Source organism: Phoenix dactylifera, chromosome 8 (genome assembly GCF_009389715.1).
Source record: "Phoenix dactylifera cultivar Barhee BC4 chromosome 8, palm_55x_up_171113_PBpolish2nd_filt_p, whole genome shotgun sequence".
Lineage (NCBI taxonomy): Eukaryota > Viridiplantae > Streptophyta > Magnoliopsida > Arecales > Arecaceae > Phoenix > Phoenix dactylifera.
This window is the reverse complement of record NC_052399.1, coordinates 6513992-6635887: the sequence shown is the minus strand read 5'-3', so window position 1 is coordinate 6635887 and position 121896 is coordinate 6513992. Positions and strand designations below refer to the sequence as shown.

The 121896-nt window shown below is 41.7% G+C and overlaps 6 protein-coding genes and 3 pseudogenes across 8 annotated transcripts; 6 read left to right on the top strand and 3 right to left on the bottom strand.

Moving 5' to 3' along the window:
* Positions 1-212: 212 nt before the first annotated feature.
* LOC103715248 (partner of Y14 and mago-like) lies at positions 213-11517 on the bottom strand. The gene is given in 5 exon segments (XM_008802817.4): positions 213-789; positions 792-813; positions 1807-2067; positions 10893-11006; positions 11099-11517. Coding segments are annotated over 5 exon segments (693 nt in total). The 5' UTR covers positions 11282-11517; the 3' UTR covers positions 213-676.
* A 7275-nt stretch (positions 11518-18792) lies between these two features.
* Positions 18793-19720, top strand: LOC120111477 (annotated as a pseudogene).
* Positions 19721-29111: 9391 nt separating this feature from the next.
* LOC103715251 lies at positions 29112-37241 on the bottom strand (annotated as a pseudogene).
* A 1402-nt stretch (positions 37242-38643) lies between these two features.
* LOC103715252 lies at positions 38644-47471 on the top strand (annotated as a pseudogene).
* LOC103715267 (putative glycine-rich cell wall structural protein 1) lies at positions 46845-47521 on the top strand (the record flags this gene model as incomplete). The annotated part of the gene is made up of 1 exon (XM_008802839.2): positions 46845-47521. A coding segment is annotated over one exon (489 nt), but the record flags the coding sequence as incomplete, so codon positions are not given.
* A 4855-nt stretch (positions 47522-52376) lies between these two features.
* On the top strand, positions 52377-53585 carry LOC103715253 (30S ribosomal protein S13, chloroplastic). Its single transcript, XM_008802823.4, has 3 exons — positions 52377-52583; positions 52657-52881; positions 53128-53585. Exons 1-3 carry the CDS (start codon positions 52458-52460, stop codon positions 53290-53292), a joined length of 516 nt encoding a protein of 171 aa, XP_008801045.1. The 5' UTR covers positions 52377-52457; the 3' UTR covers positions 53293-53585.
* Positions 53586-53794: 209 nt separating this feature from the next.
* LOC103715254 (serine/threonine-protein kinase MPS1-like) lies at positions 53795-62800 on the top strand. The gene is made up of 6 exons (XM_008802824.3): positions 53795-55280; positions 55556-55999; positions 56220-57001; positions 60343-60543; positions 61737-61898; positions 61986-62800. Exons 1-6 carry the CDS (start codon positions 55112-55114, stop codon positions 62493-62495), a joined length of 2268 nt encoding a protein of 755 aa, XP_008801046.2. The 5' UTR covers positions 53795-55111; the 3' UTR covers positions 62496-62800.
* Positions 62801-64784: 1984 nt separating this feature from the next.
* On the top strand, positions 64785-80683 carry LOC103715255 (oxysterol-binding protein-related protein 1C-like). Of its 3 annotated transcripts, XM_026807754.2 has the most exons (11): positions 64785-64936; positions 65042-65931; positions 66062-66418; positions 68459-68558; positions 70891-71339; positions 73218-73373; positions 76531-76698; positions 76775-76915; positions 79078-79308; positions 79419-79532; positions 80242-80598. In XM_026807754.2, the coding sequence occupies exons 2-11, from the start codon at positions 65365-65367 to the stop codon at positions 80407-80409; spliced, it is 2451 nt and encodes an 816-aa protein (XP_026663555.1). In that variant the 5' UTR covers positions 64785-64936; positions 65042-65364; the 3' UTR covers positions 80410-80598. The 3 variants fall into 3 exon arrangements, with proteins under 3 accessions (XP_026663555.1, XP_008801047.1, XP_008801048.1); XM_008802825.4 differs by having other exon boundaries at positions 64785-65931; XM_008802826.3 differs by lacking the exon at positions 64785-64936 and having other exon boundaries at positions 65465-65931; positions 68463-68558; positions 80242-80683.
* A 31352-nt stretch (positions 80684-112035) lies between these two features.
* LOC103715256 (phosphatidylinositol 4-phosphate 5-kinase 2-like) lies at positions 112036-117445 on the bottom strand. The gene is made up of 8 exons (XM_008802827.4): positions 115923-117445; positions 115653-115820; positions 115336-115501; positions 114569-114679; positions 114242-114435; positions 114015-114145; positions 113818-113920; positions 112036-112860 (listed from the first exon to the last, which is right to left on the bottom strand). The coding sequence occupies exons 1-8, from the start codon at positions 117149-117151 to the stop codon at positions 112581-112583; spliced, it is 2382 nt and encodes a 793-aa protein (XP_008801049.2). The 5' UTR covers positions 117152-117445; the 3' UTR covers positions 112036-112580.
* Between the last annotated feature and the right edge of the window lie 4451 nt (positions 117446-121896).

The following is a 121896-nucleotide window of genomic DNA, read 5'->3' as shown; positions in this document are numbered from 1 at the left end:
TTCAGATCAAGATATTACTGTGACAGTGCAATATCTAACATCATTCAGATTCAACAATTTTATTATGTGGCTATGAGAAATTATTTGCTAGGGTAATTTTCATTGCAGTACTCAAAATTAGCCGGTCCAAGTACCTTAATATGAGAATAAACAGAGTAAACACCTCTATATCATGCAGTCATGCAGCTATTGCACACTCTATTCCACTAATATAAGGGCAAAATAATCTTTACCAGTTGTTTCCAGAAGGCAGAAAATACAGCAATGCAAATCACTAATATAACTGGCAACAAGGGCAACTGATACCTGAGAAAACAGAACAGCTGAAATGGTAAGTATCTGTCACCAGTCTGAGGACATGTACAACTGCAAGCATGAACTGTGTAGGCATAAGTACCTAATTAAGATAAACAATTAAAGTGCACAATTTTTCACCCATACATTAACCATACTAAAGTACACCACCCGCACAGACACAAGTCCTAAAATCAATTTATATGATGCTTGTGCTGGCTAGGAACACCCACAAGTAATCAATTTATCTGATACTGGTATTGGCTAAGAACACCCACAAGTAAAATGAGAATATAGCCCACAGAGCTGGATTTCACAAAAGGGGCACTCACAACCAGTTGAAATTAGGATTTTGATAACTAGTTCATTGAGCTAGTGCAACTCATGAAACCAGATTTGCCTTTCTGTCCTCCAGAAGTTTCAGTTCTTCGTGCCATTCTTCCATCTTTGCCATCTTCTCTAACTGCTCAGGCCTCAAATTTTGTTGGTTTCCTGTAACTGTGCTTCTGCGAGCCGAATCTGCAACACATGATACAAGACATAACTTTAAAATATTCAAGCTCAGATTTAGGCATGGTATTTTGCTCTTTTTTTTTCAGTCAGACAACTAGACCTATTTCATCATTCCAAACACATTAACAAACAGCTGGAAGGTCCATATGTTCACCTTCATTTTCAAAAGAAAAACCTCAACAAAGTGCTTAAAACCACATATAAATAAAATCCACCGCTAACCCCTTGGATTATAAGACACTTCTCTCTATCTATCTATCAATTTATCTCTCGCTCTCCCTCTCTATTTTTGTTCTCTTCTCCCACCCACCAATCGCTCATGGTATTCCTCATTCTCCCTTCGCTTCAATTCCTCAGCTGGATGGTATTTTGCTTAAAACCACATGTTAAGAGAAACAAAGTGCAAGTCAGGCTCACTTCAAATTCCCAGGGCATGAAGTAGACAGGAGGATCCTCCTGATTGCTAAAAAATAATGAAGAAAACTGCATGTCTTTTCATACAATTCTAACATAAAGTTTTAGCATCTCACATAAATGGAAGTATGGAACAATACAATTTTTCATTTAAACTGAACCGGAAAAATATGATGGATGGCTGCTACACATGGCATCAGCCACTCAAATATGAATTCAAGTCTGTGCTTGCATGTGTCTACGTGTCTGTTGTATCTTGTATTGGTTCTGAACAAAAATGGTGACAGTTCTGAAGATTAAAAAGTGATATAGCAAGTGGGAAAAAAAATCTGCAAATAATATGTAAAAATCCAAAAATTATACGATTTTTTTTAAATCTTCAGAAACTCTGAAACAAAAACCACAAAAAAAACATACGGAATTAAAGATTTAATCTTGTTCCATAAATTTTAATCTGACTTCAGAAGGAAAATATAACTTCAAGACATCTTCCATAAAAGCTAGACATTGCCAAGTCTCCTACAAAATGCTATCGAAACAAAGGTCATCAAAATGAATGGCAAGCACCAAGCATGAGAATCTCACCTTTTTTTTCAGTGCTCGAATCCGTTTATCTATATCAGAACCAGAAGCTTCTGGTTTCGGAGCTTCCATCAAATTTGCAGAAGGACTAACCACCACAGATGCCGTGGAAAGAGAGATCCTACCCATCTGTTCAGTCATTGACTCCACAGATTCCAAACACTCGGGCACAAGTTCAGCAGAAAGAACCTCTTCAGATTTTACCATCTTGGCTTGCTCTGCATCCAAGTTCTTGCCCTTCTCAGTTGACGAAGCAAGTGCAGCCTGCCATCAGACGGTCACATTCTAGACGATAATGACCCCAAATGATCATCATAAACAACCAGCAAATTTCTAACATCGATCAACTTAAAACATCAACCAACAAATCAAGAGATATCATGCATACCAACACATTTTAGCTGCCCAAGAAATGATGTCTTTTACCACAGCCAGGATAAACAAATCATATTATAGGTAATGACATAGTTATGCTGGGCATCATGGTAAGACATTTTCAGCAGTATTTGTAATGGCAATGTTACAAGTGCCAGCACTGGCATGCTATACTGGGCATCAGTTTTCAAAGTAAAATAACCAGCATAGAGTGCATACTGGAGAAGAGAATATATAAGATGGCAGAAATGAGAGAAACCAACTCTAGCATTGGGCATGTGTGCTGTATTTGATATAGATCTTCGCAATACTCACTTTTGACTAGTGGTTTTCATGTTTATCTCTCTTAAATAAAGAGACAATTAACAAAAGAGGTGCATTTAAGATCCAAGCATTTGGAGTGAGATGTGCAATGTAATCATGATAAAGGCCCAGATTGGTTCCTCAATAGCAGAGGGATTAGTGGTTTCATCCCTCTTTTCAACCAACATGACAAATTCATCTTATCAGAGGGGCTATAATCTGGGTCAGACTTGCCTATCCTAGGACAGATGGATGGCAGTTCCATTGAAGGAACAAGAGGGTAGGTGATGCTTGAATAGGCTATTCACAAGTTTATTAATGCAGGTCAATAAAGAGCCGCACGTAGTTGGAAATTTAATTGATGTATAGAGGCACAACCAGGAAACAAAAAGGAATTTGGTTAAAGAAAAAAAAATTTGAGAAACTCAAGCTTATACATGACATGGATTGATTGGAATGACAAGTGAAGCAAAATTCATAAACCCAAGTTCAGATGATCTATTTGATAGTAAATAGAAAATTGTGATATATGTGACAAATGATTGATGAATAGATGCTAGAAGGTTCAACGACCATTATGAATGAGTAGCATTTGTTCAATTTCCCCTGCAAGCGACTGAAACCATACATCAAGCCTAGACATATGATTTCAAAGGCACACATGTACACAACTCTTGAAAGAATCTATCCATTTTCCCCTCGAAATTTGCAGTATAAATTTCTCCAACTTCTTCAAAACATTTATGGTACTCAAGTAAGTCAATTCAAGTTCAATGCCCTGAATAGCATTCTTTTCTATTCCACAAGCACTTGTCTTTCCATTCAACCAACTGCATTCATTTTCATTATGCTTTTAACCTTGAATTTCCTTCAGTTCTTTGTTCATAAGATGATAAATTGTTGTTTCTATTACAATTTTTTTCATTTCTTTTTTTTTTTTGGCAGTCATCTAGCTTTTGGCATAAATATTGTTTCCAATCTAGACTTAACGGCAAGTTTTTATTTTGTGGTTTAGAATTGACTTTATTATTCAATTTTTAATAAAAGGTCTTTTTTCTCATTAAATTTATAGAGAGCAGTTTCCTGAAAGGCTAGCATGCATACTCCTGTTCCATTTGCTTAATATGGGAACTTTCCTTTTAGTGATTTGAAATGAGTTGCTGACTTTTTTGGGGCAAAGCTTGACATAAGGGTCACCTAATTTAAGTTATTTATTCAAATGCCAATGATGATACGCTGTTTAGGATCCCCTGGACAATACTGCACAAGTTAAATTTGAGGAACTACACTCACTTTACATTTCTAATTCCAATTGGACTAAACAAACCAAATGAAGCCAAAATACAAATAACCTAATGTAATGATAACAGACCAGGCTTTTGACACTAGTAGGGATGGAAGCTTGCTGGTGAACTTAGAAACCTGATTTAAATAACAAAGAATTTTTAAAGCCAATTTGTATGATCAAAAAATTTATATTTAATTAAGCAAAGTGAAGGCTATATGGCAAACTATCTTATATGGAAAAAGTGCTGGAATAATGTTGACTAAAGAAAGCAGAAAATTGTGGCCATGTCTAGCCAAGATCAACACAAAGCTCAACTTACAAATGGTAAGTCTCCTTTTCCATTTAGATGCTCCACTTTACTTTCCTCAATTTTCCTCTCTCCTTAATTGGGTAACACATTCACATCTAATTGTAGACTAAATCAAATTTATGGGACTTCTTGGAATAGCAACATTGGCTAGAGATCTTAAAATACATTAAAAGTTTCATATCATTGACTAGATTTAACAAATATGCTCTTCTAAGAGATAAGCAACTATTTATAACATTTATTCATTATAACTTGCTATCTAACAATGTTTAAAGAAAATTTTCCATGCCCTAGGAAGCTTAATATAGAAACATTAGCTTACGCATCTCTAAACTCTCCACCTTCTCATTAATCAACTTTTGCATTTCCTCCAATTCAATCTCCTTTTTTTTTTGACAGGTGCCTCCATTTCATCTTGTTCCAGCCTTTTTTCGCATGGAACAATGTCATATAACTTGATTTCAGCATTAGATCTAAACCATTTAAACATTAAGTTTTCTAAATTATATCATATGAATCATACTACAGTTTCACTTATGACCTACATCTTTAATAGTGGTATCAAAGCCTCATCATCAAAAGCCTAGGTATTTCATTATCACATAAGGGTATTGTTTGATAGTCCAATTTAAAGTAAAAATATATAATAGTTTTAAAATAAACTAATACAAAGCCCATAAAACATAACCTATGTTTCAAGGGAACTGGATTTGAATAACCATGGGTTGGCTCGTTGTAGCTTGAAACTCATGGCCAAACATCAATATAAGTACCCAGGGCCAGCCTTTCATGAGCATCACAACCCAATCCAAATAAATATAATATATAGTTACCATATTATGCATACATTGATATAAATGTGTTTATGTAGTAGATAATTCAACACTAGAAGATCAAAGAGATTATGCTTACGCCAACCATGATTCTGGCCTACCCAAATCACATAATAGGCTAGCCTGTGCTCTTCCAAATCAAAGGACACCCAAGAATGATCCATGACAACAAAACAAATAGTACTTGGTGACATTTTTTTGCGAAAAAGACTAATGCATATCATTCTAGGCAAGCTCAGCAGAACCGTCTCGAATCGGGCGGTTCTAGCCATTACGTGTCATACCGGTGGCTCCTCGATACGGTTCCGACAATGGAAACGAGACCCGTTGCCGGAGCCGAAGAAGGAGGAAAGAGAGAGCGAGCAGGGGAGGGAGGGAAAGGGAAAGGTCGGGATGCCGGCGGGAGGCCGGCAGAGGCCGCGGCTGGTTTTCCTGTTTAATTGACCCCCCACGACCTCCGTCGACATCCGTCGGGCCTCCGCCGGCCCTCCGCCCTCCCTCTCTCCCCTTCTCTCTTTCTCTTTTTTCTCTCCAATGGTATCGTGCCTCTGTTGGTACAGGCCCGGCACAGCTCGTACCATCTCATCCCACCAAGAACGGTATAATACCCGGTACCAGTTCTTCTGACCTTGGTTTGAGATTTTTGAAATCTTCAGAATTTTTAATTCTTTTATTATATTTTAGGTTATATATACAAAATAAGTTAAGAGTTTATTCTTTTGAATTGAGTTCTTGGTCTTTTAATTATACATGGCACCAAAAAATAATTACGCCTAACAAGAAATCAGTTTCAATAATATTTGGAGGGAAAAAAGCAACAATACAAAAACTTTTTCGTCATATTTTATTCTGTTGATCTAAGAGGACCTTGTTCTTTGAAAACAAACAAAAGATGGAAAGAAAAACAGACCATAAAAATTTAAAGGGGTAAAAGATTGAAAGATTTTAAGAGTATATGTTGTGTGGACGATCTTTTTCATTTTTCATGAGAAGTACACCACAAACTCGTACAAGCATGTGGTACCAACCATGGATTTAGAAATTGTTAGAACAAGATAGTAACATTGGTACCATACTATTCTGGCATGAAACCGACACCAATACGAGTGCCAAGACACTAAAACCAACCATATTAATATGTACTAGCCATACTACTGTACCGATACATATTGATGGTACTATACTAACCATGTTGGTTGGTGTAGATGATTTTTTATTCTTTTTGATGATGTCGATTTGGATACATATTATTGGCATTGGTACCATACTGATATACCGTTCTGATGGAAAAAAATTGTAAGAGGTTCGATATCAGTATTTGAAACCTTGGTATGACCGGAACAAATTTTGCATTGTGATTTGAGGGGCAAAAAGCAACAAACATGTACAAGTGATCAAGGAAGCAGAGTTCCTACCAATATTCATTGTACTGTGTGTACCATCTCGTACCAAGTGTACCGAACCAAGACTCGGTACAGAGGGCATATCGCGAACCCTATACTGAGTAGACTGACATTGTACCAATACGATCCTAATACGGGGCCTGATACCAATATGCGAATCTTGGTTTCAACATTTTGTATCCACCTATTTCTATAAAGTAAATCGTCCATTGTTACTTAGACAGGTCTCACCAATCAACATTGGTTATTAGAAAAGTAAATAAACAATGGGACCATCCAATCTATATTTCATCCCTTTACACACCCACTGTTGGATTGGTGTGATGTGGAGAGGACTAGATTGATATATGAATTGGAATTTGGAAAGTATGTAAGAATGATGGAAACAACATTAACATAAAACAATACATAATGTTCATTGAAACTATAGCAATATGGAACTTCAAGGTTGGTTCTCTGATACAAGCGAGTAAGACTATTATGGTAGAAGCAAAACTATTAAGTAAAGCATATCAGTAGTAGTTTCCATGGCATCCAAATCCAAGATTTCTTATTTATTGGAGAAAGATAACACCCAAAACTTTTGCTAAGAAGGGCGAAAACCAAGAAAAGCAAGTTATCGAGAGGAATTACAAATGAAGGCAAGCAATTACCTAAAAATTGGCAAGATCCAAGGGCCATGCCAAAATTTTAGGAGGGTTAGTGCTAGGCATTATACGGATATGTTGAAGTAAAATCTCAAACTTTTTTTTTTGGGGGGGGGGGACCATGATCCCCCCACCTAGCTTGGCTCCTATTTTTTTTCTTTTGAAAAAATTGACTTGAGTAAAGTACGTGGGTACTCGAACAAGGTCGAAGCCAAGTGTACACACAGCCCAGGACAACTTTTAGCCAAGTTCTACCAACCCATACATGCAACTTTAAAGTTTATCAAAATCAATCAAAAGCCAACAACCGCCATTGAAGTAGCATATCAAGATTCTCATTTGAACATGGCGAAATTTGGTAGTTCTATCCCTAACAACCTATTTAGTATTTTTTTAAAAAAAATACACCTCCTAGAAAATATAAACAAGAAATGTTATGTAATTACTTCAAGTCCAAAAGAAGCTCTCCTTAAAATGGCTAGAAATGAGGCAATATCAATCCAATTTCCAATAAAAAGTAAATACAGATTTTAAATCCCATGGCATGGGTTGTCCCAATTTTTCCATAGAATGGGATAAGCTACCATCCTGCACCGTCCCAGCACTTGGATAGGAAGTCCCAAGGCACGATCAAGACACTGGGATAATGGCGGGATGGTCCTATCTCAACACTCGAGATGGTACCCTATCTTGATGTCCCGCGGGATGTCCCATCAAGACTTGAGTTTTGTTATACAGCTCAAAGTTGACCATACACCAGGATAGTATTCTCATGTGAAGGTGAATAATGTAGAAGAAAAACAAAGAGAAGCAAAAGAATCTGGCTAATCATATTTCAAAAACAGATAAGAGCTAAGAAGAAAATTAGTTATTGATATAAGTTGAAATGAAGCTACAATGAATCAGCTCAAGTTCAAATGAACTCTGAAACCTGGTGATGGAAAAAGTTACTGAGGCCTTATTTGGTTGCTCATTAAGTGGGTGTTGGTGAAGGTCTACTCACTTAATCAATGAAACATTATCCCAAAACAGGATTTAAGTTTGCCCAATCAGCACACCAAAATAAGTTTAACTCATAACTCTCTCTTCTCCCTCTTATTTTTTCACTTTCTTCTAGAGCTTATCCTACAAGCCCTTAACTTTAACCAATCAGGGAATATTACTAATCCAAGGACAAGTGATTAATGGATGGTTACTTCGAGCTAAAAATATCCATCCCTTGGTTAGCTATCCAACATCCAAATGCTACCTTTAAGGAAAATTATAAGATAGAATAAAATTATTATTGGATGATTATTATTTACAAGTCAAGATGACTAAATTAAGAAATTAAAAGGTAACACATGAATGTTCTAAAGTGCAATCACTTGATACTTACCAAAGGAATAAAAGTAATAATCAACTTTTCCAAGATGAGATTCCATCTCTAACAAAAGAAAAGAGAGTAGGTAATTAAAGACAGTGGATTAGTCAATTAACTTGATGGGTGGAAAAGAAGATGATGAATATATAAAGAGAGGGAAACAATTCTCCGTCCTCTAATATTCTCTTTTCTTGGAATAGTGCCCTCATATATGCAGTTTGAAGTTTTGCCGAAACCAATTTGTTTCAATCTAATGGATCCATTCCAACTAAGACCTATCCAAAACTAACTAAAATTGTTGGTTTCAACCAAAACAGACCATTGTTTTAGCAAGCAATTACATTTAATGTTTTCCAAAATCTATCAATATAATTAACTACTCATTTATCTAAGCTTTAATGATTTAATATGTTGTTTTAATTTATGTTGATATTATGGTTGGGAAAGTTGCAATTTTTTCATTTAGGAAACAAACTAGAATACATAGAATTAAAAATGCATATCCGTGTTTGGTATCTTTTATAGTTTTAGAGAGTGATATATGTAATTGATGCATACTCTTGTGCACTTATTAATTTATGTTTGAATGTGTGTATTTGATCCTTTTTCTCAATAGATTAGTACATTCGTATGATATATTGATGCATTAACATTCAACACAATTATTTTCAATTTGAAACTGCCAAACTACATAAATTATAACTGATGATTTAAAACATAATAAAATGCTTTAATAACTTCCCTTGATTTATTGTTTCATTTTTTGAATTTTTAAAGAATTTTAGTCAAAACTCTGAAACTAGTGAAACCGCTGAAGTTGCTGAAACCAAAATTTCATCACATAGACCAAAAGTGAAACCAAAATTTAATTTTAAAGCCTTGCTCATATCTCTCTCCATAGCCTCCAAGACATCAAAATATTAACATATGAAGGCGAAGTTCAATAAGAGATGATTATGTCCCTTTTTTAATACTCGAGCTTCTTTGATAGTCCAAGAGCAAGCCATTGTTTCTATAACGATTAACTGCATCACAATATGGAAGAGATCGGTTCATCTAGAGGAGAATATGTGATAAACCACAGCAAAGATAATTATAATGTTATATTGATTACAATTGGAAAGGAAACCTTCTATTAAATCCAAAAACATATTAACACAAAAAACTTCTTTCCCTACATGGTTGAAAGCTGTAGTTGGAGGGAAAGTTGGAAAGAACTTAATGGCCCGCAACCTGTAGAGGGCATCCATTTACCAACTTCTGAGACCATCTCGAAAAGTCCAAGTTTGTAACATCAAGCTTGTAGGCATAATAATGTACAGAACCAAGCAAGCATGAAATAAAATGGAGAGAACAAAAGCTTGAACAGGTTTGAGTGTGTGCACAAAAAGGCAAGGCAATACATTGATCCAATCCAAAAACACATTCAAGACGGTTAAAATCATAATGTTATTCATCTGAACTGGGAAATGCCCCGGTAATCACACCCTTATCCACTTGGAGGAGCTTCTGCACTCATTCCTCGAATGGAGCAGTCACAGGTATTCGGACCTGGGTGAATTTTTTCAAGGGATAACTTCATGTAAATGTTCGGTACGAGAAACTGGAGGGAAGGTTATTCTACGACTAAGGGATGATGAAGATCTGTTATATATATATATATATATATATATATATATTCTGTGCTCGAGCCTTGAATGGAGCAGTCACAAGATTCAAACCAGGGCGAATTTTTTCAAGAGATAACTTCAGGTAATGTTCGGTACGAGAAACTGGAGGGAAGGTTATTCTACGACTGAGGGATGATGAAGATCTTGTTATATGTATGTGTGTGTGTGTTTGTGTATGTGTATATATGTGTGTGTTGTGTATATATATATATATATATAATATATATATATATATATATATATATATTTATTTTTTTTTTTTTCTGCGCTTGAGCCTCGAATGGAGCAGTCACAACTATTCGACCTGGGTGAATTTTTTAAAGGGATAACTTCAGGTAAATGTTCGGTACGAGAAACTGGAGGGAAGGTTATTCTATGACTGAGGGATGATGAAGATCTTGTTAATATCTATGTCTGTAATAATAAGATGATGATGATGATGATGAATTAGGCGGTCACAAGCTAACAAATTAACAAATTTTGATTTGGCGAGCCATTGACAAGGCAGTTGAGAAGGCACCGAGACCACATCCAACAAAAGAAAGAGATCCTCCAGGTACCTTTATATATACTCAATGCATACACACGAGCCTAGAGGTAAATTTACCAGTAATAATCTTCAGTATCACCAAAAAATCTACACCTCTAACTATGCCAAAATAAAAAAATAAAAAAAATTGCACTTATCTATTCCACTTTGACAGTCCTATTTTGATTAATCGACGTGCCAATGTATACTGGATAATTCATTGTAGTCTTTTTACAACATCAATATCTAGGGCTACATCAATCAGGCTCAAAAACTCAACCCATGCTTTTATACTATTGTGCAGACATCAAGTTATCAATCTCGAATCATAAGCCACTATTACAGGAAAACAGCGAAAAAGAAAAGACCTGTTGCCGCTTCTCCTTCTTCCTCTCGTTCCTCTTTGCCGACTTGGTCTTCGGCTTGGCATCCAGCGCCAGATCGTAGCCTGGTGGCACATCAGGCTGAACCCCTTTCCTCAACTGCATTACGGGCAGCGAAAAAGAATACAACTTTAGCCCAAGAATCAAAGAGAGACGAAAAAATTAGGCGAGAGAGAGAGCAGATAGCTCACGAGGGCGCCCTTGGACTGGTAGATGGCGACTTCGTCCTGGGGGACGTAGCCGGCACGGATGCGGATGGGCTTCCGGAGGGTGCCGTCGGGCCGCCGCGTGGGCGCGAGGATCCGCTCTCCCTCCTTGGGGATGCTGAGGATGCGGGTAGTGGGCGGCTTCTCGCCGCCGCCCGCGCTGCCCATCGCCTCGCCGGAGACGGAAGGGAGGAGGAGTAGGACGAGGAGGGGAGAGGAGAAAGGGCAGGAATAGCTGTGGCCTCGCCTGTGGGCGCTCTGTGTATCCGGTGTTGAGGCCACTGCCGCTTTTTACACCGCCGAAACCGCTGAAGAAGAAAAGCCTATGTACCAAAAAAAGAAGAAGAAGAAGGAAGCCTGGGGTAGGCGTCGGTTCGAACGAGTCGGGTTTCGGTGCGTCCGTTGTGGACTGATTTAAGCCAGTGCCTGGTCAGACGGGGAGGTAGGGTCAAATTGGATTGAATCCAAGAGGGTTTGTGGTAAAATAATTCTGATTCATATGCCATCCTCATCATGATAGATGAGTGAATTATTTGTCCTATGGGAGAAGAGAGGGAAAAGATCTAGATTGCAGTATGTGTTTTGCATTATTCCAGGAGTGTGATTTCTAATTGCTGCAATAAGCAAGAGGTTTTTTATTTATTTTATTTGACGAATATATATACAGATTACGACATTGGTCAGATGCAAGAGCTCGCATCCATATTTGTTTTAAATGGATATAGATACAAATTAGATACTGAATGTATGAAATAAATACGGATATAAATTGGATAATTAAACTTTATAACTACGAAATCAAAGATATTACTAAATGGATAATAAATCAAGTTAATAGCACATTAAAGGTTCATGAGCGCTATATAAAATTAAATAGGATTACAAATATTGGATATTCGGATACGGATCGGATAGATGTCTATCCATATCCATATTCATTCTTTGTTGATGGATATTGATACGAATACGGATATTAGTTGGATGCTTAAATTCCTATTGATAGTTTTGAATGCGAAAATAAATTCAGACAGATATTATCCGATTTACTTTCAACTTTACTACCCTCTTTTTTTTTTTTTAGCATTATCCTACCCTCCTTCAATTCACAACCAATCGAGTTGAACAAGGAATTCATAAACGTTAATAGATGATCCAAAAACTACATACAATTACGATATATTTGTATGGTTTAGGATCGGGTTATTGGAAAAAGATTATCCTCTTAGGGATGGAGTAAGGGAAAATGTTTAGATCACAATATATTATTATTGCGATATATCCAAGAATAAATGATGGGGTTTTTGCAAGATGCTCTTTAACATCTCCAGTGTTCTGCAATATTCCTGATTGCAATTAGAAATTAGGGCGGTAATCCAGAGGCTCATGTCTCATCATGCCTTCCCTTGGATCATCCACCAATCAATTTGAACAAAAAATCCAAAAATGTTAATATATAACCTGGAAATTGCACACAGGTACCATCAGTTGTGAGTATGGCTTATGGTCAAGGATTATTATCTAACATCTGATCACCTACCTAAAATTAAAACCTATCTGAAAGATCAAATTATGAGATTAGGAGAAGTTCTTAGCTATGATAAGAAAAGTTAGATATTGTCTCTCTCTGAGAGAGTTATTATCTAGCAAATTAATATAGGCTTCGTTGAAGCAAAAACCAAGGAGTTTGTGGGGCATTTAATTTAAGATTATTTTAATAATCCAAATTTAGGTAGGTGCTTATGCATAATTCATAGTATGATCCGCTTCCACAAATTGGTTTGACTAAAATGACTCATCAAACAAGAATTAGACATATTTGATTTTATTTTGAATGCATGGGGAAAATGTTAGAAGCATGTAAATTTTTTTAAGTGGAATAATTGTTGGATATAATTACAACATGCACTAATTGCTAAGTGAAAATTTTCCAAAACAAGTTATTTGTTTTTATGTATGAAGGAATTTACCAAAACCATAGTAAATAGTTGCCATTCTGTGTTTTATAATATGTATAGCATGATAAATAATGTGAATTGACCACTTCAATGATATACTATGCTTATTGGTATCTGATTTCCTATGTACAATGCTTAATGAGCACCGAGCTAATATTACTTGACCTATACATTAAAACGATGTAGTCTAATAGAGAGATGGTGTATATCATATATATATGTACATATTTATATGCATATATACATGTATACATAAATACATGAGGCCATAATACATATAAGGTGTAAAGAAAAAAGCTTTACACCCACTACTACATTTAATGCTAGTGTTTAAAAATGGAAATCTAAATCATTGGATGTGATCTAAAAGGCCCAAATGCCTATTTACAAAAATAATATAGTTTGGAGACCCCTACTTATGTATCGTTATCCTGAAATCAATATATAATGTCATTTTATTATAATTATCTACTTGACATAACTTGATGCATGAGCTAGAGGTTTCCACTGTATATAATATTTTACAAATAGATAATTTGAGCCATCTAGATCACATCCAATAGTTTGGATTTCTATTTTTAAACTCCAAATGTTGAATTAGGTAGTAGCTGTAAACTCCTTTTTTACGCCCAGTATGAATTATACTTCTCTCGAGATAAGATAGTATATACTCCTCTCAATTTCAAAATCAATAATGAAATGTCCAAACAAAGATCTACACTATTGATCATAATATATATCACTAAAAATGCCTCAAAATTCAAAATCATGTATTTTGATGGTTTTCTAATCTATGCATCAAGTGAAGGATAAAAATAAATGATTTTCATTATCTATCTATCAAGTGAAGATAAAATAAGTGAAGATATATACATACATACATACATACATGTACATATATATGTTAAAACATATAAAAAGATTCAAAATCGATAGACTTTAATATTTGGATCATGGAAAATATGGTCTCCTACTATTTTAACCACATATTTGTACATCTACTTGATGCATATGTTGGAAATCGCCAAAATATATGATTTTTGATTTTAAGAATTTTAGTAATATATAGATCACAATCAATATTATAGATCTTTGATTTGAATGCTCTATTATATATTTTAAATACGAGAAAATAGATACATTCTGCTATTGAAAGAAGCAAAATCTATCTTTTTCTATATATATTTTCTGTCCTTTACTCTATAAGCACAACACCCCGCCCTCATCTAGGTCGGAGTCCAAGTTTGAGCAAACCGAGCTACCACTTGTAGAACTAGAGATCCATATATATGGTTCAGAGCAAGGACTAACATCTTTTTCTATCGAATCCCCGTCTCTTATTACAAGAGTTGCTCTTAATATAGTAATATATTATAGTTTGGGCATATCTAACCATATAGATGCATACAAAACTTCGCCATCATACTCAAAATTTTTCCGTAAGCTATTTTTTTAAATAAATATATATACATTTTTCAAAATATCTTTTAAGATTTTTAATATCTTTTTAAACAATATAAACTATAAAAATAATTAATTACAAAGAAAGATCACAAGCAACATAGCATCTTTCACATGCATTTGGGTATGCTAAGGTCAAACTGCACAGTCCGGCCACCTTGCTTTCATCCACAATGGTTCATCAAAATGAGAAATAGCGTGCGGGTGCACGCATAGGTAGAACCAAGCGAGCATGCATGGGGCATCCACCTCCGAAGCCATCCACCAAACTTGCACGGTGGGCTTTGATAGTTTTCATGCGGGCGTCCGCACATAAATTTATCCACCCCCCTCCCGTCGGCGTTCGTGGGCTCCGCTTGATGACGGTCGCTCGTTCTCGCGTCACACCTCGCACCCACCCTCCACCCAGAGGACCCCGCCTCGGCCCTTGTCTATTTCTGGGGCCGTCCCCACTGCACGACGCCGAGGCGGTTCTGAGCCCCCTTCGCCCCTCCTCTGATCTCTCTCCTCTCTCGTCTCTCCCTCCCTTCCATGGAGATCTCCACCTCTCTCTCCTTTCTCCTCCTCTTATTCGCTGCCGCTCTCACCGACCTCCGGAGGGTCGAGGGCTCGATCCACACCTACGATCACGAGCCCTTCAAGGAAGTCGGCAACGCCTTCCTCCTCTCCGGCGGCAGCGAGGGGATCGCCGCCGCCGCCAAAAGCTCGCCCGGGATCGATGATGGCCGCTCGTATATCAGGTAATGGAGAAGTTCCTCCACTCCTTGATTTGGTTTTTATAATAATTGGGGCCATTCAGTTGATTTTAGTTGTGTAAGGTACTGAAATCAATTGGAACTGCGATCTGTTTCTAATCCATCTTATTATAAGTCATGGAGCTAAAGAATTTCTTGGAAAACCGTTTTTGGACTGAATTTTGGGCAATGGGAGTGAGAGTTTACACTGAAAAGCAGCGGTTGACGGCTGTCGTGGGGGAATGGAAGTGCTCCTTGTAATGGAAAAGCAAGTGGTATTTAGGACGTCCTGCTTCAGATCGGAACTTACACGTTCTCTAGGATGGCGATGTAATTGTTTTCTTGAGAATGTGAGTTGAGGTTTGAATCTTTGTTTGGCGATTTGAAATTCCGTTGTTAACTAATTTGTGAAGCGAGGACAGCTATATTAGGGTTTTAAATCCCGTAAGATAGGGATATCCCTGTTACTCCACGGAATTGGATGCTCCGCTGTCCCAGCCTATCCAGATGGATGTCTCGGTTGAGCATTCCGATAAGTACCCTCCATCTTTCTCCTTCTTTTTTTTTTCTTTTTCTTTCTTTCTTTTCTTCTTTCTATCATTTATTCTCCCTTTCTTCCTTTCTTTCATTTCCTTATTTTTCTTCTCCCATCCTTCCTTTTTTTCTTTCATATTTCTTCTTCTTTCCTTTCTTTCCTTTTCCCCCTATCTTTTCCTTTCCCTCCTTTTTTTGCTTTTCTCTTTCTTTTTATTTGCCCGCATGGATGGTTTTGGGAGTTGCAACCCTGTCCCCATTCTCGATCTCTCACAGGAACGGGATGGGATGATCCGGATGCCCCTTGTCCTGCCAGAATATAGAACCGTGGATAAAATTCTGGCAGAATGTTTTGATGAGGTCAATGTTTAACTCAACTGGTTCCCTAGAATATAGAAGATCAGCTATGCTGCATTAGTTAGGATGTTGGGCTATGAAGCAGGAACTTGAATGTAAGAAGAGTGGAGCAGATATGATAATCTCAAGGTGGATACCATTTAAGGTGTGCATAAAAAACTAGAAATGATTATGATAGAGTGAGTTCTTGAAGGGGAATAGTCATTTGCATGAAAACTAGTTTTTTCATTTCATATTACTAGAATTTGAATACTTAGGACTATACAATTTCATAAGAGTTTTGTTAGCTTTTTTTTTTAATAATTTGCTTTGAACAACTCAAAAAGAGAAAAACTCAAGAAGACCTGTTTTTGTTGCTCATCCTCGTTCTTTTTTGTTTGTTTTCTAAGAACAGAATATAGAAATGGGCGTGCACCCAAACAAGTTTTTGGTTAATTACATCATCATTCCTCATCAATATTAACAAACAGTGCTGGATGGTTATAAGAATTTGATGGGCCTTTTTCTGGCCGATGTCAAAATGTGCCATACATTTGAGCATGTTGCAAAACTAGAAAAGATAGATTGACAATTGAGTTTGCAACAAACAAGAATGAAGTGATGGAGAACCAAATGAAATGGCATTGGTAAAAACCTTGATATGAAGGGATTTTGGAGAGGGAGAAATATGTTTTTGACAGATTCATGAAGAGAAGGGAGGACCTAAGGTAGCATAGATAGAAGTTGTGGAAAAAAATATGGAAAGCTTGAAATAACATTAGAGATAGCCATGAATAGGAATGTTGGTGAATGAGGATCTATAAAGCTGATCCCAAATTTCCCTCAATAATAGGAGATCCGTGCTTTGCTTTTTGAAGCTCATTGAAATTTCTTTAATTTAATAGATCTTGTTTCAAGTTGCAACATCAATGTCTTCCATTACCTAGATGTTTCTCTTATAATCATGTACAAGACATTCTTAAGGTTTGGTGCCATGCTTTCATTGGTGTCTCTAGGGGTGACAGCAGTTGGGTTGGGGTCAGATTGACCATATCCTTACCAAACTCAAGCACATAAGTTAGATCTTAATCCAAATCCAATCCTATCTACACCTCATACCTATATCAAAGCATACCAAAAATAATCAGGACTAGGATCAGATATCGGCAGTGTCGAGTATTATTAAGCTATTCTCATATACTTTTACACTATATTTAAATTACTATTTGCACATCAAATTCCTTTTAAACCGACATTATCATCGCCATACTTTTACATGAGTCCAGATTAGATGTTTGATGGTTGTGATTGGACATGACATAAAATATGCCAAGTCTCACAATATGTTAATTATGACTGGTTTATGGGTTACACAATTTAACTAGATTATATTATAATTGAATTTCTTAACTGGTCATCAATAGACATGCTCTATTACTAGTTTTACCCATCCCAAATGCTTGTTGGATTGATCACAATATATTATGTATTTATGTATTAAGAGGGGTATGGATTGATATAGCCAATCTGAACTAATAATGCTTTGGTCTTAAACTTAGGACTGAAAACCAACTGAATAGGTTACTGGCTCATTTTCTAGACTCAATCCAAGATTACGATTGATCTGTATTGGATTACTGGGTTAATAGCCCTTTGCCATCCTAGTGCAAGCCGGTTCAGCCTGTACTAGCCGGTTCAAACCCTACCAAACCGGTCAGTTCTGACCGGTCCAGTTTGCGTTAAAAATGTACCAGCCCGTACCGCTAGGCCAATTTTTTTTTTGAGCTTTTGGAGGCTGAACCAGTGTACCGGTTCGAACTGGTCCGAACAGTCGGCGGCCGACCGTATGCCCTACCGGACCGGTTCGCCTTGCCTATCATTAAAATGTTTGTGCCATAGTGATTTGCCATAATATTTGCCAGTGCCCATGGTTGCAATTATGATACGGTAAATGAATATCAATCATATTGATGTGTATTGTCTAGAACTCTTCAGTACCAAAAATGAAATAAGGTATGTAATGCAGATGATACAAGTGTACATGGGGTTGACATAGATCTAATCAAACTCAGTGAAGCAAATCATTTCAATGTGCATTTTGTATGAGCAATGTTTCCTTTATCACTTTTCTTTTGAGCAATTTGATTTTTTAAATTCATAGATTTATCTTATATATGCTATTCATTATTTTTGATGTTGGATTTCATTAAAAGTATTAAACAAGGTAGTTGTTGGGCTGTCTTATGTGCTTCTTTGCGTTCAATTGGCTGGTCTATATTTGCTGTGGCGTTTCCAAACTTTGGCTGTCTGATATGAATATGATGTGTAGTTGTTACTGTTCAAATTTTGTCGTGTGTGCACTAGATGCAATATTTGCCTCCGGTGTCACTTACTAAGTTTTGGTGACTCCTTTTGGCCTCTTTATCTATGTATATGTATGCATGCATTAGCTAACACTCTATGCTTGCTTCAAACACCCCCCTCGTGTACTCAACAAGCATATGCTTATAACTTTTTCTTTTATTGAGAGACAAATCTTTGCTGTTAGAATCCACTCTTTGCTATCTAATTGGTAATCCTCAGGTTTGAGAACATCACATTCTGAGGACAAAGTTTTCAGCTGAGCAGCATCAAGCATGGAGCATAGTACTGGTTGATCCAAGCTATTATATTTGAAGCATCTATCGGGAAATATTGGTGATCTGCTTATGGTGGACAAAGATCCATATGCCCCTGATCTTGCTAAGCTTGAGGGGCAAACAAGGCGAAGTTATCAAGAGACTATCATCTGTAGATTAACTGGCCTGTTGTTATAAATTACACTTTAGTGCAAATTATTTATCAACAGTATTGAAACGGAGGATATAAATATAACAAAGACTGAATGTATAACTTGTTCTTTATCTCTTATCCAAAGTTGAGAGCTCTCGGTGAGTGGAAAAACAATCTGGAAAAACCCTGGTTATTTGCCAGAGGATCGCTCCCTCAATAATTCTACATACTCATGTCAAATGCATATTTCTGCTAAGTATCATTTGGTTGCCAGTATGTAAGGTTTTGGAAGATATACTGCATTACAGAACTGTATCACCTAGTTATTGCTCTGGCTTGTTTGAAATGACTCTATGTACTTTGATATTTGATTAATAACACTGGTGTGAACCTGTTGGAATAACGACTGGTGGTGACTGTTGGAGCTGTTAGAAAAACAGTTTCGCGTCTACTTCTACTTTCTGTTTCAATGGATACGGTTGTCCGCCAACTCTTGGGTCTTACCTCAAAGGTGCTCTTCTCAATAACGTATTTTTTGGCATCAGAGTTACTGGATATGCAGAAAATGTTGGAACCATCAATGATATTTCAGGCAAAGCAAGGCTTTCCTTGTCCTTCTGATGCATTTTTGGATGCTTTCATAATACTCTGGATTTTTACTCTCTTTCTCGACGCTAGAAAAGCTACAGGTGTATAAAACTAAACCTGAATATGTTTCATTAGTTGTAGTACCAGATTATTTCATCATTATGCTTTTGAAAACTCTGGTTACTTCTTATTCTTTTGTCAGTTCCTTTCCAAGGCACTACTTCTAACATGGTTAAGGTGAAACCTTTTAGGCAAAAAAGTCCGTGAAGTTGGACATATACAGAAGTTTACTAATGCATGGCAATTGCTGATTGCTTCAGTTGCTTGGATGGATATGAGGTAGAAAAGCAACTTCTTATTAACTTCAGCAAGAGTATTATTGTATATCATATATCATATCTGCAAGTCTTTTCGCATCATAACAACTTCTTCTTCATCTGTCCTATCAACTCAGTATGTTGCTTTACCCTTTCACCTAGGAACTCAATTAGCATGTGAACAAGAAAAAAAAGAAAGGAAAACATTCATACCACATTCTGCAAAAAGCAAAATAATATGTTTTTTCTTTTCTTTCATCATGAAATTTGCTTTACTTGAGATTTTATGCCTTTTTACTATTTCTATTGCAACACAATTCCTTTTTACTCAGTTATGAGCTGGGTTTAGCATTTTTCCATTGCATTTTACTGATAACATTTTGAAGTTCAAGGAAATAGTTTGCAGATGTAAATTCTTACATTTCTCTTCAGCTACTATACATAAAATAGATAGTTTACTAAAAATAAAGCAATTTCCTATTGCAACACAATTTCCTTTTACTCAGTTATGAGCTGGGAATGTAGCATTTTTCCATTGCATTTTACTGATAACATTTTTAAGATCAAGAAATAGTTTGAAGATGTAAATGCCACATTCTCTTCAGCTACTATACATAAAATAGAATTTTACTAAAAATAAGCAAATGAAATTACTCAAAATGTAGTTGTGGTATTTATTTTCATGTACTATATGCATACGGGAATTATAAAATGATTATGTAGTGTTACTAGGTCTTATGAAAACATCATGATGATTAGTAGCTACTGGCTTATTGGAAGCAGAATTATTGCAGCATTCATAGAATACTGTACTTCTGTTAGTTTCTCCTAAATGCTATATTGATGCAGTATTGATCATCGGTCTTGTGTCTTTTATAGACTGAAACATTGTGTTACTATGTCTTATCCCTCATATATGTGTTTGACTGTATGGGTATCAATGCTTGTACAGTATTTGGATTGTTCTAGAAGAATCCTAGCATATAGCAACAAATCATAAAATCTAGCTAACCAGAATCAATTACCTCTAACCTACTAGATTACTGAACATATTCAAGAAACAAAAAAAAAAGCATATTAAGAATTGGAAGCAGCATGTTAGGGAGAGAAAGAGGGCCATGACTTATGGCCATACGTTTGTGATCATTTTGTACCCTAACAATTATTATGAGATTGTTTTCAGTGGCATCGTTGATTGTAATTGGTTTGCAATTTATCTATTGTATTCTTATTGTAGAACATATCGATATTAATTTGATACTGCTTTGTAACCAGATATGCGGTACATGTAGTGGTTTTACATCCAAGTACTGTAGCTGCATTTTTTTGTATTATTTGTGTTTGGAGAATTGCCATTAACATCAACACTAACACCAGTATAGCTATCTAAAACGTGGATTGAATTAAGTTTTGGATGTAACTTCTCATGGAATGAACAATTGAGAGCACTTCAAATCTTCTCTCTCTTATTGAGTTGCATGTGTCGTTGTACTGAAATTAAAGTATGACATTCTTCACATGCCATATAGGCCCCTGTACTCAAACCCTGCTGTACTCCAATGCTATCCAAGGAAAAATTTCCATTCTTGAATTATCAATAGTCTGATCACATTTTGAGATGATGTTCTAGTTTGTTCTTACCTTGTAATGTGCCCAAGGTTATTGCTCCAAGGATAGCCAACCGGTACTGTTCGACTGGTTCGAACCGGTACTGAACCTACCACTGTTTGGCCTCCAAAAGCCAATTTTTTGGGCTTAGCCAGTATGGGCCAGTGCCGGCCGGCATGGGCCGGTATGGCTGGTACCATTTTTTAACGCCGAACCGGACTGTCAGAGACCAAACAGTTCGTATGGCTGAACCGGCCGTACAGGCCGGTTAAGCATTCCTTGATTTGCCACGAGTTTCTTTTTGCAAAACCTTGTTTTTAAAAATTAGGTCTTAGAGTGGCCTCGCTAAAACTTATGTCGTTTAGTTATTTAGACTGCTGTTTTCTTCCACCCGGGTTTTGGGAAATATTGTTGTATTGTATTAGGGGAACCAAAAAATAATAACCAAAATTGGAGAGGAAATTGCCAGATCTGAAGTGATGGTGGGTGTGATGGAGGAAGAAGCAGAAGAATGGCTGAGGAACAAGAGTGCTAGTGATGAGGGTGGATGAAGGAGAGACAGCAGAGAGATGGATGCTGAAAGAGCAGAGGGGTTACATTTGTTGGTTGGATGTGATCATGGTTGGATTATTGGTTTTATGAAGGGGGACTTAGAAGGTAAACAGTTGGGTTTTGTGCGATGCCTGTATTACGTTAAATTTGGTTGCATATTAATGGACATATTGATTAACAAAACCTAATAAAACCACGCTTGTAAAATCCTGTATTCCTTGAGATCACCCTGAGAGGAACAAAATTCCTTACACCATCCAAACTTTGTCATTTCCCTCTTCTCTAGACTACTCATTCCAACTTTTGGAGAATTTTTCATGGTCTGCTTCCAGATACATGTGCCAGAATTTCTATTATAATTAGGCAGGCCTCCCTTTGCACCAATTGACATTTTAGATTTATGCAAGGCCACCCTTCTGCTTAAAATTTTCTTGGCCTGGCATCTTGTTCCACTCCTTAGAGGATTGATGATGATGAGCAGTCATAAATAATTCATTTTCCTTGAATCCTCTTACAGTTGCGCTCCATAGCTGAACCCTGTAATTGTGGATGAGGTATTGTACAGAAAGTTGGAGAACTTTGTGTTAAAATCCATAAATTTGATATTTGAAGAAGAATATCTGATCTTAGCATTCTATGCTTGTTACACTTGAATGTTTTAGTTCAGCATTCTATTGCAGAGTCTCTGAAGTATCAACTTCAGTATTTCCTTCTTAGTTCTTACTTATAAGATGCTATGCTCATCAGAATGTTGTTACATTGCTTTGCAGAATATGAGTTTCAACATATGAATAGCTGTTTTTCTTCAAAGCTTTGTGCTTATTCTGTACAGCCCGCCCATTCACGAATTTTTCAACTGTGGTTAACATTTCTTCTTGTTATTATCTGCTTTGTATCCAATTGTGAAGCATATGTTATATTTCTGGTTTGTTATAATAATATATATATAATTTAATAGAATTCAATGGATTTTTCAATGCCACAACTTCCTAAATCCTCTGATACCAAATGCGAAGATCGGTAATATCCACATATTACACTTGATCATATGACCATAAGTGATTGATGCAGTGGTTTTTAATCAGATCATGATTTTATAAATGTGCCAGAAATGACAAAACAAACATTTAAATCCTACGCTGTGTTAAGCCCATCTGATATAACTACTCTTGCAATGCGAGAGCGGAGTGCCACATCTTCTTTGTTATCTCTTGATGTTTTGGAAGTGAATCCTCATTAGTACAATACATATCATAAATCTGCAATTATGTTAGTACATGTCTCTTGGCTATTGATTCAATTTTAGGCCTTTTTTGCCATTATCTAGCATCAAACCTTCATTCCACATGGTTTAATGATCTGCAACAATTCAAGTTCATGGCCTGTCAATCATTAGGTGATGCCAACATGAGTATTTAGTACATCAGTCAAATGCCTGTCTTTAATAAACCTTCTCATCCAAGACACATGAAATTGTTGAAGATGAATAGCTACTTTGTGTAATCCATGATTCAATTTTCTTCCACTTCTGCTGCTTTTTAAAAATATTAGAAATAGTTAGATGCATTTCAACATATTCATAGTTGTTAATAAAAAGGTTGATTACTGTTGTATAGTATGCTAAGTAAACACATCGATAACTATTTAACTAAAAAAGTGAGTTAACTTTTCTTATGATGGTCTTAACTTTTCCATTACGACCATGTTTTAATTGATTCCTCTTTTATTTTATATTGAGGTATCATGCATCTGCTTTTATCCTGACTTGGTCCAGAGCTTCAAAATATTTGTTATCCAAACATTTAGGCCTAAGGGTGGCTTTGACTACTCTAGATCAAGATGGCGACCTCTGAATTCTGCGTATTCCATGTTAACCATATACTTTTGTCTCTTATAGTTGAAGCCTTAAGCTTTACTCCCTAAGCTAGCATCATAGCCATCCTTGTCTCCATCATACATCATTGTATCATCTGCAAATCACATAATACTGTAAAGAGCTAAGGCTTGAATACATCTCATTTTATAGGCCAAATGCGCGTGGATTTACTGGTTTAGCCTGAACTACATTCCACGCTTACCACCTTACCACATTCAAGTCCTGAATGATCTTATCGTAATGTTTTCATAAGCTTTCTACGTCTATCCTGCATAGTTATTCTGTGTCGCACTTTTTCACTGGCTTTCTCTAATTCAACAAAACCATGTTTTTTATTTTATCTCCTGAATTTCCTTTTGATTCCTATGAACAAAAGGTATCCTCGTTTTTAATAGCCCTTTTATATAAAAATTTGACTTGAACAATTCAATTGCAGCTCAAAGTATATTGTATAATTTGATTTTATCTAAACCATCCCAAGATCCATTTTGAATTGACCAATTGAAACATGAGTTATTATGAAACATTTAACCCAGACTAATTCAAATATGACATATACAATTCATATATTCTAACTTGTTTACCAGAAGTCCAAAAATAAACAGCATAAAAATCATTTCCTGCGACATAAAATCTATTCGTTTCATGTCACCAAGCCAAATCTAATGCAGATTTAAGCAATATACGGTGCAGAATGAAGCGTAAATATCAATTAACAACCTGGAAATATGTGAGAGTCATTTTCAGTTAGATCTATAGAAAGCAAGATTTAAAGAATATGGAAGAACTCTTATAAAACTAGTAAAGAGTTGATGAAGTGGATCAGTGCTTTGGAGTGAATGAATGATACATACCTTTGAGAGTTGGGACATGAAAAAATTTATGTCATCAGTAAGTCTAGTGACATTGCGTGGTTCAGTATTTTGGGCAACTAGAGGGTCCAAAACATAGTTTAATTGTCTTTATGTCATGGCATACCATGCAAAGCATACGAAATTGTAAAGGAACAATGTGAACCTGCATAACTTTAGGTGTTAAGTATCGATCTAAAATTATAATATATCTAACTACTCTCAATAATTATAAATCTATATATGTATCAACCAATATATCCTTTATGTACTGATTAATATCAATATATCTTATACTTATTGGATGAAACAATTTTAAAATCAAATCTTTGTAAGAGTTGTTTCCCAAGGCAACCAATCCATTACCATTACATACTTATTTTAGTTAATATTGAATTTGATGTGCCTTTTCATATGTTATATTAAAAATAATGATGCATATATAAGAGTACTCATGATTGTTGCATTAAGTATCAGACAACTATAGTATTCCAAACACATACATGATACATTCATCTTTTTGAAGCAACCTGAAATACTTCATTTGCAAAAGAAAATATCCTTTTAAATCTTAATGTTGTTTTAAAGTTGAATAACATGTTCCATATGTTTGCGTGGATGATGCTTGTATATGGTTGTAATATGGATTTGCATAGCATGGAATTCTGGTAATTGCCCAATTAAACATTAGGTTTTTTTGAAGAACCAATAAAGCATTAAGTTAATGGAAAAATGACTAGGAATGCTGACGATGATATCACATTTTCATGTAAACTAATTACTTATCATGAAAAACAAAAATGGACTTCATGTTATCTTTGGAATAGGGAGTTAACATTTTTTAAGAAGCTGAGGATTTCTGTATAGGAACACAAGATTTACTACATAATTAGTCTCTGTCAACATGTTGTTTTTACTAAATTAACCTAGCACAAATTTGATCTTCAAAATAAATAATCTTGATGGATGGATGTGAACCCATTTACTGTAGGAATGTTGTTTTCCCCCCAATAATTGTTCTTGATGGTTGTGCTCCTGATCATTTGTAGTTTAATTTCCCGTTACTCTTTAAGATTGTGTGTGAGTGAGTGAGTGAGTGAGAGAGAGCTAAAAGGAATGCAAATATGAAAAAGGCATGTGAGTGTTTATCGATCTTTCCCCCTACCCGTGATGATGTTATGTGGCCTCCCAAGCAGTGAGAGACATTGGTCAACTTCAACCTGGCCATGTATACCATAGGGATGTCTTAGATTTAGATTTTGCTTGTTAAAATTATCACATGATAACATGGGATATAGATGCATGTGGTGGAAAAGTTCTGTAAACCATGATTTCACATGTGCTGCCGCACAAACAAAATTGACATTTTGCATACATGTGAAATTGCAAAGCTTCTTGCTGCAGTAAAGAAAATGCTTAGAATCTAAATAAAATTCTCCATTCTGTAGGTTTACTTCAAGGCAACAGACCCTTATAGTGAACGGTGGCAGAGTGCATGGATCATCACTGCCTTTGGGACATTCTTTCCTTTGCATTGCTGTGTGTTGTGTGCTATCTGTGGGCACCATCTCAAAGCTCTCAAAGTAAAAATTATTGGCATCGCACCCTTCAAAGAAGCCTTAGTTTTGCTTTTAACTCTCTTCCTTTTACAACAGATATGCCTATTCTGGTGAAACTGGGAGAAGATGATGATGAAGAAGCTCAGTCTCTAACCAAAGGACATCAGATGGTGACCTAGGATTGGGTGAAGCTTGATAAGAAAGAAAGGAGTGCGGGTCACACTGATGCCCTTAGTCTTGAAGATGAGGCTGAGGAGGACAAGCGGGAATGATTACTCATTGAACTTAAACACTAATTATGTTAAATGAGATTGCTCAAGCTGGGGACCAAAGATCACCTGCTGAGTCTTGCAGTGCTTGGGTAGCAGTCTCCTTATTACTATTCTTTGTACCTTTTTTGCCTTTTTGCCTTCTTTCATTGGTTTTCTATACTAGTTAGTGCAGGATGTGTATCATTATGTAGAAGCATGCTATCTGGTCCGTTTCTGTAACTGCACTGTATGTACATGATGCGGTCGGTGATAAAAAACATGTACTTAGTGAGTCATGATTTGCCTGGCTGGTTTGGATGCTAAAATCCTCTTCTGAGCCTTCTATGATTTAAACTGCAGCAGATGCTGATCCAACTGAAAGCTGATAAATAAGCCAAGGATGAAATAAATTCAGATGATGAAGGCAGGTGGCTGCTTCTGGGGCCTTTTCAGACAGGACTCCCAGCACGCAACAAATTTTAAGTCTCATCCCCAAAATGCAACCTTTTATATCTGAATGAAAACCTTGAGTAGGGCGTGAAGTGGGTTAGGCTACATCTGTCAAGTTGCCCCAGATCTGAGCTGAAGTCGCTTCAGGTATAGGTTCTCATACTACAACCAGCACATTACTTGGTGAGTCTGGGACCATTGCTAATGGTGTTCCATGTCGCCGTTCAGAGAGCAAGACCTGGTTTTGCAGTGGTGGAGGACACCGGAGGGGTTTCCTCATCTTTTTCTTTTCTGGATACAGAATACAGCAGCTAATTCATGGAAAATTTATGCACAAGAAGATTCAATAGATACAATAGCAGCCAGGGACAGCAAGGGGCTGGGCAAGGCAGGGCTCTAAAATCGAGGTGGCTGCAGCAAAAAAGAGACAAGCTGGCTCGGCAGGCCTTGAAAACACACACTATGGAGGTGGAAGAGCGAAAGGATGGGGTAGAAGAAGAGTCGAGTAATTAAAAATAAAAGTTAGCCAAAAAAAAAAAATTGCTGAGTTGGTATTCCACTAGATTGGAGCATCAATCCTAGAAGTACAAAAGTTACCATTTAAATTGTTTAGGCCCTATTTAGGGGAAATTTTGGAGGGTCAAAAAGCACTTTCTGATCTTCCAAAAGTATTTTAGATAAAAAATGGTGTTTGGTAAAATTTTTGAAAAGCTATTTCAGCTTTTGCGGAAAACTGAAAATAGCTTTTGGGAGAAGCTCCAATTTGGAGCTTTTCGAAAATGCTGTTTTCAGCTTTATCGGAAAGCTATTTTTTAGACTAAAATACCTCCATTTAAATCACACTTTTTTCCCCCAAAATTCTCATCCGCCTCTTCCTCTCTCACCCAGCCTCTCCCTCTCCCTTTCTATCTTCTTCTTCCTTTCAACGCTACTGCCTCTGTTCCTTCTTCCTCTTCTTTTTTTTTGTTTTGGAAGCTCGTGGCAGCCACCATGCCGGCCACCACCCATGGCTGGCGACCCCTCTATATTTCATATAAATAAAATAATAAAATAATAAATAAAAATAAATAAAAAGAAAAATAATGAGTAAGTGGCAAATAATCTGATCTAAATAAATAAATAAATAAATAAATTAGTAATTATTTAACCAATTTTATTACCTAGCTAAAAATTTTGTTAGAGAGATAAATGGTCATTAGAAGGATGAAAAATTAATTTACACTAATAATTATAATATTTTAATATTTATTATTATATTATAAATATAATATTATATTACATTATATCATAATACATTGATATTTTATGTTAAATAATTTAATATTATATTAAATTTATTCTATAATACATAATCTTTAGTACTATATTATAATAATATTATATTACATTACATTAATATTATACTATATCATACATTTATGTATTAATACATATTATATTTTATTATGCTCCGTTATATAATACTGGTAATTTCCTTTATGGCCATTTTGTCACACAAAAGTATTTTCTAAATTTGTTTACCAAACACATGTTAAAGTGCCACAGCACTTTAGAAATGTAGTTACTAAACAGCAAACAGCTTTTTATAAGCGCTCTGCTTCAGACAACTCTGCTTCCAAAAGCTCTACTACTAACAGCTTTTCCAAACAGGACCTTAACCATGCACTATCTTCATGCAACATAAGCCGTTTTAACGGCAAACACTGTTTTGATTTAGTTGAGGTATTAAGGAACCTGAGCACATTGAGTTTTGGTCCATATGTTTAAGATGTGTCAAGCATGATACACCAAAATAACCGCCGTCCATAACACCAACCTTAATTTTTAGCTAAGATTGGCGCCATCATCTTGTATCAATTGGATGCATACCTAAGGCACCCTTAATTTTTAGCTAAGATTGGCGCCATCATCTTGTATCAATTGGATGCATACCTAAGGCACCTCAACAGCCAGCGTTTAGGTATAGTCAATATTGTAAATCAGAAACAACAATATGAATCTTAAATCTAGATTACTCATCAATGGTTTTGCAATTATTGATTTCGCACTGATTTGAATTCTGAAATAAAGTCATCACTAAATGACACCAATTACAAAGCCGCTGACCTGCTGTTGGATAAGATATTAGATGAGACTAAAAAAACATAACACAGAGAGAGAGAGAGAGAGGATCATTATTGCTCTAAAAGGAAATCGAAGGCACATTTCAATTGTTGGAGTGCAAAAGATTTCCATGCCACAGTTTAATTTGCAAATAATGAACATTTATTTTGTGGCTATAAATTTACAAGTTATGATTGGTATGAATTGGAAAAAAACTTCAAAAGAAAATTCTGACATCTTCTGTAAGCTCTTTTATTTTGGCTGTCCAATGCAAGCCTTAGCTCCTCGGCTTCTCCATCCAAATCAATTACAAATTATTCCCGAATACTTCCCTCATAGAAGGGCTATTGCTCCATATTAGTTGCATATACTTTACACCTGAATAACTTTTTTTGTGTTTTTTCTTTTTCACATTTTGGCACAAAATCTGTCCTGCTGCTTGCTTGGAGCATGAGCAAATGACGGTTTGTAATATCTATGACCTGACTGCCTGATATCCTGATGCTCTTTGAGCTGGATTTCCCCATGTTATCATAGATGAGTTTCTTGGCCTCATAATTATTCATATGATTGATTTCAGTCACATACTGTTAGTGCTGCCTGCATCTTTCACAATGTGACTACCATTAGTGCTGCCTGCATCTTTCACAATTGGACTGCTGTTAGTGCTGCCTGCATCTTTCACGATTGGACTAATATTAGTGCTGCCTACTTTCACAATTGACTCCACAGGATTCTGCTCAGCCCAGACTGCTGCATCCAAATATCCGAGCTCATACAGTTTGTCAAGGATATAGTCTTCTGCAGGTTCCAGCGACCAGTTGAAGAGCTGCAATTGGCAGAAGGGAACAGTTACTGATAGGAAGAATTTGCAAAAACAGGATTTGTTGGCAGGCCGGCTTTTAAAAACTAAAAGCACCTGTCGAGGAGTAGCTCTGTTCTCTGGATTGCAATGTGGGCTGATTCCGATCCCATTCAATCCCAATCGGTTGGCAGGGAAAGCACAGACACGAACCTGCAATTAACAGTCACAAGCAGTCCCACCAAGTTTTTTCATTTTGACTAAAATCACCTATAATAAAGAGACATATATAGAGAATTCCTTTAATATAATATTATATTAATCTGTTTTTTAAGAAGCACTGCTTGTATCTAAATGACCTCCAGAAAACTTGTGGTCGGTACAAGGTGAGGTTATCTGGTGGACTCTGAAGGTGTCTACCAGGTTGCTTATTAATTTGACAAGCTAAGGCATTAGAGTGCAACAAAAAATTATGATGCAAGTTATGTATTCATAGTGACTCATGGATCGAGGATCCAACCTAAGCTTATATATGCTTCATGCAAGAAGAAATCAAAAAAAAGAAGAGGAAATCAAAAAAAAAAGAAGAGAGGAAATAGCATATTGTTTATTTTTTGATAAACAAATCAAAGCAATCGAGGCTTCGCAATTACTTTGGAGTTATGCAGCTACAAAAGTCTGAAAATCAGATAGGGTCAGCCAATTTAGACCTCACCAACTTGATTCACTTTTGATCAGCCTAATTTGAATTGCCATGTTCCATTGGCCGGCCATGGGTCAGTCAAGTCTAAATGCTAGTTATTCGGTACAAGCCTATTGCTCTTTATAGTGGATATTAGGTCCAACCTGACTAATACATATTTCCATGTCGCAACTAAGACCCAACCAATTCTGATCCATAGGATGGGTACAGGTCAGGTAACTTTAACCACTGAGTAGGTACCCTTAGATTCAAGTCAAGCACATATTTTTAGAGGCCAAAACCATGCATGTAGAATAATGCTTGATGAAAAACCAAGAGAAAAATGTAAATTGCATATTTAAAAAGTGATCAAGAAAGAAAATGTATAAGTGTGTTATCGAGAGATCAAATGAAGAGGAGCAACCTGTCAAAATTGTTGGATAAACAACCCAAGAGCAACCATTTCTGTTATTTCCAATCTATTATCTACTCTGTTATAATAAACTCAGGCGTACACGCATCTCCAACTCTCAAGAACCCTTTATCCACGCCCCACATCTTGTTTGACTCCACTCTCCAGCTTTTTTCCCTTTAAACTTTTTCCTATTTTTTCAATTTACCACTGGAGAGGCTCCTGACATCGCTTGTCTTCCAGATTCCAACTCTCAAGACCAACACACTCTCGCTACATTTGTTTTTTAGAACAGTGCCTTCTGTCACCTGTTGTGCATTGCACATGCTAAACTCTACTAAACAAGAATAAAAAGACCGGGAAGATACATCAAAGAGGAATAGATATAGAACAGATGAAGACAGAAGAAAGAGAAGAATGCTATTGGAGTACTGTGTCAAAATGCATATAGGGGAGACTCAAGGTACGTTATATAAGACAAGAGACTTGCTATGGTACATAGTTTAGGATGCTGGCTATGAAGAAATTGCATGCTCCAACATTAAGTGAAGAGAGAGATAACGGTGCTGATGTAGATGTCTGATAAAAGAAGGATAAAGTTACACTGATGAAACTGAGGAAAGTTGAACATTTTTAACTCGAAGATAATTCATTGAATACAAATTGGAATAGTTTATTCGTGTCTATTCAGAGCAGATGAGGCAAAAAAGAAAGAGATCAAGAGCAGGCGGATGGATTTAGAGCGCGAGTTATGATTGTTTGGATGAACTACAGAAGTTGTGTAAGCATTATAAAGAGATTTGATTCATGATAGACTGGGAAAAATAGATATAGAAATAAGCTGAAAAAACAAGTTAATGACTTGATCAAAATGAATTTTGCCTGGAGCTCAAATACTAGTAGACCTTTGAAAGAGAGTACACTAGCAGGAGAATGATAAATAGTTTTATTCTTGTTTATCAAAAAATTTTTTAAATAGTATAAGATATGCTCCTTTTAATTTTATCTTATTATTCCTTTTTAATTCCTTACCATCTTTTACGCTTCTTCCCCCTTAGACAACAGCCCCCCTACCTGCCAACTGCCTAAACTAGAGTTGTTGGCACAAAGCAAAGGAGAGTAACATCAGGTTGTGACCCAATCACAAATCTCACACCTCTTATGAAGCCTAGTGTCAATCACAAATCTCACACTTCTTTATGAAGCCTAGTGTCCTTCATACATTCCTAATCTAATGGGATAAGTTATTGCCTTTACACTTCTCATACATATTTGATTTAAATTATAGTCATACATGACACCATGTCAAAGCAGTGTCCTCATAATAGCAACTACCTTTTTTCACTTCTAACGAGCTTAATCATGGTTTGCATTCACATGCATCACAGTCAAAATTGAAAAGAATGACGTTATTATGATAAAGCACTGTTGCACACACATGAACTCACCTATCTACACAATTACACATTACTATAGTAGTAAGCATCACAATTAATTCAACCAAAAGATAAGTTGTAAAGTCTTAAATAGATAGATCTACGAAATCAGATGAAATTAGCTTCAAGAAGATAGGAAGCACGTTCCACACTCGTCATAAGTGTAATTTATGACACAGCATTTTCCGTACATGCATATTGTTATTTTTTATGAACTATGTAGCATAAGACATCTCTCTCATATAATATAATTCATGGAGTATGTTGTGCAAACTAGATGCTGCCTACAATCATAGGAGAACAAGAGTTCCAGTTTGTGTTATAAAATAGTCATAGCTAGGGATGGATTTGGGTAACTGATTCATGTGGCAACTGACCATGTGTGATGATTGCAATATGATGGCTACCTTTCTCAGTTGCTTAAATAAACTTTATTGGATCTGCCATTATACACCATTTGGCAGACTTAAGAGCACGCTTGGATGAAAACATGTTGTCAGGATACACATAAGCATGCATGAGCAAATGTGTATTTCTACATTCATGCCCATGCTACTATTTGTAAACAAGTTAGATTCCATAAGAACTCCCACTTGCTTTTTGAAATTGACATGACATTTTCTAAAATCATGCTAAGAAATATTAAAACCAGAACAGTACGTCATTACTGAAATGACATATCAGAATTGGCTGCAGGAGTGGAACCAAATAAGCTTTGATAAAGGCAGCGGTCAAGAAAAACTATGTAAGATTATCTGAGCACATACCGTTTCCGAAGCAGAAGTTGGTGGCATAAACAATGTCAAACCGCCATCAATGCACAAGCGGTTACGGAATGTAGTTGCAGGTCTCGGAGCCAGATAGCTGGACAAGTTCAAAAATTAGCTTATTTGTTCTTCCACTCCAAATCACAAGGTGAGTGTTGAAAAGCATAAAAGCAAAATCCAGATCCAACGTACCCTGGAATAAAGGAAGAGGTGAAGACAGCATTAATGAGGTCTTCTTTAGAGTCAAATTGATCCACAAGTAAACCCTTTGGCCTCCAAAATAATTGAGTGATGGCAACTGTGCAAAAAGATCAGGAAACACAACAAATCTAAGTTGTCTTGGATGATGCTGATAATAGTAGTAGTGATATTTAAAGTGATTTTTAAACCATTTCAAAATTTTGAGTTAAATCCCTTGAGGTGCCCCAAACCTATTCAAGTTGGTTTGGCCAAAATTACAACAAGCAACAGTGTCCAAAATGAAGAATCTAATTGGATATTAACAAAATCACTTATCTTCCAAAGGATAGCATGAATCAGATAACACGAAGATCAATTGAGCGACATGAATCAGATAACAAAATCACTTATCTTCCAAAGGATAGGCAAGCAAAATCAACAAATCAGCATAATAATAGTACTTATAGGTACGGATGTAGCAGGAAAAAAAACAACTCTTAAAAGAGTAAAATAGAAACATAACGATTTAAAAAAGAGCTGAATTTAGACAGAAGGTGAATACTGAGACAAATATATGTTTCTGTAGGCACAAGAATTAAAAAAGTTAGGAGCAATGAAAGCAAATATCACCAATTAAAAATGAATAAACTCACTCAGCCAGCACTGGCCATGCACAAGTGAGCTTACCACGAACCTTCCACTTGACCTAATGTGCACATCATCTGGCAGAAGTTTGCTGGAACATCTCTAAGTACTGCCTGCACATCATAACATAGAGGAATCTAATAGAATCACATTCCTTTTATAAATAAGCAAGATTATAGAACCCAAGAAATAACTAACTGTTAATGTAATTATTAGAAAAAAGAATTACTTATAGGAAAGCCAGGAGCATATCATGCATAATTTAATTAATTTAGACCTAGACGACAACAAACAGGAGGAACATAGGCCTTGCCTCCAATTCCAAAACATAATTACCAAGAGAGCCATTGCAGCTTTTAAAAGCGCAAAGATTCCAAAGGAATACTTAAACACCCAAAGAACTGAAGAAGCAACAGGCACAGACTGATAAAAGTCATTCCATAGAACCTGACAAAATAATGAAAGAACTAAAGATATTCGGGCATCCGGGACGATGGCCAATTTTGCCTTCGGAGCCGGCTCCTCCAAACTAAACATGAGTCAATGGTGGGCTATAGTGCTAGCATAGGTAACGACACCCTTCAGGAGTTGGATTTTAGTAAGGGTAGGCTGGATCTGACTGAGCCTCACCCCTTCCCCTCTTCTCTCTCTCTCTCTCTCTCTCTTCCTCTCTAAGTTTGAGGTCCACTTGTGACTACATACAAGAGAAAGAGAGCACCATGGGGACCACGGCTCTTTTTTTGTTTTTTGAAAAAATATGGATTCAATTGATGCCAAGTGATATCAGGCAACTGGTTTATCTTGACTGGTTTCGAGTAGGATAGGCAGGACATCTTGGTTCATGCCGGAACCAGTGTCCTATTCCTGTTCACCATGCCATTCTTAGTGGAATTGATACAGTACCGTTAGGATGGGTTGGCCCCACCAGTTCTTTGATCCTTGAGTTTACGACAGATCCATTGCAAAGCATGTTTATGAAAATAAACAATAAGAGCAAGCATAAAGCAACGATATAGAAATATTTGACATATTAAAAATGTGTACAGAAACCATTAGATAAAACATATGAACTTCAATTATGCCCTGACATACTAACATTACAAGTTACAAGTTAAGAAAATACATAAAGCAAGATTAAAGAGAATATCAATGTATATTTTAATGAATAGCAAATATGCTTGGCAAGTATACAAGATTAATTCAATGAAAAGCACTGCTAATTAATAAATACCCCAAGCCGAAATGCAGTTCCTTTAAGCCGGCAATCTTCAGCCAGAATCTTGGTTGCTTGTAAGGCATCTTGCATGCTATTTCCGGAAGCAATTACCACACAGACTATTGCTCCAGCTGATGAACCAGCTAATGGTGTTGTTTCCTAGATCAGTGAAATGATTCAGTTAATAATGAGATTGAAAAGATAGTGATATATGATACAACATAATTAATCACTATTAATAGATGAAACACGATCATAAGATAACATAAATTGTATCATTGGCATATCAGAAACAAATCTTCCATGTCATACCACAGCCACACCTGTACAGCATACAGGTCTATATGGGTATGTCAATAAGCCAAGTTCATTTGCTGAAGCATATCTGAGGGAAATTGTTGCATGAGAAGAAAAAAATGCAACAATATCCATGAGATGTTTGACCTATCGAATGTTATGCAACAAATCCTAAAATAAGTTCCAGAACTTAGAGCAATCTAGTCATTAGAGGTATTTTAAGTTTCTTGACTTCTAAGATAAGCTCAGTATTACATTCAAGACATTAAAATGCGCTGGCATCTGACTCTGATAAAAGTATTCCTTACTTCCTAATAGGCATAATAAGACTATAACCAGAATCCACTAAAAGGCATATGAAAGTGCTTCAGATAGATTAGAATTTTTGCAATAATTATCACTAAAATTTACAGGCAATATGTATAACAGTATAACCATTACATAATTTCTTAAAGAGAAACTTTGCATCTTAAGTTAAACTGGTAATGATAGTCTTTACACCCACTTATGATATGCGGAATTCTCGGGTGACTACCTCCTTTTTTCCTTTCTTGAATAACTTGACAAAGATAGAACTATGAGAGAACCAAAAGGCAAAAAAAAAAAAACTCAGACAGGTCAAACAAAAGAGCCAGTGAATAAGCATGCTGAGGCACTGCAACTCAAAATTTATGCAGCACAGGAGCCTAATTTCCATTTTGCAGAAAAAAAAAGGATTTAACTTTAACAAAAGCACCCGACAGAATATGCAGAGCAGTCCAACTCAAAGTCTTCATGCAAAACAGTTTCATCTCCGCAAGACCATTAATTTCCAGATTTATATTGCTGAAAATTGTTTCCCCTTGACCTATATCATTACCAGAGTAGATTATAGCTTGTCTATTTCCCATACCCAGAATGCAATTCACTCACAGAAATGCCCGAATCTCCGACAGAGGCTCGAAGAATTACCTTAATGTAGCCTTCTCAGAAGGAACTGAGCGACCCCGAGATGGTAAGGAAAGAGGAGACCGGCGGCCGAGAAGGCTGAACCCAGAGACTCGTCACCTTCTTCCCTCTCCTTCTCGGCGCCCAATCCTTCAACTCTGCTCCCCAGACCCAACCTCCTGGTCCACCGGATCCTCCACCACCGACGCAATCGATCCCCTGTTCCCCGAGAAGTTCGCCCTTCTCCCCGATCCGGGAACACCTCCGGGTCGCCCGGCGGCGGCCGAGACCGGGGGCGGCGGAGCTCCTGCCGCGGAGGAACGAGGAGGCGAGGCCAAGGAAGATCTCGCCGGTGGCGACCGCGAGGGACTTCTTCTCCACCTCCGGACGACGGTGGCGGCGGCCGGCGACCATTTGCTGCTGCTCTCCCCGTCGGCCCTGGTGCGGAATATAGCGCGTAGGGGAAGGAAGCGATGGTTAGGGCAGGGGTTGGGGGCGGGGAGGGGGAGGAGAAGGAGACGGGCTTGGGAAGGAGGGAATGGAGGGAGCCGAGAGAGGCCATGAGGGAACGGGGACAGGCAACCCGCCTCGGAAGCATCGTCCACGCTTATTTATAAGGTTACGATAATCGATGAATATAATACAGAGAAAAATCGCCTGCGCCGGTTCCCGTTTTCGATTCGATGTATGCAGGGATCGAGAAAGGGAAAGATAAGGGGTTTGTCGGCCCCTCAGCAACAGGGATTCGGACGTTAGTTCTTGCGTCCGCTTTGTCGAAGGAGTGGCCCTGGGTTGGACGACCCGTCATTAGTTAAAAAAAAGGAGGGCTGTCGGCGGTTTGCCAACCTGGGGAAGGAAAATTTGTGGGAGATCTACTATATAGGCTATGCGCCAGTTTGTCGTGGTATGGTGTTATGGATTTGCCCTTGTCACGTACAATTATAATTCACATAATTTTTTTAAAAAAATTTAAGAATATGTAAGATTTGATATGTTGATTGTTGGGTTTATATGTTGACTTAGGTGAATTATTCTTCTCTTCTGCTCTTAGCTTGAGAGTATGATTCCTTGTAGTCTAAAGTGTTTGGAAATAAGTGTTATCTTTCTCTAGGTTGTCAATGTTCACCAGCATTCTTGTTGTGGGGCTCACATATGTAGATTAATTTTTTATCAAACCAAAGATAGATGCAAGGATTCATTTTATATGGTAATACTAATATAGAAACTTATATTCTTTGGCATTTAATCCTTGATCTTATAACTCTAATTTTGAAAGATATAATATAGTGGAAGATGATGCTTCCACTCATATCCCACAGTGCATATAATTAAGCCATAGATAGATCGGGTAGCGTCCATAAGGTCGACCAATAAAATTTTATTATAAGAAATCTAAGATCCCTTACCATATACTCAAAAAAAATTGCTTACGGTGTATGCTTTATTAGATAACTTTTCCTTTTAGAAAAAGCCTCCTCCATTGTACCCCAGCCCCCTCCCCCCCTCCAAAAAAAAAAAAAGCTACGAACATATTAATTTATTTTAGTTGGTTTCAAGACTAGCATGGGCCTGTCCAAGTTCAGTTTTGAAGATTAGTATTTACAAGTTTGATATATGTATGTATATGCATTTCATTTTAATTAATTTTTGTTGGATGACCTAACTAGAAAGTGAGAAATTGTTTTAAGAATTAGAGTTAACACAAGAACTTGCTTTTGTTGGATGACCAAACTAGAAAGTGAGGAATGGCTCTAAGAATTAGAGTTAATTCAAAATTATTCTTATTTCAATTGTTTTTATCAATATTTGCTAATTCTATGAGTTATATATTCGTAAGTGGTTATTAGGGTAAAATTTCATCATCCCATAATTAAAAAAAATAATCTTGTCCAAGTTCGCCAATCCCTATCTTAATAGGTAAGATATATGAATTAATTTTGTTTATTTTTTAAAAGCTTCAATACAATCTTTTCCTACCTACATAAAAATATTCAAAATAGATAAGATGCACGTAAAGCAAACTAGATTCCTACATCATATATGTCTATGCACAAACAGTGTAGAATTGAAATTATTTCGTTTCACTATCAAAATTAAATTAAATTAAATTAAACATATTATTTTTACTTTTGCAGAAAAAGTTATTTATTATAAAGTATATAATTAGGCTTAAAATAAGCTGATTTTGTAAACCTTTTACCACCTTTCATGGTAAACATGTACCCCTGAAGTCGTTGTAAGTCCTATTGGATATTAGTGGCACGATTTTTCAAGATCCAGCGATTTCGGTGACCGAAACAGACGAGCATGAACTGGAACTTTAGGCGGCCCCTTCCGTTTCCACATCTTGATGACAAGAAAAAAAACCAAGCGCAGGCTGTCTTCCATAACTCACCTGCACGCACCCACTCCTCCACATATTGACCCTTTCCTCGCCGCCCAACCCCTCCTCCGCCCTCACCTACTGCCTCCCTCCTCTCCTGATCTTCCCGATTCCCCCCTCTCGCTCGCTTTTAGGGCTTCGCCCGCCGATGCGAAACCCCGATTCGCCGCCCCGATCGAGCGCCGTTCTGTCGCGGGATCTCTTAGGGGCCTCTCGGCGGATCCTCCGGGGATCTCGTCGTTCCCTATGTTGCTAGACGCCTAGAATGAGGCTGAGATTCGTCCCCCATCATTGCCGCCTTCTGCTGCTCCTCCGCCTGCGTCGCTGACCTCGTTTCCCATGGCCCCCCCTCCGGCTCTCCGCCGTCCGGGACGTGGAGAGCGGCCTCTCCGAGGATTCCCCCACCACCAAGAAGCCCCCGGCGCCCGCGACGCCCGGTTGCCCCTCACCCGGTGGGAGGCCGCCGCCGCCGGCTCCATCTTCGCCATCTTCGCCGTCGGCCTCTTCTGCATCTACCTCACCATGCCGGAGGCCGACTACGATAAGATCCTCCGGGTGCCGCGCGACCTCGCGGAGCTTCGGGTCCTCAAGTGAGTTTCCCCCTTTCCCCCCTTTTCAGCTGAATGTAGGTCGGTTGGTTTGTTTTCGTTCGCTTTATTTGGAAATTTACTTCCCCTGTCGGAGTATATAATAGTATAGAAGTGAAATTAGGGTGCTGCTGGGTCGTTGGATGTGAATCACAATCTTTACCAACCAACCTATGTCTGATGATGTTAATGGGTTGCCTTGGCCTGCAGAAATGTCATTGGATTCATTATGTTTGTTCGGATTTATAACATTTCATTGGTTGTTTTATTTACATTAAAAGTAGCTATCATGAAAAAAAAAAAGATTTTTCCCCCAAGCTTGATTAACAAAATTTAGGGGCATACGAAATGCTTAGGTGCATGGCATTTCGTACAAGGATACAGCTGGAGCATCCGGCTTGCCCTGAAACGAGCTTGCTGGGTGAGAGGGAGCTTCTCTAACCTTAGCAACCGCATGAAATTCCAAAATCATTGTCAAAGGTGACTATGGTAATCTTAGTACACAGATATCATGTGACCTCCGAGGGGTATGGTGTCTGCAAGACTTCTTTGTCTACTCTTCCGGGATGCATACCTTGTGCCTGCTATTTACAGTTAAAACCTGATGTCTTGGTATGCTACCTTGCATATACAGATGCTTGTTTAACATTTCTGCCATTATGCAGATCAGAGATTGGAGGCAGTTTTCTGCCTGCCCTTCCACAATCATGGAAATTTTCAACATAAGAAATCTACTTTGACTGTAGTGCAAAATTTGTTAAAGGACAGGGCAACTAGTCCAGGCATCTATGAGGAAAATTGCTAACCAGCTTACAGCCATAAAGAATTTTAGTGATAGAACCCAGTTCCATTAGACAATGGAGCACATTTTAGGGAGATCACTTCATGACCAATAATATTTATTTTGCAATTTCCATGTGTTAGGTAACTGCGGGCGCTTTCACATTCAATCATATGAATCCAGCTACAATTGTGTGATAAATTAGGTTCTATATCATCTAAATAAACATATTTAACATAATTAGTCTTTATCTGCTAGACTATTGGAAGTTTATTGTAGACATATTGTATGAGTTTGTGGCTAGTTTGTTTTTTTTTTTTTTTTTTTTCTTAACACGTATTGTGTTCACTGTATTGAGGTCTTTTTGGATGAGGAGAGGTCATATTTGGGTAATTCATGGTGTATGGAGATGTGTTTTTTGAATTTGGATATCTGTAGGGATCTTTTGCATGATTAGTCAAGTTTGAGATAGTTTATGATGACAAACCATGCTTTTTTACACTTTTTTTATGTTTTCAAAAGTAAGTTATTTTCAACCCTCAATTTTATGGATTATTTTAGTTTTTATTTTCACAAAAGATTTTTAAAAGAAAGCAGAGTACAAGGTGACGAGAGGTTGGCCAGCTTACATAAAATATCTTGTGGCTTAGAGATCTGAGCTTTCCTATTATCATATACACCACTAGTTGGCACCAATGTTAGCTTTAGGACCTGCCTGTGTTTCTTACATGTGGTTGTCTTCTTAGCTGATGGTGTACGTCTAAAGGGCATTTTATGTTGATGTCATGCAAAGTGCCTTGAGGCGTGCAGCAACAGTTCAATTTGCAGTCTGGGCAACTCTTTTATGCGTGTGCTTTCTGTGTTTCAATCTGTTGAATCCAAAAACATATGTATAACAGAGGCTCTGACATCCACATTACTTAATTGAAAATAATGGTCACACCATTTTTTATTTTACAAAGGCAAGCATGACAAGTAATTTGATCTTGATTGTAATCTGTACCATGATCTGCTCTTGAATTATTCTTCATTATTTGGTTCAGATTGATATGAGAACATGAGACAATTATCTACAATCATCTACTACAGTGATTCTTTCTGAAATGTTTTCCACTATCACATATATAATGATGAGATCCTTTTTTAATATTTTGGTGAATCTATTTTTCAGAGATAATATTGCTGTGTAATGCAAGAGATTACCAAGCCAAATTCATGCTAGGGTACTGTGCAACATACCATCTTCATGCAGACATTTATGATTCCAGGCACCATATTCATTGTCATTGCTGGCTGGGAGCTCTTTTTGGAGTCGTCAAGGGTGGTCATTTTGGTTTGTTTTTACTGCCACTTCTGGTGCATCCTCTTGCTATTTTCTTTCCAAGTTGATTGGAAGACCTTTAGCTAGCTGGTTGTGGCCTGAAAAGTTGAGGTTTTTTCAGGCAGAGGTATAAATAATAATCTTTTTTATTTCAGCAACGCATTTACTTATCCTTAATGTGGTCTATGCTGGCATCTCTGTTTAAACCTCCTTAAAGGACTTTTATTTTGCTTAAACCTGGTTTTCAATTCCCACGATCTATTAATCATCAGTTTATGTCTAAGAATATTGTCTCATTTCAATGCAGATAGCAAAGCGCAGAGACAAGCTGTTAAATTACATGCTTTTTTTTGAGGATTACTCCATCACTGCCCAACACATTTATCAACATGGCATCACCAATTGTTGACATAACCTTTCCATGTTTTTTTTCTTGCGACGATGGTTGGTCTTATTCCGGCATCTTACATCACTGTCAGAGTGAGTTTCTTCTAAGTACTATGTTCTCATCCTTTCAGCTGTCACTATGTTATATATCCTTCTTGGTAGCTTTGATTTTTTTCCCTTACATTATATGCCCTTCTTGATAGCATTGATTTTTCGTTCCCTTACATAGTGATTTGTTAGTTTTGATGGCAGAATATTGGATTAAAATTCAGAATGCTTCTATTCCTTATACACTTTGCATCACAATTCCCTTTTTTTTTCTTTTTAAAAATTATTTACTGCAGTCAGGCCTGGATGCGATGCTTCTATTTTGGTGTTTTCCCTAACTGTTTTAAGACTGGAATATGAATACTTCCATATCACGCTAATTCCTGAGGACCTGAAACAAGGTCTTGTGACTCATGTTTGGATTTAGTTATTCCAATAATGTATCTGTTTCCAGAACAAGAGGCTCGTCTTGTTGCTTCCTTCACCAACTAAAACCTTGATCAAATTGTTTGGCTGATTGTGGTTTTCTTTGGTGTCAATGATGACAAAAAGCAATTATGTATTCAAACTAACAACAAATATCATGTGTTTTCATCTTTCTTATGTATACATGTAAGAATGTTCATGCACATGCTTATATTTGTGCATGTGTGTGTGCACGTTCTTGTGTTTCTTTTTAAATCTATGAATGCAGATGGTTCATGCTTTAAAGGTAAAGCTTGTTGGTTAAGGCTAATTAATGTTGCATGTTTAAATGTAATACCCTACATACTTCTTATAAAAGAAGAAATGGCATATGAATTTACTACAATAGAGCATTGGCATTTAGATATCATGAAAAATAAATAGAAATGATTAGCATCAATTATTTGTTTTCAGTGAGTAGCTTATTATCTCTGCTAATGTATTCTCTAGTCTAATGATTTTTCTTCGTCTCATTTTGACACACAACAAAGATTAGTCATAAATCCTGAATCTACATGGCATGTTTACCCTTTGAATATACAAATAGCTTGCTTAGTCATTACTAGCCAGTATTTCAGTCCGTGTCATGTTATACAATTAAATAGTTTTAGAGGCATCTTGATTGGGGCAATAAGTGAAAATATGCCATTTTTGGACATTATGATGGTGCTTATTCCGCTGGTAAATGGATTCTGTTGGAAAATTCTTTTGCCAGTTTTTTAAGTATACCAACAATTATTTCTAAGGACCACCATGTATTTATGCTAGAATGTCAAAATGGAGGTTGTCTTCTAGTTTAGGCAAAATAGTGAAAACATTTACAGTGGAGATTATCTAAGTCTCTACGTACGATCTTCTCTGATAAAAAATAATGCATTTGATCAATTGCAATGGCAAGTAACTCTATGAAATGTAGGAAGGACAATGTGCTAAAATATTATTGAAAAAATTATTAAGGTATATATGAAGGAGTAATGAGAAATTTTTGAAGTTATAGGCTAAGCAAACACCTTCCTTCTTTCTCTGATGTATTAGAATTCAAATCTCATAGGGATCACTCGGTAATTTGCTGGCCTATTAAAATCAGAAGAAAATGTCAAACTAGTTTTGTGTTGTTTGTGCAATTACTTTCCTGATATTGACCACAATAGCATCTATACGATGATTTACATAGAGTTAACTAGGACCTACCTCTTAAACAATGACTACATGGACCTATGATTCTGATCTTGTCATGAAAAGGAAGGTCAAAGGAAAGGATAGATAGGAGAGTGCCCATCATATTAGTCATTTCTTGGTCTGAGGTATTTTGAAACTATACAAATTATGGTGTGTTTTGATCAAACCTTATCGTAATCATATAGTAATTATTAAACAATATGCTTATTCTAAAAAGGAATGTGCGAGGTCTGAGGAGAGTCAGATATGCGGAGCCTTGACCCCATATGTGGGGAGATTATTTCCATGTTTCGAACCTATGGCACCTAAGTTATGGTGGAGCAACCTTAGCATTGCACGTTGGCCGCCCTCTAGACAATATGCTTATTCTATTTAGTTATAAGTTTAAAATGAAAAAGTATGATAAACGTATAAATTATTTGTAATATTCATTATTGTTAAAATCTTAAGGTTTACGGTCTGGAACTTACGATTTGATAAAAATGGTCCTAAATGATCTGTATCCCAAGATTTAGATTGGTGTTATAGACTATACATTCGTTTGGATCATAGATTCCTGCTTGATTATGCTAATTACATATTAAATCAGGGGTTGCTCTCTTTGTATAATTCATGTGATTATGGATTTTAAACTACTTTTCACTAGGTAAGTGTTGAAAAAGTAAAATTGGCAAGTCTATTTTTTGGAGTTCGTAGAGTTAAAAACAAAGTTGCAAATATTTGTGTTTTTACAGCTATATGTTAAGATTTGTCCATGTTTTTCCTTAAAGCATTCTACCTGAAAGCATAATCAAGTTGGTAGATAATATAAGAATTTCGTGAGAAACCAAACAAAATGGTTGTTTCATTGGACATGTATGGGCTTATATTGGTGAAAATAGAGTTGTATATATGGCTTTCTACCCCATTTCATTTACTTTATAGTTGACTCATACTTCAATTTTCATATTGCTTTTATATTTAACTAGTTCTAAAAGTAAGTAGAAAATATAGTTGTTCTTTTTTTGGGCAAAATGTTGGAAATGTTGGAAGCTTCAAATACCTTGGAGAGATTTGTTACTATAGGCTACCTTTTTGGGCCTTTGGCTAGGGCCTAATTTGACTGATTGGGCACCCTGGGCATAAACAGCCAAGGCAGCCATGTCGATCCTCTGTTTTTGGAACTACAACTGCAATCTTTTTGAAATTGGTGGAACCCAATTCTTGAGTTTCTTCTTGCACTACTAATTTTAGTAGAAATTCCATTTGGAAATGACATGATCTGGGAACTGCATCTTTGACTTGATTCATTCCTTTTGTTTAGTTTGATCCCCTCATGAGCTCTTAATACTTTACCCAAATGCCCATTTCATATAAATTTGACTGGTTTAGGTTCAGTTTCTTATTATTTTTGGCAAGCCTCTATTGCTCCCATTAATTGAGATTATGCACTCTCAATAATGACACTGACAATGCTACACTCATACATGGAAGATGTGTTCATATTACCAAAAAACATTCCAGGACTGACTATCTTCCTATGCTTGCTGTATGGACTATGGAGTCAGTTGTTTTTAATTATTTGCAATCTTGCATATTTTGTTTGATTATAATCTACGTGGAGGTTGGGTTTCAGTAGAGGCCCAAGATGCCTAACGAATAAACAAGGGTCTCGTTAGTGATTTTCTTTAATAGTTGTTGTCATTACTTTGAAGGCCAGACTGAATTTTCTGCTTGTTCTAGTATTTTTAGTAATTGAACCCTTGGCCTTAGGTCCCCTCAGCATGCATCACATAAATGTCACTTTTAAACATTTCCCAGTCTAACCATGCACAACTACTGTCAACCTGCAGGCTGGCCTCGCTCTTGGGGATTTAAAATCAATCAGAGATCTCTATGACTTTAAGACATTGGTAGTTTTGTTTTTTATTGGATCAATCTCCATATTACCAACGGTCCTCAAGAGGAAGCGGACATATGAATGAGGCTTCTATGAACAAGTTGCTCAAGTCATTGGAACTCTCACGAAAGCAAGGAGCATAAAGCTATAGCACGGTGCTGTTCACACATCATAATTTGTTTAATAAGTTCTCAAAATTTATTTTTCAACAGAAAAGGAAGCAATATTCTAGGACTGAAATGTAATCTTTTGACTGATAAATGAAGGAATGAACTTTTTTTTTTTGCATGCACTCTTCTCTTGTAGCGAATTAACTTTGTTAGCTATAAATGTAGTGTCTTGTATGCAAGTAAACATACAAGAGTTTTGTTTGTGATGTTGTTGCAAACTAACAGTATCGCCTCGACCATGATCATCATTATTGTCATCATCATCAACGTTACCTATGTCTTATTTTGATTTTTAATGAACAGAGCTGCTTAGATTGTTCCTTGTCTGAATCATCTGTCAGTCTGGTATTTGTGTGGTTGTGCCACAGGCTGGTGACTGCATATTATCTATGGTTGCCATTGGTGATATTAATTCTTGATTTGCAGCTGACTACAAGTAGATCCCAAATACCATCAGCTCAGAACTGCTTTGTTCTCGATGCCCGAACATAAATTCTTATGTATGCGTTGAAGTCTTGATAAGAAATATCATTCTCATATTCTTATTAGTAAGGAAAATCTTGAGCGCTATTAAAGCTTTTAATTTTCTATGGTTTCAAATGGGAAACTTTTGGACTAAAATTATATAAAATAACTAACTGTGTATATCAAGTAATGGAAGTTGACAAGATTCAGAAGATTGATTTTTAAAGAGTTCAATTATAAAATCAAGATAACATGGTATAAGTATCAACATAATATTTGTTTTCTTTAATTTCAAAATAGAAAGCTATTTATTTCATATTAAATTTATTGAATAATTCCAGTGTGTTGATTATTTTTGTAAAATTTTGAAAAAAAATTAGGAAAGATTGCTTGCTCCCAACTTTTCCCGTCTTCGACCGGGTCTGGAGATCCAGCTGCAGTCTCGCCCCATCCTGTTCCAACTTCCAACTACCCCAGCCGGCAGCCGCTTTATATCCTATCGAAAGCGGAAGAATGGTCGATCGATCTTCTGACACGATATAAACCGTTGGATCGTACTCCGAACGCTTTTATTAGTCCGCTTGCACAGATCTCGAAGCGGCTATTCGAGATCCAACGGTGATACAACTCCGTTCTGGCTTGCCTTACAAATTATAAAAGAAGACCGTAGGAGAGGGCCTAATTTTCTCATCCTCTTCCTCTAAGCCACTCTTCGTCAAACCCACCGACACCACCACTACCGTTGGCGGAATTGAAGTCGGCAAAGATGGCGGGTCGAGCCGGAGGCGGCGGAGGGGGCTGGGGGTCCGGGACAAAACCCCGGTGGATGGGACTTCCGATGGGGATCGGGTCAGGTCGGAGGCGGCCGTGGCGGCCGAGTAGGAGGGGGGTGGGACTACTGCTGGGGCTTTGGCGCCGAGCCCAGGGGCGACGCCGGTTTTGGCTTCGGAGCCGGCTCCGCCGGACAACCCGGGAACGGCGCCTACGGGTTCGGCTGGAGCGCTAACTCCGTTAACGGCGGCGGCGGCGGTGGAGGCGGCGGCGGCGGCGGCGGCTGCCGAGGAGGCGGAAATGGAGGCGTTGGGTTTGCTTTCGGTGGCGGTGGAGGAGGCGGAGGTGGTGGTTGGAACGGCGGGCGTTCGGATTTGGGGGCGTTGGTGGGGGTCGCGGCGGCGGAGTGGGCTTCCCCAATCCGCCACCGCCGCCGCGCCGCGGCGGCGGAGCGTAACGAGAGTCAAATCTGAAAAGGATACTGATCCACGATGGTTATGTATGTTGTTCCTGTATGCTGATAAATAAATGGAACATGTATTTAAAATAAAGGGATCTTTATCTTATATAATTAGCTGGAATGATCTTAAACCTTTGGATGTTAATTTTTTCTCTACATTTCTTTGTCATGTTTTTATTTGGTAATCTTGAAGTTACATCATACGCTTGTCTTTATGGTCTTGCTTCACTCTGTTAGTTTTGCTGAATGGATTCTGATGAATTCCTTGAGCACTGTCATCAAATCTGATACTGAAGTCCTTAACCATGCAATCAAATGAAGTTTTTTTTTCTTTTTCCTTTCCCATAATGCAGCTGAACAAATCATTGGGTCTTTGTTGTTTCTTAATGTTTACTGAAATATTCTGGGAAAATTGCGGTATCTCTAATAAATTGATAGTTATCCATGCCTGACCCCATACGGTGTTTGAGTTTCAAGGCAAATTTATCTGATTGTCGTTATTTTGTTGGCAAACTAAAGCTAATCAAGATCATGCAATCTCTCCCAGCGATCTCATCGAATCCGTTAGGGTTTCTCTAAAACAGGCTCTTAGGCCCTGTTTGGGAAAGCTTTTGGAGGGCCAAAAAGCACTTTCTGGCCCTCTAAAAGTACTTTTAAACAAAAAAAAGATGTTTGTTAAAATTTCGGAAAAGCTGTTTCAGCTTTTGCGGGAAGCTGAAAACAGCTTTTGGGGGGAAGCTCTAATTTGTAGCTTCCTCCCAAAAGCTGTTTTCAGCTTTGTCGGAAAGATGTTATTTACCAAAAGTACCCCCATTTAAAAATCCTTTTTTCTTCCCAAAGTGGCCCATCACCCTCCTCTTCCTCTTCCTCTTCCGCCCATCCCCCTCCTCTCCATCTCCCCCGCCGCTGCCCATGACGCCCTCCCCCTCTTCTCCCTCCTCCGCCGCCGTTCCGTCTCCCTCGCCGCCGCCCCTTTCCCTCGCCGCCGCCCTCGACGCCCTCCACCTTTTCTCCCTCCTCCTCTGTCGTTCCCTCTCCCCTACTGCTGTCGCCAACGCCCTCCTCCTCTGCCGCTGTCTCTCCCCCGCCGCCGCTCCGACATCGTCTTCCTCTTCTCCATCCTCCTCTGCTGCTCCCTCTCCCCCGTCGCCGCCCCTGACTCCCTCCGCCTCTTCTCCCTCGCCCAACCACCTCTCCCTCACCGCTCTCCCTCTTCCTCAAAGCTTCTCTCTTCGGCTTCGTCGCCCATCCTCCCGTCGTCGCGCCGCCGGGAGCTTGATCGCCCCTTCCATGACCATGCGGGAGAAGTGAGGCAAGGGAGGAAGAAGGGAGGGGAGAAGCTTCGGGAAGGAGGAAAAAGAAAGAAGAGAAGGAAAAGAAAAGAAAAGAAAAAGAAGAAAAGAAAAATAAAAGAAAAGAAAAAAAAGAAGAAAAGGAAATGAAAAAATAGAGAAAATAAAATAAATAAATAAATAAATAAATAAAAATATTAGTAATTGTTTAACCAATTTTATCATCTAGCAAGAAAATTTGTTAGGGGAGATAAATGGTCATCAGAAGAGTAAAAATTAATTTACGCTAATAATTAAATTTTTGTATATTTTTATTATTGTATTATACTATAAATATAATATAATATTGTATCATAATACATTAATATGTTATGTTAGATAATTTAATATTATATTATATTATGAGAATTAATTTATGCTAATAATTATAATATTTTATACCTTTATTATGTATTATACTATAAATATAATATTATATTACATTATATCATAATATGTTAATATATTATGTTAAATAATTTAATATTATATTATATTATGGAAAATTAAGTTATGCTCATATTTTTGATGATATTGGAAATCGTGGGGTGCCCTTTTGGGCGGCGGCGTCCGCCCACGGCAACGTGCGTCCGCCTTTGCTCCCTTCCGTCGAGATTGCCGCTGGTTAACTGCAAATGGTCATCAGAAGGATGAAAAATGAATTTACACTAATAATTATAATATTTATATATTTATTATTGATTATACTATAAATATAATATTATATTACATTATACCATAATATATTGATATGTCATATTAAATAAATTAATATTATATTAAATTATTATTCTATAGTACACAGTATTATAGTACTATATTATAATAATATTATATTATATTATATTAATATTATACTATATCATATTTTATGTATTAATACATATTATATTTTATTATGCTCTGTTTTATAATACTAGTAATGTCCTTTATGGTTATTTTGTCACACAAAAGTACTTTTTCAGTTTGTTTACCAAACACATGTTAAAGCGCCACAGCACTTTAGAAATGTAGTTACCAAACAGCAAACAGCTTTTTATAACAGCTCTACTTCAGACAGCTCTACTTCCAACAGCTCTACTGCCAACAGCTCCCCAAACAGGGCCTTAGTCATTGTTAAGTCCAATAAGCAAATAAATCCGTGGGATCTACCTTCATCGGCAAGCTAGTTGGCAGCTTTTGTTGACCCTGTGCTGTCTCAGGCAACAGGTTCCCAAGGTTCATGATGGTAGATTGCACAAACCCAATCAAATTCCTTGTGGCCGCCGGCTGGACTGACGTCAAATTCTTTTGGTAGGTGCATCCAGTTTCACTTCGGCCCACCGAAGCATATGATGGGTTTCTGAGATTTGAAATTTTTTTTCTTATATTTCAAAAAGTACATTGAAAATATGATTGTTAACATTTTTTTTCAAATCCCAGAATCTACGATTAGCAGCAGATTTAACCACATGAATAACAAATTCAATTGTAAATAGTTTTACGACAAAGTAGCTAAAGTTTGCATGATGAGAATGTGTGCTTATGATAGTACTAGAAGAGAAATGAATTGTGAACTAGAACTGGATGTGCAAATCAGACCATTCTTATACAAGATCATTTCAAGTGTCTTATACATGGAGTCCACAAGGAATTTTCTCATGGAAAGGCCATGCTTTAGAAATCTAAGTTGGGCCACCTATATTCCATTAGAAGTCCAAATTCAAGCATAATAGCAAAGTTATCATAGTCTCGGCGAAGCTAGAAATCCAAATTATAGCAAGGTTTAATGCGACAAATACCCAAAGACCAAGTATTGATGTCTTTCGAGCACCCGCAGATATCCATTATCTCAATGTCCAGTTTGACCTTCTAATAACATCGTTGGATCCAATGTTATCATCTCACCTGAAGATTTCTTTGTAAAGTCTTTTGGTCAAAAATAAATCCATTTTTTCTTGCAAGATTAATATTTCAAAATTCACATTACTTTTTTTTTGGAAATTCAAAAGCTTTTTGATTCTGTGATCACTGTACTCTACCTTAAATCAACCAATATTTATAAGGGCGGTGTGGGCTGGGCTGAGCCGAGAGCGCGTGTTGCAAGCAACTGCAGTTCTGCTTGAGAGTGATTCGGCTATGGTTATTGGCTTGATCCAGAAAGGCACCGGTGGTGTGGGTGGATGCCACCCCTTGCTTCGAGATATCCAGGTCATGGTTAGTGGCGGCGTGGCATTGCAAGCCAAGCACGTTTACAGAGAGGCTAGCGGAGCCGCAAACTGGGTAGCCTCATATGTAGCCAACCATTATAGCAGAGCCGGCTCGAGCCTTAGAAGACCGAGGTGGTCGCCTAAGGCCCTCGGCACAAGGAAGGCCCCGCTCTGCCCAGTGCCCATGAGCCCATCCCACTGCTGCACAGCTTTCACATCTGAAAGCTAGTAGAACGGTGAGCTACCGCCTGGCTACGCCGCTACAGTGCATTCCCGATGACAAATAGGCTGCGGGCTATAGGTGACTGAGGTAAGGTAACGTACGGGCGGCGGCTACGAGCCTACGACAATTGACAAACAACGGACATTTCCTCCCTCCTTCTCTACTAGTGTTTTTTTTTTTGCTGAACTTTCTCGACTTCTTCAGTTCTCCTCTCCCTCCAGACTCCCGTGCTTCTTCAGTTCTTTAGTTCTTCGATCCTTCTCTTCTTGGCTTGACCGTCGACGGCTTCTCAAATCTTTAGTTCTTGGGCCACTCTTACTCCGAAATTCGGACCTTCTCTCCAGCTCTTCTCGGCTGCTCTCGATCTCATCAGCGGTCCATGGTCCACCGTCCTCTGGCTCCAAAAAGGCAAGAACCCGGTGGCCCGCCACCGTCCTTTTGGTTCTGCCGACTGCCGTTCTGGATCTTGACGGTGGCGAGCAGCCACTTGGCCCACCTCTCGGTCGACCGGACCATAGGTCCACAACCACAGGGCCACTAACTCTAAGCTAGGAACATCCAATAGGAAACATCCAATTTTATCGTTGCTGCCCAACTTGTAGAGCTGTAAGTCTTGATCTCTCTTTGTCCTGATTTTTTGTGATCAAGTGCAACATATATATAAAAAAACTGAGTAATGTATTTACTCAAATGTTAGAGTTGTTTAATCTATTCATTCTCTTGGAATGAAATCTATATGCACAACTGGTATATACTGAACAAAGTGTAAGAAGCTATCTGATGCCTCACTATTGTCTCAAGAGTCTCATGTCTAGTGGCCACTGGTCAGTTCTAAATCACTACATAGATATGCGGCACTTTATTGCATCATATAGTTCCTAAGGAATTTTTCTGTTCTAGATTGAGTTTCTAAGCTGTTATACATTTTTCTGGAGAATTCTGTTAGCTTCTGAGCTAGTTTGTTCATTACTCTTTTTTTATGTAGATCATCTTTTATCACCATATTGACTTTTGATTTACCTGATATTCATTTACCCCCAAGAGTTCCACTGCCATTCATTACGGGCAGGCCTCTAAATGTATTTGGCCGCTCCTGCACTCGGGAGATTCCCAATTAGATAGAGTAGCTGCATAGAGCACTCATAGATTTGTTAGTTTTTATTTTTATTTATTTTTATTTTTTATTATTTCTTTTGTAATAAAAACCATTATCATGAAAAAAAATTAAGAAAAAATAGAAGCTGCCGTTAACTTCGTTAAAACAGTCAACAGCGTTTTCAGGGGAAGGCCGTCAAATAGGAGAACGGCGTTACCGAAACCTTATCTGACTCCCGAGTCCCAAACCGAGCTAAGGCCGCAGGGCACCGGAATCGAGCAGAAGGCAGCTCCGAGACATGGCGGCCCTCTCCATGGCGGCGCTCCCCCTCTCTTCATCCCTCTCCATCGTCAGCCGAGGAGGAAACCCTTCGGCGTCTCTCCCTACCTCTCTCTCCTTCCCCAATCCCTCTTCTCCTCCCAAGGTAACACCCCTCTTCTCTTCTCTTCCCCCCTTTCTCCACCCCAGCTCTCTCTCAATCCTTCCTTCTGCTGCAGCGCGGAGCCCTCACCATCCGTTGCGTTCGAGTAGGGGGCGTGGAGATCCCCAACAACAAGAGGGTGGAGTTCTCCCTCCAGTACATCCATGGCATCGGCCGCTCGAAGTCCCGCCAGATCCTCTTCGACATAGGAATGGAGAACAAGATCACCAAGGACCTCACCGACGAGGAGCTCATCTCTCTCCGTGATGAAGTCTCTAAGTATATGATCGAAGGAGACCTCGTAAGCCTCCTCCCCCTCCCTTGATTCGCATTTGTACTGGATTTCGTCTTCAAGTATTCTTTTCGATGACGGTTCTCTTTCTGGATTTTGGCTCCAAGTTTTCTTTTTGATGATCTTTTCTTTTTGGGCTCAGGTGTTTTTAATCGATACTGGATTCTATTTTTCTGGGTCTTGGCATTCTTATTAGATTCTGGCCTCCAAGTCTTATTTTTGACGCTGTTTTCTTTCTGGGTTTTGGGGAAAAAGAGACGTTTCAACAGGCTGGCTATCGAGAGGTTGAAGGAGATCAGGTGCTACCGCGGCATTCGGCACGAGATGGGGCTTCCCTGCAGAGGCCAGAGGACCAAGAACAACTGCCGCACGCTCAAGGGAAAGAGGGTCACCGTCGCTGGCAAGAAGAAGGCCAAGTGATTCCCTGCTATTTTTTTCCCCTCAATGCTTTCAGAATTGGCATTATGTCAAATAGCTTGTTGTACATTTATGACATGCTTTAGTTTAAGTTCCTGTTCTCTCCATAATTTGGAGTTAGACACCCAATGCATTACTGGACTTGGCCTTGCACAATGGTTACAAAGGACTAGTTAAATTGATGCTTGATGTGAATTGGAAGTAAGCTATATAACATGCTTAAGGTGATGCTTATAGGTGATGTGTGTGTTATTTGGCTAACATGGGATGAAGTTTGTGTGGAATTGGTGTTTCAATTCTATGTGTGCAGCAATCACTTAATGGTTTCCATAGAATTGGTATGGTGGTTTGTTTGTGGCCACATGTGCTCATTGCTGCTTGCTCGCAATATTGTTTTGATAATGAACTTCCATATAGCTTGTGCAATAATTATGCTTCTAAAATTCGATCGGACTGCCGATATGCGAAAGTTAGATGCATGATTTGTGGTTGAGGTTTTGTTTATTGCTTCGCTCGTTCTCCTAAGTTTGTATTCAGCCAGTGATATTATTTTTGTAGAGTTGCATGTTGGTTTTGCAATCTTTGACTATTTTTTTCGGTTAGCATGGCTTTCGATTTATTACTTCTTTAAATTGCAAAATTGACTAATTTTTCTGTTAGCAACTTAGCATGGTTGTTCATTATGTTCATTTCTGTGTATCATAAGAAGCAGGTTTATTTTTTTATCTATACCATTTCCATAACCAATGTGATCCAAGTGACATAAGAAAGTGTTAGGGATCATCTGCCATATCATTGCTTTATTCGTCAGTACCATGTAGAACATAGTGATTCATTTGAGGGGTACTTGGGGTCCTGATTGATACTACCTAATCCTGTGCATCGAACCAACTTCTAACTCCTAGATTGAGGAGAAGTAAATAGGGCGTGGATGGCGATATCTAACCTAAACCAGCCTGATGAATTATCTAACCAATCTTAGATTGTTGGATTGGACTGGTGAACTAAAGTGTGTGATCAATGGCAATATCTAAAACCAGCCGGTGTCAACCATTAATCAACATGTAAGTGGTGGGGGAAAAAATCGAAACCCATTTCAATCTAGTGGGAAGGGGGAAAAAATTCATCATTTTTTTTTTTTGGTGAAACCGGTATTTATATAGCTTTTACATGGGTACGGCCTGCCAAGTCAGAAATAATAAAATGATACAAAGGAGAGGAAATCTCAGAGGCACTAGTCCAAAGAAACTTTCCGGTGTGCCGAGCAACATAAGAGGCGACGCAGTTTGCGACTCTATTTGCCTCCCGATACATGTGTACAGCCTGAAAGGAAGCCAATCTCCTGACCAGTCTGCGAGTCTCCATTAAAATTCACCATTGAAAACCGCATCCCTTGATCAAAATCAATTTGCTGCAACCAAAAGGCAAACCTAGAAAAAGGTCGGGTCGTCATGAAACCCCTGACCTGACGGAGCCCGGCCCAAAATTCTTCCAAACCACATGGGCCAGAGCAGGGCGGCAAGAAGCATGGGCCAGCAGCAGGGCGGCAAGAAGCGCCATTTAAATTTCTTTCACCCTTTACCCTTCGACGGCGTCGGCGAAAGGAATCCAACTCCCCCCTCCCGCTTGCCCTCTTTTAGGAGCTCGATAAGAACCGACTCGTAGGAGAGGAGAGACCGGTGTTCCTTGCGGCCCCCCGACGATGGACGAAATCCCTACGCCTCCGCCGCCGTGGACCTTCCCGTAATCCGCTCCTCCTTCTCCGCCGCCACCGTCTCCCTCCACCCCCGCTCTGACGATATGCCGTTGGGTTCCGCCGCCGATGGAAAGGAAGGCTAACCTTCCGCCTCCCCCGGCGTCGAGCAGCCAAATCCATCCGATCGCCGGAGAGGCCAACCTCACCTCTTCCTCCTCCTCCTTATCCTCCTCTCTCTCCGACCCGGATTTCCTCCGACACGTTCATGCCGTCTTCAAGCGCCACAGACCTCTCGGTATGCTCCAATTTCTTCTTTTCCCGAAGATTTGTTCGATATCCAGTCGCCGTGCCTCTCCCTTGGAATGGAATTTAGGTTTTCCCGTTCCAATTCGTCCAAAATCGTTTTTTTTTTTTTTTTTATGGCGCATTGTGAAATTTGTAGTCTTTTCTAGATCTGTGGATTTACTAAAGAAATTAGGGTTTTGGACACTGAACAGTGAGCCCTAGTGGGATGGTTAGTTTCTGGATAATTTGTTGATCAATTTTTGGTTTGCTTGAGAGGATTTTCAGGTACAATGCAGTCTAACGTCTCCCGCGCGAGCCGTGTCTTGGTTTCCCAAACAGAGCCCTCGAGGAGCGCTGCTTCTGCGTCTTCCATAAGTGGAAATCCTTTCAGTAAGACAGCGTTGCTAACTGGAGCAGTTTTAGGAGCTGCGAGGATGCCGAATGTGGCATCTGATCAGAGGAAGGACAGCGTGGCTGAAATGGCGACGGCTCCTCAAGGGGATTCATCGGTTACTCCCCCATCAATTACCGGAACCATAACTACGTTGCATGATGAGAATTTGAGCCCGTTTGGCTTGCCGAAGGGCAATTCTGAAATCCCGGTCAATCAAAAAGAGTCATCTTTCTCAGTTTCTTCCTTTCACTTGGCATCCCCACATGCTCTGGCTGACGATCATTTGAAGAAGGACCAGCTTGCTTTGGCTGGCAATGCCCACGCAACTTTTCAGAGTACGAGATTTTTTTTGGAACTGCTTACTGTTTGCTGTCATGAGTTGAGAGTCTGTGTTAAGGAGCTATTATTGTTATAATTTCATTGTTTCCTGCTATGTATAGTTCTGTGTGTTTTTGTTTCTCTTAGGTTCTTCTTATGCAGGTGCTGATACACGAATGACCACAGATACTAGAACAGACAACATTTCATCTTATTTGGGTTCTCTTGCATTGGCAGATGGGGAAAGCTATTTGGACACTCAGGCCACAAATTGTCAGGACCCAAAGCAGCAGGTTCTTGGGATCATGGGAGTGTCTTTGAGCAGTGCGAAGTTTGGTGGGAGTACCTTGTTGGAGAAGAGGATTGAACATAGTAGTAATAGGTGTTATGTGGAACCAATGACTCGATCTTCAGTTATGGGCTCTTCGTGTGTCACTACAATGTCAGTCCATTCTGGTCCAACTTTTCAGTGCACACATGCTCCTTTGGCTGGGCAGACTGCCTTTCCAACACAAACGTCATCATCTGCTATAGAGAACTTGTCAGGTGTTACGGACCATGCCCTTCCAGAGGGGCAAGGAAGTGCCGGGAAGGAAGCTGATGGGCTTCAGAATCATCAGCAGGGTCTTAATTTGGGTGAAAGTATAAAACAGATGGGGCCGTCTGGTGATGCCAACTGTTTGCAATCTCAGGTTCCACCAGCAAACAACACATCATCAAATATGGGTTTGGGGCCCTCTCAATCTAGCAAAGCAGAGAAGGCTCCTCGCGAAAAGAAGTATGACCCTGATGTATTTTTCAAAGTTAATGGAAAGCTCTATCAAAAGCTTGGTAAAATAGGTAGTGGAGGAAGTAGCGAAGTTCACAAAGTCATCTCATCAGACTGTACGATATATGCTCTGAAAAAGATCAAACTCAAAGGCCGTGACTATCCAACTGCCTATGGATTTTGTCAAGAGATTGAGTATTTGAACAGGCTGAAAGGGAAGAACAATATTATTCAACTTATTGATTATGAGGTACTATCTTGCAAAGCCAATCAGATTTCTGTATGATTTTTTTTTTGTTCCTTTTGTTGAATGCAATTTCCTTTTCACATGTATTCATTAGAACTTCAAAATTGCATCAAACATTTTCTTATTTAGAAATAAATTCAGCTAGTGTAATTATGTAACTTAACATCCAATACCCTTTCAAATATTTTGCATGAGTACATGATATATGTAAACATTATTTTCTCAATGTTAGATGCTTGGATTAGTGCTGATGTTGTTTACAAAACTTTCTTTCCTATTTTGAGCTATGATTGGTTCCTTTTCTATTTCTGAACCTTGTGAACAGATGACTAGGGCAATGAAACAACTTGAGGTAACTTAGTGTATAAAACTGCCCCCAAATGAGTTGAAGTGATTACAAGCATAAGCTGCCTAGTACCTCTCAAGTACATAGACTGGCAGTATGATAGTTTATCGATTTCCCCAAAATTATAAAATTATAAAAAAGGCTCTATTCCTTGATTACACCCTACATTAATGAGTTCTTTTCCCAAGTTTAAAACAAACTTTTATCTGGGATTAAATATCTTTGATCTTATAATTTATACGGAAGCAGCATCTCAAAGATCATGATTCTCCATTCTCGTAGCAAGAATTCTTCTTGGTGTTGACTTTTTGTAGTTGTTCTACATAACCACACTCTCTGGTCACTTATATTAGGACAATAATGCTGGCCTTGCTATACTTATAAGTTCAATATTGCCTACATTTAGTCTTCCAACTAGTAAATCTTCCAAACCATGCTGTGACTATTATATATAGGCCACAAATGACCTTCTTAAGTTTATAAAGTTTATCCTCAATAAAAGTTGCATTGTAATGAAAATAGATGACTAGGAAGAACTAGAGCATGTTTTGATGGTTACAACTAACACTAACCCCAAAAGAAATAGTGTCTGTCAGTAGGATGGAAAGTAAAGTCTCTCTGCTTCTTGAGACAGTTATAGGTAAGTTTATGTGAATTGTAGATTGAGAAGATGAGAGAAAGAAGTATGTTAGATGAGGCAGTAGAAACCATCCCTGAAACTTTATCTATTCTTAGGGCGAAATTTTAAATCCTATTTATCTCATGAAAATTAGACTTATGGCTAATGACCGATTGCTCTCCTTAATATTAGAAAGAATAAGGATTATGAGCATAGATCATTCTTTATTACAATTGAAGTAAGGACTCGGATGAGGATCCTCTCATTTCCTCCATAGTTGACAAGGATCAAGATGAGAAAAATGTCCCCAATATAGCTACAACTTAGAGAACGATGATCAGTATTGGACAAAATTGGAAACATTCAAAGGCGACAATTGTGAAAAGAAATTCACTCTCGTCACGGGATCACAATACTCTTATCTTCTAAGTTGAACAATAGCCAAATAACTCACAAAATAACATGATTTTTTTTAGTATTTCTTTTTGCTGAACAATGACATACATGTCCAGGGACTTTGTGAGGCACTGTGAATTAAGAACAATTAGGGAATAGAAAGTGAGAGCGAGTTATCAAGTCAAGAACAGTCCTGCTGAGCCTAACCCACTTCCTTCAAATTGCATTCCTAGTTAGGTATTAGATTTGTTTTCTGCAAAACCTGAAAATGATTGTGTCTGCTGTTTGAACAATATCCAGAAGAACCTCTTATTGTGTTATACAGTGGATGGAATATTAACGCGAATAAATAGTATTCAATGCCTTATGAAAGTAAATATATTGCATTCTCCTTATGTCCAGTTAAATTATACTGGTTGTTTGTGCATCTACATGTCTTTTTCCTTTTCTCAAGAGTGAGAAAGGGATGGAAGATCCATCTTAGGTTATTAAACTGTACTTGTTCCGTGTGTATTTGTATGTGCCCTGATATACATGCGCTCATTTTCATTTACCATGTTGTAGTATAGATAATATAAATATGTTAATAAAGCAGCACAACTTTTCTTCTGGATGACTTGCATTGCTTAAGTCCTGTAGGCATTCTTGTGAAGTGCTGCTGACAACAACTTTTATCATCACTAAATGACTACCTGGTCCTAGATAACATGTTGCATTGTGCACTACATATTCTCTTATTGAATTTAGGAGGGCGATATACCAATTCTTGTTTCTTCATATGCTCAGATTGTTTTTAAGCATGCTTTCTTTTTGTTACTTGGGGTGCCAGTCTATCAATGGAGAAAAGCTAATGTGTGCACCTTGATAGCAGCCAGGAGCAGTGTAAATTGCAATACGAGGTTGGTATCTTAGATGACTTCGGTTAATTAATTGAAAACTTTTAATTCGTTAAAATATTTTTGCCTCAACCAATGGGATATCTTTTTAGCTGCATATGCATTGGTCCAATGTTGTCTCCGTATTCCACTAGGCCGCATAGTGTAGTGTTAGACAGCTGATTAGGACAAATGGGTCATGCATGTGGCCTGGACCCTATGCTAGTGACCTATATAGTTCTTCAATTTTATCTCTTCTCTCCATTTGATAATTTGTGGAGTTATTTGTTGCCTTTTGGTGTGCGAAATTTGAGCATAATGCATAGGAAGGTTTTGATACCTTTTTAGGTTAGAATATCCTGCATTACTAAATGGGCCTTAAATTAGAGGGAAACTGTTTTACTTTTTATCGCTAATTTTCTGCTTATTTTTGTTTATTTTAATGGCACATTTATTTTTCGATATTCTAAAATCCCAGCTGCATATGTGTCTGCACACATACATACACCTACATGTTTTCCATATGAACTTTTCCATGCCCCAGCTGCCTGCAGACAGCAGCCTGCTTGTCAAAATCGTGAACAAGATAACTAAGTTTTTGATCCAGTTGGTTAAGTTGTCTGAAGAAAATTTTCTGGTGAAAATGCTGTAAAGACTGACTTTTCTACTACAGGATGTTTCACATTTCTGGACAGTAGTATCTAAAAGTAGACTTCATGAGTGGCAAATAGTGTGACTTTGACATACGAGATACAACCAGCACAAATTCCTAGTAAATATTTGTCTTACTGGTAAAAATATGTTGCCAATTCGTTCTTATTGCACTTGTCTGAAATGTTTAAGACTTTTTGCACATCTTCTCCCAGTAAGTCATGCCTTCCTGTATTGCCAGAATGCAGGAGGTGAAAAAATCGTGTATATTCTTATGTTATATTATCATTTTCTTAGTCTTTATGAATCCATCCTGACTTTCTGGAAAAATAATTTGCAAAAGGAAGAACAAACATTACCGTCCATTTCACTATTCTTTACACTATTTGGACTATGTGCACTCACGAGATGTAGTTTCTAGCACTATATTGCACTGATGCTTGCTTTCATTTCCTAGGTGACAGATAAAACTTTGCTCCAGGAAGTCGTGAATGGCTCAACGACCATAAAGGATGGAAGGATTAAAGATGATGAATATATATACATGGTGCTTGAGTATGGAGAGATTGATTTGGCTCATATGCTTTCACAGAAGTGGAAGGAGATGAATAACTCGGGTTGGAAATTGGATGAGAACTGGCTACGGTTTTATTGGCAGGTATTCATCAGTCTGCCTTAACCAGTTGTCTTATGTATTTCCAGCATTTAGGTGAATTGAGGCTCTGCAAAGACGGACTTGTTGCTGTCGTAAGTGGGAACAAGACATTCTGGTTCTGTTTGTTGTTGAGCTATAGAAGTGAATTGCTAACTAACCCATTTTCATCAAATGCAAACTCTAGAAAATAAATTGAACTTGTAGAATTCTCAGATAGTGTAAAGCCATGTTGGTTCTTTTGGTTGCTTTATTTTCAACATCTTCTAGGAGCATATTTTTCAATGTCATCCACTTTTCAACTGACATCTCTATATCACTTTTTAAGGAAACAAAGTGCTGACTGTAGAAATTCGGATTAGCCATTATTTTTAACTGCATGGTAATTTTGACTTTTTAACATTTATTTATGTTGAATAATCATTCTAGAAATGATTTTTTGGAGTTCACACATTTATCATCTGGTTCATTTTGTCTGTCATCTTTTAGTAGTAGATGTATCTTCTCACATATAAAGGGAGGTAGCAGATTTTTTCTTCATCATCCAAATCAATCTAAGAATTATGTTATAAAACTAATTTAAGAAATAATTCTGATAAAGTTATAAGATAGTGGCAGTGCTTGGTTATGGATATTTTATATGGAAAACAGAATAGGGATAAGAGGAGGTGAAGTTTATATAGGAATATTCAACCTTAAGAACTTATGCTGTTCACCATCTTCCGTGACAAGTCCTTCAAATTTTGTAAGGTATTAATCTAAAATATGCATGAAATTTTTAAGACCATCTCTTAAGTTTGCCTACTTTGGCATGCACGGCTACTAAATCAGAATATATGCAAGAGTACATGGAATGCAATCCCCAATATAGCAACCAATTCATTTATGTAAAATTGAGGCAGGATTCCAGCCAAGTAGTATCTGATTAGCATCGGTGAGTGATAAGTGATTTCCACATACTTTAGTTTCTCTGCTTAACTTTGTGCTGTTTTCAAATAAAGAGTTGTTATTATTGGTGTCGGTTGATTTGCAGTTTGCGTCAACTGTGTTGGTTACATTAGTGATTGGTGCATGATAGTGCATCATGTAGTATGAGTTACATATCCATTATTTTGGTCAATTTTGAACAAATTTCATCATTCTACAGCTCTTTCAGTTTTACCCTTGCTTAGAGAGAGTAAATTCTTTTGCCTCTGCAGCAAATGCTTGAAGCTGTAAATACGATACACGAGGAGCGTATCGTGCACTCTGATTTGAAGCCTGCCAACTTTCTATTAGTCAGAGGCTTATTGAAGCTTATTGACTTTGGCATTGCAAAAGCGATACTGAGTGACACTACTAACATCCAGCGTGATGCACAGGTCATCATATTTTTACTGACCAAATTGTTTTCCTTATTAAATTACATCAATGGAGGTTAAATAGCAATGTTGGCTATTCTAATGCAGGTGGGAACCCTAAACTACATGTCTCCAGAAGCATTCATGTGCAATGAGCATGATGCAAATGGGAATACTATCAAGTGTGGCCGCCCATCAGACATCTGGTCTCTTGGCTGCATTCTTTACCAGATGGTATATGGCAAGACACCATTTGCAGGATACAAGACCTTTTGGGCCAAGTTCAAAGTTGTAACAGATAGAAACCATGAGATCATATACGAACCAGTCTCCAATCCATGGCTTATCGATCTTATGCAGAGATGCCTTGCTTGGGATCGCAATGAGAGGTGGAGAATACCACAGCTTCTTCGACACCCATTTCTTGTTCCTCCAATCCCTTCGGAGCTTCCTCCATTCCATGATCACCCCTCAAAATTGCTTATGGAGCGGCTTGAGGTTTACTGGAATGCTCCTGAAGTGTCTAAGCTACGGTCCGAGCTGCATCAAGTTCTAGCGAAGCTCGACAAAGGACAGAAGGTTCGAAGAAGTACGCATGTAGAAGCAAACGTCTCTTGAGGTGTATAGTACTTGCATAAGAAAATGCTGAGACGCAGCCTGCTTGTTTGCAATTTTTGATCGGTTGGGTGTGCCATTTTTTATCATGTCATAAATGCTTGTATTATCCATGGGCAGATAGATGAATCCTTAAGACAGACAAAATGGTAACAGGTTTAGCTCTCTAGACTAATCGTATTTGTTAAGAGATCATGCTGATGCTTCTCAGAGAGTGCCATTGCTGTCCGCACACAGTACATACAGACAATTGATACAGGTGTCTTGCTAAAATTTTCGATCTAAAGGTTATCCGAATCTTTCTTTCACAGCCGTGCTACTTTTCAAAATATTGGTGGGATAGGCCAATGGCTGTGATTCGGAACAGGACTTGTGTTGTCATAATCCAGGCCATCATTGTAAGTTGTAACTCCATCATGGTAGGAGCTCCTGCATCACCCTAATATGGTCTGGCCCTACTTGCAGAGGACGAGTGCAGCTGGTTGATTAGCCCACTAATGGTGGTCCCCTCTGCTTGCGAGCACTCCTTGACGACATCGATGGGATGGATGAGCCTATATCATTAGGAGCCTGTCGGCTCGGAGAAGGTATTACCTACGCGTGGCTCGCTCTGAGAGCGGATAGAATCATATGATAGGAGGTTCGGCGACGATGATTGAGTAGATTTAGGGCCAAGCTAGATTTGAAGACGAGCATCCACTGCCGCAGAATATCTACAATCGGTTAACATCGATGGGATGGATGAGTCTATGTCATTAGGAGTATGTTGGCTCTACGACACATTCATTTCTAGAGTTGAAGTCAGGGCCGTCTGAGAAAGTATTATTTACGTGTGGCTTATAAAAATGCACGTGCTCGATTTAGTAACTTTAGACAATTTTTGATGAACTGTCACTAAACTTAAAAAGAAAAAAGAGAAAAAACTGAAAATTGGTGCCTGTATAATTTGTTGCTTGCTTACCAAGTCGTCCTCTAAGAGTGGATAGGATTCATATGGTAGGGAACCCGATGATGGTGATTGGGTAGATTTAGGGTTATACTAGATCTAAAGACAAGCATCCACTGCTGCAGAATATCTACAATCTGTTGACGAAATATGTGGGTATCCAAGTCACCTGTGTATATTGCAAGACAAATGAGGCTACTAATGAGGTTGCATTGTTTATTGTACAATATTTTGGTACTTGACTTTATAACTTAATCTTATCTCCTCTTCTATTATTTTTTATTTTATTTTTTGTGGATGTATCTAAAATGGTACGATGTATCCGGTTTAACCCACAAGAAAACATGGTGTGGCCTCCCCTCTGGATGCGCCGCTACTGGTCCGCTCATCTTGCAACGCAACTCGTACGGCTCCCACCAGGGACGGCGGGCGAGTACTCAAGTGTCCGGCTCGAAGAGCCTCTCCTCCGGTCCGAAGCGCCCCTGTGGCTTCGCACGCGGCCGGCCCGTGGGCCCCGGCCGGCCTGGTGCACTCCCAGACCGCCGTCAGCAGCAGAAACCGAAGGGCCCCCTCCCGTGGGTGCGCGCCGTCCAAAACTCCAAAGTACCGGGCGACAGCGGGCCGGCCCGGCCGTACCCGCCTCGCCACGTGACGGCCGGCCGATCGGGTCAAACTGGAGCAAAGCATCCCGACCGAATCTCCCTTTGCTGATCCGCTCCCTTTATTTAAAGCAGGCTCGCTGGCTAGCCATCAAAGAGATTCAGAGGTACACCGAATCAGGCGTCCATATTCCGTTCGACCGCTGATAAGTGGACCAGATGAGAGCCGCGTCAAAATCAGGAACCTATACCACCTCGGGCCCACCACCTGAGCGTGCATGTGATTTTCTCTGAGCCTGCCGTTTAACGACGACGGCCCATCTTGATCAAAGTTTAACAGCGGAATCCAAAGACTTTTTAGAGATGGTTGCCTACGAGGTAAGCTAACCTTCTAGTCAATTTAGATGTTTCCGGGTATAAAACGCGACGAACAAAAAGGCTACGCGGTATCGAGTCCGCGCTGACGAAATCACGAATCACGTCTCCAAAACGCTTTTGGTCATCCCAACAAACTGGCCCCGGAATAATTATAGAAGTCCTTCATGGTGGAGAGTGACGACCCGACAGAAACCAACGGCTGTGATTAATGCCGTGCGATACACATATCATGGTGTAATTCCTACCTAAAATTATAGATAGACACGAGAAAATTGCAGAAGTAGAACTATTTTAATAAAAACCGAGTGGGCCGGTCAATCCGAGGTGTTCCCTCGCGCCACGCGTCGGTGTATTTGATCGGCCGAGCTGCCGTTCGGATACGGAGCGCCGGCAGCGAACTCTCTGCTAAGCGAGAGAGAAGTGGTCCGGACTCCGGTGGTCGGGCCTCTTATCCTTCTCTTCCCCACATAGCATGTGATGCGCCACGAGTTTTCCTCTTCGCATGGCCCCGGAGTTGGAAGGTCCAGATCAACTCTCCTTCGTCAAAAACTTGCCTTGCAATTAACAACTTTGTTCTTCTCATTTTCACTTTATACTTCAATTAATAAAATCCGGTTTCGGCCCAGGAGGAGTCTCGCTTCCTGCCTCTAGTATATTACAATCTAGCCCCCCGCTCCCCCAAAAAAAACTCTAGATGCCCGTAGTTCGCCCTCGCTATTGGTAAGAGATTATTATTATTGTTATTATTAAGCAACAGTCTGTAAAGATCAAAACAGCAGCAGACGATTTGCGCGGCCACGTCGAGCGACCACCGCCCGCCTCCTCCGTCGTCGCCTGGAAACGCAGCAACGCGTGGGGGCGATCCACCCCCGCCCTCATCGCCGCCTCCGTCGCCCCCGTGATCCACGAACCCACTCACCTCCCCTACTTTCCTCCCCTTGGTGTTTGGATGAATCCCTTCTGCTGCGCCCCGACGGTCCCCGTCTCCCCCGCTGCTGCCGCGGCCGCTACCTCGCACCCCTTCCGACCTTCCATGCCCCCTCCCCCCGTCTGCTACGACTCCGCATCCGCTGCCGCCTCCCGGAGCCGCGACGCCTCCCCCTACCATCAGCACAACGGATTCCGCTGGCCCGCCCACGCCGGATGCGGCGGAGACAGGCCGGCGACTTCGGACCTCGCCGCCGGCCACCAGCGATCCACGTCGCCACTCGAGGGCCTCCTCCTTTACGCCGGGGACCACCGAGAGGTGAAGATAAATGATATCGTCGGCAATGGGATCGCCGGGATCCTCTATAAATGGGTCAACTACGGCAAGGGGTGGAGGCCCCGGTGGTTCGTCCTCCAGGACGGCGTCCTCTCCTATTACAAGATCCACGGGCCCGATCGGATTGAGGTCAACTGTGAGACCGAGAAGGGGTCCAAGGTCATCGGGGAGGAGTCGAGGCGCCGCCTGTCCCGCAGGAAGAACGGCCAATCCCATCAACCCCGCAAACCCTTCGGCGAAGTCCACCTTAAGGCAAGGAAGAAACCAATCCCTCCTCTCCTTACCCACCCTTCGGATCCTTTCCCGTCTTGGTTCCTTCCTTGTTCTTCTTCTTGATTTTTTTTTTTTTTTTAAAGATGTATATGGATCTTTGTTTGTTTAGGTTTCATCGATTAGAGAGAGCAAATCGGACGACAGGAGATTCTCGATCTTTACGGGAACGAAGAGGCTGCACCTGAGGGCGGATACGAGGGAGGACAGGGCGGCATGGATGGAGGCGCTGCAGGCAGTGAAGGAGATGTTCCCGAGGATGTCGAACAGCGAGCTGATGGCCCCGCTGGAGAACGTGTCAGTTTCGACGGAGAAGCTGCGGCAGAGGCTGCAAGAGGAGGGCGTCAGCGAGGCCGCCATCCAGGACAGCGAACATATCATGAGGACCGAGTTTGCTGCGCTGCAGAACCAGCTCGTGGTCCTGAAACAGAAGCAGTCCCTCCTCCTGGACACCCTCCGCCATTTAGAGGTATAACAGGACCTTTCTTTCTCATCATTCTTCTTCCTATTCTCCAATGTTGGATCTTTACAGAAATTTGCAATCTTTTCTTTATCGTTCTCTGTACCTGATCTTGCCTTATGGAAATTGTTGCCAAGAATTAGTCGAATTCAGTGCACTTTGTAGAAAGGACAATCAGTATAATCCGTTGATATTTCCAATCAAACCAGACATGATGTTCATAAGTAGTTCTTTAAATCGTGGGTTTTCAATTTATTGATTATCATAGTGTTTTCATGAGCATTTTGTGATAATGCGTGCGCTAGTCTAGATTTCCGACCGAACTTCTAATACAGTTCTTTCCCATTCATTCCAGTATTAGTTTAGTATCAGTCGCATTTGTTAGAGATTGTGTGAAGCAACCTCCTTTCCACTAGATACTGTTTGATGCTAAGAATGCTTCATCTAGATGTGTGTATCACCAAATTTTATATTAATTATTGTTTTCATGTAAATTCTCTGTTCCAAATTCAAACTTCTGCATGAGGAATGCTCTGAAATGAATGAAAATTGTAAGGCTAACTTCAGGATTAACAAAATTCTCTGAGTCTGAATACTTCCAAACTTTTGCATGTGGAATAATCAAAACTGAAAGTTCTACTTATTTGCTTGACATTTACAAATCCATTCTGTCACTATGTTCAAAGATCTGGGCGACATCAGATGTTGCAGCATAACCCAGTTATATATTCAATATAACCTTGATGGGACTTCTCAACAAGTTCAACCTATCCTCACCAAAGATCACCCCATGACAGACCTCATTTTGTATTCAGTTATTTAGTTAGGAAACAACTAAAAATTGGAGAAAGATATGGCACCTCAAGTCTAGACTCTAGGAAAAATGGCACAAAGTTCAAGACACATGTTAAAGAGGTGTTACTCTTTTTTTTTCGCTCCACAATTCTTCTAATAAAATGTAAGCAACCTGTGTGCATCCAAGGCTCTCCTTTTTCTCCTTATTCCATTATCATCTTTCCTACCTTTTCTTTATTCCAATTGGGATGATGTTGGACAAGTGCAGGTGAGGAACTGGTGGAGAAACCAATCAGTGTGTATGTTAAGTTATTTTTCGTAAGTACCATCTATTTTTAGGAAATTGGAAAAGTCAAAATCTGCTGCTGAAATTTGATGAGGGTGAAGGTTGATTTTTTTATTATTATTATTTTTTTTATGGATAGTCCATGATAGAAATTGGGAAAATCCCCCCCCCCCCCCGGCCCCGCGCGCGCCGCGCCCGAAAAAAAAAAGAAATGAATGTCAAACCTGCATAAAGGGGTGAGTATGGTAACTTAATTTTGATCCTCTGATTAATTAAGAATTATATAGAATACTAGTGTAGTTCATACTGATATGGTTTCAGTTGAATTTGTTATTGTTAGAAAAATAGGACTTTTTTATGTTCTCCATATATCTCGTTAGTCCTTGTGCATGGGTTCCAACTTAAAACTTATGTTTAGCTTAAAAGCAAAAAAAAAGAGAGAGAACAAAAACATTGGCTTAGCTGGTAACTCTTTTATAGAAATTGCCCGTAGTTAGAAGACAGTGGCTTCTATAAAACTAAATATGTAATGTACTTTTTTTTTGATAAGGCTTACTTATTCATTAAGTTTGAGGAATATTTTTGAAGATATACATGAACCAATTAAATGCAATGAAGAAAATGGCATTGTTATCTATGTTACAACTTAAAACATTTGTACTCATCGACTAATGCTAAGTTGTCTGCATCTCTCATTTATACTATTTGCTACCTATTAGCATTTGATTGCTTCTATGCAGTCCACTGCTGCATTCTATACATTAGCATTGCCCTTCTATTTTTATGCTGCATTCTGTGCAACTAGCTTTTCCCTCCTATTCTTATGCTTGTATACTCCATCTAGTAGTGACAAGGATGTAGCCTCTGTTTATTTACATGGCAATTTTTGGTTTGCTTAACAAGATAATCTTTTTTTATATGTCTAATTTGTCTACTTAAAAACTACTCTTTGATGCCTTGTTATGTAGACAGAAAAGGTTGATTTGGAGAATACCCTTGTTGATGAGAGCCAAAGACAGTCAAAAGAGGATGGATCTGCTTTTATATCAATACATGAGAAATTTAGCGGTATGATGAATGGTAGAATAGTTTGTCATATCCCACTGCTTATTTTCTTGTGTAATAATAGTATTGTACCCTGCTTGATGATTTTATCATATGATTTTTTTTTGGGTGAGAAAGATCAACAGTTATAGTTCTTTTTTATTTTTGTGATCTATAAGTTTGAATAAAAGCTTTGATTCTTGACTGTAATCGGACTCATGCTTTACGTAATGGAATATACTCAATGGGAAAATGTGAAGGGCCATTAATATCTGCTTAACTATGTGTAGGCAAAAGCCTTGGCATGTATGGTGGATGGATCTTGCAATGCGTTTCTTTTCATATATAAAATTAATGATAGAGTGAACTGATTGTGCACTTTTGTCCCTTCATTCTTCTACACATAAAGAAACAACTGAAGTGAAATAATTAAAGGGTTATTTTTTTGATTCACATCAATAGGAAAGAAATTGGGGGGCGGAAGGAGGCTTACCCACATCATTTCTGCAAAAAATAAAATAAAAAATAAAAAAAGGATATGTACTATTTAGAAAGTGCTTCTTTGCTTTTTTTGTCCCTCAAAAAGTAAAATTGTAAATATATTTGTTCAAATATCTGAAAACTTTCATGTGTGTGCCTAAAAAAATCTGAAGCTTATGCATATGCTCCTACAAAGGTTTGAAACTTGCATATATTTCCATATGTTTTGATGAGGAATGACATCCTATAAACAAAAAGTAAATTAACCATAATATTTTAAGAATTTATTCCTTCAAAATTTTTACATAAGTACTCTTCAAAAAGCCTCATTTGGTTATATGCACCCGTCTGAAAGTTGTAAATATATTTGTTCAAATATCTGAAAACTTTCATGTGTGTGCCTAAAAAAATCTGAAGCTTATGCATATGCTCCTACAAAGATTTGAAACTTGCATATATGTCCATATGTTTTGATGAGGAATGAGATCCTATAAACAAAAAGTAAAATAACCATAATATTTTAAGAATTTATTCCTTCAATTTTTTTTTTCATAAGTACTCTTCAAAAAGCCTCATTTGGTTATGCACCTGTCTGAAAGTTGTAAATATATTTGTTCAAATATCTGAAAACTTTCATGTGTGTGCCTAAAAAAATCTGAAGCTTATGCATATGCTCCTACAAAGATTTGAAACTTGCATATATTTCCATATGTTTTGATGAGGAATGACATCCTGTAAACAAAAAGTAAAATAACCATAATATTTTAAGAATTTATTCCTTCAAAAATTTTTACATAAGTCCTCTTCAAAAAGCCTCATTTGGTTATGCACCCGTCCGAAAGTGAAAAATCATGTGTATTGCTGGTGGAAAATTCCAGTATACCCTAGAAAATATACATGAAATAAATACTAAATCATTGCCAAATAATCAATGGAGAATCTTTTCTTAATTCCTCATGTAGTTATTTGGTTTGTCTAGTTTATTTGACTTGTTTGAATCCTGAATATTGTATTGTATCCAAGTTATTTCCTTGCTTACATACTTCGTATCGGTCATACATTTAATATTTTTTGCATCGTCCTTGCTAAAGCTTTACGTTCATGCATTTTCCTATTGAACCATTTAACTTTATGATTATGGGATTGGTTTCCCCAAGACCTTTGACATCATTGAGAAGATTAAGAAGCTAGACATTCTCACTGATCCTAGTGTAGCCAGGTGGCATGCAGTGCTTCACATCGTAGTGGAGTTTCTATGGCTTTATCGCCTTATCTCTGAATTGGGCATCACGATCAGTACTTGGATGCTCTTTTACTGCGATAATTACAGTGTTATTTGGACAGAAGACGATCCAATTTTCATTTGGCAATAAATAAAATAAGATCCACAATTACTTTTCCAATGCTTTCATCCCATATATTGAAGCTTCCTAACAAATTGAGTGGGATCTCAGTCACTGATCCATTTATAAGTTGAAATTGATGTTAATTACAAAAAAAGGTAGAGTTGTTCAGTGTGGACCATATATGGTTTACTTATGGTTGTTTTATGGGTCTGCATATATGTGTGGTGTCTTCAAGGTCTAACACCCTCACCCACTTCCTAGATGCTGCCACACTCCCACATCCAAATTCCGACACAGGGGCCCCATTTTTGGATTTTTTTAAAGAGAACTTGGTACTGCAGACCTTGGATGGTATTCTTCCAAGGAAATTTGTTGTACTATGAAAAATGGTGCATGATCCTTTTTTTGGCCTTTCACAATATTAAGTTTGGTCTTATGTCTTGAATCCGTAATGTGTGCATGTTTTTGTTTTCCATAGCTGATCATGTGGTTTTTCAATTGTACTTATTTGTGGGACATGCTTTGTTCAGAAGGAAGTGCTAGTGAAACTGAGGATGAGAATGAAAGGCATGATGCTGCTGAAGAGGAGACTGATGATGAAGAAAACACATTTTTTGATACACGAGATTTTCTCTCATCAAGTTCTTTTAAAAGCAGTGAGTCTGAATATCATAAATCTGAAATTGATTCCGATGATGAGGAACTTTATGGAGTTGATCAGGTTGATGGTGTTGACTCTTCGATGAAGACCATGGGAACTAACTACCCATATGTTAGGAGACGTAAAAAGTTGCCTGATCCAATTGAAAAAGAGAAAGGAGTGAGCCTCTGGTCGATGATTAAGGATAACATTGGAAAGGATCTCACCAAAGTTTGTCTTCCTGTGTATTTTAACGAACCACTATCATCTTTACAGAAATGTTTTGAAGATCTGGAGTACTCATACCTTCTTGACCGTGCACATGAGTGGGGCACGAAGGTAGGTTCTTACATGCATTGAAATTTTTTTATTTATTTTGGTGATTCATGTACGAATGATAGTTCAATTTTAGGCATCAGAAATAGTGAAAAATCTTTCATTTTTTTGTTATTTCTATCATCCCTATTTTTGTTTTGTATTATATCTTCTAATGCTGACATTTGCAATGAAAGTCTTTCACGATTATAAAAAAAAACAAAAATAATGATTCAATTTTGCATAAAGGTTTCTATTATCTAAATAATTGGGAATTGAAGTTACTATAGCATATGGTGTACAAGTATGCTTGCTCTATGTGTTAAGGGGTATGGCTAAGCAATTGGCTTATGGATTGCCAAACATGAGTGCTATTGCTGTTGTGTAGTTCTCCTGTCTATTCTCCATTTTCATAATTTATGAACATTCACCTTATACTTGCATGTGGATTTCTGTATCAAGTACTTGTTTTTCCAACATTAGCAACCAAATAATGGTGCAGAATGTGGTGATTTGTGATGGGATATGGTTTGTTGATTATATTCGAATATACAGTTGTGATTGGTTTGCAGAAATGTCATGATACATTGAGTATTTTGGTTGTTATCGTGCGTCATTTTTTGAAGATCTCCATAACAATGAAGCTCTTGCATCCATTTGACTTGCCATTTTGAAATTCCTCTCAAACTAATCACTTCTGCTTTTTGGTTCATGTATAGTTGCTCTTGACAATTACTTGTATTCCCATATTAATACATGAAATTTTCATGTCTCAATATTCCTTAATCTGTTAAGTTATTCTGAGCAACTTCATATGATCATGGGTTAAATTATCTAAACAGAGTGATGAACATGAATTTTTATGTAAGGTGTCTGATTAAACAGTTGATGTGGGGTTTAGGATTATGTTTTGGTAGGGCATATATTTTCAAGATTTTGGAGTCAAAAGTCTAATTAAAGAGGCAAGCCAACATAAAAATAGTAAAAAAAAAATCTTGACAACTTTCATGGAAGTTTCAAGGTCAAAGAGGAAGGAACAGGACCATAATCTTTGGCATTTCGCTGCTAAATAATTTTGTGGTAGATGATATATTTAAATAGGTTGGACCTATTCTTTTTTTTTTTACTGTGGATTACTGAAATATGTGTGCTTCTGTAGTTAAATACTTGGGATTTGGTGTGTAAGAATGTTTTTTTAGTTAACCTCAAAGAGAAACTTGATTCAAGATTTATTTGAATATGCTTGAAGATATTTATGTTCCTAACCTTTCACGGATGCAATTTCCCCGATTATACATGATTCGATATGTAGGGTGGAATCAGATTTATCCATTTTGTGGTTGTAAATAACCACAACACTCCTGTGACTGTGGGAAGTTTGCGCCCATGTGCTGACTCAAAGTTGCCATTCCAACATCTTCTAGAATGCTTTCATTTAGAAATATTCTTATTGTTCTCTAATTTCTGACCAGCAGCGCCAATATGTTTTAAAGAGTTTTCCTTGTAAGATATGTTTTTTAATACAGATACAATGCCTTCTAGATATTCAGTCCAGGGTACTTGTATACGGATGTAAACTTTTGTAACTTAAATAATTTTGATTTGACAAAGAATATGTAAAAGGGCTTTCTGTGAATGGTAGTTTGGACTTTTGAGTGCATTCTGTGTTGTAGAACTAATGTTACTAGTCTAATTATATTACAAGGTACTTATAAACTTTTTGGAGTACCCTATTTTGTATAAAAGTAATCATTAGAATGATCACCATCATGGTTAATGACATGCAACTTTTTGCTTTAGAACTACACAGTCTAATGTCATATGCAGTGGTGTCCTGCTCATGTTGTTGGCAGGATTATTTTACAAATTCATTTAATATTTGAATCTTGATGTACTTTCTAGGGAAATAGTCTTATGAGGATTCTTAATGTTGCTGCATTTGCTGTTTCTGGATATTCTTCAACTGATGGCAGACATTGCAAGCCTTTCAATCCACTTTTGGGGGAAACATATGAGGCTCATTATCCAGACAAAGGCCTCCGGTTTTTCTCAGAAAAGGTTTGGTTAACTAATGTATTTCCATTATTGATATCAATTTTTTATCTATTCCTGGAATCAAGATTCGGTGATCCTACCTTTGTTGTTATATCTGGAATGTTGCTCTTTTCAGTATATTTAAATTTTAAAAACTGAGAGTGAGACGATCAGACTTATCTCAGCATGTTGGCACCCCTTCCATCCTCAGTGGAGAGATCCTAAGTTTGTCTTGGATAGTGGCATTGCCACCATATCTCCTAAGATTTAAATATATAAATAGCAGTTTTTTTACACAAATATTGCTGTCACTGCTCACTGGCATCCTTTTGCAAGTTTTCTATTGTTTTACTTTCCATGCTCACATTAATTGAAGCAGTATCTTAGTTCAGGGGTTACAGTTGAAATTCCAAAACTAGTTATGTAAATTGAAGAAAATTATTACTTATTTATAACCATAAACACGAACTATTATCCATACTTTTTTAGTTTGCTTTATGAATTTTTCACCGGTCATTCCTAGAAATGGTTGCATCCAAAGTCTATTTCAAATTTTCACATCCTTTCTCGTAACCTCCATCCACGCTCCCTTAGGGATGGCCTCTCTTTTACCATCCTTCGGGTTTCCGGATAGTAAATGACCATCCATGAGACTCCTATGGATGTGACAATCTATAGTTCCATGTACAGATTCAATAGTTTTGCTAATAACATATTATGAAACTTCTGGTATTAGCATTTAGAGGAATGATACAAAAAATGTCTAAATTGTATGATTATCTGATGATAAGGTGCTTTTGGTAGCCTGTTACTTATCAAACATCTGGATACTGAAAGGGTATTTAATAAATGGTAGTTTGACTCAATTTAAGAGGGGACAAGTGATAAATGGTTTGTATCTCATGGACTGGTAAAACATTCTGATAAATGGATGCACACCTTTAGATTGTGTTCTTTTCTTGCTTCTCAATTTAAAAACTTATGTAGAGCATTTGAAGGATGAATTTACAAAGAAGAATGTGTTCATAGAAGTTAACTGGTATATATTCCCATCATATATTTCTGCACTCCTCTTCTCTCTCTCTCTCTAGAATCTAGTGCAACTATCAAGAGGAGCTACCTATCTTTTAAAAAGTATATATAGAACATGGTATGTTGTACCATACCGGATGTACCGTACTGTACCGTACCAGTTCGGTACTAGTACGGATGACATACCGACCTTCGGTATGCCAAAAAAATCTCGTATTGTATTATACCGATACTATGCTAGTGTGGTAACGGTACGGAGTCCAGTACCGGTACAGCGAACCTTGATACAGGAAAATATTTTAAAAGATTCCAAGCTAGGCTAAGCCAAGACAGCTTTGTGACTACTACATGGCCCTAAGACATGGAAGTGCATGCTTAAATGCCAAACTTGGTGTCTAGGTAGTCGCATTGCTTGGGACCCCAAAAGCGGCAGTCGCTTGAGCAATTGTACTGCCCATGCACCTGACCACCTTTGACGGCATTTTTTCAACTAAAGCCACTACCGACAAAATTTTATTTGTCAAGTTGTAGCATTCATGGAATGATGAGAAAAACACTTACTAAGAGTGTGGTAATAGCTTCCTACTTGAAATACCCCTGGAATTGCGGCTAGAAGTGTCTTGCTCCTAACATGCAAATACCCTTTAGTTATTGAATGAACCTAGCATCACATATGTCATTTGTTAATATTTTTGCATATACACCTCTAAGATCCATTATATTTCCTTGCAAATGCCTTTTGCATATATGCATATGCTTCAGTGTTAGCAAGGGTTGGTGCAAATCCACTTCTATGTTAAGGAAGGCATGCTTATAAGGACTATCCCTCAAAGTAGATGGTGGCAAGGAAGATGGTGTTATTGGATGGGCTTAGCGTCATGCAGTTCATCTGTTAATAGTTTTGCATATACACCTCTAAAATCCATTGCTTTTATTTATAAATGCCTTTTACATACTTTCATATCATTCAGTGTTGACTAGGGTTGGTGCAAACCCACCCCTAGTGTCAAGGAACACATTTCGTAGGGACTATCCCACATAGTTGGTGGCATCTTTTTTTTTTTTGGCATATATACATCTAAAACCCATTATGTTTACTTATAAATGCCTTTTGCATGTGTGAATATCATTTGGTGTTAGCTAGTGCTGGAGGAAGTCCAGCACTAGTGGTAAAGAACACATGTCAAGAGGGACTATTCCTCAAAAGTAGTTGGTGGACAAGAAGATGAGTTACTAGATATGGTTGATTCAAATTGTCTAAATCATTTACTCCTTTTGATGAGCTCATAACATGAAGGTGGTTAGGTTTATGTAAGGCAATCAGGCCTATTTGCAAATGGTCCTGCAGTTTTACAGGGTCGGTGTTCAAATAGCAAATTTTACAGGCCTATATGTAGTAATTATTCTTTGGATGGTATACATGCATAAAACCCCCCATCTGATGTACATGATACTTGAAATCAGATCTGACCAGATTGTTGCAGACTAGTATTAAAAGCATCAAGTTATTCCTCTACAGACAGGTTAATCCGAGTTTTGATTTTTTTGCATTAGCAGTCTGATGAGGCAGAAAATCCAATATTATTTAATAGCAAGAAAGGATATTGCATACTATAACTTAATAGTTATTGGTAGTATGCCAACAAGTTGCTTAACTTAACACTATTTAATGCACTGGTTCTACTATGTCATCATAAGGCATGCCATATTTGTTATGTTTCTTAGTTTGTCCAGTGCTAGGCTCTTATTTTCACCCTCTTTTCTATTTATCTATAATTACTGGGGTGCATATTCACAATTTCTTTTGTTTGCTTGTTCCACTTCTCAGCTCTTTTGTGTATCACCATTATCATTTCTTTTTTTCTTTTTCCTTTCTTGGCTTGTATTCTTTTGCTGTAGTTTAATGCACTAAATTCATCTTTATTTACTGGGATGCATATTCATCATATCTTCTATTTGTTTTTTTTATCTCTTTTTTTTATATTACCATCATCATTTCTTCTGTTTACTTTCTTCCCTTCTGCACTTTATTTTTTTTCCTTTATTTTGATGCATTGTTACTGTGTTCATATTGTATGAACTTTTTCATGACTGAAGAATGGCTGTAAGACAGCAAGGTGGTTAGTAGTTTGTTTCACTACTTGTACAGGTCAGTCATCACCCTATGATTGTCGCATGTAACTGTGAGGGTAATGGATGGAAGTTTTGGGGAGACAGTAATTTAAAAAGCAAGTTTTGGGGTCGATCAATACAGCTTGATCCTGTTGGTGTTCTAACACTTGAGTTTGACGATGGTGAAGTTTTTCAATGGAGCAAGGTATTGGATCTATGCATGAGATATTGTACTCTGATTTTTGGTTTTTTTTCTTGACATCTGAGAAGTACTATTTCAGGTGACAACTTCCATTTACAACCTTATATTGGGAAAACTTTATTGTGATCATTATGGTACTATGCGCATACAAGGAAATGGTGAATACTCTTGTAAACTGAAGTTCAAGGAGCAGTCGATAATAGACCGCAACCCCCATCAGGTGATTCTCTCTTTTTTTTCCGTAATGCTTCTTGAAATTAAATCTCATTGATCAAAGAGTCATATAGTCTCGTCCCTTGTTCGGTACCTATGTTATTTGATATCATTTTTTCAAATAATTCGATGTCTGTAACTTTTATTAGGCTATTTTTTAAGTATATGCAATATCTGCTAACCATTTATACCAATCATAAGAGGGAGGGACTTGGCGCAATGATAAGGTTGCTTTGTTGTGATGTGCGTATCGTGGATTCAAAACATGAAAATATACTCTATGCATGCAAGGGTAAGGCTGTGTACATCTAACCCTCCATAGACCTCTAGCGGTGGGAGCCTTGTGCATTGGATGCCCTTTTTCTTTACCAGTCATACTTAGAATAGGTGTCTGCCAGCATATCTCATAAATTAGAGTCAAGTAGAATGATATTGAGGTTATTTTGTTGGAACTCTAGTAGCACTTATATAACCTACTCACGAAGAAGAATTAGCCCAGGATGTTTGTACAAGTCATGGATTTGTGAACATCAAGCTAACAGATGGTTGCAGCATTCTGCTCAATCATGTTGCAGAACAACATGGAATGAGTTATTTTCCATAACCAACAACATATTGAGGGGATCGGTTGTGCATGTCTGTTGCTGACATAAAATAAGAAGCCAAGGAAAATGTAATTTTGTCATGTCATTTGCATTATACTTTTTTCTATTTGAATATGTGGAATAGTTTCGAGTATGTGGAAATCTTGCACTTAGATTAGAAATTGCTTTTCTTAGGAATTGTAGTTAAGGATGTATTAATAAAGCTTACCACAGGTTTTGGGACAATAATATAACTACAGGTTACTTAGGAGCTCTTCATGGAAGAGAATGCAGAAAAATGTAGAGCTGGAAGACTTTTTTTTGGGTAAAAAGCTGGAAGACTTCATTTACATTAATTGTAAATAGGAAGTATGCAAGAAAGGGCCTTACCTTTCTCTACCTCATTTTTTCCTCTTTTTTTTTTTGCTCTTGTTCTTCAAAATTTGTTTTAACATACTTCCGATTTGAAAACAAATTAGACCCAAAAATAATGAACATTTTCCCTCCTCTGGTTTCCTTTTGTCCTCTGATTAAAATAATAAGGATTTCCATCTATCATGATATTATATTCTCATGAGTGTTGCTGATCACATGTTCCCAGTGTTTATAAGTCCTAAAGTCTAATCATTGGCAATGAAGTTGATCTAGTAGTTATTGCTGATAAATGCCGTAGTGTCACCTTGTTGTCGATACATGGCCTAAGAGCACAGTTCTGTGCAGCATGTGATGTCTATGGTTGAGAGGCAGTAGCAGCATTGTCTAATGACAACTCAGGCGATAATGTCATTTGGTCTTTGATATGTTTGAGTGCTCAAGGTTGGGCATAAGTGACTATTTTATTCAACAGTTAAATCAACTCGTTTACACATTGAACAATAGCACAATGAAGCACTCTTGTCAGCTAACTTCCTCAGTAAATGCTGCCACTGCATCATCACATAATCTTCAAACTATGTTTGACCTCTTTAGTTTTGTCATGCAGACTGCTAGTTATTAGTCAGAATTACTGGGAAAAAAAATAGTATTCAAACTTCATACACATGTGGCATTTGTTATACTAAGTTTGGTTTTCTTCTCCTTTGGTCAAACTCTGTTATATAACCAAGCAATGCTAAAAGGCATGCTAACTATTTTTCATGAGATTGTGGAGTTACGATGATTATGAACTAACTAGTCAAGGTACTAATTTTTTCTTGTTGCCCGGTAGTTGCCAATCTAATGGTAGGAGTTGACTCCCAATCAATGGTTTAATTTTTGACTTGTAATAATTTGATCAGTTGGGAAAAGGCTAGATGATTGTGATTGTGATTTATTGTTGTAGTAAATTGATTCTTTTAATCACTAACTTTTTTTGGTAATATTTGGGGAGCATATCAAAAATAAATAAATAAATAAAGAAGTTGGGGTACACGTGATTGTTTAAGATTCTTTTAACTAAATTACTCTAGTGTTTGTAACATTTTTGTTGATTGTTGTTGATCGGGACATTTTCTTTTGCCTCTTGAGTAAGAACCCAGTGGATCTGTCCTGTCAATTTGACAAATGAAACATACTGTTGTTACATAACCTACAAATGCATTTTCAGGTGCATGGCATAATTCAAGATCGGAATGGGAAAACAGTGGCAACACTCTTTGGAAAATGGGATGAGAGCATGCATTTTGTACATGGAGATTGCTCAGGTAAGGGCAAGGGATCTGAATTATTGTCTGAGGCCTGTGTGCTGTGGAAATGTGCCAAACCACCTAAGAACCCCACCAGATACAACCTTACACGCTTTGCAATTACACTGAATGAACTCACCCCCGGATTAAAGGTGACAAGCTTTAACTTCAGCCCCACCCCTCTCTTTTGCAAGTTCACAAGTGTTCTACAACTAAAAACTTTCTTGTTGCATTATTTGCTGTTGTCTCAAATGATGAGCAGGAAATGCTGCCACCCACAGATTCAAGGCTAAGACCTGATCAGAGGTGCTTGGAGAATGGGGAGTATGAAATGGCAAATGCAGAGAAGTTGAGACTAGAACATAGGCAGCGGCAGGTTAATTTCATACCAATTCTCTTCCAAACTGACTTTGTTTTTCCTGGTGAGGTTGGCCACCATCAGAAGTCCTCAATCTGCGAACCCTTTAATCTTTGTGTAATTCTATTTTATGGATTGTGAGCAAATGGGCTGGTACAATCCACTGCCTGTTCGCCTTTCTCTCCGTGTCATCAATGCTGGTTGCTCATGAATGAGTTTTCTGCAGCAATTGAAATAAGAAAAAGAAAGATGAGTGGTTTGTGCACAACCACATGCAGCTTTTCCCGGATCGATTTTCCCTAAACTTATTGCCTGTTTAGGGTAATTGGATTGATTTGATGCTCACATGATGCATTTGGTTCTTGCAACACTATTCAGATCAATAAAGTTAGATGATGAATGACATTAAGTGTTGCATCAACTCATCAAACTAGGTAAATAGTACCTGAATATTTGCTGTATTTTCCTCTCAAGATTTTTCCTCCTAACGTTATAGGAGGTACAATATACCAGTGTATTGCAAGTTGATAGGCTGGTAGCATACTGTCATGTCTGCTTGGGCATGCCCTTGTCCATCAGCACATAAACTCGAGGGGTGGATGTTGGGTTTGTGTGCGGCTACCTTCCACCGCCTAGCATCATCATATCCTGCTTTTTACTTTTGATGCATCATCTGTTCTCAAAAATCTTAAGATGCTGTCCTGATAGACTAGCATTGTTGATGCAGGCACGGAAGATGCAGGAAAGTGGCTGGAAACCTCGGTGGTTTGCAAAAGATAAAGGAAGCGACACATATCGCTATATTGGCGGTTACTGGGAGGCCAGGGAAAAGGGCAATTGGGATGGATGCCCTGATATCTTTGGCCAAATCCCCAGTGATCAAATAATCGACTGACAACCAGTTTAAAAGAGGCAGGCTCTTCTCTTACTGTTTTCCACTTCCCCTCCTTGTGGGATCTTGTGATTCCAGTCTACATGCTCGCCATTCTCGAGCAGTCAAGGTGCCATGTGGCTTGTAAACAAGGGAGATGGTATTTCCAATATTGCTTTTTTTTTAATAGAATAAAAGAACTCGTTTGTTCCCCGTCTCCTGCAACAAAATGATTTGAGGAAATTGAGATCAAAGATGGTTGCTGAAAGAGTCAAGAAATATACCGGTGTTGCTTTAACCATGCGGCTGCTATCTTGCTTTCTATGTTTGATGGAGAATCAACATATCCTATTGAGGTAATGTCTTGCATACTAGAATTTACCATGCAGATCTGATAAGAACGATAGTTTTATACTTACTGTAATGATGTACATACTTTCATTCTGTTCCCTGATTTCTGTTAAGTATGGCCTTTCAGAGTCTGCTCTAATATTACGTGAGGTGTTTGATGAGCAACCGGTTCTTTTTGTTTCTGATTTTGCCGGCATTCCTTGTGTTGAATTTGATCATTTCCAGTGAAACTTAATTCTAGTCACCGAGGCCATGCAGTGAGCTAGTTCTTTCACCGCATGATTGTGTCTCCATTTTTTATCTCATCGTACCATGACTTCTGTTCTCATCATGGTACAGATTCTTCTTCAATCCAGGCAGTAATTTCCTTTTACCTAATAAAAGTCATTGTCTTTGTACTCTTTCTTGCCTTAGCACGTGAGCCGGAACCTGCCTATCATGAGAGGAAAAAAGCTCGTCTCCGCCAAAACCTTTTTGAAAACCTACCCAACTCATGGTTTTTTTTTTTTTCTTTCCCTGAACCTTGGAGGCAAAGTTAGCATTTCTGCCCTCATTAACCACCTTTTTTTGCTGAAAGCGAGTGCTTCATACAGTGCGGGTACGAATACACCAAATAAAGTCAAAATACAAGACCTCACGGAGTGCCAATGGCAGCTCCGCCTCTCCTACCCAAAGGGCGTACTCCGAGTGGTGGGCCACATGGCCAGCCACCCAGTCGGCAGCCCCATTGGCCTCCCTGAATACATGTTTGGCCAAAGTGGCCCCACCCTGACTCATCATCACAATATCGCGAATCAGGGGATGGTCTGTGGTCTCACCCCCCAATCCCCTCTGAATCCCTCGGACAACAGTGGCCGAGTCCCCCTCCAAGATAACCGAGCTGGCCCGCAAAACTGCCCTCGCATGTCGAAGGTCTGCCCAGGCGGTATGCAACTCTGCTCCAGGCACCGATGTATCGAACAACTGACAACCACCTGCGGCCACTACCCTGGAGTGTGGGCCTCGTATGACAAAGCCTGCACCGCCCCGCGTGCCGCCATCCAGAACCGACCCATCGAAGTTGATCTTGAGGAAACTCAGGGGTGGGGGCTCCCAGGTGAAAAACACCAACTGGGAAGCTGCCGAAGCAGGGGGGAACCCTAGGTGTCCCGAGCTATCAAAGGTCTATCTGTAGAAAGGGCGGGTCTGAACTCCCAAGCCTGTGCTCGAGCAAGCTCTGCCACAAACCTCGGTGACACCCTGCGCTCACCGAGAGTGCGGGCATTCCTTGCCAGCCAGATCTGAAGCGCTGTGCAAGTAGCTCTAATGCCCTCCTCGCGAGTCCGTAAGCTGGCTAACCACTGCCGTGTCACCCTGAGAAACTGTAGCCGCTCACTCCGGGCCCCCCGCGGGATCCCAGCCCACTGCCATGTCGTCCGCGCCCATGTACACTGGAAGAGCACATGGTCCACTGACTCCTCAGCTCCGCACGTCCCGCACTCAGCTGGGACCCCCCAACCTCGCCTGCTCAGCTCTGCTCTCGTAGGAAGTCGGCTCCAGAACACCTTCCATAGAAAGAGAGCAACCCTCGGATGAAGTCCGGACCTCCAAATCTAGGTACAGTCCGGCCCCGGCTCATGCCCTGGCTGAATGGCGCGCGTGATGTCTCCCAACCTAACGCTGGCCTGGCTCGAGGTGCCCCACACCCTGACATCTGGCCCCCCACATCCTGGTAACGGGAGGGATCGGATCCTCGCAGCTAGGTGTACCCCGAACAATAGCCTGAGTCTGGCCTCATCCCATACTGCTCCTGGTACAAGGAGATCGCACACCCGCAACCCCTCAACCGCCTCTGTGTCAAACATAGTAGGCCAGCGGCTCAGGGCCAGGGAGTCCACCCATGAGTCGCTAGCCACATCAGTACTCCGACCGTCGCCAATCAAAACCCTGATATGTGCTGATACTGCCGGCAGGTGTCTCCCGATCTCACGCCACATGAAGGATACTCGGCGGCCCCGCTGTGCCACCCCTGAAACCCCTCGGCCATATCTAGCTGCCATCACCTGACTCCAGAGGCCGTGTGGCTCCAAGATGAACCGAGCCGCATGCCGAGCACTGAAAGCCTCGCGCCTCTCAATAAGGGACTGCACCCCCAGACCGCCCTCACTAGTGGGGCGGCAGACCTGCTCCCAGGCAACCAGGTGCACTCCGTGACCTCCACCGTATGACCCCCACAGGAAATCCCTAAGAAGGCGCTCGATCCTTAGCAGGATCGTCTTGGGAACCACTGTGTTGGCCATGAGGTAAACCGGTAGAGATCCCAGTACTGTCCTAACCAATGTCACTCTCCCCATCATGGATAATGATGATGCCCTCCATCCCTCCAGCCTGCTCCGGACTCGCTGTACCAAACCGGAGCACTCTGCCACCCGCAGTCTCCGACCAGTGATAGGCACGCCTAGGTAGGTAAGCGTCCCTTCCTGCTCCGGTATCTGGAGGATCCCTCTGATCTCCTGTCTGACTCCGCTCTCTGTGCTGGGGCTGAAGGAGATGGTGGATTTGGAAAAATTCACCCTCTGGCCGGACGCCGCGCAGTATGCCGCTACCACCCTGCGAAGGACCCGAGCCTCTGTAGTCCGTGCCCTGGCCAAAAGAAGACAGTCGTCAGCAAAAAGTAAATGTGAGATAGGGCGAGCCCCCGTGGCTGGGGTGTAGGCCTCCAGCTCACGGCTAGCGCACACTCTCTGCAAAGACCGAGATAAGATATCAGCACAGATAATAAACAAGTAGGGAGATAAAGGACATCCCTGTCGTAGCCCTATAGAGGACTCAAAGTAAGGTGACGGTGTGCCATTGACCAAGATAGAGAACTTTGGCCCCCGAACACACCCCATAACCCAGCCGATCCACTGCCTGGGGAAGCCGTAAGCCTCCAGCGCCTGCTGGAGAAAGCTCCACCTGATCCTGTCGTAAGCCCGTTCCATATCCAGCTTGACTGCCATCAAACTGTGTCGTTTCGAAGCGCGTTGGAGATCCCACATCATTTCCTGGGCCAGCATAATATTATGGGAAATATTTCTGCCAGCCACAAAGGCCCCCTGCTCCTGGCTAATGAGGCCAGGCAGGAGGGGTTTCATTCTGCCCACCATGATTCTTGCGACAACCTTGTAAAGGGTTGTACACAAGCTGATGGGCCTGAAGTGACAAGGTTCGGCCGCATTTTGGCATTTAGGTATTAGCGTGATAAAGGTGGCCTTCCAGTCCTCAGGCATAGCTGCCTGGTCAAAAAAACACTGGATAGCCTCAACCACCGCTAGTCGGATAATACCCCAATACTGCCGAAAGAAAAACGGGGGGAAACCATCAGGTCCCGGGGCCTTGTCTGCGGCCAAGGCCCATACTGCCTCCTGTACCTCCTGCGCCGACACTGGCCAGGTCAGGAGTACGCTCTCAGAATCATCAATACCTACGTCCACCATCAGAGGAGGGTCCCCATCACTGGCCACCTCATCCTCCGTCCACCTAGTACGGAAAAAATCGAGCAAGACCTGCCGGATGGCAGGCTCACCCTCCACTCGATGTCCAGACCCAGCTCGCAGAGAGTGGATCATGCTCCTCTGTCTCCGGATAACCGTCGACCGATGAAAGAACCTAGTGTTACGATCACCTTCGCTTACCCACTGCACCCGGGATTTCTGTCGCCAGAAAATCTCATGCTGCCGTAGTAGCGAGTGGTGAGTCGCAAGGAGTCCCCGGAGATCAGTCATATCGTCCTCCGGAAGCACGCCTCCCAAGTCCTCCTTCCTCTGCAACTCAGCGATCGAAGTCTCAACCCCCTCCAATCGCCGAAAGATATTGCCCACGACCTCACGATTCCACCGGCGAAGGCGCCGTTTAGTCAGCTCAAGTTTGCGTGAGACCCGTTGCATGGCATCGCCGTGCACCGGGACCCGCCACGCGTCGCGGACGACATCCCAAGACTGGGGATACGACAGCCAAACCTTCTCAAAGCGGAAGGGGCTACGATGCGTAGGGCCAGATGATGTGGATAGCAGCAATGGGCAGTGGTCCGAGGCTATCCGAGGCAAGTGGCTAACCCGGCTAGTAGGGAATCGGAGGATCCAATCAGGGGACGCAAGGGCCCTATCTAATCGCTCCCAAACCCTAGCTCTGCCCAGCTGATTATTGCACCAGGTAAACTGTGGGCCCGTGAACCCCAAGTCTACCAGGCCATTCCGCGACACAAAGTCCCGAAACTCTCTCCTATCCACTCGATCCGTAAAAGCCGCGCCCCCCCGCTTCTCATCCTCACTCTGGATACAGTTGAAATCACCAATTGCTACCGCCGGAATGCCCTGAGCGGTCAGATTGGTGATCTCCTGCCAGAGGACTCTCCGAGCTCGGTGGTCCGTACTAGCATACACACCACACAGTACCCATGGAGCGACGTCGGGTCGTGATATGATCATAATGACTTGTTGGGAGCAGTTGTGGAAGACATCGACTGTTGCCACACCCCGCCTCCATAAAACCAAGATACCTCCCGACAGTCCCTGGGAATCGACTGCATAGGTCTCCCAATCCCTCTCCATGCGTCGTCTCAAACGGCTGAGCCCATCGCCAGATAATCGGGTCTCACATAGGAAACAGATCTCCGGACTATGGACTTGTACTAATCGTTTGAAAGTAGACATGAAGGACGGCTTGGCCGCCCCCCTACAGTTCCAAGCAAGTATCATCATGGGTCACAGTCCACATAGTCGGCCTCAGACTCATCCTCCCCCAGAGTCGCAGGGCCATCCTCAGGCCCGGCACCCCGGCAATCTCGCTCCTCCTCCTCACCACTAGCAGTGGATACAACCCCCATGACTGCTGCCCTAATGCGTTGCACAGCAGAAGAGTGGTCAGTACCCCCTCCTAATGGTGGAGCCTCAGCCATGCTCCCCTCGGTGTGTGGGATGGGGTGGTCCCCCACCACAACCGGGGGAGGTGGACCAAAGCGGAAGACTCCATCTGGGCCACCCCCAAGGTCTGCAAACGCATCCCATGGTCGCGGCTCGCTCGGCACACCCACCATAGGGTGGTCCTGGCCGTCGGCCTGCAAGGACCCCAAAACCACCGCCAGCTCCTGGCGTGGTGGGGTGAACTGGAAGGGTCCCACTGGTGCCACAGGTCCCCCATCCATGGTCAGCTCATCTCGGGCCAAGGGAGACAGGTCAGCCAGGTCCTCCGCACCCGAGGCTGGCTGGGCAGAGTCCCGTGGGCCCCCACCCGCCAGATCCTGGGTTGCCGGGGCCTCTGTACCAGCTCCCGGGCCCAGAGCTAGCGAGGCCTGCGGCCCAATAGCAAGTTGGGCCCGCAGGCCCTGCTGTTGCAAAGGGCTTGCGGCCCACTCACCAGGGGGGCCCCCCTCATCGGGCGCGCCCTCAACAGTGGGCGCGCCCGCGATGCCAGACACGCTCGCGCCCGCGACCACAGGCGCGGACCCGGTCCAGGGCACGCCCGCGGTAGCTGACGCGGACCCGGTGCAGGGCGCGCTCGCAGGCACCGGCGCGCCTTCCGCGCCCGGCGCGCCGACGGGGCGCGGCGCGCCGTTGGCGCAGGGCGCGCCGATCAAATGGGCCAGCCCACGGCCACGGCGCCCAGCCCGCTGGGCCCGTGCGCGCTGGGCCTGCCCAGTATTTTGGGCGACCGGGCCCGGGCCCCCGTGTGGGCCAAGGCTCGCTGGGGGCCTGGGCCGTTTTTGGTTCTGGGCCCGGTCCACGCCCGCCCCATTGAGCCCAGGGTCGGCCCGCGGGGGGGCCGGGTCAGCCAAAACGGCCAGGTCGACTCTCCGGCTCGACCCCGGTTCGACCGAGTCGGGTCCCGGGTTGCCAGCCAAGGGGAACCAGGCAGCCCCTGTTAGGGCGGCCGGAGCTAGCCTATCCCCCCCACTGGCCAGCGGCGACCGGCGGCGCGCAACTTTTGTAGGCTTCTGCCAACCGTCGGTGTCCGCCGGTGACGCCGGCGAGGTCGGGTTGACCGCGTGGGGTGGCGACTGGGTCGATGACGGCCCTGGCTCCTTATCGGACCCGATCATCTCCCCCGGTCGCGGCGGAGGGTTCTCCCGTGGAACTCTCCGCCGTGTCGCCACCATCCAAGGGCCATACACTGGCCCTTGGTTCTCCTCTTCAGTGGCCGGAGGCGGCCGCTCTGTCCCGCCCCCAGGGGGCTCCGCTGCCGAGGTCGGGTCGCTCGCAGCTCGGCCAGTCGCCTGAGAATGGCATGCGGCGGCGTCCGAATGATCCATGCATCCACACCGGGGACAGATCGCCGGCACATTCTCGAAAACGAAGGGTTGCCAACGCACCCTCGTCATTCCCTGGATCAGCACCCCTGGCAACAGCGGCGCCGTGGTGTCGATGGCCACCTTCACACGGGCAAAACCCATGGCCCCCTGTTGCTCAGTGACTTCGTCCACCGCGATCGGCCGGCCCGCCTTCGCCGCGATGTGGAGTATGGTCGAGGTCGACCAATACTCCGGCGGGAGTCGGGGCAGGCGCAGCCAAACGAGGGCCGTCTTCACCGTGTCGGCATCCGGCTCAAAGTCCGGGACCCATGGGCTCATGGCGAGGAGCTGCCCCGCCACCACCCACGGGCCCGCGCTCAGAGCTCGGTCCCGGTCCTCCGTCGACCGAAACCGGAGGGCGAGGTGGTCGTCCGCGAGCGGGACGGCCACCACGTCTTTCAATTTAGTCCGGGTGGCCACATCTTTGGCCACCCACTCCGCCGGGATGCGGCGGCCAAAGCTCCGCGCCACCAGTGCGCGCCCTTCCCATTGCAACCGGGCCGCCTTTATCGGCTCCTCCGGTAGTCGGAGGACGTCCGGGAAGCGGCGGCTCAGCCGCTCCACCTCCGCGGCCGTGGGCCACTGAGTAACCCACGGCCCCGGCCGTGACCAAGCTCCGGACTTGCCTCCGCGCCCAGGGTTAGTAAACTTACCCGGTCCTCTAGCCGTTCCTTCCGTCGTCTTCCCCGTCGGCTCCGTCGTCTTCTCCATCGGTGCCTTCCCCTTGCGATCCATGGAGTTTCCCCCAAGCCGCCCGAGGGTCGCCGGAAGCCGAGAAGAGAGCTGCCGATCCAGGAAAGCTTGCCGAAACCAAGCTGTAACGCTCCACACCACCCCGCCCGCCCGCCGTGAGTGTCACTCCGGACGGCCGGAGCCTCGTCGGGCGCCGATAGTGACGCCGCCGACTAGCCGTTAGAATTTTCTCTCTCTGAAACTGGAGCTTCTCGCTCTAACTGAACTAGCCGTTCTTCTTTCTCCGTAGGTAGGCTCATCGGCTCCCCTCATTAACCACCTTCCCACAGCGGTTGGCACCAAACGAACGGGGAGCAAAGTTGCTCCTTCGATTCCGTCGCCTTTATGTGAGTTTAGTGAGACTGTGTACGGTACTCTGATGATAGATGGATTTGTCAAAGAATAGATAGGATCTTTTCCAGTGAGGATAGGTGATCAATTTGAAGCTATGATGAGGTTCTTGTTAAGCATGGCTCAAATAGTTGTGCCATCATATGCATCCACCTATCTCAAGCAACGTGTTCATTTATTTCAGTTCCTACTCCAAGGTGGAAAAATAAGAAAACTATCTCTCTTAAAAATGAACTGTACTGCAGTTCCTCTCGTTTCAGATAATTATTATACGGCATCTAATCAAATTCTTATTTTAGGTAAAAATATAAGAAAACATTCATTTTAAAATTAAATATGCATTTGTTATACCAAAGAACGATAGTCGTGTTTAGCGTTGTGAGCAGGTCTGATGCGATGGGGGATGGGAACGGTTCAAACCCAATCAATATTTGCGTCAGGTCAAATAATAATAATAATAATTGTATCCAAGTCTAATCCAATTCAGAAAAAACTAAATTTAATATTAATTTTATCATTGTTGCTGGAAATTGGACCCGAGGACGACCGTCGGATGAGGAGGAGGAGCTCCGATGTCGGTGTGGTAGAAAGCGGTCCGTCGGCGAGCGGCGTCCTCCGGCAGACCTGTGACAAGCCGGTGGCCGGGGTTTCCGGTGCCGGCACTCCGATTCTTAAGTCAGAGAGGGGGCTTAATGAAGAAGAAAGAAGGAGATGTACGTTTTTGAGTTTCAGAGTCCAACCCCCACTAAGATAGAAGGGTTTCCCTTTTTTTAGTGGGGTTTTGAATTACCTGTGATATGACGGAGCGAAGTTACCGTGTAATTGAGCGCATCATGCGAATTAATGCCTTGCCATAGGAGATCAGGCCGGAGCCCAGGAGTTGTCATGGCTGATCAAACGCTGCCGAGCAGATTTGCCGTAGAGGGCTTGAGATCTATAGATAGCTGGAGGTACGCGCATTAATTGTTGAGTAAGTCGGAGGTCTGTAGAGACCATGCGCATTAATTATTGAGTAAGTCGGAGGTATGCAGAGACCATGCGCATTAATTGTTGAGTAAGTCAGATGTCTGCAGAGACCATGCGCATTAATTGTTGAGGGCGACGGTAGGGTGTGGTTCCTGATCGTACTGTAGATGGATGTGACCGCAGTATACAGGTTGGGCGCCTTCAGGTCGGACGCCGGGCCGAACGCCTCCAGGTCGGACGCCAGGCCGAGTGTTTGGACGGGTGCCTCCAGGTCAGCTTCGGGTCGGATGCCTGGATGGGCGCCTCCAGGTCGGCTTCCAGTTGGGTGCCTGGTCGGGCACCTAGTCGAGCGCCTGGGCGGACGCCTCCAGGTCGGCTTCCAGTGGAGCGCCTGGGCGGACGCCTTCGGGTCGGCTTCCAGTAGAGCGTCTGGTCGAGCGTCTTCAGGTCGGATGTACTCAGGTACATACTGACCGCATACCCTTGTGTTTCGGAGCGGCTTATCTTCCCCCAACACTACCTCCCGACTTCTGAGTTCGAGCCGATAGCGGGCTCAGGCGCGGGAAGTAACTGTTTTTTCTACATTGGTGTGGGCCGGAGGATTTTGAATTATTTTGGCGCTCTGCGCGCTTCAAGGCGCTTTTAATGGGAGGAGACGGGGCGACACCCTTTCGCTTTCGAAGCGTCCTCGCTTCATGAGCTCATGATGGGGCTTCGCGATTCGATACGGCGCTTCCCTAATTCTGCATTCAAGGCGTCGATTTAAATTTAATATGCCGTTTCGGTTTTCGGTGTCGACACGTGGCACTATCTGGACGGAAGGCGGGATCCTATCTTGCCGATCCGGGCTGTTGGAGAGGTCCATATAAACCCTTAACTTGGCCAAAGGGTTCCTGTTTGGCTGCCATCGCTTGTTGTTCTCTGGTATCCCCTCATTTCTTTCGACGGCCTCCCGAAGCAGTTACTCCGGTTTTCCCTCTCCAATCCTTCAACGTTCCCGGCGAAGACCTTAGTAGGTGTTTTCCTCCGTCTGCTCGGGGGGCTCTTGTTTTTTCTTTTTCTTTTCTTTCCCTTTTGTTTTCTTTTAGGATGGGTCGTAGTCCAGACGAAGTTGGGTCCACCATGAGTGGTGAGGAGGTGGAGATGGCTGAGGAATGGTTTTTTCCTCAGCACGGGTTCCGACTGGAACCCGTGGGGTGGGGAGATCGGGTAACGAGACCTCCCCTAGGCCGGATCGGAGTGTATTTAGAAACACTCTAGGCTGACCTGCGGTTCCCCCTCCGGGGGTTTGTGAACGAGCTTCTGGCGACGTATCAAGTCGTCCCCGCGCAGCTCGCTCCGAATGCATGGAGGATGATCGTCGGCCTTTTGTCCTTATACCTGGCGCACGGGATACCGACCTCCGTGAATGTCTTCTGGTGGTACTTCTTGCTGAAGTCCAACCCGGGAGATGGAGAGTGGCTCTACCTTGCCTTTCGGGGCGGTCGGCCACTTTTCTGGGGTGCTCCGACATCCATTCATGGATGGAAGGATAAGTTTTTCTTTTTTGTCTTCCGAGCGGGCGTGGGGGTTCGACCGTCGGTGGGAGCAAGCCTAGCTCAAAACCGCCAACAAGCTCCCCAAATTGTCCAAGGGTGAGCAGGGGATCCTTGACGCTCTTTATGGCCTCGGGGAGAATATTCTGCTGAATGACCTCGTGAGCCAGGACGCTCTGGTCAATGTTGGCCTGAGCTCGGCGCGCCCTCACGGTAAGGGTAGTGGTAGTTTTTTTTTTCTTCTCTTCTTTTTTATTCGTTTTGCTCTTCTTTTGTCTTTTCTCTGACATTCTAACTTTTTCCTCTCTTGCCTTTACAGACGTTCCGAAGATGGTGACAAAAAACGCAGCCCTCTACGCTCGCTTCCGAAAAAGGACAGCTGAGATTGGTGGGGCCCCGCCCGAGCAGAGGAAGAAAGCCAGGTCTTCATCTGGTGCTGGTGCCGAGGCGAGCATAGCCCAGGGCGGGTCTTCCAGGCCTGCTCGGGAGGTCCCAAGCACCGACCGTAGGGGCTCGAGTCCTGCGGGGGCTTCTGCGATGCTGGCTTGCCCAGCTCCTCTTTCTTAGTGCCCTGATCGACGTCCTGTCAAGCAGCGGCGCTCGGATCCCGAGTAGCAGCACTTGAATCCCGAGCCAGGGAGCAGTCAGGGGGCTCCGAGGTCGCCCCTGCCAAGCCCGGCAAGGCTCAGTCTCCCGGGTCCCTCGGAGGTCGAGGCCCGACCAGAGAGGAGGCCGTACCTTCCTTCGTGGGAGGTTTTTGAGGATGACTCGGCCCTCAACAATCCTGCAGTAGCGCGCCAAGTTTTCCGAGTCGCGCTGCTCCCGGCCGACCAGGCAGAGATTCGGTCCATGAGCTACAACAGCTTCTTGGACGGAACCTATTGCTCCGCAGTCCGGGTGAGTTTACCTTTTAACTCTTGTTTTCAGCTTTCAATTTTTAGCTTTAACTCACTCTTCCATCCGCTGCTAACAACATCTCCACGAGGTCGAGACTCTGATGCACATAGCGTCCGACTATCGGGAGCGGGCCCGAAGGTGTCAGAGGGGGCAGGAGGAGGCCGAGAGGAAGCTCTGCCAGACCGAGGTGAAGCTCGGCGAGGTCGAGCTTCTGCGGAGGGAGCTCCTCGCAAGGGTAGAGGCCGGCAAAGGCGAGCTCCGGTCGCAAACGGCGGAGGTCGAGGAAGAGAAGGCCGTGCACGCTCTAGCCAGATCGGAGCTACGCAGCGCCGAGGCTCGCCTGGCTGAGGCTCGATCTATGGTCGTTGTCCACCAGAACGAGGCGAGAGCCACTCAACTCAAGATTGAGCAGCTCGAGGCTCGAGAGAGGAGCGCCCAGGAGCGAGCCGACCAGGCGGTGCAACTCTTTCGGGAGTCGGAAGAGTTCTGCGAGCTGCTGGAGGAGAAAGCCATGGACGGACTTATCCGCAGCTTTGAAGACTTCCGAAATTAGCTGAAGCGGCTCTGTCCCGAGTTCGATCTCAACCTGCTTCAGCCCGGAGCAGGGATTGAATAGGGCGGGGATGGGCTCGAAGACTTGGCTAAGGCCGAGGTCCAAGAGGCCGGGGAGGCCACTCGGGAGGTTTCCACCGAGGAAGTTCCTGAAGGAGCTCCTGATGCTGCCCCTGAAGCTGCCGACGATGTCCGGCCAAAGCTCCCACTACCACGGCCGGGTCGGCGGAAGGACCTAGTGGGGCTCCGACAAAGAGCGCCGAAGCGGCCGTTGTAGACGGCCTCGGAGCTGTGCCCGCTCCTTAGAGTTTTATTTCTTGTTTGTCTTTTTCTTTTTTGTTTTGTAAACAAGGTCGGCCCCCAAAATTGTACGGCCGAACCTTAGTTTTGTACTTAGCCTTCGGGCTTCTATCAATAAAGAATTCCTTTTTCCTAAATTTGTGCTCGTCTCTTCTGCATGGTAGATAATTTTTTGATCGTTTGAACTAAAATTTCCTTCGGCTTCCTTCGGTGAATTCCGCGAACTCGGCTACGTTCGTAGATTTAGGGTCCGTAGACTTAGGTCCCGATTGCGTTCGCTAAGATGTTTAGATCCGATAGGGAAGATTCCGAGCTCAGACTTCAGAAAAATTCACCAAGTCTTTGAGCTCGGATTCGCATCTCGCTGAGCCCTTGAGCTCGGCTCCCAAATTGGTGGAGCGCTGAGCTCGAGCCTTGGACCCCGGAGGGGTTTTGTCGGATCTTTAGGTCCATCTTTCGGAAGATTTTGGCCGTCTTTAGGCTTGGCTTTCCGGGTATAAGCTTACAAAAACTTAAAGAGTCGGTCCCCAAGAAGATAGTAGACCAAAGTCGAGCTATCGCGGAGGTTCTCGTGGTTGTTGGTCTCGAACTTGGTCAGAGTACCTTTCGCCCCGTGAGAGCCGAGCACCTCACGTCGAGGTAGGCAATTCCGTTCTGCGGTTGGCTCTCCGAGGCGCTCTTTAGCCCGTAATCCGCTTCCGTAGGCGATGCCGTCCGTTGTGGAATAATATGGCGCTTTGGTCGGGGCCTCGCGCAATAGCGCAGCTCGCACCAGCTGACCAGGGGGAATGCCATGTATTTGTTGTCTGCTTTAGGCGCGCCTGCACGCTGGGGGAGTCCGCGCAGGAGCCACCCCGTTGTTGAAGGCCACGTGGGTCCGCGAAGGTCCTACCCCGTTGTCGAAGGCCACGGGGGTCCACGAAGGTCCTATCCCGTTCTTGTCTCCCAGAGGTCGAAGGAGCTCGGGCTCACTGTCGACCCAACGGGGCATCCTGACCTTAGTCGAGGAACCGAGCACGAGGCCAAGGGAGCTTGGGCTCGTTGTCGACCTGGTGACGCTTCCCGAGGTCGAGGGGTCTGGGAACACACTATCGACACACGGGGCATCCCAAAGAGGAACCGAGCACGAGGCCGAGGGAGATTGGGCTCGCTGTCGACCTGATGACGCTTTCCGAGGTCGAGGGGTCTGGAAATACACTGTCGACACATGGGGCATCCCGACCTTAGTCGAGGAACCGAGCACGAGGCCGAGGGAGCTTGGGCTCGCTGTCGACCTGGTGACGCTTCCCAAGGTCGAGGTCGAGGGGTCTGAAAACGCACTGTCAACACACGGAGCATCCCGACCTTAGTCGAGGAATTATGCGCAAGGCCGAGGGAGATTGGGCTCGCTGTCGACCTGGTGACGCTTTCTGAGGTCGAGGGGTCTGGGAACGCACTGTCGACACACCAGGCATCCCGACCTTAGTCGAGGAACCGAGCACGAGGCCAAGGGAGCTTGGGCTCGTTGTCAACCTGGTGATGCTTCCCGAGATCGAGGGGTCTGGGAACGCACTGTCAACACACGGGGCATCCCGACCTTAGTCGAGAAATCGTGCGCAAGGTCGAGGGGTCTGGGAACGCACTGTCGGCCTGCGACGCTTTCCGAGGTCAAGGGGTCTGGAAACGCACTGTCGACACATGGGGCATCCCGACCTTAGTCGAGGAATCATGCACAAGGTCGAGGTTTTTGAGGGAGATCGAGACCGAGCTCGGCATTGACGTAGCGAAGCATTCCAGGCTTGGCCAGAGAATCCGAGCTTGGTCGGGCATCCTGAGATTCATGAACATCCCAATATTAGGAAGAGTATGAAATAATTAATGAAGAACCGTACACAAATTTTCATAAGTGGAGAGTGAGAATTGTATTTCCATTTGTCGATGACCTCCGGAGGGTTTATTGGTAGTACATCCAAAGATTCTCGGAGTTTCAGCTTCGAGGGATGAAAGTTCCCTCAAGAGACTTCAATTTGTACGCTCCGGGCCGCTGGACTCGCGCGACCCAGTAAGGTCCTTCCCAGTTTGGGGCTAGTTTCTCCTGCTCGGTGAGCTGAGAAGCTTCAGCCCTCCTGAGGACGAGATCTCCCACTTTGAAGAGCTGGGCTTTTCCTCTGGAGTTGTAGTACTGTACCGTTTTTCGTTGATACCTCGCCATACGAACTCGGGCTGCCTCCCTGGTCTCCTCGACGAGGTTCAGGTTGCCCCTAAGTTGGGAGGAGTTGGAGGCTGCGTTGTAGTGTTCCACTCTTGGTGAGGGGAGTCCAACTTTCAGAGGAATAACAACTTCCGTTCCGTATGCCAGGTTGAAGGGGGTCTCGCCGGTGAAGAGCCGAAATGTTGTTCTATATGCCCAGAGGACATTGTAGAGGTCTTCGACCTATTGCCCCTTAGATCGGTCGAGCCTGGCTTTGAGCCCCTGAAGGATGGTGCGATTCGTCACCTCGGTTTCTCCATTTGTCTGTGGATGGGCGACCGAGGTGAAGCGGTGATCGATGCCGAGCTCGGAGCAGAATTCTCTGAAATGGATATTGTCGAACTGACGACCGTTATCAGATATAAAGATGCGGGAGAGCCCGAATCTGAAGATTATTGACTTCCAAACAAAGTCCCGCATCTTCTGCTCGGTAATCCGGGCCACCGGTTCGGCTTCGACCCATTTGGTGAAATAGTCGATGGAGACGACGAGAAATTTTCTCTGTCCGGTAGCTAGGGGGAATGGCCCCAGGATGTCGATCCCCCATTGGGCGAATGGTCAAGGGGCACTGATCGACATCAGTAGGGTCAAGGGTCGGCGCTGGATATTGGCGTTCCGCTGGCATCGATCGCACCTTCGGACGAAGTCCGTTGTGTCCTTTTGAAGTGTGGGCCAAAAGTATCCTTTGCGCAAGATTTTATGAGCCAGTGCTCGGCCTCCCAGATGGTTCCCGCATATCCCTTATTCGACCTCTCGCATAGCATAGTCCGCCTCTGACGGGCGGAGGCATCTGAGGAGAGGAAAGGTGAAAGATTTTCGGTAGAGCTTGCCTTCGTATATTAGGAATCGGGAGGCTAGACGCCTGATTCGGCGAGCCTCGAGCTCATCATTGGGGAGGGCTTCATTTCGTAGGTAGCTGATGAGCTCGTCCACCAGCTCGGCTCGGTTTCGATGCAGAGGGTCGGCTCGGGCTCTTCCGTGTTGGGATTTAAAGATATTCGAGCATTGTTGCCTTAGGAAGCTCGCTCATGCGGAAAGTTGCCAGCTTTGACAATTGGTCTGCTCTTAGGTTCTCCATTCTGGAGATATGTTGGATGTTGAAGGAGTCCAGGGTGGAAATGAAATCCCGCACCTTTCGGAGGTATTTCTACATTGTTGGCTCTCTGGCCTCAAAGTCTCCCAAAATCTGGCTTACGACTAGCTGGGAGTCACTGAAGACCTTTATGTCCTCCACTTTCAACTTCTTTGCCAGCTTGAGTCCGGTGATGAGTGCCTCGTATTCTGCCACGTTGTTCGAGGCGGAAAATTCGAGGCGTAAAGCCTACTCTGCGACTGCACCGTCCGGGCTGGTGAGAATGAGGCCTGCTCCGCTACCCCTCGAGGTCGAAGAGCCGTCTACATATAGAGTCCATGGCTGCCTCGGGATCTCCGACGGTGGCGTGGGTGCAAGCTCGGAATCATCTGGCAAGGTGCACTCCACTATAAAATTGGCGAGCGCCTGGGCTTTGATTGCTGGCCTCGGACGGTATTCGAGGTCGAACTCCCCGAGGCGCGATCCTCCCAGCGCGATCCGACCGTTGCAAAATTTGCTTCATGGGCTGGTCGGTCAGTACAGCCACTGTATGGGCCTGAAAATAGGGTCGGAGCCTCCGAGCCGAGATGACCAGGGCAAAAGTTGTTTTCTCCAATTTGGAGTATCTTGTCTCAGCATCCCTCAGGACCCGGCTGGTGTAGTACACTAGTCTTTGGAGCTTGTTCTCTTTTTGTACCAGGACCGAACTCACCGCAACCGGAGAGACGGCCAGGTACAAATAAAGGAGCTCGCCCTGCTGGGGTTTGGTGAGCAGCGGTGGGGAGGCGAGAAGGCGCCTAAGCTCTTCAAAAGCTTGCTGGCATTCCTCCGACCACAAGAAATCCTTTGGTCGCTTGAGGATTTTAAAGAATGGGAGGCGCCGCTCGGCCGACCTGGAGACGAATCTTTCCAGAGCCGTGATCCACCCGGTGAGCCGCTATACCTTCTTGACTGTCTTTGGCGGCACCATCTCCTGCAGCGCTCGGATTTTTTCGGGGTTTGCTTCAATCCCCCATTAGGTTACCACAAACCCGAGAAACTTGCCTGAGGTGACTCCGAAGGCGCACTTGGTAGGGTTGAGTTTCATTTGATATTTTCTGAGAGTGGAGAACGCTTCATTGAGGTTGGCTACATGGTGCTCTGCTGTCCGGCTCTTTACCAGCTTGTCGTCCATATAGACCTCCATGTTCCAGCCTATCTGATCTTTGAAGATCTTGCTGACCAGCCTTTGATATGTCGCTCCGGCATTTCAACCCGAACGGCATTATTTTATAGCAATAGAGGCCCTTGTCAGTGATGAAAGCTGTCTTCTCCTCATCTTCGGGCGCCATTCGAATTTGATTGCACCCCGAGAAGGCGTCCATGAAGGTCAGCAGCTAGTGTCCCGAAGTAGAGTCGACGAGCTGGTCAATGCTGGGAAGTGGAAAGCTGTCCTTTGGGTAAGCTTTATTCAAGTCGGTGTAGTCCACTCACATGTGCCACTTTCCGTTAGATTTCTTCACGAGGACCACGTTGGCGAGCCAATTTGGATAGAAGATTTTCCGGATGAAGCCGGCTTCGAGGAGTCTGTCCACTTCCTCGGCCGCTGCTCGTTGTCGTTCCGGGGTGAAGCCCCATTTCTTCTGCTGCATAGGCCTGCAGGTTGGCTTCACCTGGAGTCGATGAACCATGACTTTGGGATCAATTCCCGACATGTCGGCAGGCGACCAGGCGAACACGTCCATGTTGGTCCGGAGGAAGCCGATCAGACGGTCCCTTTCGAGGGGGCTCAGCCAGAGCCGACCTGCACAGTTAGCCCTGGATAATTTTGTCTTAATGGAATTTGGGTAATAAGCTCACCGGATTCTACCCGTTGCTGGTAGGGGTCGTCCCGCACCTTCAGGGTTTCGATGGGCAGCGCCTGGTCTGATGCCTGGGCCGGCGCCTCGGCCGTTTACTTATTCTGGCTTGGGGATTTAGCCGGTTGCTTTGCTTTATGAGTCGCAATATAGCACCGCTTAGCTATCAGCTGGTCCCCACGAGCTTTGCCTACTCCTTGGTCGGTGGGGAACCTCACGAACAAGTGGTAAGTCGAGATCACAGCTCGGAGGGCATTTAGCCCTGGTCGTCCAAGAATGGGGTTGTAGGCCGAAGGGAGACAGACCACAAGGAAGTCCGTCCTCTCAGTACTTTCTCGAGGAGCGAGCCCGACCGTGACAAGAAGGCCGACCTTGCCCTCGACCGGGACCGAATCCCCAGTAAATCCGACAAGTGGAGCATTTATTCTTCAAAGCTGGCTTTCCGTCATCCCCATTTTTTGATAGGCGTCGTAGTATAAAACATTTGCTGAGCTTCCATTATCAACTAGGACACATTTTACATCAAATTTATTTACAATCATAGAGATGACCACAACATCATCATGAGGAGTTTCAACTCCTTCCAAGTCCTTGTCCGAAAAGGAAATGGCTTCGGAGGCGCGCAGGCGCTTCGGAGAAATCCTTTCCTTGGTTGGTTCTTCAGCCGAGTTTCCTTCTCCAATGGTGTTGATGGTGCCGGTGATAGGCCTGTTGTTATTTGGATTTTTAGGTGGTGCGGCATTTTCTGCGGGCCTTCTTTCCTCACGCCGGTTCCGCACAAACCGGTTGAGCACTCCGCGACGGATGAGTGCCTCGATCTCGTCCTGGAGTTGAAAGCAATCCTCCGTGTGATGGCCGTGGTCTCGGTGGAAGCGGCAATACTTCCTTGGATTGTGCCGAGCTTCGGTATCCCGCATTGGGAGAGGAGGTCGGAAGTAGTCCCGACCTTCTATCTCCATAAGGACCTCTGCTCGGGGGGCATTCGTCGGGGTGTAACTCTCGTACCTCCTCGAGGACATTCGTGGCCGCGGTGGAGATCTCGGTCGAGGCGGAGATCTTGGTCAATGCCGTCCCTGCGGTCGAGGCAGGCTCCTCAGCCGAGGCAGGTTCTTGTCTCAGCGGGGAGACCGACTTCTCAAGCGGCCGCGCTCTTCGCGGCGCTTCTTCTGCTTTTTCGAGGCCTACTCGGTCGCGCCCTTTCTAGAGGCGATGGCCTCCTCGGCCTTCACGTACTTACGAGCTCGGGCTAGCATTTCGGTGAAGTCAGCGGGGAAACTCTTCTCAATGGAGAGAGGAATCTGTAGGAGCGGGGCTCCGTCTTTAGCGCCGACATGGCGATCGACTGGTCGAGCTCACGGACCTCCCAAGTCGCAGCGGTGAAGCGGTCAAGATATTCTTTGAAGGATTCCCCCTCCTTTTGTTTGACGTCCAAGAGGGAATCCGATGTCCGCCGCTGGCGTCGGCTAGCAGCAAAGTTGGTGGCGAACTGCCTGCCGAGCTGCTCAAAGGAGAATACCGTACTCGGCTTTAGTCCCGAGAACCAAAGCCGGGCCGTACCCCGAAGAGTGGCTGGGAAGGCTTTGCAGAGCACAACCTCCGAGGACCCTTGCAGTGCCATGAGGGCTCGGTAACTCTCCAGATGATCGAGGGGGTCGGTAGTTCCGTTATAGGGCTCCACTTGAGGCATTTTGAACCTCGGTGGGACCGGCTCGTCCTCGATCTGAGGAGAAAATGGGGACTTGGTGGTAAACTCGAAGTCGCCCTCGTGCCTTGCCTTCCTGCTATGAAGCGCCTCAATTTGGCGCTCAAGATTCTCGACCTTCCTGTCGAGTTTCTGAGTCTGGGGGATTGCCACGGTAGTCTGCTCCGGCTCATGACAGTCCGGGGCTGACTCAGCTTCTGAAAGCTGCGGCCTTCTGTCTATGCTCCTTCCTGGTAACTCTCTCCGGGGAGACGCCCGGACTGAGTCTTGGCGACCGCATCGTTCTTCATTGTTAGCCCTCGAGGAGCCGTGGAGGTTTTGGCCCTGGGACATCGGGCCATTTGGAGGAAGCACTGGCTGGACCTGGGCCTGCGGAGGCGGCATATGCGGGGCTTCCGCGCGTTGCAACCTCTGGACGGCGGCGGCCAAAGCCTGGACCTGCTGCACCAGAACGTTAAACTGTTCCAACTGGACTTGAGGATTGACCGGAGGTGGCGAGTTCTGGACAGAGTGTCCAGAACTCGCTGGCGGGCGCCGGAAAGTATTGGAGGCTCCTTTACTTCTCAACTTCATGGCCACGACTCGGGCCCTTCCTCTAACGCCAACTGTTGCTGGAAATTGGACCCGAGGGCAACCGTCGGGTAAGGAGGAGAAGCTCCGATGCCGGTGTGGCAGAAAGCGGTCCGTCGGCGAGCGGCGTCCTTCAGCAGACCTGTGACAAGCCGGTGGCCGGGGTTTCCGGCGCCGACCCTCCGATGCTTAAGTCAGAGAGGGGGCTTAATGAAGAAGAAAGGAGATGTGCGTTTTTGAGTTTCAGAGTCCAACCCCCACTAAGATAGAAGGGTTCCCCTTTTATAGTGGGGTACTGGATTACCTGTGATATGACGAGACGAAGTTACCGTGTGATTGAGTGTGTCGTGCGAATTAATACATAATCGTGCGAATTAATGCCTTACCATAGGAGATCAGGCCGGAGCCCAGGAGTTGTCATGGCTGATCAAACGCTGCCAAGCAGATTTGCCGTGGAGGGCTTGAGATCCGTAGATAGCTGGAGGTACGCGTATTAATTGTTGAGTAAGTCGAAGGTCTGCAGAGACCATGCGCATTAGTTGTTGAGTAAGTCGAAGGTCTGCAGAGACCATGTGCATTAATTATTGAGGACGGCGGTAGGATGTGGTTTCTGGTCGTACTCTAGATGGATGTGGCTGGTTCTAACTTCTAAATTCCAATGGGAGTATTTTTTTTTGTGACTATTTTTTTTATTTTACAAAATAATATATTTGTGTGTGTGTGTGTGTGTGTGTGTGTGTGTGTGTATTTGAAGGGAAGGAGGTTCTAACTTCTAAATTCCAATGGGAGTTGGGGACTGGTTGGATTTTAAAGTGATGGCATCGGGAGTTCCGCAACGACAGGCGCATGGATTCCTAGAAGAATGCTCTGAAACAAGCCAACCAACAAACGATTGTTCCATCGGCCAGGCGGCAGCGAGCTGCCGTGACAACGCACTTCGTCGTCCTCCCATCTCTCTCTCTCTCTCTCTCTCTCCCTCTCCCTCTCTCTCTCTCTCTCCCTCCCTCTCTCCTCCCCCCCCCCCCCCCCCCCCCCCCCCCCCTTCAAAATGGAAGAGAGAGAGAGAGAGAGAGAGAGAGAGAGAGATTGATAGGGACGTTGCCCTTGGTGGTCGGCTCCGCGATGATCAAATCCCGACAAACAATACAGGCCACGCCCTTCCTCCTCCCTCCTGCTCCACTCCCTGCCCCACCCTTCTCGGCTCTTCTTTTCCCTCCTTGTGCTGCTTCCATAACGCCATGTACTTTTCTAATGACAGGCCATAATAATGGAAGCAACGCAAATCTATTTTGGCACTTCTTTTAATGTGATTTTGCCATCATCACCAACTTCTCAAAACTTTTATTATCACTGTCGACCGAGAACGTTAAGCTGCTGATCCACCACTCATCTCATCCCTGCATGGCTAAAACTTTCTTTTTATTATTTCTCTTTAACCCCTGCAGAGTAAATTTGTTTTTCTTGGAAAGAAACCTGCAAAGGAGAATTCTTCTTGCCAATATTTTACTGCTGAGGGATTACAAATGAAAGGGATGGTACATGGAATGCAAGGCAAAAGAGACTCCCATGGATGTCCGCATCTCATCTCCTTTAGGATATCCCAGTCTCTGGCAAAAAGTAAGAGGAGATTAAGAGTTCTACGACAGAGGAAAAATAGCGAGGGATGCTACAAAAAAAATCACTCAATACTTGCTTCGTTTAATGGCAGGATGCAAAGCGATTTTTTTTTTTTTTTGAGTTACTTCAGGATTATCCAAAACTAATAATGCAACAACTAGCCTTTGATCCTCGGCAAGCAGTGCCTATTGGTCGAGGGGAGAGAGAGAGAGAGAGTAGGAAACAAAAGTATTTGTATAAATTAAAAAAAAAAAGGCTTGTGCGTGCGCGTGGTTGTACTGAGAGAAGAGGAATGGGCGTTAACGAAAGGAGAAGCACTTGGGATGCGGGGTCCGGCCAACCAGCCCAAGTTAGTAACAGCTAAACGGAGGACGACCGGGCCATCGGATGGCCGGGCCCTGTCGGTTGTTAAGCGGCAGCAAGCGGGCAAAAAGCTCACGACGGGGGATGGGAAGGTTCTGCAAGCAAATATACGGCCAGAAACATTACTAAAACACTTCATTATGGAGCATTTATAATTGTCACGATGTGATTGCTTCATGCCCTCTCCGCTACCAAGATACCATCTTCTTGAAGAGATATTGGAGAATGACGTATACTAAGTCCATCACCAACTTTCCAATAAAATTGAATAAGTTTAATCTCTCTCTCTTTGTGTTTTATAGGTGCTCAAATATCGAGTGGGACAATTAACCGAGTCATGAGAAGTACGAACTCATGCATATTTTTTTTATATGTCATGAAGAGTGGATATTTGGCAAGTATACTAGAAATTTTAGGTGTCAGGTTTGAATGTCTGCATAGGAACTCCTACTCATGCTGCCAATATTCTGTCACCTTTCTGTTTCTCGAGTTTTCATTTAATTCTTCTGTAAATGAACCCAGATATATAGCTTGTTTTCTATTAATCTTTTATCTAGTTTGTTTCTCTAACTCTCTTCTCAGATAACTTTTAAATAGAGATAAAAATAAATAAAGATTTACCAAAAAAAAAGGAATTTCATTATCATTTCACATTAAAGGGAGAGAAAAAAAAAGGAAAGAGTATCCAAACATTTCTTCTTTTTTCAGTAGGGTGATGACTCATGACAATGCACCAGGTGATATTTACTTACACACAAGCCTTTTGTCAAGCTCCTATCATCATTGTTACCACGCATAAATGTATGAGAACCTCGATGGAAGCCCTTAAGCACCGTGAGGTCCCTCTTGTGTCTCCTTTACATCTTCCAATCAAATCACCCACTATGGCCACCATCCATCAACTCGACCGAGCAGTTAGTGGGACCTATTTTTACTGGGTTGGTGAGTCAAAGTGGATTGGCACATTCTTTACTGACCATTTTTGAATCTTTTGATGTGTTTGAACTTTGCACTAAAGAGACGCTCATGGAGATATTTGGTTCGGCCTAGTGCCTGTTACAGTGTTCTAGGTACAGCCTTTAAGGCTTAATTAACTAACATTCCAGGGTTTAAAACTGCTCCTGCCGTCCTCTCGCAAAAATCTAAGATATTACTCATAGATTTCTCTCTCTCTCTCTCTCTCTCTCTCTCTCTCTCTTTGGGACATAAGGTTTTTCAATTGATAAAAAACAATTGGGATGGTCTGTAACAAGTTTTTTTTCTTGGAACTCTGAAATAGTTAAGAGGTTCATAGCTCATGCAGACGAGGCATAATGCACATGCCTTCGGACCACAGCAGGTTTACAGAAACAAGTCTCGAGCCTATCACTTTCAAGGATTTATGAGCCTCTCATTTCCATCTCAAACCCCGCTTGCAGGCGCTTTGAGATCTTTAAGATCTAAAATATCTCGCCCGTAGCACAACTCTTCCGAGTGCCAGTTAATTTAATCAGTATTAGCATAATTTTAGAGATCATATGATAATCTGTATCACTCATAATATTTTTCTTTATTAGCGTAATTCTGAATCAACCTATATTATTTTTCTTTATTAGCATGATCTCGTTAGAATAATTTTAGAGATAATATAACAACTTATATTAGTCAATAATATTTTTCATTGTTAGTATGACTCTATATTAAGCTATATTATTTTTCTTGTATTAAGTCTGTATACGACTATATATAAGTTCTGAGATGTACCAAATACGATGGAATAGAAAATAAAATCACTTTTCTTCCTCTTTTTCTATTATTTTTCTTTTTTTTATAAATATTTTAATAATTAGATCTTCGAAATCTTTAGTTGGATAAGCAAATCATTCCGATGAGAAGGAATGTTCTGGTCTGGTCTAATTCAGATCAGCAGTTCCAGGTTGGATGGAGTTTGACGCAATGATCACAATGCATGAGGTGGTTGAGGCTTCCATCAATAACAGCTGCTCTAAATTAACAATAGTAGTTGAGTCCTGTTTCTTGGTGAGTGGGCCCTCCATAATTGGTCGACTAGTTTACAGGGCATGGTAAATAAGTTCTCTAGCTTGCGGGACCACGGTTGGGAGAGTGAAGTCTACACGCGAATGCTGCAGAAAGAAGAACTTTAAAAAAAGGTCATATACAACAATGCGGTTTAGTTTGGAGATGCATGCAAACATGCAAAGCTTTGGACTAAAATGAATTTAACCCAACCACATCTAACTCATGCAACAGCATTCATTTGCATTTGTCTTACAAACAGTTTTGATCAATCACTTTCTTGCAGCAATCTTCTGGCCCTTCAATTTCTGCACTCTAGCTTGTAAGGCCAAACTAAAAAGGTAGAGATAAAAATCAAACCTAAGTCTGCAAACACCCACAGAAATCTGTCGCGATTGTTTAAGTTGAAGTGGTCTGGCTTTATTTTAATTATATTTTTGGTTATTATTTGATGCAGCTTAACTGGGCTATATGATGCTGGATTCGTGGTTAAAAATTAAGTATTTGTTGAAGCACAAAGGTGCCGAAGAGTGTAAAATAAGCCCAGGAGATTATGCATTCAGCTAAGTTTGCTTTTGAAGAGAAAATTCAAAATGGGAACGAGTGTCGATATGGAGTGTGCTTATGATACGGTTAAGTGGGATTACTTAATTGAAGTGATGGATCATTTTGGTTTCAGTACCATGTTTAATTATTAGATAGATAGAGGGTGCATGACTATTGGACTTTGGCAAGCTCATACCCTTTCACCTGCCCTTTGTGTAGTTTGCTATGTTGGTGGCTAATGCAGCCATACGAGAAGCTATTAAAATTAAGCAATTCATAAATCTCTATCGTCACTAGTTGCGGCAAACTATCAATATGTGAGGACCTGTACATGTGTGTGTTTAGTCCCATATTGGTTATGATAGAGGGCAGAATGGATCGTCCTGCTCAGGACAGGAGACCACCCCATTCCGGCCAAGTAGACCTTAGCCCTGACCAGGCGGGACCTCGGTCCCGCTAAAAGCCTGTCCGATCTCGGACCTTGCTGAAGGCCAAGCCGACCTCGGCCAGATTTCTCCACTGCTATGACATGCAGCAATCTCCTCTAAAGTTTACAACGACGATCCGTCTCGGCCAAGTTCGGGATGCCCTATGCGACGACGCGCCCCGATCCGAGTTCGGGGTGCCCTATGCGACCTCAAAGGCTAGGCCGACCTCACCAAATATTTGTCGTGGCCCCCCATGTCGGCACGACCTCAGCACCCTGCTAAGCGAGCAAGGTCGACCTCGGCCCCCACCAAAGGCCGAGCTAATCTCGCCCAGTACGCACCGCGGCCATGCCCTGCGGCAATCTCACCGCACCATACTTCGCTTAATGGCAACGTCAAGATACGTCGACAAATGACTATGCCTTACTGCCTGAGCCATGCCTGCCGACAAGGGCCATACCCTGTGGCACATGCCAGCGCTATACCGCATGCAGGGACATCCCAAACCGTGTGCCTCAAGCGAGCCATGGCCGACGCCATCTGGCTAGCACCATCTCCTCCCACGATGAGGACAGGCCATACCTCCGCCACCTGGGCACCTCCACGGAGACTATAAATAGCCCCATCAGGTAACGCCTAGAAAAACCTTTTGGCCAATAAATACTCTACGTTAACTTAAACATCGGAGGGCCCTCACCGGAAACACCGGTAAAGCTTTGTGCAGGTACGTCGGTGCACGGGAGGTGGCGTCCTTTCTCTCTTTTGACCGGCAGCTCTCCCGACTCCTCTGGCATGGTCACCCTCAGGCCAGATTTGAACCACAACAGGTTACTTGCTGGATAGATCTTCAATGCTTATACAGGATCAAAGAGCCCAAATAATACCTTCTGGATAGACTTTTTGGGTGAGGTCTTGAGTTGTGACAAATGATATCAGAGCGGACCCAACCATTAACCTATGTGGACGATAAAACACTGCACCACAGATTCATTGGAGCTGACCACGGGCCGATTGCAGTGTTTGTGATTAGATTTGAACTTTTAGCCTAACGAGGACGTCAAGGCCTAAACGGAAGAAAATATATCTAAATCTCATGTCTTTTTCAGTCTATAGATGTATACAATACTAGTATGCGGTATGGTACGAGATAATGAGATGTACTGAGTATCGGTATGATACGAGATTGCGCACTGGTTTGGTACTGGTATCGCACGTTCGCTATGATGTGGTGCCGATCAGTACGACGAACCTTGGTGTAGAACTCTTGGAATTCAAAGCAAACAAGGAATTTGGCAACATTTGGGCACTCATTTATCTTCTGTTCGTCTTCTGCTAGCTGATCTTAATGATTTTCTTGATAAAATTAATGTCGGCTTGCTAGCTGCAACTGGACTCACTCATCTCAGATGGGCAAAGTTGTGCATCCCAGGCCGGTCCTCTCGTCTATTCCTGTCTGCTTGCTCCCTAATAATGATGTGCCTATCAGTGTTATTTATAGATTGAAAGGATCTTTATAAATTTTCTGTGAGGCCATGATTCATCTCAAGGGAAGCTGCATCTCATTTCCTGGAATCTGATTTGGTAGTCGAGGAGTAATGGAGGGCTCGGATTGCATGATCTTAGAACAAGGAGGCTGGCTCTTATGGCCAATTCTACAGCTCAGCTTGTTCTTCAACCTGAGTCTCTCTTGGCACATTGAGTTTCTGAAAAATATAACTTCCATGGCATCTGTATGTTGGGGGGAACAGGACTTTTGCAATTTGGTGAGATAAATTTGTGATGCAGCTAAAATTATTGATCAGGAGGTTTTCTGGCAGATTGGTAGCTATATCAGAATGGATTTTCTCGATGATCGTTGATGTGCTAATCTAGTCTTAATCGAAGCTTATTGGCTATTAATGCTGCAATGTGTGCAAGCCTATTTCATAGAAGAAGATAGGACCTGGAATACTCAGATGGAATCAAATACTTGGATCTGATCTAATGGTTGGCTATGTGACACGGGCGATATGAGCTCTAGCATATAACCCTAAAGAGAATGCAAAGTATATAAAACTCAAAAAAACACTATATTGTCAAATTATATAAGGATCCATGCAGGATGTACTTAGCCACACATTCTATGCATTGAATATATCTTAAGTACTACTTATATAAAATCAAAGTATTTAAAATAATACTTTTCGACTAATTTTTTTGGATGAGTTACTGAATTGTTGCAAATATCAAAGTAAACTCGAGCATGGTCGATGTGAATTGGAGATACTGTAGTACATGCCTATTTGAGTTGACCATGAATCGATCGTAATGTTTGTGATTAAATTTGTAATACCTGAGATTGAAATTTAAACGGATTTAGATTCTTAGCTTAATAAGAATGTTTGGGCTTAAACAATGTTTAGTCTTATATTATTTATACATTATATTGATATTACGTACATATATCTAAGTAAAAAAAATCTAAATAATATTTTTCAGCTGGTCGTGGGATCCTAGTTTGCTGCAGATGTTCTTCCTGCTCGAATTTCGTTGCAACAGTGTGAGGAAAGGAGACAGTACAAAAGAGGCATAATTAGGATGATGATCTGGAGAAACAGTTTTGAGTTTGGAAACTGTAAATTATTCTTAGAGTACAACTGTTTTAGCGGGAGGTGAAATGGGGCAGGTTACCTAGTCAATCTTTAATGGCTAAAAGGGGAATTAATGATGCTCGCTCTGCTTTTTGCGATCTATGTTTTGACCAACTAGAAGATGTTGGGCGTGTACTTGTTCGTTGTCAGATTGCTGGAGCCACTTGGAATCATATCGTTCGGAGGTACAAGATGGGTGCCCAATTGGATTCATTACCGTCCTTAATTGTCTTCCACTGCCACCGTTAATGATGAAGACAAGACCTTAATTTCTCCTGCTAGATGGCACTAAGGAACTCAAGAAATCAAAGAATTTCAAACAACCAAGACAGCAGTGGAAATAAAGAATGGAATCCTACCTAATCAAATCAAAGGAGTAGAAATTATGTCTCTTACTCAACGAAGATTGAAAGAAAATTACGCCTAAATTTATTGTGAGAGCTGACACTTGGCATCAAGAAGGACAACAGTGGAATTCCATTGGTTGCACATTAATTACGGTGGTTTCCAGTTATTTTTTTAAATCTCATTATTTCTGCCAAAGCTGGCCGTGCCGTATTGATTATTTCTGTCAAAGCTAGTGTGGGTCGGATTGGACCATGCGTGCTGCGGGTCAGCGCTACTGTACTTAAGGAATACTCGGCTATAATGATCGATTAAATTTAGAGATGCATAGATAGTATATGGAGAAGCTAAACATGATTAGAGATGGCATAGTTGTTCAGACTAAATATATAGTTGTTCAGACTAAATATATATATGGAGAAGCTAACGGATTGTAGATTAGGTGGTCTCGTATATGGTCAATCACTTCAGGGATACCTTCTAGGTCAGAGAGAGATACTATATTTTGATCTTTTTGGACGTGCATATACTAAAATTGTATGAAACATCCGTTGTTACTTGTTACAGTGGTTCTTTCTTTCAAAGCTAGACTTTAATATAATTGAATGGGCCTTGCGAAAGCGGTCCCCTCCCCTGTAACCTACTGTTCCATGCCTTGCTAGCCCCAGTGCTGCGAGCAGTGGCTCTAAGAACAGTGGTCTAAAACGATCAAAGGTTTCAAGCACAAAAACAGTTACTGCAGCTGCGGCAGCAAAGCTCCATAGATTTAGCTTCAAAGCCCCGCCACCCCCTCTCATGGCCTCCTCCATACTACCAATTAACGCTCAGAAAAAGCTTTCGAGCTTTACGACGAGGCCCAAGGATGTAGCCGCTGAGGCCAGCTAAAGCTAGGTGGGTGGCTACCAGCGTGGAGAGACTGAGGAGATCTCCAAGTGAGCCAACCAAATCACAGAGGGACTGCCAAAAAGACAGGAAAAAAAAAAAAAAGCCCCTCGCGCATGCAGAAACCTTCTCTTCCCAAGACTTCACGTTAATGGTTTGCTCCATCTGTTCGGGCATGGCAGCATTCACGGCTTCATGCTCTCTTCCTTTCTTTCTTTTCCTTTCTTCTATGCATTCTAATGAGTAAGTGGAGCTTAATATGTTAATGATTGTAGTTTTTGAACTAATGATTGGACCTTTTGCAATCTAGGCAATAGGCATGTAATGCGTCGAGGTTGTTAAGAAGATAGCAAGAGCTATCTTTTCTTCCAGATAGTCAATAATTAGAGCTTTAGCAAGAAAAAGTAGACATCAGTAGGGCAAGCATTCCTGGGGCCTACCACATGATCTAGAATGCATCACATCTGAATCCGATCGCCAAAAAGACCAGTCTCCAAAGATGGTGGATTTTGGGATGACATAGAACTGACCAAGTGCTGTGATTATATGCCATTGGAAAGCCTAAAAATGCTGATAGCCTTAGCCATGTGATATAATGGTATATATGCATTTGAGGGAACATGATATTCAGAAGATACACACCTACGTACATCAGGCAATGAAAATAATGGCCATCTTTTAACCAGTTTAGAATGCTTCCGGCAGGATGTAGTGGATGCTTTCATGGCCATGATAGTCCCTTAAAATGGAAAGAGTAACAGTGAATAGCAATAAAATACATATGTGCTCAGCTGATGGAAAGAAATTTGAATTTTAACTTAAAAAAATTATAGGGGATGGATGATAAAGTATGAAGCGCTTTGAGATCTATGCAAATGAATGGATGATAAGAAATGGAGTGTTTTAAGATCTATATAGGTGGATGGATGATAGAGACTGAAATACTTTGAGATCTATGCAGGCGGATAGATGATAGATGATGGATTGCTTCGAGATCTATGTAGATGAAATAATGACAGGGGATGGAGTGCTTTGACATATGTCCAGATATGTGGAATGATAGAGGATGGAGTGCTTTGAGATTTATACAGATGGATGGATGATAGATAAAGCATATTGAGATTTATGCAAGTGAATGGATGACAGAGGATGGACACTTCGAGATTTGTACAGGAGGATGAATAATAAAAATGGAGTGCTTTGAGATCTATGCAGGTGAATGGATGATAAAGGATACAGTACTTTGAGATCTGTGTAGGTGGATTGATGGCAAAGGTTGGAATGCTTTGAGATCTATGTAAGTAGATGGATGAAAGAGAGGATGGAACGCTTTGAGATTTGTGTAGATGCATGGATGATAGAGGATGAAGTACTTTAGATCTGTATAGGTAGATAAATGACAAAAGATATAGCACTTTAGGATCTGTGCAAGCGGATGGATGATATAGTACGAAGAGCTTTGAGATTTGTGCAAGCAGATGGATGACATATGGAGTGCTTTGAGATCTATGCTGATAGATGAATGATAGAAGATGGATCGCTTTGAGATTTATGAAGGTGGATATATGATAGAAGTTGGAGCAGCTTAAGATTTGTGCTGGCGGATGAATTATAAAGTATGGAGCACTTTGAGATCTTTGTATATGGATGAATGAGAGTGGACGAAACGCCTTAACATCTATACAAATGGAATAATCATGGAGAATGGAGCGCTTTGAGATCGTATGAAACCTATGATCTGGCCTTTAGAGTCAATGATATTTTGGTCTTTTTTTACTCGATTAACGGAGTTAAGATCCAGATGGATAATTGGACTATATTACAACAAAAATGAAGTTTGATAGCTAATTGAAATTTTTTAAACTTTTAAAGTCTAAATATAGATGTTCCAAACTTAGAGGTTGTCTCTATAATTTTATCTTTGAAATATCTTATCTGTTAAGTCTGTGATGGAATGGTAAAATAGACATAATTATTTCTATTATCTGAAGACCACCGTTTGAATACCTAATATGCATTACTCCGACGCTACCGTAATAGCTGCTGAGGAATTTTAGATTTTTTTAGTTTCCAACAAAACCATTTGGGATTTTTTTGAAAAAAAACCAGGACGAGAGATATTCCGGTCAATACTGGTTTGCACATTTAAAACTACATATAATAGGAGCCGTTTTAGGCTATAAAAATATTGCTGGTTTTGTCTCATGTACTTGACGAAAGTGATAATATTTGTCTATTCTAAGCATATCGTTAGTACTAGACTTCTAGTCTCATGTAAATGATTGCAACGAAAGAGTTCATTTGACTGAATGCAAACGCATTAAGAGGATGAGCCAAACTCACTTTTCCATAATCAAACATCAATAGATGATTGATTGAAAGATATTACGGAACTTATCAGGGGCATATACATAGGTTGCTAGCTTTGTCCAATGCAATCCATAGCCTTCTGTTCATAAAAAAAAAAAAAAAAAAGTAATCCATTGCCTTGTGCAACAATGGAACATATTCATTTCCAGAAAACCGAGATATAGAACGTACACATGTACAGCAGCTATGGATATAGATGTAGATATGGGTGTTTCCTGCAATGGATTGCAGTGCATCTGTCCCTGTACTTCATCTCGTTCAGAAAAAACAAAGATTCCAAGCTCTCTTCTCGCACGCCATCTCATTTTAAACCCGGATGACTTTGGTAATAAAAAACCAGTTTACAAGAGAGATAAAAAGCGGAAAAGAGTCCAGTACGGAAAGGGTGAAAACCTGACGTGGACTTTGACCTCATGAGAGAGAGGGGGGGGAAGAAGAAGAAGGAAGAGGGTGGCACAATGGCCGATGCGAGCCCCCACTTACCCCTTTCCCTTGCCAAATTCCAAACGACACCCCAATTAGATGCACTGCGCTCCTCCTCTCCAGGGTTTCCAAGTCCACCGTCCTTCCCTTCTTCTTTCCTTGTCCCCTGGGACAAGCCAGCAAACTCCTAGGCCACGTGGGACGTCAAGCGGGTCCCCACCGGTCAAACCCAAGGCTGAGCCGGTGTGCCCTCCAAAGAGAGAAAGCAAAAGGCTAGGTCGCATAGAAAAAGAATTAAGACTGGGCTTGGTACAAAGCAAGGTAGAAAAAAGAGAGGGCAAGGAGGGGACTGGATATAAGAGAGAGCAGATCGGATCAGCTCCCGCATCTTCGCTGTTGCGCTTTTCTCTCCTTTTGATGCCTTCCTCGCCACTGCTTTTCACGACTCCCAACACTCCCCTCCTCTCTCACAAGCTATAAGGGGGGTACTCCTAGTAGCAAGCTTCTCTGCCTTCCCCTGCAAAAGCTTGGTCCTGCTCGCAGCCCTAAACCAATAAATACTGGAAAAGGAGAAAACGATGCCACAAAGGAGATGAGAGCAAGGGGAGGGGCCACACACAAGGGGGGTAATTTAAATCTAATTCAGCCATCCTCATGATCACTGTCTGTCTGTACATTTCTTATTACATAACCCAACAACTTAAGAATCCTTCTTTTAAGGAAACAAAAATTCTATTCCCTCCCTATCCTAAGATCGAAAAAAAAAAAAAGTAAGAAGAAACAAAGCAATAGGAAGGGAGAAAAAAAAAAGAAAAGAAAAAAAAAAAATCTGCAATTCAATTCTCCTCCCAAATTGCATGTACAAATCTTCCCCATGGCTGAGCTTCAAAATTCAGCCTCACCCACCATCAGTAGCAATCTTGTAATTGCTTCTCCAGTCTCCAAGTCCAGGAGGCAAAGCATGCCCCCAATTTGATCAGCATTTACACCTCTCACCTTCGTACCATGGAGCTATAGATATATATCAACTGCCGATAGCTGCCGAGGGCACGGAGCACATCCCTCAAAATCGCAGCAGTTCCTCCACAGTTGACTTTTTTCCTTCCCTGAACATTTCTACTGTTGGTGCTCAAAATTTGTCCTAGGTTTGTTCTTTTAATTTTTCCCTTGGCTTACTCGTCCTTCACAAAGATCTTGCTTATGAAATCTTGGAACCTTCTGGAATAGAGTTTCGGATCCACTGCTGAGATGGAATTGGGATCGGCCTGCAATGACTTGTAGGCATGCTCCAGCTTCTTGGTGATATCGTAGTCCTGGAGGATGTCGATGATTCCAAAGTAGAGGATCACGTCATCGATTTCACCACTTTGGGCAGGTGCAGACTCGGACTCACTCCTCAACAAGTGCTCTGCTCTTGCTGGCATGTTTGAGCCCAGCCGAATCAATGGTTTCCTGATCAAAGAGAAGTCATTTTGAAACATCAGATACACATGGATGTGATTTTAAATTAGAATGTTTGAAACATGAGTATTTGGCTTGTATTAAATATGATCAGCAATCATTTTACCGAAAATAATTAAGAAATCATATTATCTCCTTTGTACACAGTTGGAGCAAACAGCTAGGGCCCCAATGATGCCACACTCAACTTATGTTTAGACCAGCAGAGGGCAATGGAGTCAGCATCATGATGAGATGCTGCATTATCTCGCTTAAAATGTAGATGTCGGGACCTGGTGAGGCAGCTAGGAGGCCACCAATTTAGAAGTGCTTTGCTGGATCCATTAAATATTTTCATAGAAACAGATGTAGACTGTTTGTGATCGCTAGTTGATGGTGAATCAAAGTTTAAAGGGGGGGCTTAACTGAAGGTTTCAGCTCTGAAGTTTACGGAAACATGACAGCATGAAATCATCCAGCTTTTCAAGGCAGCTACAATGATCTTGACAGTTACAAAGCAAAATCCCAGAAGCAAAAGATTTGCATTAGTGATTGCCTTTATCCTTGAAGGAAGGCAGAAAATGACTCCTAAAATTACTCCACCATATTTTCCCGTTTAGAAATAAGCCAGTGCAAGCAGAGTAATTTCTAGGTCCAATTAGCATATTCAACAATCAAGTTCAATAAAAGGATGAATCTGAAAACTACTATTCTACTATAGCAAGAATCAAGCTCGACAACAAGATCCTCTCATAACTTTGTGAGATGGATTACAACAACCAGTGTCACCATCATCACGCTAAGAAGAATATAGCCGTAATAAATCTAAAACAATAAAATCAAGCGGTTGTTTTCCGTTTCAATACAGCACATAGCTTGAATTTTAATTGGCTATTGCTTACAAAACCATGGACCCAAAAACTTTATTATACTTAAATAGGAATATCAAAATTAAACAGTAAGACATACCGGCCATCCAGAATCCGATTCATATCTTGACAGTCTGACTCATAGAAGCATAACTCGGAGAATCCCCCTCTACCTTGAAATGATTCCCTCTTGCCAGAAAATTCTGATCAAGCAATGTACTTTGTATTAGATCAAACCAGGATATCCAATCAGGCCCTTTATGTCTAAGAACATGGTTACCGAAGCCATCAACTTACCTGGAGAAGCAATATATGGAGACAGACAGATTTTAGAAGCCGAAACACCATCACGAAAGTGAACTCCCACCAAGAGGCTATAATCCATAATCCTCTCAGATTCCAAAAATCCACAGTCCCGCTTAATCTGCCTGAAGATGCAAAGAAATTATCAGACAATAGACAAAAAAAAGTACAGCTCAGGTCAATACAGTCGAAGCATCCTAAAATTAGAAAAGCGTACTTACTCAAAGAATTCTTTAAACCAACATCTTTGCAGGCGAAATACAAAATTGAGGTCAAGGTCCTTAAGGGTAGTCGTCTCATCAATCTCTGCCTCAGCCTTGTCAGTTGTTCGACCATGGGATGAACCTTTTAGGTCAAACCGCCTATGTATGTGATACTCTGAGCAGAAAAGGTTGCCCATTACAATGAAACGAACCTGTTTTCCAGCCACATGCAAGCATTGTAAGAGCAGAGAACAACCCATGCATGTAACAATGAAGTAATACAGAACAGTTTTAAGAACGGCTGACATAATAAAGCCTATAAATTTCTGTTCAACATTTACATACCTTCTGCCCACCTATTGGCTTTACACAGTGCACGCCATAGAACTTTGTGACAAGTGAGTTCTCATACTGACGGACATGTTGGTAGTAACTGGCTAACATCCTAATAAGCACCTGTAAATATGAAGCAAATGAAGGACCCAGCAACTGAATTCTAATTCGATTCTAATCCATATGTCTGCCAAGATAAACTAATACAGATACAACCAAATAAATTTCCAGCTCCAGTTTTGCATTTGCAGGAAAACATGCATACTCACATTGCCAAGTTAATCTCAAAATCTGTTGCACATATTTTTTTTAAAAAAAGAAGCAATCCAAATTCACTGATTGCATCTGAATTGAAAGCATGAAAGCAAAACGATCTAACCTGTAGGGCTAATAGGATTTGGAGCATCAAGCACTTAGGAAAATAATGGAGCTTGTTTCCACAAAGAGATTGCAATATCATATTACTAAGCTACAGGGGAAGTTATATTGCTCAGGTAGGTAAGGCAAAGCATACCCATTTCACTAATTGCATCAATACTAATGGTGGCAACCATAGGCAATGAGCCTTATCCCAACTAATAGGGATCTGCTCCATGAATCATCATTTGTCAATCTTCCTAATTTGAGGGCTTCCATAGTAACACTACACAGGAAAAAAAATAAAACCCCTAACCAAAAAGGTAAATTCCATTTTCAAGTTGAGTAAAAGCCCTTGATAAATGTGAATGAATATAGATGTGCTTAAAAGTAACATACAGAATGAAAATCAGTCTTCTAACCTTCACTTCAGATTTTTTCACTGTCTTGATCATGAATCTGTCATCTTGGGTCAGATAGAAGAAACTGCCGCTCTTCCCAGGTGAAGATAGTTCACGCAATGCATCATCACCACAGATAGCGAGCATATAATCCGCAGGATCCACAGAAAACAAATTTCTCAAGTGTCTGAAAGCCAGAAAAAACCCATCATTCTATGTCCCAAGCCAAAACCAAATGAAATGAATCGCGACAAATACTCAATTAGATGCATTTAATGTCTTATACACATTGCACCTATGAAATTGCCTCCACATCGCATGGATGGAGGTAAAGCTACCTGAAGACCATGGGGCAATAATCCTTCCATCGAAACTCAAAAGACTGGTGGGGTGGAGTAATCTTGGATCCCTCAGGAGGAAACCTCGTCCAGAATTTCTCCCTTGGATCGAAATCTGCTGCTCTGAGCTCTCCCATCTGCGTCGAAGCTGGCTTCCCCACAGAGTACCTGAAACACAAAATCAAGTAACTATAAGAAACCCTTCCTCTATCCAATTATTACAAATGCCTAGTGGGCACTACAGGGAACAAGAGACATTGCGCCATCCACCTGATTCCCAGCTGAAGGTTTAACATGAGATCATAGTTCTTGTGGCCTTTGGATATTGTCTGCCCAGGCTTCTTCACCTCCCCGACAGTCAAGCAGCACAGGCTCCGGCGCCGCTGCGCGGCTTCGATGCCCCCACAGCCCGAGTCGAAGGAGGTCCCGTCCCTGTACAGCATCGACGCCTCGAGGGGGTCGATGATGTCGCATGTGATGTCCCCGGCCTCGCCGTCCGACTCCCAGATGCAGATCCTGGGGAAGTTCTTCTCGGAGGCGGCGGCGGCGCTTGCCCTTCCAGGCGCTCCGTCCACCGACGACCTCTTCCTCGACGTTGGGAACAGCGGTGGAAGGAGCAATGCATCATCCAGCGGAGAGAAGGGGCTCCTCCTCCCGCCGGCGATCTCCTTCCTTCCGCCGGCGACGGCGGCCGGGTAGTAAGTGCCGTTGAGGGTCTTTGGTTCCCCCTTGCTCCAGCTGCCAACGTAGCAGCTGCCGTCGGGCCAGGTGTAAACGCCGTTCCCCTTGGGAACGCCGTTCTCCCACTGGCCGTCGTAGCGATTGCCGTTGGCCCAGATGAGGACCCCGCGGCCGGAGATGATCCCGTTCCGCCACTCCCCGATATACTGGTTCCCGTTCCGCCACACATACCGGCCGTGCCCCTCCTGGAGGTTCCGCCGCCACGTTCCCTCGTAGTAGTCCCCGTTCGCGTACAGCTTGCTGCCATACCCGTGCTTGCGGTCCGCGATCCACGACCCCCGGTACGTGTCGCCCTCCGAGCCGGTGAACGTCCCGAAGCCCTCCATCCGGCCGGAAAGGAACTCCCCCTCGAACGTCGCCCCCGACGGCCACGAGAACTTCCCTTTCCCGGCGGCCTTCCCCCGCCGCCACTCCCCCTCGTACATGCACCCGTCCGACCACAGGTACTTCCCCTTCCCGTGCGGCAGGCTTCCGTCAAACTCTCCCCTGTAGAGATCCCCGTTTAGCAGCACCTTCTCCACCACCGCCTCCTCCTCCACTCCGCAGGTGGTCGGCGTCACCCGCCGCCCCCCACCCTGCGATCTGCTCCTCGGGTTGTGGTGGTGGTGGTGGTGGTGCGCAACCGCCACGGTCGTCACCGCTGCCGGCGGCGCCGCCAGCGACGGCTTCTCGCCTCCCTCCTCTTCCTCCTCCTCACTGCCTCCTCCTCCTCCTCTGGTGGTGGCGTTGGCGTCGCCCTCCGTGCACAAGCGCCGCATTCCCCCACGGCCGCTCTCGAGCCCTAATCCCCCCCGACCGGACCTCGCATTTCTCCAGATCCCTCTAGGTAAACTCCCTCGCTCGCTCTCTGGCCTAAAACGAAATCAAACCAAACAAGGGCTACAGCGAACTAAACCAGAAGATGAAGTGATGGAAAAAGAGAAATCTTATAAAAATAGAACACCACGAAAAAGAGAGGACAGAGAGAGAGAGCCGGCCCTCCTCTTTGCGATGTTTTGCTTTAGCCTCAACCTAGGGAACGTTGCAGGGGATCCGGAGGATGCTGGAGGGCGACAAAATAAAATATTATTTTTAAGAGCAGCATTTTTTGTTTGAAATGCCGAAATTGCCCTCACAGGGTGAGCATAATATGCCAAATATGCCCTCGGGTTCCAACTGTTCCCCCGCTGGTATCATCGCGACACGACGGGGAGGACAAAGGCGGAGGAGGACTTCTTTGGATTTCCCATTCGCCTGCCGCCAGCCGGGATTTCCCTGACGGATTCCGCCTCACCGCTCTACGCTCCATCCGTTTTCGCGAGTTTACAAAATTACCCTCGCGTCCCCTGCGGTCCCGCGGTCACCGCGTCGCGCTGCCGGAACCCACACCGCCACGGCACCAACCAAACGTGCGACCTCAAGTCCCTTCGCGGCCCAACCACTCTCCCAAAGCGCTAACTATACCGCACCAGTTCTCTCGTGCCAAATGGCTAGAGATCCAAAGGTGGAAAGGTTAGGGGCCGCGAGGATACTTGGACTAAGCTATTCTGTGTAACGGTAATGTGGGAAAGTTATGGGACGCGCCTATGTTTCTGGAACATTTTGAAGCCCAACGCATGTTTTAAAAAAAAAAAAAAGGGAGAAAGAATGGCGCAGCTGATTGGCTAGCTTCTCAACGTCACTCTGTTTCTTTCTCTTTTATTTTGCCTTCTAATTTACTTTTTATTTTGCAAAAAGATTCCTGGAGATATCTTTATCTTCGTCGCTTTCTATCCTGCCGCTTTTATCTAATTATTTCCTTAGTTTTCTATTGCAAACTCTGCCAAAAATGGGACGCACCTATGTTTAGGTACAAAGAGACTTCGGGGAGAAATATTTAGGAGGTGGACAAGGGATCTCGTGTTGGACTTTTTATTTCGTTGGTAGAGAATTAATTGGAGGGTCGATTACTGTCACTATTATTGGGCAGATGCGACTATTTCGGGTCCGTGTCGATTGTTCTTATCGATATAACGATATTGTATGTTCTTGTTTACGGGTCTCCATAGGCAGGAAATTCTTAATTTTGATGTGCAAGAATATGAGTGGAGAGTTGGGAACAGCTAAGTTGAACGTTTTCCCATAACGACAATGATTAGAGATTTGGAATTTTGGATTTGATTACGTGATACGGATTATATAGTCATGTAATAATCATCCCTTTGTCTATAATCCGAAACTTGGCACCTGTTAAAAGTGATTTGATGGCCAAAAAGGGACACGAGGTATTTGGAGCATTATTCAATCGAATGTGGAAAGAACACGAAGAGATGAGTGCGGCTTAAGGACGGATATCGAAAGTTTGTGTTATGTTATGAAATCGATCCATGTGATGCAAAAGGCTGAAACACAACAACTTATAGGATGCTAGACTTTGATACCTTCCATATTTGGCTTCATATGCAGTTATACTTATACCCCGATTGGAAAGGAAACCATGTTGATGGGAAAATGACTCAGGCAAGTTGATAGATGTTAAAAACTAATTATTATACAACTCTCATTATGACATGTGCTGATGCTAAAATCCAGCAGCAGATATAGAGGTCTGGAGAGCACCGGTCAATTCATGGAGAGAGGCTAGTTGGCATACAAAAAGAAAAGAAAGGCTTTTCAGATTGGCTCGGAAGTCGGCCTTCTTACATCAGCCTTTTCACTTCGGCCTTCTTAAGTTAGTCTTATCATCTCGGCATTCTAGTTAATTTTGGGAGCTCAATATTTAGGAGCTTGGTCTCAGACTCCTCACCTCGGCCTCAAGCTTGATAGCTTGGCTTTATGCTTCACCTCTGTTTTAGAGCCTTACACTATGAGAGCTTTGAGCTATAAGTCCCTTTGGCTACAAGTGCTTCTAGCTATCAAAGCTCATCCCTTTGGAGTTTCTTGGCCTTGTTTTATGTAGGCATAGGAGCAATCAAGGATGCGCCATAACACCTTCTTTAGTAGCCTTAACATTCTTTCCTTATAAGCTATTACATTCTTTCTTATGAGCCACACCCATCTTTCCATTTCTAGATTCTTTTAATTGCAAAAATATAATCGACCATAATTCAAATCTATTTGAAATTGCTTGAATTGCTTGCCATGCATCAACCCATGATAGGAGGGTTGATTTTATGCCATATCAACATTCATGATTATATTTTGCCGATCACTCCCTTTCGAAGTTTCGGCTGATTAATCAAAACATTCAAATGCAGAAGGATGAGCATGTGCAATAAAGGAGGCCTACTTTATTTGAGCATAAATTTTTTTCCAATTAGAACAATAAGATATTGGAATCCAAGCAAATGGTTTTGATCTAGAGGAATTGAGATGCATTCCTCATAAGTCATGTTGCTACCATATTTTGATTATAGCACATTGCATGACCACATTTTCAGTTTTCTATCTAACTACCCTTTATAGCTAAACTCTCCATAAAAATCAGTTTTATTTTTTAAAGCATCAAACTCGCCTTGTTATATATTAAGATGGAATATGCATATGATGAATACTACCACTGGCATGCAAGACTAACATGATTTGTTGGTGTTGAGATATGGGATCTCATACAATGCACATGGAACATTATGCCAACATGGCACTTTTTCTTAGCCAAAACTATTATCTAAAGGACTTTAACATTCCCCTCTTATGTGTAAACAAAACTATATATAATGGTCAATAATAGTATATTAGGTAATCATGTTTTGACCTCCGACCTATGCAATACTTCTCAATCAATTTATTTGTGCATCCTTATATAATATGGCAAAAAAAGCATAACATATATATATATATATATACATACAATGAGAGAGAGAGAGAGAGAGAGAGAGAGAGAGAGAGAGAGAGAGAGAGATGCAAGAATAATAAGTAAACACATCTGATAATATTGGTGAAGATAAAAACACATGAATTAGTGGAGGTAACATAAAAAATAATCGCAAGGAGGGGACTTCAAAATGATATATGCATGATTTGATAATGACTGAAACGAATAGAAAAAAAATATTAACTTTACAACATCTTTAGTCGTTACAATGTTTGATTGACCCAAAATATTTGAAAAGCAAACGAAGAGCTGAAAACAACCATCGTGACCCATCACATACAACGACTATATATGATAAAAAAATAGATAAACAATCTTATGAAAGGTTGGAAACAACTAATTTGACCTGTCATGCATAACGACCACAATGACCACATTAAAAAAATAAAATAAAATTATTGTACATGGAATTTATAGGTGTAAACACTAAAATAAAGATTGAAGTGAGGTAATGGCCAGTTGAAGATTGTCCATACAAAGATATGCAAGAATACCTATAATCAATCTATGCTGCGATCTAAAAAAAATTTAATGAAAGAAAAAACATTAGTGTGACATGCTTCTGATTTTGTATATTCAATAAGGTCCTCTCTTACCATATTCATGTCCCAATGTAATAGTGTATTCTTCCATATGCTTTCTAAGAAAGTTCTAAGTATTGTTTTGATCACATATGAGAAATTTCGAGGAGAGAGAATAATAGATAGATATGCTTGTAGTAGAACTGGAGCTCCATCAGCATGATGGAATAAGGTCTCTTAAAAACCTAATACCTAATCAAGAGTGCAATTAAAAGGAAAGGCACAAAACTAATCATGGAATTGGTTCTATCCCTCTCTCTCTCTCTTCCAAATCTTAAATCTAGCCAATCTTTTTAATTCTTTAGCCAAGTACCATGATTAATAAATAAAATAAACATGCCGATTTTATTAACATCTGGTTCGGAATAATGAACAACTGGAGACCATAACCCCTCTTAGTTGTTCATCTCTCTAACTAACAATTTGCGATATTGGAGATACACCACATGCCAGATTTTTATAGTGTGGATATTTAGAAGCAAAAACAGTGTTAAATCGAATATACAGATCATATCATTTTAATAAAAAAGAATTGCATTAGCATAATCTGGGTATAATTAGGTTTAAAATGATGTAGATGAGTGGCTATCAGAATACAAAGATAAACAAGTGATAGCATCATTTAGGGGACTAATTGAAGTAAACTAATTATCTTAATTGTCCAGCAACATCACCTCTGAAGTAGAAGTTAAAGAGAAGAGGTGGAAATAGGAAGGATGATACAAACATCCAAATGCAAGAAAAGGGGAAAATATCCTTATCATATGCAGTATAATGCTCTGTCCGGGACGATTTTCCCCCAAACAAATGATCTGGAGCTTGTTTGTTTGGACTCGCTCAATTTGGCCCACGGATGACATCGACATGAATACGGTACGTGATTTTATATTCTCATACAATAAATACAGTGCATGTGATGCAGGAAAATTCGAATGGCATTTTGACGCAGAATGGAGGCGAGTACTGTCGAAATTTTGTGGATGATAGCTGAAATTGGTTAGACTCAAAGCTAATTTGAGTTAGAACGTGGGAGAAAGAGATTAGGCCTACAATTTAGATCTAAAACCTAAAGGATATTGTGATGATTGGG

Bases quoted from the DNA above. Each gene is read 5' to 3' on its own strand.
- LOC103715253 (XM_008802823.4), top strand. From the start codon at position 52,458: ATGGCGGCCCTCTCCATGGCGGCGCTCCCCCTCTCTTCATCCCTCTCC. The intron at 52,584-52,656 runs GTAACACCCCTC...CTTCTGCTGCAG, and splicing joins ATCCCTCTTCTCCTCCCAAG to CGCGGAGCCCTCACCATCCG. The intron at 52,882-53,127 runs GTAAGCCTCCTC...TTGGGGAAAAAG, and splicing joins ATATGATCGAAGGAGACCTC to AGACGTTTCAACAGGCTGGC.
- LOC103715254 (XM_008802824.3), top strand. From the start codon at position 55,112: ATGGAAAGGAAGGCTAACCTTCCGCCTCCCCCGGCGTCGAGCAGCCAA. The intron at 56,000-56,219 runs GTACGAGATTTT...TTGCATTGGCAG, and splicing joins TGCCCACGCAACTTTTCAGA to ATGGGGAAAGCTATTTGGAC. The intron at 61,899-61,985 runs GTCATCATATTT...ATTCTAATGCAG, and splicing joins ACATCCAGCGTGATGCACAG to GTGGGAACCCTAAACTACAT.
- LOC103715255 (XM_026807754.2), top strand. From the start codon at position 65,365: ATGAATCCCTTCTGCTGCGCCCCGACGGTCCCCGTCTCCCCCGCTGCT. The intron at 65,932-66,061 runs GCAAGGAAGAAA...TTGTTTGTTTAG, and splicing joins TCGGCGAAGTCCACCTTAAG to GTTTCATCGATTAGAGAGAG. The intron at 66,419-68,458 runs GTATAACAGGAC...CTTGTTATGTAG, and splicing joins ACACCCTCCGCCATTTAGAG to ACAGAAAAGGTTGATTTGGA.
- LOC103715256 (XM_008802827.4), bottom strand. From the start codon at position 117,151: ATGCGGCGCTTGTGCACGGAGGGCGACGCCAACGCCACCACCAGAGGA. The intron at 114,436-114,568 runs GTATGTAAATGT...GCTGGAAAACAG, and splicing joins AGCCAATAGGTGGGCAGAAG to GTTCGTTTCATTGTAATGGG. The intron at 112,861-113,817 runs GTATGTCTTACT...CTCTTTGATCAG, and splicing joins AATCGGATTCTGGATGGCCG to GAAACCATTGATTCGGCTGG.